At 36.9% G+C, this 128,958-nt stretch overlaps 4 protein-coding genes across 5 annotated transcripts in view; all 4 read right to left on the bottom strand.

The window, feature by feature from the left end:
- The window catches only part of LOC142335842 (uncharacterized), a 15,532-nt gene extending 14,691 nt beyond the window's left edge, over nt 1-841 (bottom strand). The window contains exon 1 of the mRNA XM_075384169.1: nt 391-841. Within this exon, the coding sequence (XP_075240284.1) occupies nt 391-841 (451 nt within the window). The remainder of the gene's footprint in view (nt 1-390) is intronic.
- Nucleotides 842-3,521: 2,680 nt separating this feature from the next.
- On the bottom strand, nt 3,522-4,850 carry LOC142335841 (uncharacterized). The gene has a single exon (XM_075384168.1). The coding sequence runs from the start codon at nt 4,848-4,850 to the stop codon at nt 3,522-3,524; it is 1,329 nt and encodes a 442-aa protein (XP_075240283.1).
- A 36,043-nt stretch (nt 4,851-40,893) lies between these two features.
- LOC142335887 (uncharacterized) lies at nt 40,894-96,233 on the bottom strand. The gene is made up of 5 exons (XM_075384237.1): nt 95,920-96,233; nt 49,040-49,387; nt 45,106-45,360; nt 43,869-44,727; nt 40,894-42,482 (listed from the first exon to the last, which is right to left on the bottom strand). Exons 1-5 carry the CDS (start codon nt 96,217-96,219, stop codon nt 40,912-40,914), a joined length of 3,333 nt encoding a protein of 1,110 aa, XP_075240352.1. The 5' UTR covers nt 96,220-96,233; the 3' UTR covers nt 40,894-40,911.
- Nucleotides 96,234-119,022: 22,789 nt separating this feature from the next.
- The window catches only part of LOC142336790 (uncharacterized), a 10,364-nt gene continuing 428 nt past the window's right edge, over nt 119,023-128,958 (bottom strand). Inside the window, exons 1-3 of one of the 2 annotated variants that reach the window (XM_075385709.1) lie at nt 128,105-128,236; nt 126,824-127,100; nt 119,023-119,250 (exon numbers count right to left, since the gene is read on the bottom strand). In XM_075385709.1, the coding sequence (XP_075241824.1) occupies nt 119,065-119,250; nt 126,824-127,075 (438 nt within the window). In that variant the 5' untranslated portion in view covers nt 127,076-127,100; nt 128,105-128,236 and the 3' untranslated portion in view covers nt 119,023-119,064. Of the gene's footprint in view, nt 119,251-126,823; nt 127,101-128,104; nt 128,237-128,958 lie in introns of those variants that run through there. The other variant, XM_075385710.1, reaches the window with a different exon arrangement.

Here is a 128,958-nt window from a genome sequence, read left to right as displayed (position 1 = left end):
TGCACCCTTTCGTAGAAATCGACATAGAAACTTTGGAATTGGCAAGCTATTCCAAATTACTATATTAGTTATTGACTTCTTTGCTGGCTTAACATGACTCTCTCTATCACGCCGCCTCTTATTTGAGTTTGTAGTAGTTCCAGAAAAGGTTGAATGAATAGCAACAATCAGTATCCAATGTGTTCCCCTCATATAAGAAGGGGAAGTGTTTATTATTTGGAAACGAGCGCTGCGTTGTGCTATTTTTGGAAAATTGTTGGCCGACCATACGCCTCCAAAAGTAAACTTTAGGAGACAAAACTTTTTAGCTACTTTCTTAATAGACACGTTATCCATTGAAAATAGTTTGGTTTTTGGAGATGTTTCTTTTTGCGTCAATAAAGACCTGACTGAACCTTTCTCCAATCAAAAAAAGTTCAACTGCCTCTGGGAGAGCTTCAGAGAAAAATAATTTGAGGGTTATTGGTGCTCCTGTCAATTCGGGGAATAATGTGAGGTTTTTAGACGCCTCCTGTGATGATGTCAGATCAAAGGTTACAATGAATTTGTTTGCAAAATCCTTCAGAGAAATTTTGTTTCCACCGTTTTTAAATCCCAGAGCCGTTAAACTGTTGTGATATATGCGGACATTGTTCTCTGTGTCGACGGGAGTGCCTGCTATTGGTAAGCCGTTACCGCGTATTATTTCGATTCGTTTCATGTCGTACTTGTGATACAAGAACGGGTTTGTGTCCTTCGAACCTCTAAACTTGTCGTTCGCGACCATGCACAACGTTAAGCGTCTGATTGGCTCAGTTCCAAATATGGACTCTTTAACAAAAGAGTTTTGTCCAGATTGCATGATGAAGCTTTTGCACAAGGATTCTATATAAGGATACCTTGCAGGAGCTTTTAGCAGTGCCCTTTCAATTGAAAGCCGAGTTTACCGTCTAGATCCAGCTTACTTCTACAGTGCACCGAATCTCAGCTGGGACGCAATGTTGATAACAACGGACGTTGAACTTGGATTGCTTTCGGATGTTGATATGCTCCTCTTTTGCGAAAAAGCAATCAGAGGTGGTCTCAACGGAGTAGGAGCCCTTCGCCACTTTCGAGCAAACAACAAGGATCTGAATGGTTACAACAAGGATCAAAAGTCAGTTTATGGGGCGTTTTTAGACGTAACCTCGCTTTATGGTGGGATAATGATGAAAAAACTGCCAAAAGACGGATACCAGTGGGCTGAGTTTGCTGATATTGATTCTCCCATTGAGACTTATAAAAACAAAGATAGTGTCGGTTACTTTGTTGAAGTTGATCTCAATTATCCCGCCTCGATTCACAACGATCATTCTGATTTTCCACTGGCTCCTGAGAAACTTTTTATTAGCGACGACTGGTTGTCACCCTATAGTAAGCAGTTAGCTCAAAACCGGGCATCTGTTCCGAAGCTTGTGGAAACTTTATTTGATAAGAAGAATTATATCTGTCATATTGAAAATTTGTTGTTTTATCTGGAACAGGGACTGAAAGTGGTTGCTCTTCATCGCGTGCTCCAGTTTAATCAGTCAGACTGGTTGCGTCCTTATATTGAAAAGAACACTTCTATGCGAAAAATGGCATCAACTACCTTCGAAAAAAATTTCTACAAACTTATGTCCAACGCCTGTTTCGGGAAAACCATGGAGAATAAACGAAACAGAAAAAACATTCAGTTTGTTTCGGATCAGGTTAAAGCTTCGAAACTGACATCAAAACCGAATTTCAAATCGTTCCAAATTATCAGTGACAACTTATGTTCCCTTTACTTCTCCGTGCCAACTGTTAAATGGGATAAACCAACGCCTGTGGGAGCGGCCATCCTTGATCTTTCTAAACTCGCACTATACAATTTTCATTAAAACGAGATGAGACCAAGATACGGTTCGCGAATTTGCGTCACGTATAAGGACACGGACTTACTTTTGTATCGCATAGAGACTGATGATCTGTATAAGGACATGGAGGAGTTCAAACATTTGCTAGATTTGAGCGACTATCCAACATCTCATCCACTTTTCGACCCGACAAACAAAAAAGTTCCTTTGACAATGACAGATGAATTAAATGGATCAGTTTTGGAGGAAAGTGTAATCTTGCGATCGAAAATGTATAGTATCAAATTTGTCAGCGGTGTTAAACAGAGTGCAAAGGGCGTTCAGAAGGTACTTAAGAAAACGCTTCATCACGACAAATACCTCCAGTGTCTTCAAACAGGTGTTAGCAGCAGGGCGCCAATGACCAGAATACATTCCGCTAATCACCAGATACAAGTTACCACTACAAATAAAACAGCTCAGCTGTTTCGACGACAAGCGGTTTATTCTTGATAATGGCATTGACACCTTACCGTACGGTCATTATAGTCTTGGCCAGGAGCCAGCAAAACCTTGCACAACCAGTACTGACTTTTCAAGCGATACCGACGACGACGATCGAGCTTCACTGTCAGCTGACGAAGAGAAGAACTTAATTGAGTTCAAAGAGCTAACTCCACACGACGCAGATTCTGTCTCCACGGCATCAACTTCATCTTTCGGTTGTTAAATGTTTTTTTAATAATGCAATTAGAACAAATTTTTTAGTGACTATGTTTTAGCTCCACCTGATCCCGGGTTCTTTCCGCGAGAGTTCGATCAAAATGAACCTACTTTGAATTAGAGTGATCTGAGTGACAATGAGCAAGAGGATGATAGCGAGAAAGAGTGTGGGACTGGGAACCCTTTCATTTATGATGAGGCGATAGAAGACGAATTGATTGGCGAGAGCGATGATGAAAATTGTTCAATTGAAGTATTGCCTGCAAAGCGATCGAGGCTGATTGTTCCTTACTCTGACTCAGACTAGAGAAATTAGAAATGTCAAATACAAATTTTTATTACATAATTTTGAACGTATGTTTTGACTGCAGTCGGCTATTAAAAAATCGTATTAAATTTACTTCATTAATCAAACCAATATTTTTAACTGCGCTCTCAACAAGGTGTCGAAATTGCTTCATCGCACTTATGCAGTCTTTTGAGTCATTGTAGTAGGCATGTCCAATTTTTTCAAAATTTTTCAATGCGGTGTAAAGACAGTACATGCCACACAAATTGGAAGATTGGGATTGTGGATGAGGTGATGAGGCAATTTCATGAATAGTATATTTGTCACAATTTGAATAAATAATATGCACCCTTTCGTAGAAATCGACATAGAAACTTAGTGGAATTGGCAAGCTATTCCAAATTACTATATTAGTTATTGACTTCTTTGCTGGCTTAACATGACTCTCTCTACCACGCCGCCTCTTATTTGAGTTTGTAGTAGTTCCAGAAAAGGTTGAATGAATAGCAACAATCAGTATCCAATGTGTTCCCCTCATATAAGAAGGGGAAGTGTTTATTATTTGGAAACGAGCGCTGCGTTGTGCTATTTTTGGAAAATTGTTGGCCGACCATACGCCTCCAAAAGTAAACTTTAGGAGACAAAACTTTTCAGCTACTTTCTTAATAGACACGTTATCCATTGAAAATAGTTTGGTTTTTGGAGATGTTTCTTTTTGCGTCAATAAAGACCTGACTGAACCTTTCTCCAATCAAAAAAAGTTCAACTGCCTCTGGGAGAGCTTCAGAGAAAAATAATTTGAGGGTTATTGGTGCTCCTGTCAATTCGGGGAATAATGTGAGGTTTTTAGACGCCTCCTGTGATGATGTCAGATCAAAGGTTACAATGAATTTGTTTGCAAAATCCTTCAGAGAAATTTTGTTTCCACCGTTTTTAAATCCCAGAGCCGTTAAACTGTTGTGATATATGCGGACATTGTTCTCTGTGTCGACGGGAGTGCCTGCTATTGGTAAGCCGTTACCGCGTATTATTTCGATTCGTTTCATGTCGTACTTGTGATACAAGAACGGGTTTGTGTCCTTCGAACCTCTAAACTTGTCGTTCGCGACCATGCACAACGTTAAGCGTCTGATTGGCTCAGTTCCAAATATGGACTCTTTAACAAAAGAGTTTTGTCCAGATTGCATGATGAAGCTTTTGCACAAGGATTCTATATAAGGATACCTTGCAGGAGCTTTTAGCAGTGCCCTTTCAATTGAAAGCCGAACGGACTCGGTCACAGTAATTTTGCGAACGAACAGCGAGGCTTTTTCAATAACTGCTGTAAACATTTTGTCTGAGTCGTCACCTAAGCTAATCAGACTGAACTCATTACTGGCGCGGTAGAGTTTTATTCGAATGTCAACTTCCGGGAGCATTAGTTTTTCGCAACTGAAAAAATCCACATAGAGAGAGCCATAGAAATTGAACGTGTAGTCGCCGGTCAATGTGTCCTTAAAGCGGTATTGCAGCCATTCTGATTTATTGGCATCTGATGAGGGTTCTGGAACGTAAGTGTATCCCTGACAAGCTGCCCAAGTCTTCTTGCTATCACTGTTTGTTGTCAACTCGGTCTCCAAAAAAGCGCGATGATGGTACGTGTTGTTGCTGTCCGAAATCAGAATTCCATTAGCGTATACTTCAACTTGTGAAAACAGACTGTGTAGCGCGTTATTTGCAAAAACAACCTTGCTTGCGTCGCTTGCCTTGATACGATCTTTTCCATCGGGCGTGTAAATAGCCACTTGAAGTCCTAATTGTAAAAAATTGAGGTCGATGCAATTGCGTTGATCTCCACAAATCAGAAAATCCAAGGTTGGACCTCGAGAACCAACTTGTGGGTAGATTTCCTGGTCGAATCCGCTTTCATAATTAACAAGAACATTGGGTTTTTCGAAAAAATCTAGCGCTGTATGTGTTACAGGGTTGGCAATATCTGCTGCTAAGGTCGTAAACTCGGTCATTTAGTACTTTATGTTTGACAAAATATCAGTTCGACTGCGTTTGGCTTTTGAATTTTTAAAAGTGCTGCTGTTGATCGTTTTTGCAGTCCGCTTGCGAGAGGTTGTCTTTCTTATCTCTCGTGTATTTGCTGATAAGGATTCCCTGGGGGGGGGGGGCTCCCGCCCGCCACCGGGCGTACGGACGGCGCGGCGACGCGGGCCCGGGCGCCCGATGCGTGCGTGGAGCGCGGTCCTTTCGGCGCCGCACGCGAGCGGGACGGCTTCACGGAGTCCGAGATTGTTTTTGAAACTGATTTTTTGATCGAATCCTTCGCAACAGCTTTTAGCTTCTTTTTTCCGGCTATCATCTGACCAATTTCTGGAATTGCTGCACTGACAAGATTCCGTCCAACCTTCTTGGCAATCGGCAATGCGTATTTTTTCAAAAGAGGTAATGTGCAACGGCCAATACGCACAGCTAGAGCACCAAGACCAGCGGCACCTGAACCAAATTGTCTGGCAGGGCCTACATGGGTAACAAAATTGTCTTGATTTCTTGAAATTTGAGCGTCATAATGTGCGTCCATGAGCGACTGGTTTTTGTGTTCGTAATGGGATAAATGATTTTTATTGGGGCAAAAGTTGGAATTTCAGAGTCAGCCAGCTGCGACCTATTGATAGAAAAGGCATAAGTTGGCCTGTTTCATCGCGAATAGTTATGGTTATTGATTGAAATGATGACTTGACTACATCTTTCCACTGCAGGTTTGAGAAGGATTGGTGACAAATAGTTGCTACCTCGTCTAGTTTCCTATTTGATGTACTGTTGATCGCAATTGATCTAAGAAGTGATGTGAAAGTGTTGCCCAGTATTTCATCCTGTATGAGGTCACAATAGACAAACATTGTATGGCGCCCACCTGAAATGTCAACTGGAAATTTTGGGTTGACGCCAACTTTAAGAATGTCTGTACCAAGAATATTTTGAAGGTCACTGGAAAGGAGTTCTATACTGGATGGTGTTTCAAAGGGTTTTGTTCCGTTCCATGTCTGTTGGCCTTCATCTTCACTTGAGCTGGCGGCTGTCAGAAAACCGTCCTCCTCGTTTTCTGTAGACTGGAAATCATCTTTTTGGTGTCCTCGTGGCAATATTTTTAGCTTTTGACTGTGACTTGATATACACCAATTGTAAGGCCAATCAGTTGCGTGTCTTGATCGAAATTTCTTAACAAAAATTTTGCTCATCAAATGATCAATCGATGGGTAGTAGCCGGTGTCAATTGTGCATCTCGAGTTGGAAATTTTTGCAGGACTGTCCGTCGCACCTGTAGGTCGACGCCGACGACGGCCTATGTCAACGTAGAGCTCGTCAGCACTTGTTGGCTCTATTACCTTATCGCCATCATCGTCATGATCACCGTTATCATCTTCAGAGGACTCTGATTCCCCATGATTAGTTTCTAGTAATCCTTGTGTAACGTTTTGAAATTTAGCGGGCCATGAAATTTCGAGCAATGCCACTTGCCAGCGGCCAAATTTTTTGTTGAGATCAATTGTTTTTGGCAACAAGTTGGTAAAAGATGCCATTGTGTTGCCGGGGTAAGTGTTTGTGGACGAGTTTGAAATTAAATTTATTGTGAAACTTCTAAGGCTGTCTAATGATGTCATATTAAATTTCGGAATATTTTGTTAGTTCAGCTTCGTAAAATCTGCCGTCTATCGCTTCACTTGTTTCATGGGAAACTACACGGTATGTTGGAGGGTTGAGTGTGAGGACCTTATCTATTCGAAATATCTCGTGACTGAATTGTATCTGATAACCACGATGAAAGGTTTTAATATTTCTCTTTATCCGAACCGTTTCACCAACTGAAAATTTTGGTTTTTGGATCTTCTCGTTCAATGTGAGGGATACCAAGAAGCTTGTATGTTGCTTGGTCACTTTTTTCGGAGCGAGACCAGTCACTCTGTTTACACGCGAGTTGATTACATTGACAACGTTTTGTAGGTTATCTATGTAGCTGCTTGTATGGTTTTCATTCAAGTACTTGTAAATTAGAGACTTGATTGATCGGATGTTTCGTTCTGCAAAAGCGCTTTTCTTTTCGTTTCTTGTTTGGTAGAGAATTATTTTTTTCTGTTCGCAAAACTGTTTGAAAGAGCCTAAAAATTTCTTCCCATCGTCAGTCCACACTTTCTCTGGTCTGATTTTTGTTGTCATTGTTGCAAAAGCTCTCCTAGTTGTGGTGGCGTATTTGTTTTTCATTGGTTGAACACGCAGGAAACGACTTAAAGTGTCCACAGCGACTAGTAAATATCTGGTGTTTCGGTTAACGGCAGATAGTGATTGCATATCTGCGAGATCAAGGGACCAAATTTCATTCAAGCGGTATGATTGCACCTTCAGTCGGAGAAAACGGTGCCTAGTTTGTTTGAACTTGGTGTATGTTGAGTTTGTTTTCAGATAGGTCTCTACAGTTTTCCGCTTTAGTCCGATTTCTTTTATCAATCTATTGACACTGCCGTAGGCTGAGGGGTAATTTGAGTTGGTATAGAATTTTTGTGCAATTTGTAGGCCACGGCTATGGGTGATTGCTGATGAGATTACCCTTTCATTTCTGCATTTTGTGCAAGTAAAAGTTCTGCTGTTGTAGTCATTTACATTTTGTAAGCCAGAGCACTGGTAATGCACCCAACCGCATATTGTGCAGTGGAAAAGCGGTCGTTTTTTTTTGTACTTTTCCCCAAAAGTTTCTTGCAGCTTCCACATTTGAGTTTCCTGGCTGGTCCCGGGTTTCTCTCCACTCCGGCAAGTATTAGGAGCAATTCAATAAGAAGGTGTAGTGTTGAGATGTTCAGTATCTGGGAGAAAACATGGAAAGCCATGTGGTGTTCGAATCTCTCGTAAGTTTAGGGCTGACTGCCTTGGCGTTTGTATTTGCAATTAAGTGTTGAGCAATTTTCAATGCTCTAATCAATTCAAGGTCTGCAGGTGAAAATTTTTTTGTGGGATGCTGAATGTTCATCAAAAGTTGAAATAAATTGCTGTCTGATGGAGGTCCTCCGGATTTGTTTTGTAATTTTCCTGTTTGCTTGTCAATTGCTATTGTTTCTGATTTCTGCAACAATTTGATTATTGCTTTTGATTTTTCAATTTTCCCACTTGACAGTCCAGTTGATAATAGTTGTTCTACTATTTCGTTTGCTTCGTCCGAACTCAAATTATTTTGCTGACGTTCCCTAGCTACCATTTCATCTGTTTCTTGGTTTGACCTACCAGGCTTAGGTACTTGATTGAGGGTGGCTGCAACACTCAATTGAGCTGCAACGTCTGTTTCGTTGTTTTTGTTGCTGTGAGAAAGTAAGTATTCTTTAGTCGTGGAGGTTGAGGTCTGGCTATCTTGTACTGTTTTGTTTCCGTTCAACAGCTCGTTATAGGTTTGTAATGAAATAAGTAAAAACTTTTTTGCTTCTACTTTAGTTTGCTTGCTCATCTTTAAAATGATTTTGAACGGGCTCATAAATTATTTTAATTAGCTGCAATCCCTGATTGGTTGCGAGAAGTTTTTGTTTCTGACTGAACTTCACTTTCTTATTACAAACAAATGTTAAAATGTTTTTAAATTTTTTTAATTTGCTCTCATTTAAAGTAGTTTGAGCTAATGAGACATTCCCATGAACAATGTTATAAATACAGTCCAGTAGAAACTTTATAAATGAAGATGGAGAATCGCGAAACGCTTCAGTACAGGTTTGAAGCCCATAAGCAGTTTGAAAGTAGTCAGATGATGTGAATGATTCATCGAGTTGAATTTTATTATCTAAGGTTTGTGAACTGTAAAATATTGTAAAATTGTCTGTCAAGTTTGAACATAACCGTAGCTGCTCACAGCATCGAGGATCCAGGTCAATCAACAAATGTCCAAATGGTTCCTTGGTTGCAGTTTTATACGCTGACAATAAAAGATTACGGCTGCCCAATTGGCGGCCAAGAACGTCAATTTGTATAATATCTCTGGGGTTTTTCAGCAAAAGCATATGCGTAACATTAAGATCGATTGTTTTTGAGTTTTTACTTTTTTGATACAAATTATGCTTCAATAAAATTGCGTGTCTGTTTTGATGGCGACCAGAAATAACTAGGTTTAAAAATTCTTCTTGTTCGCTGGCTTCATTGTACACATCGTCGAAAACCACTAGTTGACGATTTTTCTCATGAGTAGAGTTGATTTTGTTCCAATCAAGTCCATGAATGAAACTTATTTTTGTGTCAAGAATATTGGCAAGCTCTGTATAAACTTTTTGCCAATGCTGATATACATATGTCACTTTGTCAAAGCTGGGAGAAAATAAACGTTCTTGTTTGATGAGGATATCTGCAACCAGGCGTGTTTTTCCTGATCCACTGGGTCCGACGACCACCATCATCAAATGAGGTTCCGTTACAATAACTTTATTCATTTGGGTGTGGGAATAAAACAGCCAATACTAAATGCTAAAAGCGACCAAAATTCTGGTCTTTCGGTTGAGAACTTATTGATGAACAGAAAGCAAAGGCTCGTTGCAATCGCTCCAATCAAAAGAAAGATGTGAATACTGTAAAATACCAAAGATCTTTCAATGTTTCCACACAGTTTCCACGGTGGGCGCTCCTCATTGCTATCATCAAAAATAATCTTACTGGCAAAATCCAACTGACAATCCGGTGAGTCGGCCATGACTATAGTGTACTCCTAGGCGGTGGCTCAGGTGTTGGCGTCTTATTCGATTGCTGTGATATAGCGACAAAGTATTCCAACAGTTTAGCTGCCTCAATTAGCAGTTCAATTTCATCTCGAGTAAGATCAATTTCGGTTTGAACGGGAACACATCTCTGACCCACCTTTTTCCAACACAGTTTCCGCAAATTAATTTCTTCATTCTGATTTTTGTTTAAAAATTGCAACGCTGCGAGCTTTGAAATATGCAGTGTAAAGTTATCTAAGTTATTGCTAGTCATCTAAAATGGCAACGCATCAAAATAGGACCGAAAAACTAGTTTGAATATTGTCCAAAAAAGAACACCGGTAACGTGCCCGAAAAGAAAATGGCTAGGAATGTTTGAAACAATGTATACATAGCCGGGCCCTGTTGCGTATTGTTCTTTCATGAACCCAAAGGCATCATGAAATGCAGCATGCGTTCTCAAAATTTTAAAATGCTTGAGATATTTATGAAGTCTGCTATCACCAGGTCCTATCAATCCACCATGCGGGGCCAGTTTGTTGATGACCTGGAGATCAGAATTTGGTTCAATGAACATACAAACTGCCAAAAAGGCATTCTTTGTTGTTTCGTTCCTAGGAAAATGCTTGGAAACAATTTCAAAGTTGTTCAATACTTTATTAATATCAGGAATGTTTATCATTCAAATGCCCCAACCAACTGATTTACAGAGTGTATATAAACAAAATGGTGTCTATAGTTACAGTTTTTTTATCAGTTTTTCTTTGTTTGTTTAGATGATTCATCGGAATTTTCCACCTCTTCTTTGCGCGCCTTGTTCTCCCAGTCCTCCTCTAAAGGAGCGTCCCAACATTCCCAGCAAGTACACTGCGCATTATTCATTCCACATTGAACTTCCAAGTAGACCGAGTGATCCGCTCTGTAAATTGATCCCCAGCCAGTCGCCAATATATCAATGTAGTCTTCTAAAGTGTTCTTGAACGGAGAATCGGTACTCTCAAGGCTTTCAATTTTCGTCAGAATTCTCTGATAATCCGTCATGCCTGCTGGCTCTAATCGCCGATTTGGGCAAGATCGTTCAGTTTCCCACACTGTCTCCATTGCGCTACATCTTTTGGGTGAAATGTCCCTTACGGTATCAGCGTTTCTTGTGAATTGCTCGAAGATGTCTCCCCGTCTTGTAATGTCTGATATGTTGAGACGCAAGAATTGCTGATTGAACGTCTGAAACGCGCTTGATGGTGCAAAAATTCTTGCCTTGATCTCAAAGAGGATTTTGCTTTCATGGCGAATATAGGATTTGATAATCTTCTCCATATGTTTTGGATTATCGTTTGTATAGACCAGAATGTGTTGGTGCTCAAATGAGATGTCGTCGCACCATCTGAAATGCTGTTGAGTCTTTTCTGGCTCATGGTTAACAACAGCCAATTGCCATTCTGTGAACTGATCAATCCAGTGTGCAAGGCCTTTTGGCTGAACTTGGATTGTCTGACTGGCCTCTCGTTGGTCGGTCTTGCGTCTCTTGCTGTTTGAATCGAATGGAAACTGAGAGGGAATGAGGACTTGAGCACTGTAGACTATGAATCGAAAGTTATCTGAATTTTCTGGACAGCTATTCATGGTAACTGCTGAAATTGAGTGATTGTAAGTTTTGGAGCTTAGTATTTATAGGGTGGCTTATTTATTCGAACTCAGATAAAATTCCAAAATTGTGATAGCATTGTTTGTTCAATCATGATAAAAAGTAATTTTGGTTACAAGAAGGCAACATAGCCCAGTTGGTCATAAGGACGTACCATCTGGGCCAAGTTGCCTTAGAATTTGCGGTATTTTGAATTGTTTTAAAGAATTGTGTTACAAAATCCAATAACCGTAAATAGTGATACAATGTTAGCAGTATTTGGGTTTTGTAGCTCAAGGGAGTAGGCAGCTTTCTAGGTGTTAGATAGAGTGATTTTGGCGTAGGTTCGAGACTGGGTAGGGAGGGATCCTACATCTGTGCGGTAGACCACCCCATTTTTCACTACTAACAAGCTATGAACTAAGGTAAAGCGAACAATTTTTATTCGACGAAGAAAAAACATAGCAGGACAAATCCTGAACTACAATTCAAAGAATTTTTATTGACTAAACAAAAAACCAGACATCAAACTGACTATGAGTGAATTGGGAAAACCATTTCTAAAAAATCAGATCAAAAAATAAAAATAAAATGTAAAAATGCCGCATGTCAACAAAAGACCATTACCGAGAAACGAAATTTCGGTTCAAACAAAAAACTAGGCCTAGAATGAACTATGAATGGATTGGGAAAACCATTTAAAAAAATCCGATCCAAAAAATTGAAAGAACAGTTAAAAATACCAAAGTGAAATTGCCGCATGTGAACAAAAAACCACTACAGAGAAACCTAATTTTTGTTCAAACACCGTATTCTCACTGTACTTTAAAATTAGAGCAAAAAAAATTCACGCAGCAAAACCACTTGCTTTTTCGCTCCACTTCCTGTTTCGGCGTGACCAAAATCACTACTCCAATTTGACTTCAAAAATCATGAAAATGTGTGAACAGATCTTAAAAGCTTTAAAAGCTTTCTTCTTTGCGAATACAGCGATTCCAAGTTTTCACCTAAATGTCAGTTTTGATTTTCGCTGGCCATTATCGAAAGAAATGTACCTCTTTTTCAAATGCAGACATAATACTTTTTCATGTACAAAAATTAATCCATTTCGCGACCTTTCAATTTAGCCAGAAAGCAAACTGTCGAAGAAATTAAAATAATCTCCACGAAAATTTCAAAATGATTGCAGCTCGGAATTTTCGAAACGGCAGCATTTGCAATTTTCAGCCCTAATCCGGTTTCCTGATAGCTCCAGAGATTTACATTCAGGAAAACTTTCCCTTGAGAGAAACATTGATACACTCAAAATAGGGTTTTATCATAATGACCAATCGCCTTCTTCAAAGTAGTTTGACAGAAGATTGTCGAAGGGACGGAAACGTTGGCCAAATTTCAGATCTAGTAAAGTGCTTTGTTCCAACTGCATCAAATGTTTTGCTGTCCTAACTTTAAAAATCAAAATAATTGACACTAACGAGTAATCTCTTCCGGCGATTAAAGAGCAGGACAATTTTGATTACTGGTTAACTTAAAAAACTATCAAAACACTTTTCGAAAATTACGCTCCACGGTGCAGCCCCCAAAAAAGGTCTTAAGTAGGCGTTCACCATTGCTCCTGAAAAATTTGTGTATGCTCCAATAGCCTTAAGTTTGCCTTACAGAACTCGTTTAGAGAGTGAGTAACATGTAGAGGGAACATTTATATTAATGATGCAAATCAACTAAAATAGTTACCCTGAGTTTAACAAATGAAGTCACGCGCATTAAAACAACTGAAAAACGACAAGAGCTGGTGAACAAAACCGTTCATTTCCGGTTTGTGTTGACCAAAAATATTCAATGAATCATGAGCGTCAGACGAAGAAATAAAAAAAAATAGCAGAAGAAGTCCTGACGTACAATTCAAAGAATTTTCTTTGACTAAACAGAAAACTAGACCAAGAACGGACTATAAATGGATTGGGAAAACCATTTAGAAAAAATCCGATCCAAAAAATCGAAAAAACTAAAAATCAAAGTGAAATTGCCGCATGTGAACAAAAAACCACTAGCGAGGAAGCACGGTTTCCTCACTATACTTTAAATTTAGAGCGAATAAATTTCACGCCGCAAAACTACTCGGTTTTTCGCTCCACTTACTGTTTCGGCGTGACCAAAATAACTACTCTAATTTGACTTCAAAAATCATGCAAATGCGTGAACAGATCTTTAAAAAAAGACAGCACCCCAAAACAATTCAAATTCTTTGAATTGTAAATAGGAGCGCTATAGTAGCCGGCTGAGAAGCTGAGGCGGCTATTGAAAAAAGAAAAACAGAATTGTCAAAAAGTGTTTTAATTTTGTGGGCAGTTTCAGTCAGATGATTAACTAGATGTTTAATTCAGCTTTAAACCTTGTGGCTATTAAGCTTAGCACTAATGCCAGCTAGCAATCGCTCTAATAAACTCTGGCAACCTTAAGCACTATGACTTAATGACCGGGCTTCATCGTTTTATCCGTTTTTTATTTTTCTCTTTTGATCTTGACCGTATTAACAAAATTATGTAATTCATTGAGTGAATGGATTGAAAACATTCAGTAGAAACATTGAGAAAGGAAAGTCAAAAATCAAACGCGAAAGCCACGACTTATGAAAACCGGATAACGTGGTTAAACGGTAAAACGAGTTAAGGAAAAAGGAGTTAACTAAATATACCGAACGGCAAAAATAATTAGCACCCCCCATTTTCACGAAGTGAAAATTGAATTTTCGAGGAAATAAATTTCAAAAACAAATTTTAAACCAATGAACCCGTAGACTAGTCCTCTCGTCTATCTATGAAATTCAATGAAAACGCATCGTTCACTTACCAGAAATCCCAATGTAATGTTGAAGAACTCCATCCAAGTTTTAAAGTAAAAATAAATTTGTCACAAGGTCACAATTTACTCGCATCTTTTCTCTCTCTAATGTTTAACACAAGTGCTACCTCAGCCACCTTTGAACAAACTTGAAAGCAGACCGCATCATGTGACTCTTTTTACTGTGAAACTTTGATGGAGTTCATCGACTTTACTTTAGGATTTCTGATAAATGAACGTTTCGTTTTTATCTGAATACATAGTTAGACGAGAGGACTAGTGTATGTGTTCAATGGTGAAAAAATTGTTTTTAAAATTTGATTTTAAGTTGAAAAAATATTGCCTCAAATTTTCAATTTTTACTTCGTGAAAATAGGGGTGGGGGGGTAACTCACTTTTGCCGTTCAGTATAACAGCCTTTGAGAGGCTGACGGTGGCTATTAAAAATTCTAAACTGGTCAATTATTATGCGATGCGAGCTCTTCAGCCAATGATTCAGTTTTTCTTGAAGAGATTTGTAATGACATCACTTAAATAGCTCTCCACAAAATATTGTGATTGGGCAAAACTGACTTTTAAAAACTCCAGCCAGAACATACCTCCTACTCACCCAAGTTAATTTTGAGGGTGAGAGCAGATGTGAATTCTAGTTGCTCGCTAGGAAGGGGGGGGTTCTGATTAGAGATACTCACTTGTGACTTTGCTAATTCCAGCGGCCACACCACCCACCATGCGAAGGTAGCAGCACAGCCTGACACTAGAAAAGGACCCAGCAGAGGCCGGCTGAAGAACTCCTTGTGGTTGCGTCTCATGTAATCAACTGATATCATTAACATGTGTTTCCTCTTTGCTATGTAATGAATTCCGGAGAAAATTTTTAGAGAAGACTCTGAACTTAAAAACTCAAAGTAACTGGTGCAAAGGACACGTGTAATGATGTCAGATTTCTTCGATGAGTTAGTTTTTCCTATGAAGTCAATGACAAGATATATATTGCTATGTTATATCAATAGCACCAAAATCGTGCAAATATTGGCAACTTAAATCAAATTTTGCTTCACTGGGCTTATCAAAATTTTAACTAAGGACGCTTTTCTACGCATGTGAACATCAGTCTGAATGTTCGGCCTATAACGTATTTTTTGAATAAAAGTTATTATAAAGCGATTTAAGTCCAATTACAATTTTTTTTAAAAATATGAATTGACCTCCGATGACAAAAACACCAATTTCCTATCTAGGAGTTTACATATAAATGAAGCTTCTGAATGAGCTATATATTCTCATAAAATCACCTCAAACAATTCATCAAAACAGGGGAATTATGACCATAAAATAAGCCCTCTACTATTACAATTAAAGAGGGTAACGATTGAAGATGGAAACACATTCCTATGACAAAGTAGGTAGTCATTAGTCCAGTTGTGCGCATCCACGTAATTTTGAACCCATTGAAGGCCTCAATTAACTTCCAGTTCTGGCCCGTTTGACGGCGCACTTTCACATATCTTGCTAACACTGTCAGTTCTCAAACACTCCAACAAGTATATCTCACCAACATCTAATCTTTACAAAGCAAATTAATTTTGGATCTTTTCCATTTGTGCCCCCCCCAGCTTAGTGGGCGCATATTATTTGCACCCCCCAGACTCACAAGTCATATTTTTACATAATTATTTACTATGTAATGTTACGTGCACTGTAACTGGGGCGCATAACGTACTGGGGAGCACAAACGGAAAATATCCTTAATTTCATTTGAAACAAATCGAAGAATGTAAAATTTTCAGCGAAGCCGAACTCTCAACTATTAAGTAGCATCGCAAATCTCTAATCATTGAGCATTAATGGCAACCGTAAAAATATTCTGCATTTCAGCGCCATTGCTTGCAATTGGCAAAATCTCACTCAAGATTGGAATTTTCCACTATTCCTTAGGATACTTATTACGCTGAATTTAGTTTTTTGCAATTTTCCCTGTTCCTGACGGACTACAATATAAAAGTCTTCAATTTAATACTACATTCAGATCACTTTATGAAAAAAAAATCCCTGAGAAATAAACCCTCCAGGGAAATTTTTCGGAAACCGCATTCAGATATGATTTTGCTTACCGATAGTGCGTTCCTGTCTTTATTTTCGAAGAGCTTAATTTGTTTTCAATTTTCTCCAAAACATTTTCATCAGATTATTAAAGATGAATTCTGTGACTTCGCAAAATTAGTTTTCCGACAGATTTTGATAAACATATCTTTATTAATATTGAGAAACAAGTGGCAAAAAACAAAAACAAAAAACAAATCTAGAAAACATACTTGCTAAACTATTAAAAAATATATTGCAACAAACAGGTAGTTCTCTTCAAAACAGAAAATGACGGTTTGACAGCTAATTTTTGAAACCCTGAAAACAATGAATTTGTTGTTCTCTTCAGTTTTGAAATTATTCGAAAAAATCTCGAACTTGAAACAAAGTGTTGAAAATTATCTGCAAGTTAGTTGAACACATATAAAATGACCGTTACAGTTGGGTGGAAAATGCTAAAAACTTGAGTTCGTAATGTCAAAAACTTTTGAAAAATGTTAGAATGTTCTGGTGAAAGTTTTAAAAGCTTTCCTCTTTGCGAACACACCGATTCCAAGTTTTCACTCAAATGTCAGTTTTGATTTTCGCCTGCCATTATCGAAAGAAATGTACCTCTTTTTCAAATGCAGACACATAACTTTCATGTACAAAAATTAGTCCATTTCTGCAACCTTTCAAGTTAGCCAGAAAGCAAAGTGTCGAAGCATTTAAAACAATCTCCAGAAAAATTATAAAATAATTGCAGCTCGAAATTTGCGAAACCACAGCATTTGCAATTTTCAGACCCAATTCGGTTTCCTGATAGCTCCAGAGATTTACATTCAGGAAAATTTTCCCTTAAGAGAAACATTGATACCCTACAAAATAGGGTTTTTTAACATAATGAAAAATCGCCTTCTTCAAAGCAATTTGACAGAAGATTGTCGAAGGGGCGGAAACGTTGGCCAAATTTCAGATCTAGCTAGGTGCTCTGTTCCAACTACCCTAAATATTTTGCTGTCTTAGCTTCAAAAATCAAAATAATTGACACAAACGAATCTCTTCCGGTAATTAAAGAGCAGAATAAATTTTGATGACTGGTGGAACTAAAAAAACTATCAAAAGTATTCGAAAATTATTACGCTCTACGATGCAGCCGCCAAAAAATTGGCCTTAAGTAGGCGTCCATCACTACCCCTGAAAAATTCGAGTATCCTACAGTAACCTTAAGTTTCAGTGATAAAAGTCGTTAAGAGAGTGAGGAACATTTAGAGGGAACATTTATATTAAAATTAATGATGCAAATCAACTAAAATAGTTACACTGAGTCACGCACATTAATTCAGCTGAAAAACGATAAGAGGTGGGGAACAAAACCGTTCATTTCTGGTTTGTACCATTGTACAATGAATCATGAGCGTCAGACGAAGAATAAAAAAAATCAAGACAATCCCTTACACCATTTTAGCTACAATAACAAACATGCCCGGCTAACGTCGGGCAAATTGCTCTCAAACAACGGGAGAGTATTTGCCTTTGTCAGTAGCTAGCTACGGTTTAAGGAGGCTAACTTTAATGGAAGGGTCGTGGGGTAAGCGCAGCTGGTGGGGGCGAGGGACACGGGGGGGGGGCAAACTATAAGAACCGCCCTTCCCACCATGAGGTTAAGAGAACTAATGCTCTCTTGGCTATCCCGTTTACCTGTTTATCCCGTTTTTGAGGACAAAAATTCAAAAGGGTCAAACTAAAAAATTGGTCAACTAATATAATGGCTACAAACTTCGTTTAAGAGCAATTAATGATCTTTAGATCATTCGTTTTTCAAAATTAAAGACCTAAACTTATCGCGAAAAAGTTCTGCAGCTACAGGGGAAGGAGGTCCTAAATGTCTTCTCTTTCAATCGTTGTGTCTCAGTTAAAATTCAAGTTCACTTTAGTCAGATCAATCGTAGCTCAATTCCGAAACTGGTAACCGTGGGAGATTTTAAAAATAATCAATGATTGGTGATTTCGATAACATCATTTTTCTTTCATTTTATTTCCCTGTTCGTTAGGCGAGGTAAAATTGGGCGAATTTTGATGGATTTTTGTTCCGACCCCACTTGTGGGGGGGGATCTATATACTCAAACGGGTTTTTTTTTGTTCAGTCAATTTTGGCCGACCGATATATTCGTCGTAGAGAAAAGTGAGTGGTATCATTAAAAAGCTGGTCCAGCGTAGAATTAAAATTAAAAAGATTTTTTTGATTTTCGTTATTTTTCGAGGAGTTATCGAGGATTGAAGTTTTGTATGAACACGGGATATTTGTTCACTTTTAGTCTAATTTTTCTCAAAATTAAAATATTTTCTATAAAAATAGTATTTCAAAATTAAATTTCACGCCAAAAACGGACCAATTTTGTGTTCCTAATAGACTGAAGGCGAAAAAAATACTAGTTCTGGTCTCATAGGGAACTTCACTATCAAAAAAATTGAATTCTATTTGAGAGCTTTTTTTTAATAAAATTTTTCTCGTTCTTTTGCTTTTTTAAGTCACCTATAGACAAATCACTTTTTATATTGAGGTTCTATTAATGACAAATCTCCTTTACATTCAAATGAAGCCCAATGAACAAAAAACATCGTTTTCAAGGAATTGCTCATGTTTTTTGTTGGCTTCGATTCTGAGTTTTCGTAAATTTAAATAAAATTTTTAGTTTCTTTTTGAGGTTTTACTAATTTTTTGGAGTCCTATGGCATGGATTCATTAACTCAAAGTGTAATTTGTTCCATAATGAGCATTAAGTGAACATATCTAGTGCTTTGAGGGGACAGCTAATGGCTGTTAAGACTTAAAAAATAATTTTTCGGTTTTTTTTGAACATTAAAGAATCATAAACTTATTATCGTGAACTGTAAGTCAGTATATGGGTGACAGCACCCTCCTGCTTCCTACTGCAATCAAATTTAATCTCGTTAGCGATTTTATCTTCTAACTATTGGCTATATGACTTGAAATGACACAAGATTTCAAAACATTAAAAATTGGATATTTTTGTATCATTGGTTTCTTTTGAAATCTTTTCACATTATCCAAATATTGATATCTCCCATTGGCTTACAGAAGATGTTCAGTGGATCAAAGATAAAAATTTCATCGAAAAATTTATGGTTCAAATGGCTTCGACACCTTCTCGCACTTTTCTTTTGAATTTTTGGTTTTTGCCTGTTTTTGTTGTTGTTTTAATAGTCATAAGACTTATTGTGATATCTTATTGATTACCTATGCATGACCAACATAAATTTACTCCCATGGAGGCATTTTTGAGCGTATTTATTGACTTCCGTTGAAAGCTATTGAAATTAATGGCTGTTAAGAATTTAAAAATAATTTTTCGAAAACTTTTATTGAACACTAACAAATCTTAAACTTTTTCGTGAACTGTTAGTCAGTGTCAGTATTTACAGGACCCACTTGCTTTCTATTGCAACTAAATTAATCTGGTTAGCGGTTTTATTTTCTAAATATTGGTAATATGACTTCACTGACACAAGATTTCAATTCTTTTTTTTAGTTCTTTTTTTGATATTTTTGTACTATTGGTTACTTTTGAACTCTTATCACATTATCCAAACGTTTTACACATTATCAAAAAAACTCTAGCCCCATTGGCTTAGAGAGGACGTTCAATGCATCACAGATAAATCTTTCAGGGAAAAGCTAATGGTTTAATTGGCTTCGACACTTTCTTCTCGCACTTTTCTACTGAATTTTTGTTTTTGCCTGTTTCTGTTTTGTTTTTACAGTCATAAGACTTATTGTGATGCCTTGATATTTATCTACGTATGACAAACAGCCTTTGTCTCCCATCGGGTTATATCTGAGCGTAGTTATTGAGCTCAGTTGAAAGATTGAGTTTAATGGCTGTTAAGAGTTTTAAAAAAATCTTCGAAAATATTTTTGAACATTTACCAATCCTAAAATTTTTTTTCTTGAAGTCTCGGTCAATGTCAGTACTAACAGAATCCCTTTCCGTTCTTCTGCAGCCAAAATTAATCTGGTTAGCGGTTTTATCTTCTACCTATTAGTTTTAAAGCTTCAATGACACGAGATTTTTTTTTTAATTTTCGGGTACTTTTATTTTATTTTTGGATCCCTTTGAAATCTTATCACATCAACCTACTGCTGATAGTCCGCATTGGTTTAGGGAAGAATTTCAACGGATCATAGATAAAGTTTTCGGAGAAGAGCTTACGAGTTGAATTGCTTCGACATTTTCTTCTGGCACTTTTCTATTGAATTTTTAGTTTTTGCCTGTCTGTTGTTGTTTTCGTAGTCAATAACTTGTTGTAAGGTCTTGTTGATGAAATATGATTGGCAAACGAACTTTTTGTCCAATCGAGGCATAATTTAACGTATTTACTGGCTTCCGTTGAAAGATAATGAATTTAAAGGCGTTGATAATACGTGTTTTCTCGAAAATTTCGTGGTTCTAATGTATTTGTTCATATTTGTTGATTTTTTGACATTATATTGATAAAAAAGAGAAATCTCATTGTTCTCAAAATATAATAGAAAATCGAAAAGTTTTAAGTGAAAACTTCATTTTTTAATACCTTCGACACTTTTCTGGCTCAATTTTTTCTTGAATTTGCTGTCCTGTTTCTTTAGGCAGCCGTAAATTGATGACAGGTCTCATAGGCTTGTAATTAAGGGTTGAATGATTGATGTTACCCGAAGCAGTCAGTTTATAGCGAATAGTCACAAAGTTTATGATAAACATTTTGAAACATTTTTCCAATTTTTCAGTTTTTGTTGTTCTTTCAGTCAAATTGTAACTTATTTTCATCAATGAGAGGTCCCGTCCAATTTTTTGTATTTCAAGAAATAACATACCTGTTGATATTAATTTTCACTAATATTTTGTTTGTTGGACAATATGCGTTTTTGTGAACGTTTATTGAGTGGCCAATTTTTGTGTTTCTTTTTCTCTTCTTTCAGAACAATCGCGTAATAACAGATCCCAATGGTTTTAAAATGTGGCCCAAGTAAACTTATTTAATCTCTCAGTGTAAATACATCAGCTGAATTAGTAAAAAAAATAACAATTGAAATAAAAATACATAATATTCACATGATAGCTAATGATTTTAATGGTAGCAATAGTTTGTGTTTTCGCAAATCGTTTGTAATTTTTTGATTTTCTTTTGTGTTCGTTTCTATGGCTTAGTCTAACCAAAGACAGGTCCTTTTTGTTTTGTCATAACTTTTTAGTAATTTATCAAGGGTTATTTAGTTAAAAGCTAATGATTTTTAAGATTTTTGAAATTTCTTGGTGTAAAAAATGTCGATTAATTTATAAGTTTCGCCTCACTGTTCGTTCTTTTTGTCCGCTTGTTACCTAGTCTCATTAAGAAAACTCTCCATCTGCTGTATAGTTAGGAAAAAGTAAACTTGTGTAATTAAGGTTTTATCTGATTGCTTTTTGACGTTGTTACTAGGTGCTTTTAAAATTAGATATTCCGTTTTTGCCGTGAAATTTTTGTTTTTGCTAATTTTGTTGTTTGTTTTATTTGTCGCGTAATTTCTTTAATGTCAGATCACGTTGGCGCTGTACAGAGTCATGGCATTATGTAATTCAATTAGTAGATAGGTTGTGTAAACTCAAAAGGTTGTGTTTTGAACTCAAACGTCTATTTTTTTATCTCTTCATTTGGTTGACAATTTAGTCAAAAATGTAGATGAGCTCGGGTCGGAACATCATGTGCGAACGCACATTAACGAGCCGCCTTGTCTAATGAAAATTCAATAATAGAAAAATCAAAGATAACAAATGCAAGATAACTTCGCTCAGATAATTAATCGTTATCATTTACAGCCTGACAAGAAAATGCTTACGTTGGACAATAATTTACTAAACTTCTAAACTGACAATGTTAGGAATGAAAGTGAGCTGAATTACTCTAAGGGTGTCTCTATAGCTGCTCTGACAAATGCTGCACAAGCTCCACCAATCAGCACTCTGTATTGCAACCCTGATGTTTGTGTATTGTTGTGACGTGGTATGATAGAATTTGCAGCCCAAGTACCCTCACAGTACGTGTACATTGCTTCAAAAGCTGTGAACTGAAGAGATCTAAAGAATGAACAAATTGGACAATAATTAAACAGAAAATGTCTTGACGATATGCGGCTTTGGTCTTGCATACAAAGACAAATTCAAAATGGCGATTTAATGTTTAAGCTCCAAAGTTAAAGCCATCAAATCAATGAAAATTTACAGTAAGATCTTTATATCGGGGAGGGGGTGGGGGGTTTAAACTCGAATATTATGACTTTTGTGATGGAAATAAATCGACTCATGGGTAAACTTTGTAGATTTTGATTCCCCCTGCAAAGTGTAACCCACTAAAGTTTTCTCTCAAACGGGGGTTGCCTTTGTGAATTCTAGTCTGATTAGGTTCTAGCTTTATAGCTTAACATCCAGATTAAGCTATTAGCTTGCTTGATGAGTTGTTTGGATTAAAGCAATTGACAAATTGTTTTGATTCGATTTTTTTTTTGCAGTAAACTTTTATTGAGTATTACACTAATGAAATTCAATTCTGAATTAGAGCGATTTCGATCATGGGGAAAGTCAATCCGTCACTAAGCTTGCAACTCGAGAAAATTAGAGAACACAATTAACAAATTACAAAAAATTCATCGACATTCGAAATTAAGAACGCCTAAAATTACAAACTACTAACTTCTAATTACCAACTAACTTTAAATCTGTCGTGTCGTAAAATTTACTGTTTTCAAAATTAGTTTCAATGTAGCAGCCTGTTAAAAGCAGAAAAACGAATGCTGAAATTTGCTCTGTGCATTTCGAAACTATTGACAGAAATGAGATAAAACATCGGTAATGAATATAGTAAAAAATAATCAAGACTGTCATTATTCTCAAGGATCAATATGGACCAGCAAGGCCAAATTTCAGTGAAAGCGAATCTTTAGAGTAGTAAAGCAATAAATTAAACGCCCACCGTCGGATGACTGGCTCCCGAACGACAGGCGAGGGGTCTACTTTGGTTGTTGTAGCTAGCGTAAGTTTAACGAGGCCAGCCGCAGTGGTTAACAGGGGGCTGTGGGTGTGCGTAAACTTACATTCAAATTGTCCTTCAATCAAAAGTTATAATTCCTGAGCAACATCGGTCAACCTTACATTTGGAACCTCAAAGGCTCAAAGAGAGCTGAAGAGGATTAATACCCTCCAGTGTTGCCAGTTTAACCCGTTTTTCGGGACGAAAAGTCATACCGCGTCATAAGTAAGCGAGAGAATACCAATTACCAAAACGTTCAGGCAAGCAAAGGCACACACACACACAACTACAACGATAGCTTCGAGAGCAATTGAGAAAAAATGAGGACACAAACCAACGTTGAATTGAAAAAATCAGATTCAATAATTTCATGCTTTCTAAAAAACATCGAAACCTGCTCAACATTCCGATCACATTATGAAAACACTATTTATAACAGTATTGAAATAGCGCCCACCTCTGATTTGACCTTTTTTTGAAGTTGCGAAATATCTCCCAAAGCAACTAAATTCTTCCAAGCTTGAGAAATCTTACGTTGAAACCTTGTGAAGACACAACATGTTAGAAGAATCCAGGATAGCTTTGACGAAATCAGAAATAGCATCATTCGCATGACTCTAAACGAATTTCGCATGACAAACAATTTATTTAGCTGATTGAATTCTGAACCAGTCACAGAATTTGTCATTAGCTGACTTAGACTATTTAGCCCACGTGTTATGTACGCCTCCCATGAAAACTGAAAAAATACCGTTACATATTGATTCAGCACCAATCAAAAATAAATCACAGATAGGGGAAAAGGCTTAAAACGGTTATCTATCTGCTCTCCATTTTTGGAAAACTTGTCAAAGTCGAAAAGTCACTGCCAACGACGCGCACGTAAGAACATTTTTATCTATAAGCAAAACTACTTCACGCGGCAATTTTACTCACCTTTGCTTGTAAGTCAAAACTAAAACGCCGGTTGACTGAAAACCTAGTAATTCCAGTTAACAAATCCTCGAGAAAACCATACTTCTCCGAGTAGTAGAAAACCAAGAAGGCAAAAAATCTCCGCTCAGCAATCACTGCCGAAGCTATTAATAATATCAATTAGAATTAAAACAGTTAACGGCATACTTAAAACGAATAAAGTGATCCGCAACGAATATCTACCTATAACAGTGCCATATGAGTTTATCCCGTTTTAATCATGACCTCAATTTTCGAGCCTAAACCTTGACTGCATTTATTTAGATTTCTTTGCACTTCCTTCTCATTGAATTACAACCATTGGCAGAACCAAAAAATGTAACTGATATGAAAAACAACTGATAAAGAGGACCAATGTCATGATGTCGATTGGTCATTCAAAAGGTCAAAAACAAATCATATTGCCAAAGGAGCGAAAATTCTATTGAAAATCAGCATTGACATCACTGACGCAAGAAACATCAATCACAAAACGTCAAACAATTATAAAGTTTTTTTTGAAAAATTTCAACATGAAATGAGAGAAAATTCTTTTTTAATGTCTTCAAACTTCATAAAGTAGTGTGACATATCTGGAAATTCTGATAAAATAGCAAAAATTCATTACAGCGCACAGAAGGGCCTATTATAATAAAGCAAAGAAAGACACAATTATAGCTGGCAGATTGCACGGAAAGTGCTGCGATAGCTTAATAGATCCGCAAAGATTATTGAAAAAGAAACGAAAAAGAAAAAACCTCTTAATTGCCGAGTTGATAAGAATCTGTATAACTTACTGCAGCTTCTTTTATCTACTTTTAAATAACATTCCATAAGTGTGTCAAACATTAAGTTGACATAAAGTAAATAAAATCGAATTTAGGAAAATAATTTTTTTGAGTCACTCACGTGTGACCAAAACTTAATCATGTTTATCAACAAAAACTTGCTCCCATATTATTTAAAAATGACATCAAATAAGCAAATCACTCAAAATTTTAAGTAAGAATAAAAAAGCAGAATGAACCAATAATACCTTTCTATCGCAGCCATTAGGAATCAAATTGAGAACAGTTACACAAAACACTGCTTAAATTGGAGTAATATGAGTACAATTTTATGAAAAATAATAGTCCAATCATCAGAAGCAGAGACATTCAATGCATAAATTATAAAAGGACCGTTGACATAAACACTCATTACAAAAATATCCGTTCAGATTTTCAAAAAAAATAGAGAATAAAAACATTAACTCAGCTGATTTTGTACTTTAAAAGCACTAGTAGGCTCCGAAAACCACTGTAAAATCCATAGAGTTAAATCACTGCATCACTAACCAAAAAAACGCAGAGATACAGGAAAAAAGGCTTGAAAAGGTTATCTATTTGCGCCATTGTTTAAAAACTTGTCAAGGTCGAAAAGTCATTCAAGTCAACGTAAAACATCACTATCCAAGCTATTACTAATACCAATTACAATTCAAACAGGTAGCGGATAAATTAAAGCGAAATTGAAGTACAAAGCAATGAGCATCTAAAGCAGTGCTATATGAGTTTATCCCGTTTTCATCTTGATCTCAAATTTGGAGCCTCAACTTTACTTCATTTATTTTAAGTTCCTTTGCAAAGTTCCTTCTCGCTGAAGAAGGCCAAAAAATCTCCGCTCAGCAATCACTATTGAAGCCACTAATAATATCAATTAGGAATTAAAACAGTTAACGGCATACTTAAAACGAATAAATTGATAAGCAACAAATACCTATCTAAAACAGTGCCATATGAATTTATCCCGTTTTCATCATGACCTCAATTTTCGAGCCTAAACCTTGACTGCATTTATTCAGATTTCGTTGCACTTACTTCTCATTGCATTACAACCATTGGCAAAACAAAAAAATAGAATTGATCCGAAAACCACTGATAAAGAGGACCAATCCTGATGTCGGAAAAACAATGAGATCGATGGGAAACCATTTGTAAAAATCAGTAGAACATTCAAAAGGTCAAAAACAAATCATATTGCCAAAGGAGCAAAAATTCTATTGAAAATGAGCATTGACATCACTAACGCAAGAAACAACAATCACAAAACGTCAAACAATTACAAAGTTTTTAAAAAATTTCTACATGAAATGAGAGAAATTTCATTTTAATGTCTTCAAACTTCATAAAGTAGTGTGACATATCTGGAAATTCTGACAGCGAAAATTAGCAAAAATTCATGACAGCGTACAGAAGGGCTTGTTATAAAAAAGCAAAGAAAGACACAAATATAGCTGGCAGATTGCACGGAAATGGCTGCGATAGCTTAATAGATCCGCAAAGATTATTGAAAAAAAAACGAAGAAAAAACCTCTTTTTTTAATTATTGAGTTGATAAGAATCTGTATAACTTATTGCTGCTTCTTTTATCTACTTTCAAAAAACATTCCATAAGTGTGTCAAACATTCAGTTGACAAAGTAATTAAAGTCAAGCTTAGGAAAACAATTTTTTTGAGTCACTCACGAGTGACCAAAATTTAATCATGTTAATCAACAAAAAATTGCTCCAATACTATTTAAAAATGACATCAAATATGCAAATCACTTAAAATTTCAAGTAAGAATAAAAAAGCAGAATGAACCAAAAGTACCTTTCTATCGCAGCTATTAAGAATCAAATTGAGAACAGTTACACAAAACACTGCTTAAATTGGAGTAATATGAGTAAAATTTTATGAAAAATAAAAGTCCAATCATCAGAAGCAGAGACATTCAATGCATAAATTATACAAAAACCTTTGACATAAACACTCATTACAAAAGTATCCGTTCAGATTTTCAAAAAAAGAGAACAAAAACCATTAACTCAGCTGATTTTGTACTTTAAAAGCACTAGTAGGCTCCGTGATTACAAAAATATCCGTTTAAATTTTCAAAAAAATAGAGACAAAAACCATTAATTAAGCTGATTTTGTACTTTAAGCGCACTAGTAGGCTCCGAAAACCACTGTAATAACCATAGAGTTCAATCACTGCATCACTAATCAAAATAACGCAGAGATACAGGAAAAAAGGCTTGAAAGGGTTATCTATTTGCGCCATTGTTTAAAAACTCGTCAAGGTCGAAAAGTCATTCAAGTCAACGTTAAACATCACTATCGAAGCTATTACCAATACCAATTACAATTCAAACAGGTAGCGGATAAATTAAAACGAAATTGAAGTACAAAGCAATGAGCATCTAAAGCAGTGCTATATGAACTTATCCCGTTTTCATCTTGATCTCAAATTTGGAACCTCAACTTTACTTCATTTATTTTAAGTTCCTTTGCAAACTTCCTTCTCGCTGAAGAAGGCCAAAAAATCTCCACTCAGCAATCACTACCGAAGCCACTAATAATATCAATTAAGAATTAAAACAGTTAACGGCATACTTAAAACGAATAAATTGATAAGCAACAAATACCTATCTAAAACAGTGCCATAAGAATTTATCCCGTTTTCATCATGACCTCAATTTTTAAGCCTAAACCTTGACTGCATTTATTTAGATTTCTTTGCACTTACTTCTCATTGCATTACAACCATTGGCAAATTAAAAAAATGGAATTGATCTGAAAACCACTGATAAAGAGGACCAATCCTGATGTCGGAAAATCAATGAGATCGATGGGAAACCATTTGTAAAAATCAGTAGAACATTCAAAAGGTCAAAAACAAATCATATTGCCAAAGGAGCAAAAATTCTATTGAAAATCAGCATTGACATCACTAACGCAAGAAATAACAATCACAAAACGTCAAACAATTACAAAGTTTTTTTAAAAAAATTTCCACATGAAATGAGGAGAGAAATTTCATTTTAATGTCTTCAAACTTCATAAAATTGTGTGACATATCTGGAAATTCTGATAAAATAGCAAAAATTCATTACAGCGCACAGAAGAGCCTATTATAATAAAGCAAAGAAGACACAATTATAGCTGGCGGATTGCACGGAAAGTGCTGCGATAGCTTAATAGATCCACAAAGATTATTGAAAAAAGAAACGAAAAAGAAAAAATCCTCTTTTTTAATTGCTGAGTTGATAAGAATCTGTATAACTTATTGCTGCTTCTTTTATCTACTTTCAAAAAACATTCCATAAGTGTGTCAAACATTCAGTTGACAAAGTAATTAAAGTCAAGCTTAGGAAAACAATTTTTTTGAGTCACTCACGAGTGACCAAAATTTAATCATGTTAATCAACAAAAAATTGCTCCAATACTATTTAAAAATGACGTCAAATATGCAAATCACTCAAAATTTCAAGTAAGAGTAAAAAGGAGAATGAACCAATAACACCTTTCTATCGCAGCTATTAAGAATCAAATTGAGAACACTGCTTAAATTGGAGTAATATGAGTACAATTTTATGAAAAATAAAGGTCCAATCATCAGAAGCAGAGACATTCAATGCATAAATTATAAAAGGACCTTTGACATAAACACTGAATACAAAAATATCCGTTCAGATTTTCAAAAATAAATAGAGACAAAAACATTAACTCAGCTGGTTTTGTACTTTAAAAGCACTAGTAGGCTCCGTGATTACAAAAATATCCGTTTAAATTTTCAAAAAAATAGAGACAAAAACATTTATTAAGCTGATTTTGTACTGTAAACGCACTAGTAGGCTCCGAAAACCACTGTAATATCCATAGAGTTAAATCACTGCATCACTGATCCAAATAACTCAGAGATACAGGAAAAAAGGCTTGAAAGGGTTATCTAATTGCGCCATTGTTTAAAAACTCTTCGAGGTCGAAAAGTCATTAAAGTCAACGCAAAGCATGTAAAGCGATTTTCTCTATAAGGAAAATTGCGTCATGCAGCAATTTTACTTACTTTTGCTCGTAGGTCAAAACTAAAACGCAATCCGAAGACATAGTATTTCCGGCGTGGTATTTCGTAAAAAGCCAATAGAAGGCCAATAAAATCTTTGTTCGGGCAATCACTATCGAAGCTATTACTAATAAAAACTACAATTCAAACAGGTAGCGGCTAAATTAAAACGAAATTGAAATACAAAGCAATAAGCATCTAAAGCAGTACTATATGAGCTTATCCCGTTTTCATCTTGATCTCAAATTTCGAGCCTAAACCTTGACTGCATTTATTTAGATTTCTTTGCACTTACTTCTCATTGCATTACAACCATTGGCAAATTAAAAAAATGGAATTGATCTGAAAACCACTGATAAAGAGGACCAATCCTGATGTCGGAAAATCAATGAGATCGATGGGAAACCATTTGTAAAAATCAGTAGAACATTCAAAAGGTCAAAAACAAATCATATTGCCAAAGGAGCAAAAATTCTATTGAAAATCAGCATTGACATCACTAACGCAAGAAATAACAATCACAAAACGTCAAACAATTACAAAGTTTTTTAAAAAAATTTCCACATGAAATGAGAGAAATTTCATTTTAATGTCTTCAAACTTCATAAAATTGTGTGACATATCTGGAAATTCTGATAAAATAGCAAAAATTCATTACAGCGCACAGAAGAGCCTATTATAATAAAGCAAAGAAGACACAATTATAGCTGGCGGATTGCACGAAAAGTGCTGCCATAGCTTAATAGATCCACAAAGATTATTGAAAAAAGAAACGAAAAAGAAAAAATCCTCTTTTTTAATTGCTGAGTTGATAAGAATCTGTATAACTTATTGCTGCTTCTTTTATCTACTTTCAAAAAACATTCCATAAGTGCGTCAAACATTCAGTTGACAAAGTAATTAAAGTCAAGCTTAGGAAAACAATTTTTTTGAGTCACTCACGAGTGACCAAAATTTAATCATGTTAATCAACAAAAAATTGCTCCAATACTATTTAAAAATGACGTCAAATATGCAAATCACTCAAAATTTCAAGTAAGAATAAAAAAGCAGAATGAACCAAAAATACCTTTCTATCGCAGCTATTAAGAATCAAATTGAGAACAGTTACACAAAACACTGCTTAAATTGGAGTAATATGAGTACAATTTTATGAAAAATAAAAGTCCAATCATCAGAAGCAGAGACATTCAATGCATAAATTATACAAAGACCTTTGACATAAACACTCATTACAAAAGTATCCGTTCAGATTTTCAAAAAAAAAAGAGAACAAAAAACATTAACTCAGCTGATTTTGTACTTTAAAAGCACTAGTAGGCTCCGTGATTACAAAAATATCCGTTTAAATTTTCAAAAAAATAGAGACAAAAACCATTAATTAAGCTGATTTTGTACTTTAAGCGCACTAGTAGGCTCCGAAAACCACTGTAATAACCACAGAGTTCAATCACTGCATCACTAATCAAAATAACGCAGAGATACAGGAAAAAAGGCTTGAAAGGGTTATCTATTTGCACCATTGTTTAAAAACTCGTCAAGGTCGAAAAGTCATTCAAGTCAACGTTAAACATCACTATCGAAGCTATTACCAAAACCAATTGCAATTCAAACAGGTAGCGGATAAATTAAAACGAAATTGAAGTACAAAGCAATGAGCATCTAAAGCAGTGCTATATGAACTTATTTATCCCGTTTTCATCTTGATCTCAAATTTGGAACCTCAACTTTACTTCAATTATTTTAAGTTCCTTTGCAAACTTCCTTCTCCCTGAAGAAGGCCAAAAAATCTCCACTCAGCAATCACTACCGAAGCCACTAATAATATCAATTAAGAATTAAAACAGTTAACGGCATACTTAAAACGAATAAATTGATAAGCAACAAATACCTATCTAAAACAGTGCCATATGAATTTATCCCGTTTTCATCATGACCTCAATTTTCAAGCCTAAACCTTGACTGCATTTATTTAGATTTCTTTGCACTTACTTCTCATTGCATTACAACCATTGGCAAATTAAAAAAATGGAATTGATCTGAAAACCACTGATAAAGAGGACCAATCCTGATGTCGGAAAATCAATGAGATCGATGGGAAACCATTTGTAAAAATCAGTAGAACATTCAAAAGGTCAAAAACAAATCATATTGCCAAAGGAGCAAAAATTCTATTGAAAATCAGCATTGACATCACTAACGCAAGAAATAACAATCACAAAACGTCAAACAATTACAAAGTGTTTTAAAAAAATTTCCACATGAAATGAGAGAAATTTCATTTTAATGTCTTCAAACTTCATAAAATTGTGTGACATATCTGGAAATTCTGATAAAATAGCAAAAATTCATTACAGCGCACAGAAGAGCCTATTATAATAAAGCAAAGAAGACACAATTATAGCTGGCGGATTGCACGGAAAGTGCTGCGATAGCTTAATAGATCCACAAAGATTATTGAAAAAAGAAACGAAAAAGAAAAAATCCTCTTTTTTAATTGCTGAGTTGATAAGAATCTGTATAACTTATTGCTGCTTCTTTTATCTACTTTCAAAAAACATTCCATAAGTGCGTCAAACATTCAGTTGACAAAGTAATTAAAGTCAAGCTTAGGAAAACAATTTTTTTGAGTCACTCACGAGTGACCAAAATTTAATCATGTTAATCAACAAAAAATTGCTCCAATACTATTTAAAAATGACGTCAAATATGCAAATCACTCAAAATTTCAAGTAAGAGTAAAAAGGAGAATGAACCAATAACACCTTTCTATCGCAGCTATTAAGAATCAAATTGAGAACACTGCTTAAATTGGAGTAATATGAGTACAATTTTATGAAAAACAAAGGTCCAGTCATCAGAAGCAGAGACATTCAATGCATAAATTATAAAAGGACCTTTGACAAAAACACTGAATACAAAAATATCCGTTCAGATTTTCAAAAATAAATAGAGACAAAAACATTAACTCAGCTGGTTTTGTACTTTAAAAGCACTAGTAGGCTCCGTGATTACAAAAATATCCGTTTAAATTTTCAAAAAAATAGAGACAAAAACATTAATTAAGCTGATTTTGTACTTTAAACGCACTAGTAGGCTCCGAAAACCACTGTAATATCCATAGAGTTAAATCACTGCATCACTGATCCAAATAACTCAGAGATACAGGAAAAAAGGCTTGAAAGGGTTATCTAATTGCGCCATTGTTTAAAAACTCTTCGAGGTCGAAAAGTCATTAAAGTCAACGCAAAGCATGTAAAGCGATTTTCTCTATAAGGAAAATTGCGTCATGCAGCAATTTTACTTACTTTTGCTCGTACGTCAAAACTAAAACGCAATCCGAAGACATAGTATTTCCGGCGTGGTATTTCGTAAAAAGCCAATAGAAGGCCAATAAAATCTTTGTTCGGGCAATCACTATCGAAGCTATTACTAATAAAAACTACAATTCAAACAGGTAGCGGCTAAATTAAAACGAAATTGAAATACAAAGCAATAAGCATCTAAAGCAGTACTATATGAGCTTATCCCGTTTTCATCTTGATCTCAAATTTCGAGCCTAAACCTTGACTGCATTTATTTAGATTTCTTTGCACTTACTTCTCATTGCATTACAACCATTGGCAAAACCAAAAAAAATGGAATTGATCTGAAAAACCACTGATAAAGAGGACCAATCCTCCTGTCGGAAAACCTATGAGATCAAATGTAAACCATTTGTTAAAATCCGTAAACATTTAAAAAACAGCAAGAATAAATCATACTACCAGAAAGGAGCCAAAGCTCTCTTAAAATCAGTTTTCTCATCACTTCAAAATTGAATGAAAAATTACGGACATGACTCGAAGAAACGTTTCTGACTGGAACCGAACCCGCATTTCTTTACATTCATCGTAAAAACTAATTCTCAAATAATGGAACGAAAAATTTGAACTGATCGCAAAAATGAATTCAAATTCCCGCACGTGAAGAAGTTCTGAAGCTCGGAAAATTTGCAGATTAGCGATTCATTTACCGCAAACTTTACAATCAAAACTATTTATACCTTATACCACTTACCGGTAAATTCCAGAGCCCATCAAAGGTGGAATGCAACCTCTATACAGTCCTCGAATGCCTTGCGTTTTCACCACCTCCACGAAAGACTTGGTCATCGATATCTTCTCGAAACCCTTTTGTGCTTGCATTTTTGTTTTAATCGTATCCAAAGGGTGCCCAACAGCGACGCTCGTTAACCCGTACAAGACACCCGCTCCCGTAGATAACAATCCCTCTTTAACCCAGTGGGCTCTTTTCTCGTTATGAGTCATAACTAACTCTGTTTATAATTATAAATGTTGAGATGCACCAATCAAAACTGTAACCGTCTCCTTCGGGTTGAGCAAAAAAAATAAACTTATTTCAAAAAATGCACGCTAAGACAACCAAATTTCAATCATAGGCCGGCCAATTAATTGGGCTGATATGGTTGAGTTGTGTAAATTCGTTATGGAGATCAATTTATAATCTCCAATTTAAGTATTAAACGCAGCTTAACCAGCGTAATTTGTCAACAGCAGGTAGAGCAGCTAGATTCTCGGCGTAGAAAATTGAAAATTATTCTCTGTTGTAATTCGAACTGTATAGAGTGCATAATTTCAACCTTGTCATTGAAACTTAACTTAGGTGTCACATTTTTGTTGACTAACACAAATCATCTGAAACGACAACACACAAGCTTGAACTTCGACACTCTTCAATTTGATCATTTGAACGACCCACCCGTTTAGATAAGCATAGATAGCTCTATTTAAGTCTAGTCAGTAGCCTAAAAGACTCCGTTGAATCAAGTCCTTAAGCATTCGCTTATTAAGTCTTATTTAACTGTAATAAATGACCCATAAAATATAAATAGGTAACTACGGTCATTTTCTAATAGTCTGTTTTTTAAGGAAATATTTAACTTCAAATGAATAACCGCTAAGTTAAATATTCACATTGCCGATTTATTAACAGTCATCAACATTTCCTAGTTTCATATTAAAACAATTGAACCAATGGTGGCTGTTCGCTTCCGCTTTCATATATATATAAGTAAGTGCTAAATGCTACTAATTGTATGTTCCTGGTTTTTTTTATTGGCTGAAAGAAGTCGTTTAAATCCTTCTTAAAGCAAACTTTGCATTCAGTTGACAACTCTAACCTGAGAGACAGTTTGTTCCACTTCTTGATGCTTTCAGAACAACAAATTTGTTACCAGATTTCGTTTTTTGTCTTTTTAATTGAGCCGTTTTGTTCTTAGGCTCTGTTAATTATTTACGTGGTTTGTGAAACAACTTTAGTTAAATAATTCACAATCGTTTTTCAAAAAAAATCTTGCGAACATTGAAGGTCTCAAATTGATGATACAACTTCTTATATACATAAAATAGCAGAAATGGCAGCCTCAGCCGTCTAAAAAGTAGCCAGTTGTTCAAATCTTCTTCCTTCGAAGATTTAGAGGCGACAAAAAGTTTTGAAGAAAATTAAGATAATCTCCATCGCATCATCAACGTTTACTATTACTCACAATGAATCATATATGAAAAAATTTGAAGTAAAACATGCATTACTTTTCTTGAACTCACGATCTGTCCCAGAAGTATAATACTTAAGCGGCGAGACTGCTTACTATTGTTAGAAAAGAAAATTGCTCATCAGTATCTTTTATAGAACCCTAAGAGGCAGAAGAAAAGCTTAAGTTCAGTTGGAACGTTCCTATAAATCATTTGATAAAATTTACACAAACATTTCTCGACCAAAAACTAAACAAAATCTTTAGCATAAATTAAAAGAACGTTAGAATAACCAAAAATATAAAATGTAGATAACTTAAAGTACACCGATGCGTAAACAGTAGCGCAATTTTTTTTGAGATTAAGACTTTCGAAAACATTTTAAAACATTCTGATTACTTTGAAAATTTTTGTTTTTTCTAGTTTAACTACACCAAAACAAGACGGTTCTTTAAGAGTTTGTGCATAGTCCCAGGTTGAGTCCCAAGTTTCTCGATTTCGCTTTGATCTGCTAGAACAAGCTGTTTTTTAGAAACTGATAATCAACTTGAATCAGACTTTAAGGTCAATATTTAGAGGTTTAAAAGAAATAAATCAATGAATGAAGAACATGACTATCACATGGGTCGCTTAAAATTCTGAATCATTAAAAAAGGAAATCGATGAAACTTTCCTAATTTCATCTTTACCGACAAAATAAAAGTTGAAATAAGCCTTTCTCCATTTTCTTTTTCGACAAAAGATTGGGTCTAATTTTCTATTTTTAGTGTACCAAAATTCTGACTTATTACAATTTGAACGGAACAAAGGTTTTCCACTGAGTTTTGCAAATTTCGTTGACACTTTTGGTTAACTGATGAGCGAAATAAAATAAAAAGATCACCATAAGACAGAGTTGAAGAAAATGTCTTCAATTATAGTTTTTCTCCTGCTTTTCTTCAATTATCTCTTGTCCTACCAATTGAGTCAAACAGTTCGTTTTTAGTTAGTTACTAGAAGAGCCTTAAGAACACTCAGTTTTACCTTGATAGCAATTCGAACCTGGAAATAGAGCCGATAGAAATGACATTCGAGATAAAACTGGAAATGTAAATTAATTCTAATTGAAATCGGCAGCTAAACATTTGCCAGTTTTTCAAAAGGCAAATAAAGAAAAACCGATTAAAGTCGATTGAATTGCTCTCGAACGCTAGGCGGGGTTATTTATTTATAGGAGGCTTAGCTTAAGATTGTTTTATGGGTGCGCAAAAAAAACTACCCCACAAGGTTTCAAACACCGAACATCCAGGATGTCAGTCTGACATCTTAACCATCAAGCTGCAATGGCTCGGATTCCCTTTCGCTCACAATATCTTTTATACAAGGAAAAAACTTTATTTTAGGATAAGAGCAACATATATATTCACAAATAATGAACTCAAGCGCGAAAAAGTCACTCACGAAATCAAATAATGTTCTACCACAAAGCGCAAAAACAGTCAAGCGCAAACGTTTTGCATAAAAAAGAAACACAATTTTACATTAATTGCCTCAAACTTTGTTCCAGAGCATTTAATCAGTACTTATACAAGGAGACAAATAACGAAGGAGACCTGATAACGAACATTAAAACAAAGTTCAGTGATGGACATTGCTGAAAATTTGCCAATAACAATTGAGCAATGGTAGAAACTAGTGAAGAAAAGTTAGAAAGATTTCTGGCCACATGTTTTAAAAATAGGGAATAGGCAACAACGGCAACAAATTTTTGAAAGAAGTTTGAGAAATTGCTTCAAATGACGTCATTAAATGTTATTACAGATCACCATCAATATTTAAACAGCAAAACCGGATTGTTTTTGTCGCGAAAATCGAGATTGACGTTTAGTCGTAAACTCCTGCCACCTGAGTTCAGCTGCCGAATATTGTGCGCAAGAGAAAAATTGAGATCAAGCAAAACTCAACAAGTCAAGGAATAAAAGTCACTTGAGTCAAATCGGTCAGCAAAAATTTTGCATGAAAAACTTCCATTATAATTGCTTCAATGTTCGTCCGAGAACAATCAAAACGATGAGCGCCAAAACACGAATTATTACGACTACAGCAATCTAATATGGCTCAGGTGGTTCCCTTTCTCTATACACGAGGCTTAAAAATCACGACTGTTTTCAATTGTGTTGTTTCGGTCACGCTGCCATGTTATTAACACCGTCATTACATCGAAGTCCTTCGTTGACCTCGACAAGAATTCAGAGTTAAGCTTATATTACCCTAATTTTAGTTTTGAAAAGGTCACTCAGAGAGAGGTAAAAAGAACTTTTACCAATGCTGTGAAACACTGACTGCTGACAAGTGTAACAAATGACGTCAATAAAAACAAAGCAAATAAAAGCAGCTGGCTGAAGAGCACATGAAAACAGGAACAAAACCACTTTTGAGTTTTCCTATGTGAAATTTGAAACAAGAAAAGTGTCAGTTGATGATGCAAAAAAAATACCCGGCAGATTGCCGGAAAATAGCCGCCGTTGATTCCAATAACCAAGATTGGGATTGAAAGAAGAGAAGACTATTGAAAACGGATTTTTGTACAAACAATTTCAAAGTGCAGACTATTCTGATGGGCATTTTGGAGCTGAACATACTCCTTCGTAGTGAGACGACACTGGGGCTAATATCAATACCAACAAACTATTAGAGATGGTAACTAAGAACAAAGTTCGAGTAACAGGCATCCAAAAAATTGGGCTTCATGGATTTATCCCGTTTCCATTTCTGATTTTGTTTTTTGATGCTGACTCTGCTCATTTTGAAATGCGTTGCTGAGCAACTGCTGTCTAAAAACACTTTTAGCAGAATGAGAGAAGAGTAAAACTAGCCTAGAGAAGTCAAAAAGATTTTTATAGAAATTGCAGTGAACTAAGGTAGAGCAAAAAAAAATTTTTATTCGACGAAGTAAAAAAAATCATAGCAGGACAAATCCTGAACTGTCCTTGACTAAACATAAAACTAGACCTAGAACGAGCTATGGGTGAAATGGGAAAACCATTTCTAAAAAAATCAGATCAAAGAAAAAAAAACAGAAAATCAATGTCAAAATGCCGCATGTGAACGAAAAACCACTAGCAGAAATGAAAATTTGGTTCAAACAAAAAACTAGGCCTAGAATGAACTATGAATGCATTGGGAAAATCATTTATAAAAAATCCAAACCAAAAAATCGAAAAAAAGTAAAAACCAGAGTGAAATTGCCGCATGTGAACAAAAACCACTAGCGAGCAAGCGAATTTTTGTTCAAACGCCGGTTTCTCACTCTACTTTAAAATTAGAGCAAATAAAATCACAGCGCAAAATCACTCGTTTTTTCGCTCCACTTCCTGCTTCGGGGTGACCAAAATCACTACTACAATTTGACTTCAAAAATCATGAAAGTGTGAACAGATCTTCAAAAAAAGAGAGCCCCAATACAATTCAAATACTTTGAATTGTAAAAAAACAAGGAGACTCGGTGATGTGCGTTTGACACAGATCATCCACATTAGAACAGAAAGAAAATCACATATTCAAGTAGTTTTCAATAAATTTGTGTATGAACAAAATTATCGCCTCCAAAACAAACACTTCAGTGGAGTAAAAATGCCGCATTAGATTGATGAGATCTGCCATTATTAAGAAAGCAAGGCAAGACAAAAAAAAACAAAATCAAACAAGAACAACAAACATTAACTACATCCGAAATTGTATGTCCACTTTTTTTTAATAAAAACTTAAAAAGTAAGGATAGCGTCTGATAAAACTGAAACTCATCAAAATAACATGTACTCCAAAGAAAAGATTTTGGACCATTTCATAATAAGGCTCGGTTTAAATTAGACAAAAAAGAAAAAGAAGGAAAGTTAATAAATTAGCTTATATTTTCCAAAACAATTAATTTCAAAGTAAAGAAAACCATTAGATATGAACTGAAATTACCCAAACGTTTAATTATCTCCAATGCATATATAGGAAGGCATTCGAACCTGTCTGTTTTCAAACTTTTTTGCTCTTACAAAAAGAACAACAAATAGAGACAAAACGCTCTCGAAGCCCCAAAGCCGTTTTCTGCTCAAAATATGCTTGGTTGCGCCCTCATCGAATGCGAATAATGTGGTGTGAGAGACCTCTCATTAATGGGACTAGGTAAGAAGTTGACCCAAAAGCGAAAAAGCAGTAAAATTAAGAAATACTTAGAAATAACAACTTTTTTCAAAGTCTCCAAAGCCATTAGCTACAAAATGAAATATTTATTTAGGTTCATTTATTCGTCAAAGGCAGCAACTCAGATCTGTAATTATTTAAGATTTGTCTTCCGTTTACAAAAACAACGTAATATATAGACAAATCAAAAAATAATCTTTTGTTGCAAAAAACCCGTGTCAAAGCCAGTACTGTCTCAACGAAAATGTGAAAAAAAAATTTTAGAATTTGTACACTGGCGCCTTTTCTCGACGCCAATAATGTCATGCGTGATCTTTAATAAAACGAGACAAGGTAACAAAAGCACAAAAAAAAAACAAATTAGAAAGTGTTTTTTGAACGATTATTTTCAGAGTCATGAAAGCCATCATCCATCTCCTCAAATCAGAATATAGGCTCAATAAAAAGCCTGAGAGACCTTCCATTCTCCAGGAAATTTCATACGACTAAAAGACAGAGTGAAAGCGACAGTTAAAGACAAAAGTAGAAAAAATTAAATTCTTCGAGAAAGTGGCGTCGAAGCCGTTAGAACCATAATCTGTAAAATAAAAAATATCATCTGATCAAAAGTGCTTTATATTGAACGCCAGTAATTTGTTATGTGAACTGTCAATAGTATCACAATGTGAAAAAAAACGAAAAAAGGCGTGAAAAAAGGGCAAATGCCTAAAAGTAAAAAAAATAGTGAAATCTGGTAGTATCAAGGCCACAAAATCCTAACTCAACGCGTAAAACCACAAAAAACATTAAATTTTAATTCAGTAGAAAGAAAGCATTTTTTCCTTGCTGACACTAAGCGACAAGTTGACCAAATTAAGAGAAAAATGGTGGCAAAGTTCAAAAAAGCCATTGTTTATTTAAAAAACTAATAATTTTTAAAGTCAAAACGACCACACGTTTTCGAGTAAAAAACTAGATACATTAATTTGGAACTGCTTAGGAAGCCAAATGGATCGGTCACCGGTGAGCTTTGATTTGAATTGTTCTGTTCTTTAATTAACATAAAAAAGATCGAACTTTTTAAAAAAAAAAGACCGACTGATGATTACAATTCGAATTATTTTTGGTCCAATTATTATTTTGTAACAGTCCAAGATTGGACCAAAACTAGCCTCGCTATTGCTGCTCGTCCACTAAGAACACTTAATTGTTTCGAATGTTATAGATATAGATAACTTGTTATTAAAAAAATGCTGCATTTTTGATAATCATCGAGCTAAGTTAGGAAAAAACTGCCAAACGTTAATTCCAGAGCACTCCCAATGGAAGTGGAAGTAGGACTAGCCCCTCGGAGGGGTGTGTACTTCCGGCATATTTAATCAAAGTGGACCAAAGAAGCTCATTTCGTACAATTTTTGATAACACAGTCTGAATTTTTACCCAAAACTTCAGCCAAAAAAAGAATAAAAACAGTCAACAATTTGATTTTTTGTCTTTGAAAATCAAATCAACAACAATGTTGTTAAGTGTTCTAACATACTTTGACAAAATTGACTAAATTTTTAATAAACTTCCGGAAAATGTGAACAAAAATAACGCAAATCACTCTCAATATTCACAAAAATTTAAACCTCGATAAATCGCTCTAGAAAACGAAATTAGAAAAATCTTTTTAATGCCATATTCTACGCTGGATGGACTTTTTAATGCTACCATGATAACTCTCTACGATGAATATATCGATCGACCAAAATTGTCTGAACAAGAAATACCCAGTTGAGTATATAGTTCCTCCCCCCTCAAGAGCTGTCGGAACAAAAAATTGGGAGCACTATAATAGCCGGCTAAAAAGCTGAGGCGGTTATTAAACAAAAACCAAGAAAACAGCAATACAGCTTCGCTCAGTTTACACCTTCGATGCAATAATTAGTCGGCTTGGTCACAAAAAGCTGATACAAAAGACACACGACTGCAACAACTTTACTCGAGAGCAATTAATCAGACTAATGCTGCTTGACGACATCAAACTATTTTTACGCTCCAAGACGATAGCCACAAAACTAACAACTCTTCCTTTTTTACATGCAATAATTCCAAGAAAAAATTTGTATGTTACGGATCACAACTTGATTTTCAAGCTGAAATACGCACCCCCATAGATCTATCTGTAAATAAATTGAGAGCTGAAAAAACCTATTATTAACTCTAAGCCAGCAAATCTCATTTTATACGGTAAAACAGTACAAAACATAGATTTTATTTCAGAAAGTAAAAATTGACAACCTTTTCTGAAAAACACTCCAATAAAAGAGTGGAAAATTGGGGAATGTTTAACAGCTGCTTCATATAAATGACAGCTTTAGACTCACTCACAAATTTTTCTGACATAAACAATTGCTGAAATACTATAATACACACTAAATTTAACAACGTCATTGACATCGATGGCATTTGGGCAGTTTTAGAAACAAAATTTTCAAATACATCTTCTGTTTCCGAAATTTGACAGCTTTGCATCAACTTCAGAAAACTGGCGGCAACATTTTCCGGGCAATTACAAGCTGTCAATAAATTATACATTTCGAAAACGTTTAAAACCCCAAAAGCGTCGAAACCCGTTTTTGAATTGTCAGATTCTGTATCTGATTTTTGCTGAGTTTTATGGGCAACAGGCAGCTGAATAATCTCTTTCGTGTCTTTATTCTGTGCCAAATAAACTGCAGTCTGAAAATCGGCCATTTTGACATTTTTCAATTCGATCGATTTCTGATTTCGTTCTTTGAAACTAGAATCGTTGGCCAGCATTACTTTTAAAACGTCAGATCTTTCACACAAAAACTGTCGGCTAAATTTTGCAGATTCGGAATCGTCAAAGCAGAGCTCAACTTCATCTCGAGCTGCAGAAATATCTTCTACGGTTTCAGTATCGTCGCACTTTTGGCTTGCAACTGATTCGGAACTTAATTCTGAAGCTTCAGCTTGTTCTATTAATTCTTTGCGAACGAGAACCAAAACTTGTCTGAGCGCCAGAACCGCATTTTCTAAATCCTGGTCACTCAAATATTGGGTTTTTGAGAAGCTATTGACTAGCAGATCTAGCGCAAAATGATCCACAAAGAATACTTTTTGAGCTTCTGGTTTCTTCAAAATAAATGGTAAAGAAACGGCGACTGAAAATTGCATTTCTATCGGGCTGTTCGATAATGCTGTATACAATTCGCTGTAATTATATTTATTTTCTGAATTGGATTCTAATAAATTTTGCATATTTACAATAAGATCATAAATTGGTTCATCTTTCTGATCAGATTTCAGGGCCTTAAACCTTCTGTGTAAATGAACCGCAAAGTTATTTCGAATCAGCTGCATAAAAAATGCTACATTTTCTATCAAACGCTCTAGAATTCGCTGCAGCTGCGCGTTAGGTGAGCTTAATTTAGAGTAAAAGCTCAACATGCTTTCTACATAGCTGGACCGACAGAGCATGAACGCAGTTTCTTGTACCATGGATAGCTTTGTGAGCAACTGAAGGATATTTGATTCGAGACAAGTTAGAGACCTTTTGCTATCAGAACTTTCTTTTTTAATCGCAAAAGCTTGTTCGCCTTTTTTCGATTTTGACTCGACAATTTTTCTTTCTTTGGTGGAGGCGCTTTTCTCGCGTTTGCTGGAAGGTTCTATATCTGACGGTATGGACTGTTGGCGCTTTCGTTTTTTGCATACGTCACAGCATTTAGTTTCAGCTGAGGGCGCAGATGATAATATATCTCTTGAAATTGCCCGTTCAGTGCACAGAGGCGAATGACTCATAGTAGACTCCCCAAGACCTAAATAGATTCAGAATTGCTAACAACTTCAATCAACAATTCGATCCGATCAAGACCAAGCAAAAAACAAACCGACTAATGTCGGAAGTATTTCTCTCGAACGACAGGCGAGGCAATTTAATTAAGGGCTGTAGCCTAGATGAAATTTTCTTTATGGGTGCAAAAATTTTTCACAACGCCGGGATTCCAACCATGGTTCTCCCGATCCGTCACCACACCGAAGCACTGCCCAATCGGCTATCAGGCCCTTCTTGTTTGCTGCAATCTATTGTATTTTAGAAACAAGCTTTACTTCGGAGTGAGCGCAATAGAGCTCACTCAAAAATAAAGAACGAAAGCGTGAAAAAGTCACTTGAGAAGTCAAAGAATGTTCTAGAAGAAAAGCGCAAAATGGTCAAGCAAAAATTTTGCATAAAAAAGACCAACACGTTCCTGCTAAAATTGCTACTGAAAAACTTTAAACCGCAAAATTTTTGAGGCCTATTTTATGCCTCCAGTAAGCTTAACGGTGTATAATCAGGCTGCTGTTAAATTTAACGGTGTATAATAAGTCTATTTCGTTAATAAAGATATAGTGAAATACATCTTTAAATAATTTTTCTAGAAAATCCTAAAAAACGACGCCTTGGATAAATGCTAGCAGACATCTACTTTGAGAATGGGATTTTTTTTGAAAAAATATGAGACCTCAATTCCTTCTAGTTTCCGAGTTATCGCAATTTTTCAAAATTTTTGAATTTTTCCCGCTAAAATTGCTTCTGAAAAACTTAGAAAAATTTTTAAACCGAAAAATTTTGGAGGCCTAATTTATTTTGGAGGTTTAACGAGCTTTGAGCTTTAATTAGGCTGCTGTTAATTTTTGACGAATGTAGCAAAAATATTTAAGTTTTTTCCATTTCTTCATTTTTCTATATTTTTGTTATCATAGGAACTTCTTTGTTGAAATAGTCCTACTGCCTAGTTTACGGAGTCTCTAAGGGCAGGGCGTGTGGGTTTAAAATTTAAATACCCCGTTGCCTGTCCACTTTGATCATGTTTGTACGAGTCAATATTAACGTTTATTTTTTGTACTTGCTGTTACTTATTTGGTACTTGATCAAAGAAATAAATTCTTTCTTTATTACAATAATTGCTATGAACTTCGTTCGAGAGCAATTAATGAGTTATTTAGGGAACGATATTTTTTCTTACCCTTCTTGTGTTTGTGTTTATACCACCTGAACGCAAAAAAGTGCGTCCTATCGTTAGTAAAATTTCTCGAATTACTAAATGCGTTTAACGTAACATTAGCCAAGTAAATGTATTTCAGAAACCGCATTACAATTTTTTTTTACAAAAACCGCTTTACCCTCTTTACGATTGTGATGACTTATGACGAGAATTTACCTGAATCAAAGCTCGTTTTATCAACACTTTCTTCAACAGGCGGCTGGGGCATAGTACTTGACACCACTTCACATTCCGAGACATCTTTTCCAACCTCAGTCGTTTCTGCTCCCGCTTGTTCCTCGTCGTCCTCTTCGTCACTAAACAACTCTTCCTGTTCTACTGTAGAACTATGAGTGGTCACATTCGAGAACTCATACGAATATGGCGATGAGGCGGAGTACGTGGTCGGAGGCGACATCATAAAATGATGAGGACTTAGTTCCAAAAAAGGACTCTGGCTGAATGGCAACCACTGTCTGGAACCTCCCATTCCACCAGATACTCTGGTTGGCGACGTTAGGACAAACCGCGATGCGGCTCCACTTGCGTTACTGTTGGGAGAACATGCCATATTACTCCACGGAGGTGACATATCACCAACACCTCCGGCCAAACCACTAGATTGGTATGGCGAATGTGAACTTGTAGAATTTGCTCTCTGAAGTATCGATGTCCTCGAATACTCGATCGGGGTACCAAAATCCAAGCTGAACAGATCTGGTCTCATTTGCATCATGTGCTTTTCTTTGTCCTTGCATTTATCACTGCATTTTGAATCTGAGAAGTAGTCAAGCTCCTCAGAGTCGAGAAGGTCAAATAAGTTGCGCAAAAGATTGCCTTGTCTGGCCATAATGATAAGACCCGGTTCATCATTTGAAAAACAGAGAAGACTCGTCACAATCATGTTCAACTGTCTTTTGTGCTTTTGATCGCTTAGAAGAGACACCAGTTGGGGGAGGAATCCTTGCTCTCTCATCTTCAAGCGAGTTAGACACTCTCGAGACAGATAACAGATACCCGATATACTTTTGCTGATCTGAAACAAACTGTGCGTGTGAAACATACTATTGAACTTCGTGGACAAAAAGGCGGTTCCTTATATGGAAATTCAAGTCAGTGTTTTTCACTTGTTAAAGTTGAAAAGTGAAAACTGCTTTCCACCGCAAAATATGTTTGACGGAAGCGCGTTCCGCAAAGAATTGCGCGGCAGATTTATTGCAGTATAATCCCTCATTTTAGTAATCTTAAAACATTAAATCGTAAAATTCAGCAGCAAAATTTTGATCAACTTTCATTCCCGGTGACAAATGTAAAAAAGCACATTAAAAAATCGTGATAATGGCTAAGAAGTATAAAAGCTGAAGCAATGAAACTCTTGGAAAACCGAAATTATCGGCTGGTATTTTGCAGTTACCTCAACGGCTGAGTACTGTTCCTTGGCATTGTTAATAACAGTGAAGAACAATTCCACACACCCAGTGCAGCCCAGAATACCGCGCGTGATTGAGAACTGAACAACTTCGCATATTACTTTAAGAGCCATGTGGGCATCTGAGCTGACATTGTCCGTTGACGAGGACACCCGTGCAACGTCCACTAGACTTGCCAGAATTCCACTGTCTTTTATCTGACCAGCCAGTTCCATACTGCAGTGAGTAACACATAACGCCTGAAATTAAAAGAAGTAATTTAAAATTTAAAAAGAGAAACGCCTAGAGTTTAATTTAAAAGTTAAACATAACCGACAAACGTCGGGCCAATTGCTGTCAAACGACCGGCGAGCGGTTGTCTTCGTCAGCAGCTGGCCAAGGTACTGTGAGGCTAGCTTTAGCTTAATTAAGGGGCGTGAGGTGAGCGCAGCTGTGGGAGGGTGCACCGGGGGGCTGATGGGGTGCGGCAACAGTGGGGTGGGGGCGACAGCAGGGGGGGGGGACTGTGGGAGGGCAGTTTTTGGCTGCATGGGGCCCTTAGGGCCTGAACGATGTGCAGGGGTGGCGATGGGGGGGGTGGAGTGAGAGGGGGCTGATGTGTGTGTGTGTGTGTGTGTGTCGAGGGGGGGGGGGGGGGGGGGGGGAAGGGAGGGTGGTTTGTCAACCTCTAAGAACCGCCAAAACTACAGCTACCAAAACGATTAAAAATACAGCTACCAAAACGAGAAAAAGGAAGGAACTGGAAAGACTCGCAAAAACTGAATTTTTTTAAGGTCTACAGTAATTTAAGTTGCAAGAAGTTTATTCCATTAAATGCCTGCCGACCAAATATTCAAGCGTCTACTTTCAGTAAAACGTTCCTTAAGAACTAAAAAAAAATTACAGGAAAAACTTGCCTTCTTTAATAAACAGCAAAAATAGGGACAAGAAATAGGGAAGAAGAGATAGAAATTGACAAAAAAATTTCCTAAGTTTCAAAAATTGTTCTAATTCAGTGTGCAGTTTCAGTTAGATTCTAAACCGATACTTACTTCAGCTTCAAAACTGAAGGTAATTAAGCTTAATAATAATATCAACTAGCTAATGAACTGTGATAACCTAATTCAAAAAGACTTAATGACCGGGCTTTATCGGTTTATCCGGTTTCCTTTGATTTTGCTTTTTGACATTGACCGTATCCATTAATTTACGTAATTCAATGCTTGAAAGAAATTAAAATCCATTCAGTTCAACAGTGAGTGAAGTAAGTCCGAAATCAAACGTGAAAATCGTGACTTATGTAAAACTAAAAGATAAAGCGATTTTAAAAAAGGAGAACGCCTAAATAATAGCCGTTTGAGAGGCTGACGGCGGCTGTTAAACAAACAAGTCCGCAATAACTTTCAAAGGAAAATATAATACTGATTACCTTCTATTGAACAAGTCACTTTAACTGTACGAAAGACTAGCTGCCACAACGAAAATCGCTAAAGCCTGTAGAAACTGAAAAATGATACAAAAACTGCAAAAAGCGCCCAAAATAGCAAAATAAATATAAACAGCTCGTCTTAACGTTTAATAAATGGTTTCTTAGAACAATCAAGAACCTCCTGGAGCGTACAATTGTTTCTTACATTTGTGAGAAAAACCATTTAAGGTGAAGAAGTTATAAGATTTAGGAAAGCTGTTCTGAAAATGCCACACGTGATCAAAAAAATTGCCTAGCTTCGCCAAAAAAATTTTCACACCATTTTGAACTCGTTCTCAAAATTGTATGAACGAAAAGCATTCTTAAACTTCTCTGCTATTGACTTTTTTCAGCAGATGGGCCTAAACACGCGCGGCGTTTGACTTTGCATCCTGTGAAAAGAAGCAACTGATTTAAAAATAGAACATAACCGACTAAACGTCGGAAGAATTGCTCTCGAACGACTAGTGGGAGCTCTAATCAATTGCAGCCTGCTTCAGTCGGAGGGGGGAGGGAGGGGAGCCTAAATGGGACTAAAAAGTTCAATAGTGGGCTTCAAATAACCACATTAGAGGTTAACATATGCCACTATTAAGATTTAAAGTAAAAAATGGCACCAGTTTCGGCGCACTTTTTATTTGACTTTTCGTATTGAATTACCGCCAATTGAATTCAGCTGCTTGAAATCGTGATTGAGAGAGAATTTTAGATCACGCGAAACGCAAAAACTCAAGGGCGAAAAAGTCACTCGAAAAGTCAAAATTGTCAAGCGAAAATTTTGCATGAAAAAGACACACACGTTTACAATAATTGCTATGAACTTCGTTCAAGAGCAATTAATCACCATTGATCCTCTGCGAATCATATAAACACAATGAGACCAATAATATCCTCGCTATCACTTCGCGACTATTAATCATTATTATATATAGATATCACATGCACACGGGAGATTGTTCTTGACGTCACGTTCAACTTCAAATTGCAGAACTCAAATTAACCTAATTCATTAATGTGGCTAAATTCTATTGACCTCTATCAGAGTAATATGCAAGTGCTTCGCAACTTCCAGTGATAGTCTTATAGACTTTTATGCCACTCATTCATTGCCCCAAAATCACTTAATTGCCATATTTTAAAACCAAATTGTTTCAACTATGCAACATTTAGAACCCCCCCCCCCCCCCCCCCCAAGCTTTTCACCCCTAAAACCCAACAAAACCCAACTTATCCCTTAATTGTTCCGACCTCATACAAAGAGGGAAGGAACTATATGCTAGCCTGGCTTTTTTGTTCCAACATTTTTGCTCCCCCTAAATATCGATCGCAGAGAGCGGTATCAATCTAAAGCCCTAACAGTTTCAAATAATTACGCAAAACGGTCTTCCGAATTTCGTTTTTCTTTAGAAGTTGCGACATTTTCAAAATTTGAAGTTTTTCCCCCAAAAATTTGCGGAAAAGTTAACGGAAACGATGAAATTAATCAAATCTCTCGATCCACTACTGATCGCTTCTTCAAAATTTTCTGATCGACTCCTCAATTTTCAGAAACGAAATAGAAATCTACCATAAAACCAATACAGCACAAAATATTTACTCTAAGTGTTGTTGGAATTCCGTTTTGTTGAGATATAAGGATTTAAACTCTTAGGTTTTCCCTAATGACGTACTTACTCAATTACTTTCAGATATTTGATCATTTACGAAAACACCAAAATCTCAAGACACTGGTGATAATTTTTTTGCAAACCTTTTGCCGACGGACTCGCGGAAAACATTTAAATCTTCTAGGGAATCATTTAAATGAAATTTTTGTCACCGGCGTTTTAAATGAAAAAATTTTTTAGATTCAAGCTTTGCCAAAAAAAAAACAATTTTCTTAATTTTTATTTAAATGATTCCTGTTTTAAAAAATCGAAAACTGTTATAAACATTCATACATTTTTTGTTAAGATCATATCAATGACCAATGCTTCAAGTTTACTGGGAGAGCGCAGATCTAAGTGCGTTAACCGTGTGCTGCTAAAAGGAGAAACATCTTAAGCATCATAAATTTTATTTCTCTTCACTGAATCTGATTTCTGCAGTTTATTGTTGGGCTATGAACTTTAATGCGTAAGTCACCATTATAAACGTTTTCCTCGTTTCAAGTCATTTGTTTTTCTCAAAAAACTGCATAAGTTAAGTTCTTAAAGCCCTAAAAAAATCTATATTTCTCTTCAAAGTTTGCCTTTTGAGCACATATTTAGTTGTACCACATACAATGGTTCGAAATTGAAAAAAATGGAGGGATGAACAAATCGGGGTTAAATGATAGGGGGTGAAAAGGTGGACACCCTATATACGGCACCCATAAGAATCTCATAATATGGAAGATAGGAAAGTGCTGCATTATGTCCCATAATTTGACAACATAGGTCGTATAACAAACGTACAGGGGTCACTGAAAGAAAAGATGCACAATTTTCTACCTTCAGCGTTTTGAGAATCTCCGATTGCAACGAAGCTGGCTGCGATTGAGGCGAAAAATTGCGACAGACGGTTGAAACGCCTCCATGGTTCAACATCATGCTCAGGAGATGAGACCTCCCCGCAGTCAGAATTCTCACAGCCCTCACTATACATTCTGTGCAGTCGAAGTTACTCGCGTGAGCAGAATCACCAGCATGTTTTAACAGTGAGAACACAATGTTGGTCGAGAACATGTCTTCTGCAGCTGATTCGACTCTGGCTAAGTTTGCAATAAGTCGAGCTATGCGCGACAATATTGAAGTTGAAACCGTGGTTGAGTCCAGCAATTTCTCTATGTTCTCTAAAACCTAAACAAGGGAGTATTTAACTGAAAAATGAGTATTTTTATTGAAGTATGTTCAGCACGTTCCTACTGAATTAAAAAATTAAGGCATTTTTGTCCTCAGAATGCCCCTGAGTCGAACTTGTGCTCTAAGCAATCATTACTAATTAGAAAAAGCTTAAGTTTCATCTTGAAATTTCATAAAATTTCATATTCACTAAATTTCAAGCTTAAAATTTCATATTCATAGACTTTATAAAAAACGCCCAAAATATGGCTTTGTTGCTATAAAGCCCTTCAACAAAACTTGCACCTGTTAACAAGGTACCATTCGGAATTTAAACGTTCTGAATTTCTGCTGAGTATATTTTTGATTTAATTAATAGTTCCGGTGAAGACCTAAGCAAATTCTCATCCGTGTTAAAGTTAAAACTTCTCTTAAAATTATGCAATTCACCTGTTAGAGTATTAAATGTTTGGTTGGTTCTCTAAGGGTAGTAACTAGATGAGCAAATATGATCTTTTGCTATCCTTGCTAATTGTTAGTTTGATTTGTAGGTCACTCTACTGTTAGCTAAATAAATTCTTTCTTTTTTTTCCTTCTAACTTACAAATAAAGATACTCCTAAACGCATAAGTCAAGCTAGTCATTCACTTATCGATCACTGTTTAATAAATCAGAACATACCCGGCAGATTGCCGGAAAATAGCCGCCGTTGATTCCAATAAGCATGATTGGGATTGAAAGAATAGAAGATATTGAAAAAAAAGATTTTTGTACAAAAACATTTTTTAAGTCCGATTTATTTTGATGGCATTTCGTAGTTGAACATAACGTACTTCTGTTTCTTAGAGAGAGGCTACAGGGGCTACTACCAAGACCAATAAGCATTAGAGATGGTAACAAAGACTTATAGGAACGACGTTCAAATAGAGGGCATCTAAAATTCGGCTTTATGGGTTTATCCCGTTTCTACTTCTGACTTCAATTTTTTATACTGACTCTGTTCATTTTGAATTGCTTTGCTGAGCAACTGATGTTCAAAATCACTTTTAGCAGAATGAGAGAAAAGAGAAACTAGCCTAGAGAAGTCAAAAAGATATCACGCTAAATGTTGAAAATGCGGCAAAATGAGGTAAAGCGAAACATTTTTTTATTCGACGAAGTAAAAAAACATAGCAGGACACGTCCTGACGTACAATTCAAAGAATTTTCATTGACTAAACAATAAACGACTTATAACGGACTATGAGTGAATTAAAACCATTTCTAAAAAAATCAGTTAAATTTAAAAAAAAAAACAAAAAATCGGTGTCAAAATGCCGCATGTGAACAAAATACCATTAGCGAGAAATGAAAATTTGGTTCACACAAAAAACTAGGCCTAGAATGAGCTTTCAATGGATTGGGAAAACCATCGAGAAAAAACCCGATCCAAAAAAATCGAAAAAACAGTAAAAATCGAAGTGAAATTGCCGTATGTGAACAAAAACCAATAGCGAGAAAGCGAAATTTTGTTCGAACACCATTTTCTCACTCTACTTTAAAATATATATCATGACGAGGGATAACGTTGCAACCATTTTCAAGCAAGTGAAGAAGTGGCGTGGAAAAAAAGTGAAAAATCAATCAGGAAAAACGGAGCCCATACTCCAGTGCACATTTTCTAGTTTTAATATTTATTACAACGGTGTTGTAGTTGATTAATACTGCGGTGCTGTAGTTATGTAAAATTGAGGGAATGATTTGAATTCGACACTTTTGATGTAATTGATCTCAGTTTTTGTTTTAAGCAGACAATGCTTTTGTGAATTTGTACCGGCTTTGATTTAACAACTTTGCATTTAACTCTATTGTCCGTTCCCCCAATTTCCTAATGAGAAAAGAGGAGGGTTCCCGAAAATACACAAAATGCAAAACAAGTATGAGACTAAAGTTGTCTGATTATCACACAAGAAAATATCATGGACAATTGAACGTCAGAAAGAGAAGTAACCTAATTAATTTTAAACAGATGCTTTAATGTATTCTTTGTATTCTGTCTACCTGAGAAGTATAAATTGGTATCCAATGTGTATGACAATAACTTTTCTGAGCTCGTCTGCCCACAAAAAATGCACCCTATCGGGTCAAAATAGGCTATTTGATGACCAGAAAAACGTTCGGTAATCGAATAAGTTGAGCCTCATCGAGCTCGGTCACTTTTTTGGCAATTGGTGAAAACCTATCCAAAACGGTTCGCTGAGTCCATTTTAAAAATTTTATATCCAGCTATAGCTAAAGTGAGGCCCGCCTACAAAAAATGAGCCCAATTGGACCAGAAATTACTACTTGATTAAAACAAAGTTCGGTGATCAAAAAAGTAAAGCCTCACCGAGCGCGATCGGTAAAAACCTTTCCAAAATGGTCGACTGATTCCATTTTTTTATCCCCAACAATGGCTCAATTGGAGCCTCTCCACAGAAAATGAGCTCAATCGGACCAAAATTGACGATTTGGTGACCAAAACAAAGTTCGGTGATCAAAAAAGTTAAGCCTCATCAAGCGCAGTCAACTTTTCGAAAATCGGTAAAAACTTATCCAAAATGGTTCGCTGAGTCCATTTTTTATTATATCCCCATCTACGGCTAAAGTGGAGCCTACCAACAGAAAATGAGACAAAATGGACCAAAACTGACGATATGGTGACCGAAAAGCAGCCTGAGCAAAAAGAGGAAACCGAATCAAGCAAACGAGTTCAATCAGCAGATACGGAGCCTGAACGAGAGGCGATAATTGTTCCACGCTTCCAACCTATTGCGAATCGATCAAAAAGGAGCCGAAAGAGTCGCAGGGAGTCATCTGAGCTGGAGACAGTATCAGAATGTAAACCAAGAAGCTACAGTTCTGATGACTCTGGCGATGACAAGGCGAGGTCCTTCAACGCTCTAGTGGTATCAAATAGGATACAATGAAAAAAAATTAAAGATGAGCAGAACAAGGCGTTGATCGAATACTGCAAACCTTACGACTGTCAACCGGAAGAAGCAATGCAGTTTTTGTTCGGCCGATTGGCAAAGGAAGAAAGAACTACGTTGAAATCGACAACCAGCAGTGGTGTGAGATGTAGGTTTTGCCTTCAGCCCTTTGCAGGCGAGTATCCATTGAAGAGGCACCTGAAAGCTGTCCACAAACTCGAAGGCAATTATTTCAACATAATTCAACGTTCCCATTTTTTCGAGCAAATACAAACAAGCAAACGAACGGTGAAATACGTTTGTTTGCACAAAGAATGCTTGAAGGTTTATGACTTTATGACAGACTGGGGCGTCATTGTGTCGGGAACATGGAGGATCATCGTTCCTTCGTCTGGAAGTTTCCTTGTGTGTCTTAGCTACTCCAATCAATCCTGGACAAGGCCAAACAGGAGCATGACAGTTAGCAACCCGAGCAGCGACAAGAACAACGACTCAATCGGCACCAGCAAACAACAGGCAGGCTCGGCTCCTACAATTTCAAACCTCTGAGCAAAAAGTATCAGGAGCATCGCCTTCAGCAAAGCAACAGTGGACAAAACGTCAGAATGTAAAAGGAGTCCAACCTCAAGAAAATTGCAAAGAGAGTGGACCGATGTGTCCAGATGACGGAGGATCTAACAAAAAGGTCAAAGTTAACAGATAGGCCGCAGAGCTTCAAAGAATTGAACTACTTGGAGAACCATGTTTATGACACACAATTGCAGGCCTACAGTATCCAATGCCCCCCCAACTTATGGCAGGTTCTAGATGTTAACGAACAAGAGGCAGTGAGGAATTTGTTCGAGAAGTTGCAGGGGACTCACAAAACTTTCAACGTAAGCGACATAAAAGTAATTTTGATTGGCAAAGGGTGCGAACTTCTCCAAAGCTTCTCGCGTTGAAAAACAGGGACCATCGTTTCATCTTTTCACCGCGACACATCGATGACGACGCTGAAAAAAAAACAACCGAGCAGATCAGCGACTTGAACAACAACTATCATAGAATGATTTCAACTGTTCACCATTCAGCTCAAACAATGCTTGAAAGATGATGAAGTCAAAATGGGCTGAGGATAAGTTCCTTAAAACCGAGATGAGTGAGGACATCAACCAAACCGTCGGGCATAGTAGAACAGTAAGTCGCACCAACTACGAGAGCGAGGGACAAGTTCGGAAAACCAGCATTGACCTCAATGGCTACAGCGAGAGCACTTTTTGGATTAAGTCAAATTCTGCAAGACATCGAAGGAAATCCATCAGCCTCTACAAAACCACTGAGCCTCAATGAAGCACGTAACAAAACAAGCCGATCAAGAAAGAGAAGACGAATCTGTATCAGATGTGGACTCAAACGTTGACGCCCAACAGCCAGGAAACCAGAGATGCAGAAGTTCACGCTCAAGATGACGAAAAACCCGTCGATGACGATTCTGAAACAGCCGATTCAATGAACAGTGGCTCCCAGGAATTAAAAGATGAAATTTTCGAGTTTCTGGTGAAGGCCACAGAAGCAGTCCCAGCAGAAGTACACAGCAACAGACGAGACTCAGATGGCATACATCTGTTTATGTGAAGATGCAGAAAGGCACCCTAGGACCTTCCCTGAAGCAAGTAACAACACTGAAGCCGATCAAGAAAGAGAAGACGAATCTGTACTAGATGTGGACCCAACAAAGCCAGGAAACCGAAGACGCAGAACCTCACGATCAAGATGACGAAGAGCCCGACGATGACGATTCTGAAATAACCGATTCAATGAACAGTGACTCCCAGGATTTTAAAGATGAAATTTTTGAGTTTCTGGTGAAGACCACAGAAGCAGTCCAAGCAAAGTACACAGCAACAGACGAGACTCAGATGGCTTGCATCTGTTTATGTGAAGATGGAGAAAGACACCCTATGACATTCGCTGTCAAAGGAAGTTGAGATGAATTGACGCTATATCATGACGAGGGATAACGTTGCAACCATTTTCAAGCAAGTGAAGAAGTGGCGTGGAAAAGAGAAGTGCAAAACTAATCAGGAAAAACGGAGCCCATAGATTCCAGTGCACATATTTTAATTTTAATGTTTATTACTGCGGTGGTGTAGTTGATTAATACTGCGCTGATGTATTTATGTTATAATTGAGGGAATGATTTGAATTAGACCCTTTTCATGTAATTGATCTCAATTTTTGTTTTAAAAAGACAATGCCTTTGTGAATTTGTACCGGCTTTGATTTAACAACTTTGCATTTAACTCTATTGTCCGTTCCCCCAATTTCCTAATGAGAAAAGAGGAGGGTTCCCGAAAATACACAAAATGCAAAACAAGTATGAGACTAAAGTTGTCTGATTATCACTCAAGAAAGTATCATGGACAACTGAACGTCAGAAAGAGAAGTAACCTAATTAAGTTTAAACAGATGCTTTAATGTATTCTTTGTATTCTGTCTACTTGAGAAGTATATATAAATTGGCATCCAATGTGTATGACAATAACTTTTCTGAGCTCGTCTGCCCACAAGAAAATGAGCCCCATTGGACCGAAATCGACTATTTGATGACCAGAAAAACGTTCGATAATCGAATGAGTTGAGCCTCATCAAGCTCGGTCACTGTCTCGAAAATTGGTGAAAACCTATTCAAAACGGTTCGCTGAGTCCATTTTTAAAATTTTATATCCAGCTATAGCTAAAGTGAGGCCCGCCTACAAAAAATGAGCCCAATTGGACCAGAAATTACTACTTGATTAAAACAAAGTTCGGTGATCAAAAAAGTAAAGCCTCACCGAGCGCGATCGGTAAAAACCTTTCCAAAATGGTCGACTGATTCCATTTTTTATCCCCAACAATGGCTCAATTGGAGCCTCTCCACAGAAAATGAGCTCAATCGGACCAAAATTGACGATTTGGTGACCAAAACAAAGTTCGGTGATCAAAAAAGTTAAGCCTCATCAAGCGCAGTCAACTTTTCGAAAATCGGTAAAAATTTATCCAAAATGGTTCGCTGAGTCCATTTTTTATTATATCCCCAACTATGGCTAAAGTGGAGCCTACCAACCAAAAATGAGACAAAATGGACCAAAACTGACGATATGATGACCGAAAAGCAGACTGAGCAAAAAGAGGAAACCGAATCAAGCAAACGAGTTCAATCAGCAGATACGGAGCCTGAACGAGAGGCGATAATTGTTCCACGCTTCCAATCTATTGCGAATCGATCAAAAAGGAGCCGAAAGAGTCGCAGGAAGTCATCTGAGCTGGAGACAGTATCAGAATATCAACCAAGAAGCTACAGTTCTGATGACTCTGGCGATGACAAGGCGAGGTCCTTCAACGCTCTAGTGGTATCAAATAGGATACAATGAAAAAAAATTAAAGATGAGCAGAACAAGGCGTTGATCGAATACTGCAAACCTTACGACTGTCAACCGGAAGAAGCAATGCAGTTTTTGTTCGGCCGATTGGCAAAGGAAGAAAGAACTACGTTGAAATCGACAACCAGCAGTGGTGTGAGATGTAGGTTTTGCCTTCAGCCCTTTGCAGGCGATTATCCATTGAAGAGGCACCTGAAAGCTGTCCACAAACTCGAAGGCAATTATTTCAACATAACTCAACGTTCCCATTTTTTCGAGCAAATACAAAGAAGCAAACGAACGGTGAAATACGTTTGTTTGCACAAAGAATGCTTGAAGGTTTATGACTTTATGACAGACTGGGGCGTCATTGTGTCGGGAACATGGAGGATCATCGTTCCTTCGTCTGGAAGTTTCCTTGTGTGTCTTAGCTACTCCAATCAATCCTGGACAAGGCCAAACAGGAGCATGACAGTTAGCAACCCGAGCAGCGACAAGAACAACGACTCAATCGGCACCAGCAAACAACAGTCAGGCTCGGCTCCTACAATTTCAAACCTCTGATCAAAAAGTATCAGGAGCATCGCCTTCAGCAAAGCAACAGTGGACAAAACGTCAGAATGTAAAAGGAGTCCAACCTCAAGAAAATTGCAAAGAGAGTGGACCGATGTGTCCAGATGACGGAGGATCTAACAAAAAGGTCAAAGTTAACAGATAGGCTGCAGAGCTTCAAAGAATTGAGCTACTTGGAGAACCATGTTTATGACACACAATTGCAGGCCTACAGTATCCAATGCCCCCCCCCCCCAACTTATGGCAGGTTCTAGATGTTAACGAACAAGAGGCAGTGAGAAATTTGTTCGAGAAGTTGCAGGGGACTCACAAAACTTTCAACGTAAGCGACATAAAGGTAATTTTGATTGGCAAAGGGTGCGAACTTCTCCAAAGCTTCTCGCGTTGAAAAACAGGGACCATCGTTTCATCTTTTCACCGCGACACATCGATGACGACGCTGAAAAAAAAAACAACCGAGCAGATCAGCGACTTGAACAACAACTATCATAGAACGATTTCAACTGTTCACCATTTAGCTCCAACAATGCTTGAAAGATGATGAAGTCAAAATGGGTTGAGGATAAGTTCCTTAAAACCGAGATGAGTGAGGACATCAACCAAACCGTCGGGCATAGTAGAACAGTAAGTCGCACCAACTACAAGAGCGAGGGACAAGTTCGGAAAACCAGCATTGACCTCAAAGGTTACAGCGAGAGCACTTTTTGGATTAAGTCAAATTCTGCAAGACATCGAAGGAAATCCATCAGCCTCTACAAAACCACTGAGCCTCAATGAAGCACGTAACAAAACAAGCCGATCAAGAAAGAGAAGACGAATCTGTATCAGATGTGGACTCAAACGTTGACGCCCAACAGCCAGGAAACCAGAGATGCAGAAGTTCACGCTCAAGATGACGAAGAACCCGTCGATGACGATTCTGAAACAGCCGATTCAATGAACAGTGGCTCCCAGAAATTAAAAGATGAAATTTTCGAGTTTCTGGGGAAGGCCACAGAAGCAGTCCCAGCAGAAGTACACAGCAACAGACGAGACTCAGATGGCATGCATCTGTTTATGTGAAGATGCAGAAAGGCACCCTAGAACCTTCCCTGAAGCAAGTAACAACACTGAAGCCGATCAAGAAAGAGAAGACGAATCTGTACTAGATGTGGACCCAACAAAGCCAGGAAACCGAAGACGCAGAACTTCACGATCAAGATGACGAAGAGCCCGAGGATGACAATTCTGAAATAACCGATTCAATGAACAGTGACTCCCAGGATTTTAAAGATGAAATTTTTGAGTTTCTGGTGAAGACCACAGAAGCAGTCCAAGCAAAGTACACAGCAACAGACGAGACTCAGATGGCATGCATCTGTTTATGTGAAGATGGAGAAAGACACCCTATGACATTCGCTGTCAAAGGAAGTTGAGATGAATTGACGCTATATCATGACGAGGGATAACGTTGCAACCATTTTCAAGCAAGTGAAGAAGTGGCGTGGAAAAGAGAAGTGCAAAACTAATCAGGAAAAACGGAGCCCATAGATTCCAGTGCACATTTTTTAATTTTATTGTTTATTACTGCGGTGGTGTAGTTGATTAAAACTGCGCTGATGTATTTATGTATAATTGAGGGAATGATTTGAATTAGAGCCTTTTCATGTAATTGATCTCAATTTTTGTTTTAAAAAGACAATGCCTTTGTGAATTTGTACCGGCTTTGATTTCACAACTTTGCATTTAACTCTATTGTCCGTTCCCCCAATTTCCTAATGAGAAAAGAGGAGGGTTCCCGAAAATACACAAAATGCAAAACAATTATGAGACTAAAATTGTCTGATTATCACTCAAGAAAATATCATGGACAACTGAACGTCAGAAAGAGAAGTAACCTAACTAAGTTTAAACAGATGCTTTAATGTATTCTTTGTATTCTGTCTACTTGAGAAGTATAAATTGGCATCCAATGTGTATGACAATAACTTTTCTGAGCTCGTCTGCCCACAAAAAAATGAGCCCCATTGGACCGAAATCGACTATTTGATGACCAGAAAAACGTTCGATAATCGAATGAGTTGAGCCTCATCAAGCTCGGTCACTGTCTCGAAAATTGGTGAAAACCTATTCAAAACGGTTCGCTGAGTCCATTTTTTTAAATTTTATATCCAACTATAGCTAAAGTGAGGCCCACAAAAAATGAGCCCAATTGGACTAGAAATTATTACTTGATTAAAACAAAGTTCGGTGATAAAAAAAAGTAAAACCTCACCGAGCGCGATCACTTTTTGGAAATCGGTAAAAACCTCTCCAAAATGGTCGACTGATTCCATTTTTTTATTTTATCTCTAACAATGGCTTAAGTGGAGCCTGCCCACAGCAAATGAGCTCAATCGGACCAAAATTGACGATTTGGTGACCAAAACAAAGTTCGGTGATAAAAATGTTAAATCTCATCGAGCGCAGTCACCTTTCCGGAAATTGGTAAAAACCTATCCAAAATAGTTTGCTGAGTCCCTTTTTTCAAATTTTATCCAAAACTAAGGCTAAGGTGGAGCCAGTCCACAAAAAATGAGCTCAACTGGACCAAAATTGAAGATTAGGTGACCAAAACAAAGTTTGGTGATCGAAGAAGTTAAGCCTCATCAAGCGCAGTCACCATTTCGGAAATTGATTAAAACTTATTCAAAACGGTTCGCTGAGTCTATTTTTTTATTTTATATCCATATATGGCTAAAGTGCGGCCCGTGCACAAAAAAATGAGCCCAATTGGACCACAAAATTTCTAATTGTTGACAAAAACAAAGTTCGGTGATCAAAAAAGTTAAGCCTCATCGAGCGCAGTCAACATTTCGAAAATCGGTCAAATTTGTCCAAAATGGTTCGCCGAGTCCATTTTTTATTATATCCCCAACTATGGCTAAAGTGGAGCCTACCAACCAAAAATGAGACAAAATGGACCAAAACTGACGATATGATGACCGAAAAGCAGACTGAGCAAAAAGAGGTCACCGAATAAAGCAAACGAGTTCAATCGCAGATACGGAGCCAGAAGGATATGCGATGTTTGACCTCAATGGCTACAGCGAGAGCACTTTTTGGATCAAGTCAAATTCTGCAAGACATCGAAGGAAATCCATCAGCCTCTACAAAACCACTGAGCCTCAATGAAGCACGTAACAAAACAAGCCGATCAAGAAAGAGAAGACGAATCTGTATCAGATGTGGACTCAAACGTTGACGCCCAACAGCCAGGAAACCAGAGATGCAGAAGTTCACGCTCAAGATGACGAAGAACCTGTCGATGACGATTCTGAAACAGCCGATTCAATGAACAGTGGCTCCCAGGAATTAAAAGATGAAATTTTCGAGTTTCTGGTGAAGGCCACAGAAGCAGTCCCAGCAGAAGTACACAGCAACAGACGAGACTCAGATGGCATGCATCTGTTTATGTGAATATGCAGAAAGGCACCCTAGAACCTTCCCTGAAGCAAGTAACAACACTGAAGCCGATCAAGAAAGAGAAGACGAATCTGTACTAGATGTGGACCCAACAAAGCCAGGAAACCGAAGACGCAGAACTTCACGATCAAGATGACGAAGAGCCCGACGATGACGATTCTGAAATAACCGATTCAATGAACAGTGACTCCCAGGATTTTAAAGATGAAATTTTTGAGTTTCTGGTGAAGACCACAGAAGCAGTCCAAGCAAAGTACACAGCAACAGACGAGACTCAGATGGCATGCATCTGTTTATGTGAAGATGGAGAAAGACACTCTATGACATTCGCTGTCAAAGGAAGTTGAGATGAATTGACGCTATATCATGACGAGGGATAACGTTGCAACCATTTTCAAGCAAGTGAAGAAGTGGCGTGGAAAAGAGAAGTGCAAAACTAATCAGGAAAAACGGAGCCCATAGATTCCAGTGCACATTTTTTTAATTTTATTGTTTATTACTGCGGTGGTGTAGTTGATTAATACTGCGCTGATGTATTTATGTATAATTGAGGGAATGATTTGAATTAGACCCTTTTCATTTAATTGATCTCAATTTTTGTTTTAAAAAGACAATGCCTTTGTGAATTTGTACCGGCTTTGATTTCACAACTTTGCATTTAACTCTATTGTCCGTTCCCCCAATTTCCTAATGAGAAAAGAGGAGGGTTCCCGAAAATACACAAAATGCAAAACAATTATGAGACTAAAATTGTCTGATTATCACTCAAGAAAATATCATGGACAACTGAACGTCAGAAAGAGAAGTAACCTAACTAAGTTTAAACAGATGCTTTAATGTATTCTTTGTATTCTGTCTACTTGAGAAGTATAAATTGGCATCCAATGTGTATGACAATAACTTTTCTGAGCTCGTCTGCCCAAAAAAAATGAGCCCCATTGGACCGAAATCGACTATTTGATGACCAGAAAAACGTTCGATAATCGAATGAGTTGAGCCTCATCAAGCTCGGTCACTGTCTCGAAAATTGGTGAAAACCTATTCAAAACGGTTCGCTGAGTCCATTTTTTTATTTTATATCCAACTATAGCTAAAGTGAGGCCCGCCCACAAAAAATGAGCCCAATTGGACTAGAAATTATTACATGATTAAAACAAAGTTCGGTGATAAAAAAAGTAAAACCTCACCGAGCGCGATCACTTTTTGGAAATCGGTAAAAACCTCTCCAAAATGGTCGACTCATTCCATTTTTTTAATTTTATCTCTAACAATGGCTTAAGTGGAGCCTGCCCACAGCAAATGAGCTCAATCGGACCAAAATTGACGATTTGGTGACCAAAACAAAGTTCGGTGATAAAAATGTTAAATCTCATCGAGCGCAGTCACCTTTCCGGAAAATGGTAAAAACCTATCCAAAATAGTTTGCTGAGTCCCTTTTTTCAAATTTTATCCCAAACTAAGGCTAAAGTGGAGCCAGTCCACAAAAAATGAGCTCAACTTGACCAAAATTGAAGATTAGGTGACCAAAATAAAGTTTGGTGATCGAAGAAGTTAAGCCTCATCAAGCGCAGTCACCGTTTCGGAAATTGATTAAAACTTATTCAAAACGGTTCGCTGAGTCTATTTTTTTATTTTATATCCAAATATGTATAAAGTGCGGCCCGTGCACAAAAAAATGAGCCCAATTGGACCACAAAATTTCTAATTGTTGACAAAAACAAAGTTCGGTGATCAAAAAAGTTAAGCCTCATCGAGCGCAGTCAACTTCTCGAAAATCGGTAAAATTTATCCAAAATGGTTCGCTGAGTCCATTTTTTATTATATCCCCAACTATGGCTAAAGTGGAGCCTACCAACCAAAAATGAGACAAAATGGACCAAAACTGACGATATGATGACCGAAAAGCAGACTGAGCAAAAAGAGGTAACCGAATAAAGCAAACGAGTTCAATCGCAGATACGGAGCCAGAAGGAGAGGCGATGTTTGTACCACGCTTCCAACCTACTGCGAATCGATGAAAAAGAAGCCGAAGGAGTCAGAGGGAGTCATCTGAGTCGTTCACAGGATCAGAATATCAACCAAGAAGCTACAGTTCTGATTACTCTTGCGATGACAAGGCGAGGTCCTTCAACGCTCTAGTGGTATCAAATAGGATACAGTGAAAAAAAATAAATGCGAGCAGAACAAGGCGTTGAGAGAATACTGCAAACATTACGACTGTCAACCGGAAGAAGCAATGCACTTTTTGTTCGGCCGATTGCCAAAGGAAGAAAGAACTACGTTGAAATCGACAACCAGCAGTGGTGTGAGATGTAGGTTTTGCCTTCAGCCCTTTGCAGGCGATTATCCATTGAAGAGGCACCTGAAAGCTGTCCACAAACTCGAAGGCAATTATTTCAACATAACTCAACGTTCCCATTTTTTCGAGCAAATACAAAGAAGCAAACGAACGGTGAAATACGTTTGTTTGCACAAAGAATGCTTGAAGGTTTATGACTTTATGACAGACTGGGGCGTCATTGTGTCGGGAACATGGAGGATCATCGTTCCTTCGTCTGGAAGTTTCCTTGTGTGTCTTAGCTACTCCAATCAATCCTGGACAAGGCCAAACAGGAGCATGACAGTTAGCAACCCGAGCAGCGACAAGAACAACGACTCAATCGGCACCAGCAAACAACAGTCAGGCTCGGCTCCTACAATTTCAAACCTCTGATCAAAAAGTATCAGGAGCATCGCCTTCAGCAAAGCAACAGTGGACAAAACGTCAGAATGTAAAAGAAGTCCAACCTCAAGAAAAATGCAAAGATGTTGGACCGATGTGTCCAGATGACGGAGGATCTAACGAAAAGGTCAAAGTTAACACATAGCCTGCAGAGCTTCAAAGAAGATGGTTGCAATGCTCCAGACACCTTCAAAACCCTGCTTGATTATCTCAAAGACTTTATCATCTTCCTTGTAACTGAATTTGGAACATCAACGAGACAGAAGCTGGACATACAAGGACTTTATCAACTTCCTTGTAACTGAATTTGGAACATCAACGAGACAGAAGCTGGACATACAACAATTTCAAACAGAGATTCAGCCCCTGATGAAAATACAAAACCTCCCGGCAAAGAGATGGAAGCAGGCACAAAGAGATACGAAGAACGACCGTGCCAACAACTAATGATGGGAAACAAATCCACAAAGACATTCGAATATCTCAGAGTCACCCTAAACAAAACAACGATAAACGATAATGAAAACCGTATTGCGCCAGCGAGTCTGATTACCCTTCTGATGATGCGAAACGTTTGTAAATTTTCGGAATTTGTGGCACTCGAATTGAGCTACTTGGAGAACCATGTTTATGACACACAACTGCAGGCCTACGGTATCCAATGCGCCCCACCCAACTTATGGCAGGCTCTAGATGTTAACGAACGAGAGGCAGTGAGGATTTTGTTCGAGAAGTTGCAGAGTAGTATATAGAGGGACCGAGCTGCCCGGGGGGGTGACGACCCACATGTATTAAGATTGGTTATAGCAATTGTAACTTATTTAGGTCATCTTTGAATTAGTGAGACAATGTATAAAGATAGGTAATAGATTTTACAAGTATTAACATTAGAGTTATTGGAACAACGTATAAAGATAGGTTATAGATTTTACATGTATTAAGATTTGATTTTTGACAGTAATGTATAAAGATAGGTAATAGACTTTACATGTATTAACATTAGAGTTAAGAGAACAACCTATAAAGATAGGTAATAGATTTTACATGAATTAAGATTGGATTTTTGACAATAATGTATAAAGATAGGTAATCGATTTTACATGTATCAGGATTGATTACATATTACCAATTTGCTAATGAATCATCGATACTTGTAATATTGACATTTGTTATCTAACTGTAGGCGAACATAAATAGAGATTATTTCTAACTATTTCATAGCGTTGAGTACATTATCTGATTGATATTCTACATTGTTATATTGTACCAATGTACGAAGATAGCTAATAGGTTACAAGTAACTGGAGTAGTACTTGGCACACGTAATATGACTGATAAAGACAACCAGTCTTCTAGTCGCCGATGAGTCATCGAATCTTGTTATAACATGTTAAGATTTTCAACTGTGGTTATTATTGTGTATCATATCTGGTTATGGTGGGATAGGAAAATGGTATAAAAACGCCCTAATTATAGATATTATTAGGCATTAAGATTTTTGGTTTAACTAGTTCAAGAACTTCAATTTCCTCGTACTTACAATTAATGACGTCTATATAAATTTTGGGTCCCTAGCAGCACATGAAAAGAGGAAAATATCATATCGATAGGATGATTCCTTTTGCTAACAGAAAATCAAATTAGGCAATCTGAAGTCTGGGGCAACGAGAAGTAAAATGAATCAGAGCAGACTTCTAAAGGTTCGGCAAGATCATAGTTTATAATTGATTTCCTTAAAAGGAAATTTCGTGCATCTAGCCAGAAAATAATGCTAAAAAGGAAACGGGAAAGATGCTTGTCCAATCAGATTGCTAGAGCAAAATGTTAAGAATTCCGAGAATGTTCCAGGTTACGGTTACTGTTTATCAGCGGGAAAGTGTTGAATAACAAAGAAGCTTATTCATTATCTAGGGTTTACATCGAACTCTCCCAAGAAATTGAGGAATCTGCTTAGAAAGAACTATGCTAGCTCAACTCCGAAAAGAAGACTAAAATTATGCTGAAAATCTGCTGTTATTTCTATCTATTAGTTTCAACGAAAACAACGACTGGGACTAATTATACAATACACTTACTAGGTTGACAAATTAATATCACATGTCACAATCTTATCACGTGTTCAAAAGAGATCAATTTAGATAGATTAAAAGTTCTGGAAGCAAATAGATCGTCAGTTTAGATCAGTAAAGGTTTTGTGTGAATTCCATCTCTATCCACAATTCGTTTCGGGTAGAAATATGAAAGTCCCCTTTTAGTCTGTTCATAGGTGAAAACCCGATGATTTACGGTTTTGAACCCTCTGTTAGTTGAGGATACATTTACTACATCATCCAGGACTCTTCTGTACTTCTGTAACGGTCCATTACTGTTTTCTTCCAGAACATTCTTGTTGAGTCCTTTGCTGCTGAACTTAGTTTTGTTCGTTAATGAATTATAACAGCAATATGTCTTGCTACATAAACATAGCATTTCGGTACACCGAAACTCCTCCTTGAATAAACCAGGTTCACGCTTGTCATGCTTCACATGTTCATGACAGCAAGTTCTTGGAAAAAAATTGCACGTACTGTCAGCGCGAAAAGTTTCTGTACAGTCATCTCTTCTTATCTCGTTCCAAATGCTTCTCATTTCGGGCCGAATGCAGTCATATAGATTTTCATGAGCCAGCGCCAGATACAAGGAATCGGTGTCCATTTCAAGCTCTTCAAATTTCTGAACATCACAGAACTTGTTAAAAAAGTTATAGTAAAGCTCCAACATTCTCAATTTTGCGTACTGCAAGATGAAAAATCCCACAATTATCGGCTCACGATGTTCAACAGTACTCTTCACTAGCTCAACCTCATATATACCTCTCCCGACATTGTTCAATCTCCTGAAAAGACGGTTATTGATAGCTTTGTGAGTTTTTTCATCGCTGAGATAGTGTTTGCGTATGTCGGCTTCGATCCATGATCTGATAACCATAAGAGCTATTTCCAAGTAATTTCATAGTTTCAGCAACAACGCTAGAGTCAAGATTTTCATCACCTTCTCGTCTTGCATCAACGACAGATTGTACGAAACCGTTGAAACATTTTTGCGGGGTATACTCAACGAATCTGTGGATTTTGGTACAGCGTAGACCAAGCTTCAAATAAAACTTTAATAATGGCGTTATGACTATTCCATTGTTTAAATTGTAACTCGAAATCAACATTCGTTGTGGTTTTAACAATAACGCGTTTTTTTCAGCATATTCCAGCATGAATTTACCAATATTCTCTCTTCCAACATCACAGTTTTTGAAAATTGGAGGAAAGTTTGCAAATCGTTCACGAAGCTCCTCGGGAACTTCTAAATCGCATTGAACATATCCGAATAATTTATCTTCGTGTATCCGCGTCAACAGCGTCTCACTGCTCAAAGGTAACTTGTAGGGAAAATTTTTTCGTACATGATCTTTCAAAATAGAGCTCTTCTGAACCTGATCCCACCATTCACATTCTCTCATCTCAACAATTTTATATCCCTTCTTTTCCAGATGAAGTCTTCGTAAGATATCAGACTCACGCTTCCGGATACCATTTTCAAATTCGTCTTTATCAAGAATTGGTTGAGTTTCTCTACAGGGACAGAAGTGGTAGTAGCATCCGAGAGCTTCAAAAATTGTTTGACAATGACCACAAAAGCCATCCACACTAAAGGAATCAATTTTTTTCTGTTTTCCAGTTGTATAGATACTTTCAATAGTACATTCGGGTCTGTTTTCTTGATAGAAAGACATTACCATGTTCTCAAACTTCCTGATTTTGTTTTGACGAGCTTTGAACTTTTGAAGATTGGTATCAAACTCCCATCTAGTGTAGAGTCCAGTTGGCATCGCTTGACACATGGAGAAAGGATATAATTGGCTAGCATCTATTCCAACTATTGTTTTACAGACATTGTTTGACCTCCGGATGAATATTTCGTCTACAACAGCTTTCCTCGTAAACACTATTGATGGACCACCAGTCATTTCACTTCGTATTTTCTCATGCAAGTCCTTGTCAGCTTCGATGAAAGGGTAAAACTTTCTATCCATCGATTTATGAAGACAGATATTTGCTAAATTGGGTAGCGTGCACCCGAGCTTTAACATGTCAACTTTCTGACCATAATAAAACTCCATCATTTTCACCATTGCCTTCAACGTTGGTACAACATCTTTGTTATTATACCAACGAAGGAAATCTCGAAAAGTTTTCATTTTCTCCATCTTCCACAAATCTTCTAGGAGAGCATAGTTTTCTATTCCAGTTCTAGGCTTTTCTTTAAGTCCCATTTCACGGAGAACTACCGACTGCTCTTTTCCAGATTGAATCAACTTTTCGAACTGAGTGAAATCTTTTTCCAGTGGATTCAAGTTTTTCAGTTTGCTGAAGGAATCGTAAGGTGGAAGATGGCTACAGTCAAGTTTCGATGGCGAATCAAACCATTCATATGGGAAATAACCTTTTGTTTCTTTCGATTGATATGCTTTCAGAAAGGAGTCCAGAGTTGTTGCTCCACCGAGAAAATTTACAATATCCAGAAATTGAATATCCCCAAATTTGAAGGAGATGAACTGATTTGTCTTCTTGATTACCGTAGGTGTAATAGCTTTGTCGTTAAGGAGATGAGGAATGAGATAGCTTTTGATCAAATTCAGATCATACTTTCCACTGTTGAATCCAAAAACTGGTAGAGTGTCAACATAATTATTGAAATGACACTGGAGATCAAGGAGCTGCTTTTGTTGGTATCGTAAAAAATTTTTAGAAGCATTACTATCTTCTGCTTTGATAGTATTTTCCAACTGACTTTCGGAAATAAACTCCAGTCTAGAGGAAATATTACTCAACCTGGTTTCGATCTCAGCTTCCACCTCCAAGAATTTGGGTCTCAAGTCCGCTTTCTTTTTTGCTGATAAGGTTTCAAGTTGCGCTACAAACGATATGATAAGACGATTGGGATCCTTTTCGCATAAGAAAATTGGTTCTTTCAACAGATTTGAAGAAATTGATACCGATACAGGTACATGAGTACCAATCCACGATGTTGTAGCTGTGTTACTGATATCCACTGAATGAACACATACTGCTTCGAAGTCGAAGACGGCTAAATTATTGAAGAGGGTATAATCTTCTGGATACGCGATTGAGAAGTTGTCAAGCTTCTCAAATAGTGTTTCCCGCAAAGAATATACACCTCGCGGATAGACATTTTTCACTCGTTCTTTACAAGTTTTCAAGTGACGGTTGAAATGACCTGAATGGTTGAAAAAGACATCACAGCTGGGACAACGAAACTTCTTGGAGAATTTGTTGATATCATTAACATAACATATATGGTTGTTGTATCGAAGCAGTTTAATGTTTTCGTCATATCGTTCAACGCTGCGTCGAACAAGTTCACCAATAATTTCACCGTCTTCAATGTCAAAATCATAGATGAAAATGTTTTGTTTGATTAGTTCTTCAATTATTGGAATTTGATCAAAGGAAACACCTGTGAAACTTTCAGGGTCGCAACCACTTGCAGTAACAAAACTGTAAAAAATTTTTGTTGCATTTGGTTCAACATCTACTGATCCAAATAAATGAATAGCAATTGCACGGAATAAACACAAATTATCGTTATATGGTTCATTGTGTCCATTTGAAACGAGACAATTTACTTCAGGATTCCTTAACAATGGCTCTGGAAGAGGAGAATCAGTACAACCCATAGGTATATTCGTAAGAAGCGCTACAAAAACGGTAACATTTGTAATTACTGTGAATCGCCATTTTGAGTTTTGACGTTCTTTTGTACATGTTTCAATCAAGTCAAGTTTCTCAATTTCGTTCTGCAGGTTCAATAAATCGTTTTTATTGCTTAGCAGAAAAGCTCGATCCAGGAGTAAGTTATTTTCATGCGGATAATAATATCGGTATTCGTCTGTCTCTACATTTTGCAAAATAAACCCCAATGCGAGGTTAACTTTTGCTGCACATTTCAGGTTTGCAAAAACTTGATCGAGTTTTTCATTGATCTTTTTGGTGTCCAAATTCGATAAACTGAAGTTGAAAACTTCCTGTCTGCCATGCTCAGAATGCATATCGTCAAGTAAATGCTGACACGCTGCTAGTTCTTCTTTCAATGACTCGCTATCGTTATCAACTTTCTCCATAATCTCACGAACACGGATTGTGCTTGAAGACCCAATTTTTGTGCTAGCTTGATGTACTTTTCTGCGATGAAGTAGAAACTTGGGAACTGTTTCTGACAGACAACACACTTGTTCAGTGTATTACGAACTTTTGCTCCGTGAGCCTTCGCAATATGGTATGACAATTCTGCAGAATTTTTTGTAGCAAAATTACAATTCCTTTTCTTACAATAAAGCGTGCCCATCGTACATGTCTTCCGGTGGCGAGCAATATTGTATTTTGCAATAGATTTTCCACATTTTTCACAGTTAACGGGTAGGTTTCGATCTTTTGCAGGCATTTCGTTATAACTGGGTAAGTTAACCATGGAATGAGCAAAGAGATTTTTTATTTTTTTTGTAAGGAATTGTCAACTGAGCCGTAAAATATGAATAAACAAATGTGTCTCAAGTTCTGCAGAAATTCAAGGTGTATTCATGACTACATGCGAACAATTAAGTTGAAATTTCTTTGTTACTAAAAATAGATTTTATTTCGAGTCATCAACCAATCACAGCAAAGTTTGCAAAACTTCGGGAAATTGCGACAACCATTATTCGTGTACACAACTTCGACAACCCTGATTTGTTTACTTAATGTCTAGACAGAATTTGTTCACAAGCAATGAAAACAACCAAAGTTTACCACAGTTTTAAGATCGTAGAACTTCGGGAAAATGAGACAGCTTTGATTTGTTTGCGGAGCTTCGGAAAAACCAGACAGCCTTGATTTGTTTACTTAATGTCTAGACAGAATTTTGTTTACAAGCAATTAAAATAACGAAAAATTTAATGAATTTTCATCTTAGAACGACCTTGAAAACTTGTTTACACAGTGTTCTCAACTAAAACCCACTAACTCATAGAGGTAAATCATCATTTGTTCACTCAGTTTACTCTCTTACTATGGTTGAAGCTATGTACGAAAACAGTCCCGAATACTTCAAAAAGTTTCAAAAACGATTCAAATACACTATTCGCGACACAGAACCAAAACTACAAGATTCTGGAATAGAAAATTATGCGTACGGTTATCATTTATCTTCGACCGTTATTGATGGTTGTTCCTTTGGTTCCAGCCATTGGCATCTTATTTTTAAGGATACACGTTTAGAAGATAAAAATGTTTTTTCTCCGTATGCTTCTGTGCCGATACCTTGTCTCGTGACCTGTTTCAAATTTCTTATTTTGCCTACTGAGAAAAACTTTGTTACTCGTGGTGCTATTGTTTCTCGCTTACATGTCGCTGTGGAGTATTTATCAAAGTTTAATCATGTTTCAACCAACAAAACTAAAAAAAAAACTTCCTTTGCCCAATCCTGCGAAAAAAACTCTCAACCATTACTACAACTTCTAACAAACATGCTTCTAATATCCCCGATGTAACTATAAAACGATTTTGTCAACTAATGCATGGTGAACATTCATCTTCTCTCTATCAGATTATGGATATTCTTTTGAGTGGACAAGGGAGTTTTGTACGTGAGACTTCAGACTATTTAATGAACTTCCAAATCTGTAAAAATTCTAGTGTCTAAACTTAAGCTGTCATAAAAAATTTTAATTCAATTTTACTCCATATGTTTTACAAATGCTAGCAATTGCAATTCATTTACATCTGGTACAAAAGGAAATTTACTGCTATAAAAATAGTGCGCAATATAGATGCAAAATAAACCACACAGTTGTGAGTCTGCTGATTGCAGGGGGGGATTGAATATCTCTTCTGTGCTCCATAACATCCATCATCATATGCAAATCAGTACATTGCTGTAAACGGGAGAAAATATCTTTGTAGGCAGTCAGAGGTAGTGCTAACGGATCTGCAAAGTATAGTACGGGGTATGCGTAGCGTTTGGCAAGCATCACCCAATGCGTTCCAAAAGAATCAGCTCGTGATGCGTTTACAATTATAAAACTGTTAACAGGTAAATTTAATGGATAATTGTCAGCGGCATAAACACCTCAAAATTTGTATTTGAGATGCTTGCACTTTTGAACTTGAATATAAATTTGATCTTCGTCCATTAGTATGCGTTCATGGGCAGAATATTTTTGGATACGTTTCTTGCAGAGTCAATATACACCGTAGATGATTTTTTACCGAGGAAGAAAACTTCAACGTTGTTTGTTAAAGCTGTATCAAATTTTAGCTCGACCGATATAGACGAATTTGTTAGTTCAGGATGAATAAAATCATGTGTGGCTTCTTGCGTACTAGTCAGGTCGAAAACCATTATAAAATGGTTCGAAAATTCACTCAAGGGTATTCCATGACCGTTTTCTACATAGGCTAATGCGCTCATTGAATTGTAGTACAAACGCTTGTTGTCAATTGTTGACATTGGTGTACCGGCTGTAGCGAAACCGTTTCGGAACACTGTAATCGCTGGAACACGCAGCCCAAATTTTCGATAGTTGAAGGGATTTACTGTGTTAGTTCCAATGAAAGCATCACCAGCACACAATGCAATTATAAGTCGTCTTATGGGTTCTTTTGTAAAAGTATCTTCGTGCTTCCAACTTTGCTGCCCCGTTGTTGCAAGAAAAGTTTTTGTTATCACTTCATTGTATCGATATATTGCAGGTGTTCTCAAAAGTGTTTTCTCAATGGCTCCGACTACGTTGTCTGATACAGTCATCTTTCTAACAAAAAGATTGGCTTCGTCAATTTTTACTTTGTAGTTTTTGCCAGCTGCTTCACTTATAGTGGCAAAATCATCTTGTGACCTTCGGAAAGAAATTCTCAGGGTAACTCCGCTTACTAATTGTTTTTCGCACGAGAAAAAATCAACAGCTAGTTTTCCATAAAGAGTAATTTGAGCTGATTCTCTCGCAGCCTGCTTTCTTGCATCTTTTAATGCATTAGCAATTCCGCTAGGGTTTGCTTCATACTCATAACCTTGACACTTTAACCAAGTCTTCTTTGCATCTGTCCCGTGCGAGAATTCTGTTTCTATGAAACTTTTGTGAGCATAGTGTCCATTGGCAGAAGAGATTTTTATTCCATTTGCAGAAACAGTAATCAGCAAGTAGGGAATGAAGGACATTATTCACAAAAAATGCGGCATCAGTATTAGCGGGATCACCTGCGTCATATCGTAAATCAATTCCATCGACATTTTGTATTCGACATTTTACTTCCAAATAAATTTTCTGCAAATCTAAGAAATTGTTGCGATCGCCTACAACTTCGAATTCGAGCGATGATCCAGAGGGAGAATAAAGTGGTCCAGTTTTTTGCTCAAATGATTGATCAAAGGTGACTAGCAAAGGTGGTTTTTTAAATAAATCCAAGGAACTGTGAGTGGCTTCGGAAGGTATTACAATATTAGTTCGCATTTTTGACACGAGAGAAAAAATCCAGTCGACTTCTTCTTGGCTGTGGTTTTCGAGAAATGATTTTTTTAGTGAAACGTTTCTTGTAGGTTCGAGGTTTAGCAAAGTGTTGTCTTCGACGTTTAATAACTTGCCGGCCTCGTGTTATGCGTGATTGGAGAGAACCACCAAATTGTTTTCGGGCTGTTTTTACAACCGTGCTTTTCAACGCCTGCTTTGCCGACTTTCGTTTCATTGCTACTTCAACCAACTCAGGTGCACCCTGCACTAAAAGCTCTCGGCCAATTCTTTTGGCAGCGGGCCATATAATTCTTCTTGCCAATGGTAAAGCAACTCTTCCAATACCTGCTGCGAGGGCTCCAAAGCCACTTCCTCTTTGACGATAATGACCGGAGAAATGTGGCATCGACTGCGATGCTTGGTTGCTGTAGTAAGCTTCCATTTCACTTGTTTTTTTGAAACTTTAACCCTACTATCACTTTTCCTGTACCATTAAATGGAATAAGTTTTCCGGCTTCGTTCCTCAACTCCACTTTAATGTTCTGAATATTGTTAGAAAGTATGGGCTTGTAATCCAGAATTGTAAATGTCTTGTGATGAATAGGTGTAACAGTGTTTATGCTGCCGTTTCGTAAACGCCTTTCGGTCTCAATGATTTTAATTACAGGAGCTCTCACGTCTCCAATAATTTGATATTCTATAATGTCTATGTAGACAAATATTAATTGTGAGCCACAGGTTATATCGACTGGGAAATCACTTTGGTGTCTATTGAGAGTTTTGTGTGATTTGTATCCAATATGAATGTATCCATCATGCGAGTTGTCTTTTATACCCTTGAAGCCGAGAATACTTGGAACTTCTTCGTTTTCAAATGAAAACCCCTCATTCGCTGCGAATTGTAAAACCAGTTTATGAGTAATTTTGTCAAAAGTAAAATCAAATTGTTTAAACTGAGCAATTCGCCTAAGTTCATCCATGAGTTGATCCAAACTAGTGTAAATGCCATTGCGAATTTTTCTAAGGTGTCCACTGCGATTATTTGAGGCGTCGAGTTCCACTCCCGAGTTTTTATAAACGACTAACCCGTTTGAATTGACGTTGTTGATGTTTGATGGGAAGGATATTGAAGATAAAGCTAGTTGCCATTCTCCATCCAAAATAAGTGGTTGAGATAACTGGTTACGGAATTTTGCTATTGTGTTTTCACCAAAAACTTCCATTGATGCGTTGGATATTAGGTCGATTGTGAATTCTTTAGCGGCAGTCATTTTATTCGTCTAACACGTTTACTTGGACTAATTCCGGTTCATAAAATTTACCTTCAATTATAACGTTGTTTGCATCTATAAGATTGTACGTTGGTGGACTCACGGTAGCAGTTTTGAATATCGTAAAAACTTCGTCTGTATAATTTTGTTTATAACCTTTTCTGAATTTTTTGTCGTGCTTTGCAATCCTAACAAGGTCTCCTTTTTCGTATTTTGGTTTGTACTTTGTTCTGTTGACTGCTAATGATATTAAAATTGGTTCATGTTTTTTGAAAACTTTATTAGGTGCTAAATGGGTTACCCGGTTAACACGACTGTTTATAGTATTTACAAACTGGGGTAAATCTTCAATATATGTCCAAGTCCACTTTTCTTCCAAATATTTGTAAATGATGTTTTTAAGCGAGCGAATGTTCCTCTCTGCAAATGCCGACTTGGTTTCGCTTTCTGTTGTATATAAATAAATTCCTTTCTTTTCACAAAATTTTTTGAAATCTCCTTTGAACTCTGATCCCTTGTCTGTCCATACTTTTTCTGGCTGTTTCTTCTTGATCATTTTTTTGAACGCTTCAACAGCATCTTTTGCATATAAGACCTTCATTGGTTGAACTCGTAAGTAACGTGATAAAACATCCACAGCCACTAACAAATATTTTACACCGTTAGTCTTGGGCAACTTTATCCATATACGCAACATCGACAGACCAGATTTCATTTATTCTATATGCAACAGCTTTCAATCGGGGAAAACTTTCCCAGAATTGTCTGTTTTTGGTGTACGGGGCTTTCGACTGAAGATAGCGAACAATTTTGCCTCTGGTGAAACCGCTTGCCTTCTTCAAGTTAGCAATACTACCAAATGCAGCACTGCCTTTAGTGTACAATTTGTCTAACTGTTTAACTTGATAGGAAGTAATTCTCCCAGGTGCTGGTTGGTTTGATTTCTTTTTCTGCCTCTTCAAAGTTTCTCTGGTCGTTGTCAGAAGCTTTTGTTTTCTTTCGCTGGGATTTTGAAGCAACCTCTTTGTCCGACTCATATTCCAAATGTTGCAGCTTCTCTTCAGATGATAAATTCAGAAACTTTTTGGCGTATGTGTTACAAGTCAAATGCGAACCAATATCGAGATGCGTTAATACACTGAATTGTTCGAAAGATAGTTTGCAAGTGGTTTGTTGTAGATTGTAAAGAAATGTAGCAGCAAGAACTTCTGTATTTGTACCATTAATAAGCAATCACTTTGATGCGTCCAAGGACACAGAATCTGATTCCTCTATTATGTCCAGTATTGTATTCGCTCTTTCAAACTTTATCCCCTTCAAGATTCTAAAATCATTCAACACTCCTTTTTTGATAGTCGATGTGCTGTCTGTCGTAAATGATTTCGCCATAGACTCGTTTATTGTACTTCTATCGTCCACTGTTGTTCGCGTCAGTCTGTTGTTCCGTATCCTGTTGCGAGGCAGGAGCTGATGGTGACTTGTTTCTCTGGAGAAGCGATATCTGCTTGGCTGGATTGTGAATATTTTTGTTGCTGAGTAATTGAGAGACATGAGGTTGTTCTCTTGTATACATTTGTTTAGGTATTAACACAAACTCTTCAGTATGCATTTTGTTCCAGATACTCTATGCAGGGTATTGCTATGAGTTGGATGAGACTGATATCTGAGGGAGATTTAATCAGTTTTAATCGTTCCGTTTTCCCAACTTTTCTGTTCGAAAGTTGACGCAGAGTTTTTCAAACTTTTTCAGTTCTTTTTTGTTGACTGGTACAACTCCAGAGAGTACGTTCATCACACAATCACTCAGAAACCAAATGAAGTCACTGTCACTAAATAATCTGAAATCAATGTTGGAGTTTTTGTTTGTACTATTTGCCCATTGCTTGAGCATAAGCAAGTGTCTCTTTTTCATTCGTAATTGGTGTAATGACTGCTTCGTGTGCAGGAATGTAAAAAATTGAAGGATCAGGTCCAATAATTTGTGATGCAAATCGTAAACCCTGATTTGTTTTTGGATCCAGATCAATGATTAAATGTCCGTATGGCTCAGCTGTTGCTAATTTGTATGCGTCCTTGAGTAATTGGAGACAGTTCAACTGTTTTCCAAGGTATTCAATCTGTTGAATGTCACGCAGTGATTTGAATAAAATTATATGAGTGGTGTTTAGGTCAATTGTTCTCGACCATTTGCTTTGATGAAACAAATTATGCTTCACATATATAACATGAAGTTTACGATGGCGTCCAGACGTAGCTATTTTTACAAACTCTTTGTCATTAAAAATTTCCTCGCATGAGTCGTCAAATATAAGAAGACAGTTCGAAAGATTTTTCGTTATCTCCAATCCTGAATATTTGATGAATTCAATGCGTGCTATACTACCTCGCATTTCCCTGAACAGTGGTTGGAACTCCTTGTAAAAGTAATAAATTTTCTCAAAGCGCGGATAAAAACTGTTCCCCTGCAGCATGTGAAACATCAGCTCAGTTTTACCGGAACCGCTGGGTCCAACAATTGACATGAATATCCTGTCATGTGTCAGAATCACTTTGTTCATAGTTTTGGATTTGGTAAAATATAACCAACTAAGCTTGACAACAATGCAATCCAAATTGATTTTTCTTCACAACTTTCTGACAAAAGAAAGAGCATAGTGAAACAAAGGATGATCATTAGAACTATGATACTGACTTGAACAAAAAATATTACTTCAGACCGTGGCACCGATGAGTTGGAACAGCAACGCCATGGAGGTCTCTCTTTGTTGTTTACATCAAACACTAAATTGCTGACACCCGCATCAGCCTCGTCTCTTTGATGCATTTGAAATAATTTTTTGCCTCAAAAGTTAATTGCAACAAGAACGATACAAATATTAGATATGTAATTTATTCATTGTTTTCAATGGGCAACTGTTTCATATACCAGAATTCAAACAAATTGAAACCTTTTATGTGACTTTTTATTTCTAGTTTATAACAAACAGTTAATGAGTCATTTTCTTCATACGATGGTTGACTGAAGACTTTCTCAACTTCGGGATGGTCCAAGACATAAACTCGCAACTCATTTGGCATCTCTTTCAGAGTTAGCTCACGTTCCGGTAGTAATTTTTTCAACCTAAAGGGAGGAACTTTTCTGTCCGCCCATTGTTTCCAACGAGGGATTCGCTGCTCTTTTGGTGCCAGCGGTGGCTTCTCGGTTGTTTTGTTTGTAGCCATAATTGAATTGATTCTGCAGTTCGCGAGCTCTCTGTTTATTTTTCACATACAATTGGAAATGATAGAAGTTATCAATCATAGGGAGGAAAGCTCTGAAGCTGTCTAGTTCTTCTGGAGATAGCGTAATTGTTGCGAAGTAACGTTTTGCTGCTGTGCTATACAGCGGGTTGTAGCGGGGTTGTTGTGCAACGCCGGGTCTGCTGTTGAAAAAATTTTCTCGCTTCTGTTGATCAACTGAATAATTGTTCTGTATTGGTACACAGGGATCTTGAACTCTGTTGAATAATACTATCGGCTGATCGTCAAGAGGAGTCAAGCCAGTAAATATCTTCAAATTGTCTGACAGATAGGTGGTCAGTGTTGCCTTCTCTTCTCTGTGCATCACTTTGTGTCCACTGTGAAAATATTCTGGCTTTACGTTCTGCACAATGATTTAATACTTGACAGTTTGCTGTAAAATTATTGGAATGTAGACTGCAAGAAGCAACTGTTTCCTTTAGAAGTATTTCTGAAATGCGGGGACAATTTAAATCTTCTAGATTGTAAACTTTTTTTCTGTAACAACTTGCTGAGGACCTCACACTTTTCGGTGCCTTTTGCAAAAAAAATTTTCCGGGTAAATCGGAAACTGAAACTTAAGCAAACTGCTTTCAGGTCACTGTAAGGTGTATCGCCATCGTCCCAATCGAGGCCGTGCAGGTTGTGTGTCAACCAAATAACAGTTTGTTGATCGTGTGCCGGTAATTCTGCAAAGCTAACTGGAGGTTAGAAAAATATTGTATCGTAGTAACTGCAACACAAGCAGAGTTCTTTGATACTGCATCCAATTGACTTCGGTTTGAAACCTTCGAGATCGAGAACAACAGTATTTGCGGACTTGCTTCCAATATTTTTGAGCATTCCAGCTCACGGAATAATTGAGAATGGGAAATTTTCACTGATAGCACAAACAGTATTCATGTCATATGTCCAAAAAGACAATTATTTATTGTTGAATAACGGAAAGCGTATACATATCCAGGACCTTTGTTCCTACAATCTATTACGAATCCAGCTGCATCGTGTAAAGCCGCATGAAGTAAAACTTTGCTATATTTCAGTAAAGGATCTAGTGAATTATCAGCTCCTATTAAACCACCATAGGGTCTGAATTTGAGTGCTATTTCTCAGTCAATTTCTGGATCTAATATTGCGCAGGCTGCAACAAAATATAACTGACGATGTGATATGTGACTAAAATTTTGATTACCTCTCAGTGATACAGTTTTTTCGTGAATCAACTTTATGTCTTCTATTCCAATTGTATTCATTACTAAGTGTATACTGAACGCATGGTCTTGCAGCTAGAAAGTTTTATTTTTTCAATTATGATTGGCTGTCAACTGGAACTAAATCCTCTGTTCTGATTGGTCGGTTTTGTTTCTCAAACTCTTAAGTGTTTCTCACACTGAACATGTTTGAACACGATCTTTTCTTTCTCTGCTTACTCCATCCTCGAGTATATCATTTATTAGTTTAAACATCCACAAACAGGTGAGTCGAATTATCTTTGTTTTAGTCTATAATATGTACTCATTTGTGAACATAAATTTGCATGACCACAAGTGAGTACATACTTATACAAGAAATTGTTTGCTTTTTCCGCCCAAGGTTGAAGTACATGTGTGAATGTGTGTGTGTGTTTGTGTGTGTGTGTGTGTTTGTTTGTGTGTGTATTTATGTATGTATGTATGTATTTATGTATGTATGTATGTATGCATGTATGTATGTATGTATGTATGTATGTATGTATGCATGTATGTATAGGGTAAAAAATTTTGAATTTTTTCCGACAACTTTTCTTACTCAAAGAACATGTTTCAAACAATTTTACATTGATTCAAACCGAAAAAAAAACGCAAAAAAATTTTTCAAACCCATTTTTCAAAACTTTTTACAAATTCTGATCTCCCTATAGGGTAAAAATTTCAAAATTTGAAAAAAAATTTTCCGACAACTTTTTTAGTCACAAAACATGTTTCACACAATTTTACATTGATTAAAGGCAAAAAAAAACGCAAAAAAATTTTTCGACCCCATTTTTCAAAAATTTTTACAAGTTCTGATCCCCTATAGGGCAAAAATTTCAAAATATGAAATAATTTTTTCCAACAACTTTTTTCAGTCACAAATCATGTTTCAAACATTTTTACGTTGATTAAAGCCGAAAAAACGCAAAAAAAAATTTTCGACCCCATTTTTCAAAAATTTTTACAAGTTCTGATATCCCTATAGGGCAGAAATTTCAAAATTTGAAAAAAAATTTTCCGACAACTTTTTTAGTCACAAAACACAATACTTTTATCATACACAAATTATGTAATCGCAATGCTAGCAATAGCAGTGCTTAATTTATATCACTGTTCTAAACAAACAAACAGACGCCACAGCAAACAATTAGTCGTAACAAAAACTGGGTCATGCTTGTAAACAAATTGAACCAAGTTACAATCAACCGAAAGGTAAAATAGAATTTTTTCGAAAAAAAATGCGGAGCTGAGCAGAACCTCAACGGGGGGGGGGGGCACTATGTATTAAGATAGGGAATGCAGAAATTGTCCCCCTAGGGGGACGCTTAGGGGGACATTTAGTGCGAATTGCATTAAATGTCCCCCTAAGTGTCCCCCCAGAAATTGTCCCCCTAGGGGGACGCTTAGGGCGACATTTAGTGCGAATTGCATTAAATGTCCCCCTAAGTGTCCCCCTAGGGGGGACAATTTCTGCATTCACTATCTTAATACATAGTGTCCCCCCCCCCCCGTTGAGGTTCTAGTCAGCTTCTTCTACTACTTTGCAGGGTACTCACAAAACTTTCCACGTAAACGGCAAAAAGGTAACTTTGATTGGCAAAGAAGAGTGGGAACTTCTCCAAAGCTTCTCGCGTTGAAAAACAGGGACCATCGTTTTATCTTTTCACCGCGATACACGAAGACAACGCTGAAAAACAATCAACTAGATGAGCGACATGAACAAGAACCATCACAGAACAATTTCAAATATCCACGATTTAGCTCCAGCAAAGTTGGAAAGATGATGAAGTCGAAATTGGCTGATGATCCATTACTTACAACCGAGATGCGTCATGACATCAACCAAGCCGTCGGGCATAGCAGAACAGTAAGTCGCACCAACTACGAGAGACCGAGGGACAAGTTCAGAAATGCAGCATTGACCTTAATGGCCACAGAGAGAGCACTTTTTGGATCAAGCCAAATTCTGCAAGACATCGAAGGAAATCCATCAGCCTCTACAAATACACTGAGCCTCAATGAAGCACGTAACAACACTGAAACAAGTAACAACTCGATCAAGAAAGAAGACGAATCTGTATCAGATGTGGACCCAAACGTTGACGCCCAATAAAGGCAGGAAAACGAAGATGCAGAACTTCACGATCAAGATGACGAAGAGCCCGACGATGACGATTCTGAAACAATCGATTCAAAGAACAGTGACTCCGAAGAATTTAAAGATAAAATTTTTGAGTTTGCGGTGAATAGACCACGGAGGCAGTCTTAAGAGAAGTACACAGCAACAGACGAGAATTTCATATGGATTGCATATGTTTATGTGAAGATGGAGAAAGCCACCCTAGGATTTTACTGTCAAAAGAAGTTCAGATAAATAGACGCTATAACATGGCGAGGGATAACATTGTAACATTTTCAAGCAGGTGTAGAAGTGGCGTGGAAAGGAGAAGTGTAAAATTAACCGGCAAAAACTGAGCCCATAGACTCCAGTGAACATCTTTCTTTTATTTTAATATTTATCGCAGTACATTAATACTCCGGTCATGTAGTTATGTATTATTGAGGTAATTATTTGAATTAGAGACTTTTGATGTAATAGATCTTTGTGAGTTTTTTTTAAGTAGACAATGCTTTTGTGAATTTGTACCGGCTTTGAATTAAACACTTTGTATTTGCATTTAACTCCACCATTGTCCGGTCCCAAGTCCGTAATGAGAAAGGAGTGTTCCCGAAAAGGGATAAAATACGACACAATTATGAGAGACTAAAATTGCCTGATAATGGCTGATAACAATATCACGGACAATTGAACGTCAGAAAGGGAATTAACTTAATAAGTTTAAACAGATGCTCATTAGTATTCTTTGTATTCTGTCCACATGAGAAGTATAAAATGGCATCCAATGTGTGTGACAAATTTTTCTGAGCTCCTCTGCCAACAAAAATGAGCTCAATCGGACCAAAATTGACGATTTGGTGACCAAAGCAAAGTTTGGTGATCGAAAAAGTTAAGCCTCATCAAGCGCAGTCACCTTTACGGAAATTGGTGAAACTTATTCAAAATGGTGCGCTGAGTCCAATTTTTCTATTTTATATCCAACTATGGCTCAATTGGGCCCCGTGCACAAGAAATGAGCCCACTTGGACCAAAAATTATTTGTTGACCAAAACAAAGTTCGGTGATCGAAAAACTTAAGCTTCATCGAGCGCAGTCACCTTTTCATAAGTTGTTAAAAACTTATCCAAAATGGTTCGCTGCGTCCCCTTTTTTATTATATCCCCAACTCTGTCCAAAGTGGAGCCTGCCCACAGAAAATGAGCCCAACTTGACCAAAAATGACGATATGGTGACCGAAACCCAGACCGAGCAACAAGAGGTAACCGAATCAAACGAGTTCAATCAGCAGATGAGGAGCCTGAAGGAGAGCCGATGTTTGCACCACACTTCCAACCTATTGCAAACCGATCAAAAAGAAGCCGAAAGAGACGCAGGGAGTCATCTGAGTCGGAGAGAGGATCAAAACAATCAACCAGGATGCGACAGTTTTGATTACTCGGGCGATGACGAGGCGAGGCCAGGTCCTTCAACGCTCCAGTGGTATCAAAGAGGGCGCAGCGAAAGAAAATTAAAGAGGAGCAGAAGACTCTTTGAGAGAATACTGCAAACAATACGACTGTCAACCGGAAGAAGCGATGCGATTTTTGTTCGGCCGGAAGAAAGACCTACATTGAAATCGTTAACCAACAGTGATCTGAGATGTAGGTTTTTGCCTTCAGCCCTTTAAAGGCGAGTATCCGTTGAAGAGGCACCTGAAAGCTGTCCACAAAGTCAAAGGCAATTATCTCAACATAATTTAACGTGCCCATTTCTTCGAGCAAATGCAAAGAAGCAAAAGATTGGTGAATTACGTTTGCTTGCACAAAAAACGCTTGAAGGTTTATGACAGACTGGAGCGTCATTGCGTCGAGAACATGGAGGATCATCGTGCATTCGTCTGGAAGTTTTCTTGTGTGTCTTAGCTACTCCAATCAATCCTGGACAAGGCCAAACAGGAGCATGAGAGTTAGCAACCCGAGCAGCGACAAGAACAACTCAATCGGCACCAGCAAACAACAGGCAGGCTCGGCTCCTACAATTTCAAACCTCTGATCAAAAAATATCAAGAGCATCGCTTCAGCAAATCAACAGTGAACAAAACGTCAGAACGTTTAAGGAGTCCAACCTCAAGAAAATTGCAAGAGGGTGGAACGATGTGTCCACATGACGGAGGATCTAACAAAAATGAAAAAGTTAACAGATTGGCTGCAAAGCTTCCGAAAAGATGGTTGCAATGCTCCAGACATCTTCGCAACTCTGCTTGATTATCTCAAGGACCTCATGGACTTCCTTGTAACTGAATTTGGAACATCAACGAGACAGAAGCTGGACATACAACAAATTCAAACAGAGATTCAGCCCCTGATGAAAATGCAAAACCTCCCGGCAAAGAGATGGAAGCAGGCACAAAGAGATACAAAGAACGACCGTTCCAACAACTGATGACGGAAAACAACTCGAAAAAGACATTCGAAAATCTCAGAGTCACCCTAAATAAAACGATAAACGATAACGAATATCATAATGCGCAAGCGAGTCTGGTGACCCTTTTGATGATGCGAAACGTTTGTAGGTTTTCAGAATTTGCGGCACTCGAATTGAGCTGCTTGGACAACCATGTTTATGACAGAACTGCAGGCCTACGGTATCCAATGCCCCCATCCCAACTTATGGCAGGTTCTAGATGTTAACGAACAAGAGGCAGTGAGGAATTTGTTCGAGAAGTTGCAGGGGACTCACAAAACTTTCAACGTAAGCGACATAAAGGTAATTTTGATTGGCAAAGAGTGCGAACTTCTCCAAAAGTTTATCGCGTTGAAAAACAGGGACCATCCTTTCATCTTTTTACCGCAACACATCGAAGACGACGCTAAAAAAACAATCGATCAGATGAGCGACTTGAACAAGATCTATCACCGATTTCAAAATGTCCACGATTTAGCTCCAACAATGTTCGAAAGATGATGGATGAAGTCGAAAGGGGCTGATGATAGGTTCCTTACAACCGAGATGCGTGATGACATCAACCAAGCCGTCGGGCATAGCAGAACAGTAAGTCGCACCAACTACGAGATAACGAGGGACAAGTTCAGAAACGCAGCATTGATCTCAATGGCCACAAGAGAGCGCTTTTTGGATCAAGCCAAATTCTGCCAGACACCGAAGGAAATCCATCAGCCTCTACAAAGACACTGAGCCTCACTGAAGCAAAGTAACGACACTGAAACCGATCAAGAAACAGAAGACGAATCTGTATCAGATGTGCACCCAAACGTTGACGCCCAAAAAGGAAGAAACCGAAGATGCACAACTTAACGATCAGCAAGGTGACGAAGAGCCCGACGATGAAGACTCTGAAACAACAAATTCAATGAACAGTAGCTCCGAGGAATTTAAAAAAGATGAAATTTTTGAGTTTCTGGTGAATAGACAACAGAAACAGTCTAAGCAGAAGTACACAGCAACAGACGAGACTTTTATATGGATTGCATATGTTTATGAAAAGATGGAGAAAGTCACCCTAGGATATTCATTGTCAAAGAAGTTCAGATGAATGGACGCTATAACATGACGAGGGATAACGTTGCAACGATTTTCAATCAGGTGTAGAAGTGGCGTGGAAAGGAGAAGTGTAAAATTAATCAGCAAAAACTGAGCCCATAGACTCCAGTGAACATCCCTTTTGTTTTAATCTTAATGTTTATCGCAGTTGATTAATACTCCGGTGATGTAGTTTTGTATTATTGAGGTAATGATTCGAATTAGAAACTTTTGATGTAATTAATCTTTCTGAGTTTTTGTTTGAAGTAGACAATTCTTGTGTGAATTTTTACCGGCTTTGAATTAAACACTTTGCATTAAACTCCAACATTGTCCGGTCCCAAGTCCGTAATGAGAAAGGAGAATGGTTCTCGAAAAAGGATAAAATGCGAAATAATTATGGGAGACTATAATTGTCTGATAATGACTGGTAACATTATCATGGACAATTGAACTTCAGAAAGAGAAGTAACTTAATATATAAGTTTAAACAGATGCTTTTATGTATACTTTGTATTCTGTCCACCTGAGAAAAATAAATTGGCATCCAATGTCTAACCATATTTTTTCTGAGCTCCTCTGCCCAAAAAAAAATGTTCCAGAAAATGACCAGAAAAACGTTCGGTGATCGAAAATGTTCGGTGATCGCAGTCACCTTTTTGGCAATTGGTAAAAACTCATCCGAAATGGTTTGCGGAGTCCCCTTTTTTTAAAATTTTGTCTTCAACTATGGCTAAAGTCAATCTTGCCCACAGAAAATGAGCTCAATCGGACCGAAAATGGCGGTTTGGTGACCAAAACACAGTTCGGTGATCAAAAAAGTTAAGCCTCATCAAGCGCGGTCACCGGTAACAACCTGTCCAAAATGATGGTCGGCTGATTCCAATTTTTTGAAACTTTTATCCCCAACAATGGCTAAAGTGGAGCCTGCCCAAGAAAAATGAGCCCTATCGGTCCAAAATAGACGCTTTGATGACCAGATAAACGTTAGGTGATCGAAAAAGTTAAGACTCATTGAGCGCAGTCACCTTTTCGGAAATTGGTAAAAAAAACTCATAAAAAAATGGTTTGCTGAGTCCCCTTTTTTTTAAATTTTGTCACCAACTACGGCTAAAGTTGACCCTGCCAACAAAAAAAATGAGCTCAATCGGACCAAAAATTTTTATTTGTTGGCGAAAACAAAGTTTGGTGATCGAAAAAGTTAAGCCTCATCGAGCGCAGTTGCCTTTTCGGAAACTGATTTAAAAAAACTCATCCAAAATGGTTCGCCGACTCCACTTTTTTAAAACTTTGTCCCCAACTACGGCTAAAGTGGAGCCTGCCCCCAAAAAATGAGCTCATTCGGACCAAAAACGACAATTTGGTGACCAAAACAAAGTTCGGTGATCGAAAAAGTTAAGCCACATCAAGCGCAGTCACCTTTACGGAAATTGGTAAAACTTATTCAAAATGGTGCGCTGAAACCAATTTTTCTATTTCATATCCAACTATGGCTCAATTGGGCCCCGTGCACAAAAAATGAGCCCACTTGGACCAAAATTATGTGTTGACCAAAACAAAGTTCGGTGATCGAAAAACTTAAGCTTCATCGAGCGCAGTCACCTTTTCATAAGTTGTTAAAAACTTATCCAAAATGGTTCGCTGCGCCCCTTTTTTATTATATCCCCAACTCTGTCCAAAGTGGAGCCTGCCCACAGAAAATGAGCCCAACTTGACCCTTGACCAAAAATAACGATATGGTGATCGAAACCCAGACCGAGCAACAAGAGGTAACCGACTCAAACGAGTTCAATCAGCAGATAAGGAGCCTGCAGGAGAGCCGATGTTTGAACCACGCTTCCAACCTATTGCCAACCGACCAAAAAGAAGCCCAAGGAGTCGGAAGGAGTCATCTGAGTCGGAGACAGTATCAGAATATCAACCAGGAAGCGACAGTTCTGATGACTCTGGCGATGTCCTTCAACGCTCCAGTGGTCGCAAATAGGGGACAGCGAAAGAAAAAGAGAAAGGACCAGAAGAAGACATCGAGAGAATACTGCAAACATTACGGCTGTCAACCGAAAGCAATGCAGTTTTTGTTCAGCCGATTACCAAAGTAAGAAAGACCTACGTTGAAATCGTTAACCAGCAGTGGTCTGAGATGTAAGTTTTACCTTTAGCCCGTTGCAGGCGAGTATCCATTGAGGAGGCACCTGAAAGCTGTCCACAAATTCGAAGGCAATTATTTCAACATAATTCAACGTTCCCCTTTGTTCGAGCAAATGCAAAGAAGCAAAAGAACGGTGAAATACGTTTGGTTGCACAAAGAATGCTTGAAAGTTTATGACAGACTGGGGCGCCATTGTGTCGGAAAAACGAAGGATCATCGTGCATTCGTCTGGAAGTTTCCTTGTGCGTCTGAGCTATCCCAATCAATCATGCACAAGGCCAAACCGGTGGATGATAGTTGGCAAGACGAGCAGCGGCAAGAGCAACGACTCAATTGGCACCAACAAACACGCAGGCTCGGCTCCTACAATTTCAAACCTCTGATCAAAAAGCATCAGGCGCATCGCCTTCAGCAAATCTGCAGTGAACAAAACGTCAGAACGTTTAAGGAGTCCAACCTCAAGAAAATTGCAAGAGGGTGGAACGATGTGTCCAAATGACGGAGGATCTAACAAAAAGGTCAAAGTTAACAGATAGGCTGCAGAGCTTCAGAGAAGATCGTTGCAATGCTCCAGACACCTTCAAAACTCTGCTTGATTATCTCAAGGACTTTATCATCTTCCTTGTAACTGAATTTGGAACATCAACGAGACAGAAGCTGGACATACAAGGACTTTATCAACTTCCTTGTAACTGAATTTGGAACATCAACGAGACAGAAGCTGGACATACAACAAATTCAAACAGGGATTCAGCCCCTGATGAAAATGCAAAACCTCCCGGCAAAGAGATGGAAGCAGGCACAAACAGATACAAAGAACGACCGTTCCAACAACTGATGACGAAAAACAACTCCAAAAAGACATTCGAAAATCTCAGAGTCACCCTAAATAAAACGATAAACGATAACGAATACCATATTGCGCATGCGAGTCTGGTGACCCTTTTGATGATGCGAAACGTTTGTAGGTTTTCAGAATTTGCGGCACTCGAATTGAGCTGCTTGGACAACCATGTTTATGACACAACTGCAGGCCTACGGTATCCAATGCCCCCATCCCAACTTATGGCAGGTTCTAGATGTTAACGAACAAGAGGCAGTGAGGAATTTGTTCGAGAAGTTGCAGGGGACTCACAAAACTTTCAACGTAAGCGACATAAAGGTAATTTTGATTGGCAAAGGGTGCGAACTTCTCCAAAAGTTTATCGCGTTGAAAAACAGGGACCATCGTTTCATCTTTTTACCGCAACACATCGAAGACGACGCTAAAAAACAATCGATCAGATGAGCGACTTGAACAAGATCTATCACCGATTTCAAATGTCCACGATTTAGCTCCAACAATGTTCGAAAGATGATGGATGAAGTCGAAAGGGGCTGATGATAGGTTCCTTACAACCGAGATGCGTGATGGCATCAACCAAGCCGTCGGGCATAGCAGAACAGTAAGTCGAACCAACTACGAGATAACGAGGGACAAGTTCAGAAACGCAGCATTGATCTCAATGGCCACAAGAGAGCGCTTTTTGGATCAAGCCAAATTCTGCCAGACACCGAAGGAAATCCATCAGCCTCTACAAAGACACTGAGCCTCACTGAAGCAAAGTAACGACACTGAAACCGATCAAGAAACAGAAGACGAATCTGTATCAGATGTGCACCCAAACGTTGACGCCCAAAAAGACAGGAAACGCACACAACGGTATCCAATGCGCCCCCCGAACTCAACAGACCTTAATTTTTTTGAACTCCTCTGATAAAATTGCAGAAAATAAATTTGAGTTTTCCTTGCTTAAGTTTCACTCTAAGAAGCAAAAACAGATAGCCAAACGAAATGCGTACATGTATTCTGTCAACCTGAGACGTATAAATCGGCGTCCAATATGTATGAAATTAAAATTTCTTAACTCCTACCATAAAGGAGAAAACAGAAAACAAAAATTTTGAACTTTCTCTTGCTCAAGTTTCACACTAGGAAGCAAAAACTACCTAGCGGAACGGAAAACGTACATGTATTCTATGTATTCTGTCAACCAAGACGTAAAAATCGGCGTCCAATCTGAATGAAATTAGATAAGGTAAAGTACCGAAATATAATAAATTTGAACTTTCTCTTGCTCAAGTTTCACACTAGGAAGCAAAAACTACCTAGCGGAACGGAAAACGTACATGTATTCTATGTATACTTTCAACCAAGACGTAATAATCGGCGTCCAATCTGAATGAAATTAGATAAGGTAAAATACCGAAATATAAAAAATTGAGCTTTCTCTTGCTCAATTTTCACTCTAGCGACCAAAAAACACCTAGAGGAACCAAATACTTAGATGTATTATATGTATTCTGTCAACCTGAGGGTTACAAATTTTCGTCCAATGTGTATATCAACTTTTCTGATCTCATCTGATAAAGAAAACTACAGAAAATTAATAAAATTGAGATTTCTGTTGCCTAAGTTTCACTTTAGGAAGCAGAAATACCTAGCAGAAAGAAAAACGTACAACTATTCCATGTATTCTGTTACCATGAGACGTAGGAATCGGCGTCCAATCTGAAAGAAAATAAAATTTCTGAACTCCTAAGATAAGTAGAGTACCAAAATATAATAAATTTGAACTTTCTCTTGCTTAAGTTTCACTCGACAAAGTAAAAGACCTAGCGGATAAATACTTAAATACATTCTATGTATTCTGTGAAACTGGGGCGAATGGCAGGTTCCAGATAATAACGAATGAGAAGCAAATTAATAATTCTGAGCTCCTATGACAAAGAAAATTGCAGAAAACTAAAAAAAAATGGAACTTTCTCTTTCTTAAGTTTCCCTCTAGCAGGCAAAAATAGCTAGCCGAACAAAAAACTTACAAGTAATCTATGTATTTCTTCAACCTGAGGTGTAAAAATTGGCGTCCAATGTATGATAATGAAATTTTGAATTCCTAATACAAAGACGAGTACTCTGATCTCTGAATTTTCCTGAACTCCTCTGATAAAGAAAATTGCAGAAAATAAATTTCAATTTTCTTTGCTTAAGTTTCACTCTAAGAAGCAAAAAGAGCTAGCCAAACGAAATGCGTACATGTATTCTGTCAACCTGAGACGTATAAATCGGCGTCCAATGTGTATGAAGTTAAAATTTCTTAACTCCTACGATAAAGGAGAAAACAGAAATATAATAATTTTGAACTTTCTCTTGCTCAAGTTTCACACCAGGAAGAAAAAACTACCTAGCGGAACGGAGAATATACATGTATTCTGTCAACACGAGACGTAAAAATCGGCGTCTAATCTGAATGAAACTAGATAAGGTAAAGTACCGAAATAAAAAAATTGAGCTTTCTCTTGCTCAATTTTCACTCTAGCGACCAAAAAACACCTAGAGGAACCAAATACTTAGATGTATTATATGTATTCTGTCAACCTGAGGGTTACAAATTTTCGTCCAATGTGTATATCAATTTTTCTGATCTCATCTGATAAAGAAAACTACAGAAAATTAATAAAATTGAGATTTCTGTTGCCTAAGTTTCACTTTAGGAAGCAGAAATACCTAGCGGAACAAAAAACGTACATCTATTCCATGTATTCTGTCACCATGAGACGTAGGAATCGGCGTCCAATCTGAAAGAAATTAAAATTTCTGAACTCCTAAGATAAGTAGAGTACCAAAATATAATAAATTTGAACTTTCTCTTGCTTAAGTTTCACTCTACAAAGCAAAAGTCCTAGCGGATAAATTCTTACATACATTCTATGTATTCTGTGAAACTGGGGCGAATGGCAGGTTCCAGATGTTAACGAATGAGAAGCAAATTAATAATTCTGAGCTCCTATGACAAAGAAAATTGCAGAAAACTAAAAAAAAATGGAACTTTCTCTTTCTTAAGTTTCCCTCTAGCAGGCAAAAATAGCTAGCCGAACAAAAAACTTACAAGTAATCTATGTATTTCTTCAACCTGAGGTGTAAAAATTGGCGTCCAATGTATGATAATGAAATTTTTGAATTCCTAATACAAAGACGAGTACTCTGATCTCTGAATTTTCCTGAACTCCTCTGATAAAGAAAATTGCAGAAAATAAATTTCAATTTTCCTTGCTTAAGTTTCACTCTAAGAAGCAAAAAGAGCTAGCCAAACGAAATGCGTACATGTATTCTGTCAAGCTGAGACGTATAAATCGGCGTCCAATGTGTATGAAATTAAAATTTCTTAACTCCTACGATAAAGGAGAAAACAGAAATATAATAATTTTGAACTTTCTCTTGCTCAAGTTTCACACCAGGAAGAAAAAACTACCTAGCGGAACGAAAAATATACATGTATTCTGTCAACACGAGACGTAAAAATCGGCGTCTAATCTGAATGAAACTAGATAAGGTAAAGTACCGAAATAAAAAAAATTGAGCTTTCTCTTGCTCAATTTTCACTCTAGCGACCAAAAAACACCTAGAGGAACCAAATACTTAGATGTATTATATGTATTCTGTCAACCTGAGGGTTACAAATTTTCGTCCAATGTGTATATCAATTTTTCTGATCTCATCTGATAAAGAAAACTACAGAAAATTAATAAAATTGAGATTTCTGTTGCCTAAGTTTCACTTTAGGAAGCAGAAATACCTAGCGGAACAAAAAACGTACATCTATTCCATGTATTCTGTCACCATGAGACGTAGGAATCGGCGTCCAATTTGAAAGAAATTAAAATTTCTGAACTCCTAAGATAAGTAGAGTACCAAAATATAATAAATTTGAACTTTCTTGCTTAAGTTTCACTCTACAAAGCAAAAGTCCTGGCGGATAAATTCTTACATACATTCTATGTATTCTGTGAAACTGGGGCGAATGGCAGGTTCCAGATGTCAATGAATGAGAAGCAAATTAATAATTCTGAGCTCCTATGACAAAGAAAATTGCAGAAAACTAAAAAAAATGGAACTTTCTCTTTCTTAAGTTTCCCTCTAGCAGGCAAAAATAGCTAGCCGAACAAAAAACTTACAAGTAATCTATGTATTTCTTCAACCTGAGGTGTAAAAATTGGCGTCCAATGTATGATAATGAAATTTTTGAATTCCTAATACAAAGACGAGTACTCTGATCTCTGAATTTTCCTGAACTCCTCTGATAAAGAAAATTGCAGAAAATAAATTTCAATTTTCCTTGCTTAAGTTTCACTCTAAGAAGCAAAAAGAGCTAGCCAAACGAAATGCGTACATGTATTCTGTCAAGCTGAGACGTATAAATGGGCGTCCAATGTGTATGAAATTAAAATTTCTTAACTCCTACGATAAAGGAGAAAACAGAAATATAATAATTTTGAACTTTCTCTTGCTCAAGTTTCACACCAGGAAGGAAAAACTACCTAGCGGAACGGAAAATATACATGTATTCTGTCAACACGAGACGTAAAAATCGGCGTCTAATCTGAATGAAACTAGATAAGGTAAAGTACCGAAATAAAAAAAATTGAGCTTTCTCTTGCTCAATTTTCACTCTAGCGACCAAAAAACACCTAGAGGAACCAAATACTTAGATGTATTATATGTATTCTGTCAACCTGAGGGTTACAAATTTTCGTCCAATGTGTATATCAATTTTTCTGATCTCATCTGATAAAGAAAACTACAGAAAATTAATAAAATTGAGATTTCTGTTGCCTAAGTTTCACTTTAGGAAGCAGAAATACCTAGCGGAACAAAAACCGTACATCTATTCCATGTATTCTGTCACCATGAGACGTAGGAATCGGCGTCCAATCTGAAAGAAATTAAAATTTCTGAACTCCTAAGATAAGTAGAGTACCAAAATACAATAAATTTGAACTTTCTTGCTTAAGTTTCACCCTACAAAGCAAAAGTCCTAGCGGATAAATTCTTACATACATTCTATGTATTCTGTGAAACTGGGGCGAATGGCAGGTTCCAGATGTTAATGAATGAGAAGCAAATTAATAATTCTGAGCTCCTATGACAAAGAAAATTGCAGAAAAATAAAAAAAATGGAACTTTCTCTTTCTTAAGTTTCCCTCTAGCAGGCAAAAATAGCTAGCCGAACAAAAAACTTACAAGTAATCTATGTATTTCTTCAACCTGAGGTGTAAAAATTGGCGTCCAATGTATGATAATGAAATTTTTGAATTCCTAATACAGACGAGTACTCTGATCTCTGAATTTTCCTGAACTCCTCTGATAAAGAAAATTGCAGAAAATAAATTTCAATTTTCCTTGCTTAAGTTTCACTCTAAGAAGCAAAAAGAGCTAGCCAAACGAAATGCGTACATGTATTCTGTCAAGCTGAGACGTATAAATCGGCGTCCAATGTGTATGAAATTAAAATTTCTTAACTCCTACGATAAAGGAGAAAACAGAAATAATAATTTTGAACTTTCTCTTGCTCAAGTTTCACACCAGGAAGAAAAAACTACCTAGCGGAACGAAAAATATACATGTATTCTGTCAACACGAGACGTAAAAATCGGCGTCTAATCTGAATGAAACTAGATAAGGTAAAGTACCGAAATAAAAAAAATTGAGCTTTCTCTTGCTCAATTTTCACTCTAGCGACCAAAAAACACCTAGAGGAACCAAATACTTAGATGTATTATATGTATTCTATCAACCTGAGGGTTACAAATTTTCGTCCAATGTGTATATCAATTTTTCTGATCTCATCTGATAAAGAAAACTACAGAAAATTAATAAAATTGAGATTTCTGTTGCCTAAGTTTCACTTTAGGAAGCAGAAATACCTAGTGGAACAAAAAACGTACATCTATTCCATGTATTCTGTCACCATGAGACGTAGGAATCGGCGTCCAATCTGAAAGAAATTAAAATTTCTGAACTCCTAAGACAAGTAGAGTACCAAAATATAATAAATTTGAACTTTCTCTTGCTGAAGTTTCACTCTACAAAGCAAAAGTCCTAGCGGATAAATTCTTACATACATTCTATGTATTCTGTGAAACTGGGGCGAATGGCAGGTTCCAGATGTTAACGAATGAGAAGCAAATTAATAATTCTGAGCTCCTATGACAAAGAAAATTGCAGAAAACTAAAAAAAAATGGAACTTTCTCTTTCTTAAGTTTCCCTCTAGCAGGCAAAAATAGCTAGCCGAACAAAAAACTTACAAGTAATCTATGTATTTCTTCAACCTGAGGCGTAAAAATTGGCGTCCAATGTATGATAATGATTTATTTGAATTCCTAATATAAAGACGAGTACAGAAAAAAAAACAAAATTGCTCTTTCCTTTTCTAAACTTTCGCTCTAGGAAGCAAAAATACCTATATGAACGAAATACTTAAATGTGTTCTGTGTATAATGTCAACCTGAGGCGTGTAAAAGTGCCTCCATTAAGTTTGACATTATTCTCTGATTCCGCTGAAAAATAAAAACAAAGGAAAGGAAAAAATTTGAACTTTCTCTTGCTAAAGTTTCACACTGCGAAGCAAAAAGACCTAGCAGATAAAAAACAATTACATACATTCTATGCATTCGGTGAAACTGAGACGAATATATTGGCGTTTAATGTTCATGAAATTGAAATTTTTTGATCTCCTCTAATATAGGGGAGTACAAAAAATAATAAATTTGTACTTCCTCTTTCTTAAGTTTCACTCAAGGAAGCAAAAATACCTATCGGAACGAAAGACGTTTATGTTTTCCATGTAAACACCTATGTTCGTTTAACCCAGGTGGCAACAAACACCGCCTCAAATTGCTGCATATATGGCGTATATTAAAGCTCTTTTAAAAAGCTTTGCAGCCATAGTTTTACTCTAATCAGTGATGGCCGTAAGGGTTCCTAAATGGTCATCAAATGAAAAGAAGAGAGGGTCAACTATGACTTCTTAAAAAGTATCTATTACCGACTACTTTTATGAACGCTGCAACAGCCGTTCATTAAGTTATGGAGAGCCCTTGTATGGACAAAAGCGCGAGGATAAAAAACCGATCACTTTTTAGGCTACCTGGTGTATTTAGGTCAAAGATAGTCAAGATGTCACTGATGTTTGTTTTACCTAAAAGTTAACAAATATTGGCCCAAAATAGTTATTTTAAAGCTCCTTTAATATGCTTTTCGGCCATGTATATTACTCTAGATCAATGTTGGCTTGAAAGGTGCTTCAAATAGCATCAATTAAAATAAAATCGAGTCAATCTTGGCTTGGTAATTAGTGGCTATTTCCGACCCTTTTTAAGAATGGTTCACTAACCGTATATAAAGTCTTCGAGACAGAAGCACGAGGAGAAAAAACTGCCACATTTTGAACGTTTTTGCAATAAAACGCCTGCTAGAAGTTCTGGTCACGGAGTTAAAAGTTGGATTTGAATTTGATGTACAATTTCTCCACAATTCTCTCCGTCAGAATTGATTCGAATGAGTCACTATATAGCTCATTTAAAAGGTTTGCATTTCGTCTTTACAGTCAAATAACTGTTGTGATCTTTGGTTCAATGAAAGTATAAACTCAAAATTGTCATTTTTCAAGATAGGTAATTTGTCACTAATGTTTGTTTTACATTAAAAGTTTGTATTACTCTATATCCATGCGGGCAATAAGGGCTCTTGAATTAACATCAAAGCGAGTCAATTAGGACTGGTTAAAAATTAGCAATTTCCGACCACTTTTGGCAAGTGCAATAGCCATTCAGAAAGTTTTGAAAAGGTCTGTTAAAAAAGTTTGTCTGAGGGTTGAAAAAGTGACAATTTTTGACCGCATTGACAATGGAACGCCTCTTTAAACGTGTTGTCGCAGATTTGTATGCAACTTGTCAGTTACTCAAATTGCTTTAATATACAGCTCTTCTTAATGCTCTTTTATTATGCTTTGCAGCTATCTATATTACTCAACATAAATGCGGGGAATAAGGGTTCCTAAAAGGGCATCAATCACAAAAAAAAACGACTGTTATGACTTTTTAGAAAGCAGCTCTTTCCGATCAGTATTTTCAAAAGGGCACTAGCCGTTAAAAGAGTTATGAAGAACTCTTAAATAAACAAGTGAGCGAGGGTTTAAAAACTGGCCTTTTTTAACCGTTTTAACCATGAAATGGCCCCTGGATTAATTAGGTCTATGATTACACTAGTACAGAGGTTCTCGAAGCAACAAAACAGACAAATATTGGTGCTAGAAACTTCATTTATAGCTCATTTTAAAGCTTGGCTCAAATACTTTTCGCCAAAATAAGTTTTATGACAATCAGAGTACCATAAGTACCGCAAAAGTGCCTTTATTACTCCAATTTTTGTTTCGAATTTTTTTTATTCTACTGGAATTTTGAAATAGTTATATTGCAGCTGGGATAATAAAACTTACATCCCTGTAAAGTACATCAACTGAGGACTACGGGCATATTAAAAAGTTGGAGAAATTCAGACGGGAACCTAATCAAATTCCAGATAAATTTTTCACTTATCCAAAATGGCACATTGTTTTGCTATAAGTCAACAAATGCTTTGAATTTTGATACCGCGTCAACGGGATTGTTCTCTACGGGCAAAATAATGGCTACATGAAAAATTTCAGAAAAATCTGTCAGATCGTTCCATGGATACTCACGAATGGTCTTTGGAGAGAAATAACCAGTGGTGAAACATGTACTCGATCTTATACGGATTCTGTAGAGATCAATTTTTCTAGGCCTAGCGGTTAGCCCTAAAGGGGTAGGGTCCCCTAAGTTTTTCGAGAGGAATCCAAAAATGCAAAAAGTTTTTGAAACCGTCCAGTAGTTTTTGAGAAATACGCGATTGAGTAATTGGGGCTGAAGTGTCCAAAAGCGCACTTCTGTTTTTTGGTCAATTTGCTAACTTCTACTGCCTCTAGAGTCACAAGAAAGGCCTGTAATCCTCTTTTGAAATACAGCAGTATGCGACCACTCTCGACGTCTAAAAGTTAATGAAATTGATAGCCCCAATAGTGCATTTTTGTAGCCCCAAAAACTCCAATTTTGACCCCAGAGCTATCAAATCTATGCGCTTCTCTTCTATTTTCGATTTCCAAACGATTGGAACTGGTCTCAGATCTCTGGGGTAGCTCGTTGGTGAGAAAAGGGGTGGAGTAAAAAATGGCACCCTACAAAAGTGCACTGGAGTAAGGGTTAGGGCAAACTTTAAGATTAAGAACCACCCTTCACAACAGGAAATTTTCCTTAAATATAGTTTCGGTCAATCGCACAATTAGAGACTCATAAGGCGTGAGGCTCTAAGAGCTGCTCAGCCACTTAATGCCCTCCGCGCCCTATCTGTTTACCCCGTTTTTACGGACAAAAAGTCAAAACGGTCAAGGAAAAAATCTCATTAAAAAGACCGCAGGACTAATATAAAAGCTACAAACTTCGTTTGCGAGCAAACAATCTTTGCGTCAAATTGTAAACAAACCTGTGTATTGCTGAGCAGACAATCCCTGCAATTAAAATCAATAGCGACATTCGCTAAAGTTCCGGTAATAAACTGCAATTTCTCACAATCGTCCGCTCTAGTAACAGATAAAATTCCCAACGAAAAGTGCTGAACAAGTTTTTTGAGCATAGTACGATTTCCACTGAAACGCGAAAAAAAATTCAATTTTCGTGAGAAAGAATTGATCTGTTTGTAATCGTCTAACGAGGCTAGCCCATCGCTGCTCTCCAATAACTGAGCAACAGATCGGAAAGAACTGGATTTTTCTTTTGCCGCCATCAATAATCTAAAAATGCGTGTTTACCGCAAGAATGAATTTTATTTTAAACTAACAGCAACATACCAGGCTCTAGGAGCCGCGTCAAAGCGTTAAAATAATAGTGCACTAGTTAGGTGTCAAGCCTTCGCTCCCGCAGTGGTCATGTGGATCCTTGTGGATCATACCAGTTGCTGAACCAACCCATATTGCAATCGGTGTCCCACTTTTTCACTCTATTTATGTAATCCCTCTATCATTTCTCCCCTCTACCACGTCACCCCGATTTTTATCTTCTATAAAATTAGTACTATTAAATTAGTAAAACAATCACTTCGCCATGCCTCGCGGGTGCGGACTTGACTTGAAACTATCACAACCGAACATGGGATTAAGTTATCTGCTTAATTACGAACATTCCTTTAATGTCGGCTGCTAACTGGCGCGATGAATTGATAGAGGAGTGAAATGATAGAAGGGTTAAGTCATATGGGGTTAAGACATGCAGGGTTAAATGAAACGGGGTGAAAAGAAGTAGAGCGATTGCAATCAATTCATTAACTAAGCTGGGGGCTATGAGAAATACTCTGACGTCTAAATCGGTGTTCTGGAGAGACCTGACACAGTGTTTTTCGAAAGCACCGGGACTAGGCCTGGGTTCACCTACAATAAGTGCTCGAAAATGTATACTAAATGAAATGAGGCTCTTGTTACGTAAGGCAAACTTCGAGGTAGCAAAGTTTTGGTTCCCTTGCTAAATTTCTACCTGTTGTGTACATCTTGGTTCAGAAATATTGTTAGATAGAAACATAACCGACTAACGTCGGGCAAATTGCTCTCAAACGACCGGAGAGCGGTCGGCGTCGTCAGTAGCTATGCACAGTTTAGTGAGGCTAGCTTTAGATTAATTGAAGGGGCGTAAGGTGAGCGCAGCCGGTGGAGCAAATGTGGATTGGGGGACTGATGTTGGGGCGGTGGGGATCAATTTCAAAGAAACGCCGTTCACACCATAATTATAAGTCTCCAAAACAGTTTCTGTTAACCGCATATTTGAAGACTAGTGGGCTTTCTCGTCAACTGGGCCAACTGGGCGCCATCTCGTTTCTGAAGACGAAAGTCAACTGGGTCAGCGAAAAATCGGCCAACCGAAAAATTGCATAAAAGAGACAAGCAGGATTAATATATTTGCTACAAATTGTTTTTGAGAGCAATTAACAATGATTTCCTAAAAGTGCCTGTTAAGACATTTGTGAAAAAAACATTTTTACAATAAATCATTGTTAATGAAGATCAGAGATGATGACATTACGCCACATAACAGCGACTGAAGTGCGGCATCAACAAAAAGAGAGATAGAGTGAGAGGGATAAAATGTGAAAGGGAAACAGACGGAAAGAAACTGTAACGGACAGAGAGAAAGAGAGATAGCTATGTTCCGTGATGCGATTCGACTCCGCAACTTCTAATTTTCTAGCCTCGTTAGAAAATAAATCATTAAAAAAAGAAGGCAAAATTAAAAACAAAAGTTTTCCACTTCGCAGTAAAAAAAATTCAAAACCGGTTTTTGTCCCGGAAGTTTTGTCAAGTAAACCATGTCCAACAGACAAAAAGTTTCGTTGGCCAGTAATGGTCGTTGAACTCAGAGGAGGACAAAAAATATAAATTTTGGAAACAATTCCAAGTTTTAACAAAATCTTGATAAAATTCAAGATATTTGTATCTTGAGAACCGCACATAAAAGTTTTGATAATGAGTATAGATTCAATGAATGCACAAGAACCTCAGCTACAACCGTATTCCGAAGGATTTTTCAATTTTTTATTGTTACCTCAGATAATCGATTTTTTATAGGTTTTCCTCATAACAATTTTGTTATAAACATGAATAATCAGGAGTCATTATTTTCATTTCCTCTCTTTCGGTTTGTGTAAAGCACGGTTCTGCCAGAGGCAAGTTTGGAACGTTTGGTGTTCATTCAGTGTGTAAAATAATTAGGTTAGGGAAAAAATAAAAATGAACAAAACCTTTTTCTTATATAATCAATGTGTTGTTTTACGGAACAGAGAACGTTGTAGTAATTGAAGTAGAATGACTATGTAGCAGAAAAATGTTTTATAAGAATGAAAGCGCTGAGTCTGCATCCGTAAAGACGGTAGCGTGAAACAATGCCAGAATTTTGCGGCAAGTGTTGTTTAGCTTGCATTGTTACAGTTTTTGAACTGATTTTTGAGCCATTGTAATTTAATAAAAACCATTACTTCTTGTTTGTTTCGTTCCTTCAGCCTTTTTATCTGCTATTAGTTTTGCTAAATCTGATACCGGTGCTTATGGTTCAGTTAGTAGTTCCGGGTTTCTGATATTGATGGGTTCTGTAACTTCTAAATTTGATGATAAATGTACTGCATCATTTCTAATTGATTCCGTAATTTTTAAGATCGAATTTTATGAGTCGATTTATAATTTGATTGTGTTTGACTATTAGAGAAGCTTGAATCAGCCGATTTCCTTTGCGGAGTTGACCATTTGGTTTCGATTTTGGAATTTTTTTATACTTTGTTTACTCTATTTAAATCCCATGGATTTTTAAGAGTTTCTTCTAAACTACTGCAGAAAATTTGGGTTTCTCGTAAAACTTCAGGCAATAAAAGCTCTGGAATAAATTGCTTACTTTTATTATTATCAAAGTTTTTTTATTTCTTACTGTGGTATGATAGGTTTTAATAAAACTCTGTGGACTATTTGCGTATGGTTTATATTAACTTTTCTGAAAAAATGGTTGCTTTTCGAAAGAACTTTCTCTGTTTGATATATCCCATTCCATTTACCTTGTTGATTAGTAATTCTCCCGTGATCAATTCACAGTTTTGGCCTCAACGTAACAAAATACTCATGTAATTTCAGTGGCGCGACTGCTGCTTTTCAATTACAGTTTTCTTTATATATGTTAAAAGATTTGACGAGCAGTTTTTTGTATTCCTTAAAAGTGTCGTCAATTTGCTCTCCATATATGTATTCATACTATATTGTATGAGCAAAACACTAAAAATAATTTACTTTAACAGCCCACTTGTTGATATATTTTGCAAACTATTGATCAAGACTGTTTACTAACCGAAACAGATTACATCACCAAAAGAGTTTATTCACTAAAAGTAACAAACTTTTCAAATTGTTTTCGATTTTCAAAAAATTAAGTTTTAATTTAACCTTTAAATTAAGTTTTAATTAATAGAAAAAAAACAAAATACTAATTTTCACACCAATTTTTTTTTGTGTAATCTTTTTTTTATGTGCTCACTGTTTTGAATTCAGGCTTTTTTGAAATTTTGATGATTTTCAATGTTTTGTTAATTGTTTTCTCACACCAGATTGAATTTTTTCCTTATCTCTTCTATGTAGCAATAGGAATTCATGTATTACAATTGCTTTTCAAAATTTTGTAGCCTGATTTATAAGTCATCGAGGCACATAAAACGCTGCTGCATTTGATTTGTCTGGAATATGGCCTCATATAAAGTTGAATGAAAACAGGTAGTCCACAGCGTTCCAATGATTGCCTCTTAGTTGCCTGGCCTGAAGAAATGTGTTACATTTTTGTCGTCTTCTCACACAATCAATGGTTTGTTTGTGACTCACCATATGTAATATTCAAACGTTCCAAAAGCATACTGTTCAATAAAAAAAATCATGACATAGATTGAAAGTTTTAACTTTGATGGACAAAATAAATGCGAACCAAAGGCTATTGGTGTGTTAGACATTCTTGAAGTGGTGTTATTGGAAATAAAAAATTTTTCAATGAGTTATACAAAACCTACTGCTGCAGGCTTTACCACCTTTAATAACAAGGCGGACGTTTTTTTCTAGGTTTCCCTTCAGCTTTTCAAGGCTTTTGTTATGTTCTGAAGTTAAAATGAATATGTTTTCTTTTCGTAGTAGCTTAAAAAATGGTTGCAGTTTTCAAGCCTAATTTGGAATAAATTTTTGAAAGTACTGAAGAATCTCAATGAATCTTCTTGCTAATTTTACAGATTTAGGCAAATTTACTGTTGTCAGAAAATTTTCTAGTTTAACTTTGTTAGGTTTGATAACATCGTCTGTAAATGTATGACAAAGAAAAATATTTTCAGATTTTCCGAATGCATTTTTTTCTATTGAAAAATTGAATCCAGGCTATTTAAACAGAAACTTGCTGCATCTCCATCGATTGCTCGTGATCCTAAATCATTGAATTAAACAAAGCACCTATCGCTTTCAACGCATGCCTGAAGGTGTCTGTTCACACAAGCACTAAAGGTTTTAGGCGATCTGCTAAAGCCTTGCCCAAACTGCCTGAAAGCGAATGTACGCCCTCCAAAATTAAATGCGACTAAATGAATAATCAACTCATCTTCGATTTGCATCGAAAAGTATGCTTGGCTGCAATCCATTTTTGCAAAAATTGGTTCACCTGCTAAATGAGCACTGGCATCAGCCATTGTCAGAATAGAAAAATTGTTATTAGAGTGGTCATATCTAAGTCAGTGGTTTATTTTTTTCAGATCAAAAGGAACTCGGAGTTTTCCACTTGATTTTCGTAGGGAAAAGATCGGTGACGATTACTAAAAAAATGGTAGCGTTATTTTGATATCATAATGTTGCATTAATGCGAGTTCATTGACTTCGTATCGTAATTAGTTCGACAGGTTTCCAATTGACTGGACTGTTGGTTTTTTTCCCTAAATCTAATTGATGTCGTGCAAAGGATTTATGAAAATGCACCAACAGTTCCTTCTTTTTTTTGTTTTTCACTGGCATTGAATATTGATTTACCTCATTTAAATTTGCCTAGAGACTTTTTGCATTTGGTGTCATTAATGGCTGTTGCAAAACCCCATATTCTGCATACGCGGGTCTCGCTTAAGGCAATGGTCGAAGCATCATTTGGAACCGTTTTTGATGACTGGAGACTACCACTTTAAGACATCCGGTCTGCAATGGAGCCCACAATAACCCATATTTCATTTTTTGCTTTTGCATGCACTCCCTAGCTAAGATAAATATCCTCAGAATAAGTTTCTCTAACTTTCTTATATCCATACAATAGTTGGAAGGGTTTGAAATACAACGTCGCAAAAGTTTGATGTGTTTCCTCAAATGTAAATTGAGTTTTTATGACTGAGATTGAAATATCAAATTAGTTTTAATATGCCCATGAAGAACAATATTCATGGCAGAGAAAGGCAGCCCCGTTCCTAAAATGGTCGAATTTCAAGAATTTCACCGTTAATGAACCCCGGGTCGAGGTACTTGGCCAAAAATAGGTACGATCAGCGGCAACTAGCGTTGAGAAGTTGGAAAAATCACCGCAATTTTATTACATAATTTTGAATTGAATGCGTTGAATGTAAAGAAAAAAATTCAAAGTATTCAACGCAAAATTATATAAGAAATGGCGGTGAATTTTTCAACTCGTCAATGCTAGTTGCCGCTGATCTTACATATTTAGCGTTGAAGTTAGCGCAGATCTTACATAATTAGCGTAGAATTTAGCGTAGATCTTACATAATTAGCGTTGCATTTAGCGTAGATCTTACATTTTTTTGCGTTGAATTTAGCGTTGATCTTACAAAAAATCAAAGCGTTCATTTGAACTATTAACCTCCAACTGCGTTGTCATACATCAATGAATTTATTGCAGTAAATTTATTATACGATGTACATATTTTATTTTAGTGTACTTATTCCTGAAGGGCATGTGCAGAAGTCGAGTGTAGTTCATTGTTACTTCATGCGCTAGTCTGTTACTTTAATTCCCGCATCGGGAAATTGTTGCTCATGTTTGTTGTAACTTCTGAGATATCATTTTACTTTCAGTATCACTCTTTTAGTTTTTGCACTTCGCGAACAGTTGCATAATTAACTTATTCTTCGCTAATCGTATTTACAAGTCAAGTAAACTAAACAAGTATTTGTCAAGCAATTCGCTGAGCGAATTCATTTATAAACTGTGCTAAGTGCACCCGACGCGCAAGTTAGCAAAGTAGAAACATAATCGTAACTCACGACCCAAGATCAAGTACATAATTTCATTTGTGTACGACATGGCGCAGTCAGCAACCCAAAAGCGGACCCCACTTGGCATTGAGCTCTATTGGGAAAAACCTAGTGCTGATCCCCCACTGAAGTGGAGAAGTGGCAGAAGCAGGCTAAATTGGCTCTCCTTGCGAAGGAAAATATTGCTCTAGACACTCTACTGGAACCGAAACCCGAAACAGTACAAGTACTAGTTGAACCCGTCTATGAGAATACAATAACAGGATCGTCGGCACAATCGGAGGGAAAGACTAGCAAGAAACGCACAACTGAAAATGAATTGGGGAAATCGCTGCCAAAAACAAATGGAGATAGGAATCATGTGTGGGGACAAACCGTGGGCACAAGCAGACCGAAGGACTGTGTCAAGGCTACATCTCAGTTTGGGCGCCGAGGGAAGACGAATTGTTTGTAGCAGGAATCCGCACCTTAAGATGGACATCTTAACAACAGTAGAACTTTGGAACATCATGGAAGCCACAATTATCGGCCAACGAAACATTACCTTTGATAGCTATATGCATATCACTACCAAACAGTCGAAAGGATAGTCTATCGAGCACTTTTTTTTGGCAAACTGAAGGAATTATCCGAGAATTGTGAACTCGGAAGCCAAGAGGACACACTGATTAGAGACTTGTTTACTGCAAACATGCAAGTTCCGAAATTCAGAGGGAGTTACTTAGGGAAACTCTTGAACCAGCTCAAGCTCTGCGTTTGGCCATAAATATGGAACTAGGACAAAGAAACCAACTACAAATCACAAATTCGCAACCCGCATCGCATTTTAAGCCGGTAACTTCTCAACGATCCTTTCGACCACCAAGTCAACGGCCAACAACTTCTAGCTTCACTCGACCATCAAATCAACTATGCAGAAATTGTGGTTTATCTTGGTCAGCAAACCACAAGGACAAGTGTATTGCAAAGGGCAATACCTGTAATAACTGTGGTTTACAAAATCATTTTTCACGAGTGTGCCGAAATTCGAAGTCCTCGTCAAATAAGCCTACTCGCTCGAATGTTAACTCTGTTGAAGACACCCCAACTGATCAGACGGTGAACGCAACCCGAAATATGGACTATAACCCCCAATGCGAATCTGACAACGATAGCTCATATGATTGCATGGTCGCCAGCATTGCACGTAACTCAATACAAATCGAACCAAAGAATACTACGTCAGTCATTCTAATTGTATGAATTTTGCTAGTGCACTTGCTAAGCGAGTGCATTTAACTCAAAATCAATTAGTATCTGTACAATCATGTCATACTCCAAAAGTGACCACTCCCAAATACACTAATTATAATCCTGATTTCGCAGCGCGAGTACGCTTTACTCATAACAAATTAACAACCGCAGGGCATAATACCCTATTAAGTAATCAACAGAATATATCACATAATTCAAATGCCTCTTTTACAATGCATGTTAACAATTACTAAAATAGATCTCAATTGGCGTCGCATAGTCTACCTATTGTAATTACACCACTACAAATTGAGTCTCAAATAAACTCAAATACAGGAAAGGCGTCACTCGCTTACCAAAATAAGCCTCAATTTACTCAAAAGTCACTCTCACTTGTCAATCACGAATAAGTCTCACATTCCTACTTTATTTAGTACTTCAAACTCACATATTTTAAATAATTCACGTGCTCAATTGACAAACAATAAAAAGTCGCTTTTTGCCCAAATTCAACCTGAAATTCAGTTGTCTTCCTCTTTGTCAATTAACTTATTTGAAAAAACTAAAACCTCATCCAAAATGAGTCAGCAAGCATCATCTATGAAAGGAAAATCAGCCTCAACTCGAGCAAATAGAGCTTCGCCTCGCGTATCTTTCACCGACAACCCAACAACCAACACGCCGCGCCGATCCTCCTCGCATTCCAACCTCAGCACCCCACTCACGGATAGTCCCCGCGTAATTTCATTTGAGAAAGTGGTGGGCAGAGTATTTAAAAAAGGGCTGATTGCTTCCCTGACTAGCAAGGACGCCGTTCTAAAATAGGTTCGGGATTGAATCATCAGGTCAGATGAGGAATGACTCAAAGCCCTCAACCCCTATCTCCACAGCTATTGACGTGATCTTCATGTCAGTAGCGGGTGCGTATGTATGGATGAGAAGGTGGCCATCCCGAACGCCCTCAAAGATGCCCTAATCGAGGATCTGCACGCGAGTCACCCGGCCAGCTGGTGAATGGTATGTATGGCCCAGCATTGCTGGTGGCCATAAATAAATCGCGACCTGCTGGTCAAAGCCATAGAGTGCAGATCTTGCACTGCCATCGGTAAAAATTTAAAACCTGTTATTCCTGCCAAGCAATTCACCATGTATAGTCCCAAATCAAGAAATACAAACAGATTTTGCAGGACCTATAAATAATGAAAAAAAACATGAAATTTATATTTTAACATGTATTGACAGATTTTCGAAATACCCTTCTGCAGAAATTGTTGAAAACTCGAATGCATCGAATCTAATAAAATTTTAGGATATATATATATATATATATATATATATATATATATATGCATACTCATGGAGTCCCCCGTTCTTTAAGAATAGATCAGGCTCGTTGCCTTATAGGTAATCAAGTAAAAAAAACTTCTGTACGAAAAACAATATTACTTTAACACCAGCATCGGCAAATGACCATCGCGCAATAGGCTTAGTGGAAAGACTTATTAGTACAATAAAACAACGCTTAGCATTTATAAAAGAGGCAAACAAAGAATTAAATTCGTTCACTATTATAGCCGCATTAAAATCAATTATATACCAGCTCCGCATATGCAAACATAAAACAGCTAAGCTTTCGCCATTCGAATCACATTTTGGGCGCAAAGCAAATACACCGCTTAGCAATATAAGTACAAAACCAAGTTGATCTGATTTAAGTTATGAAAAAATTTTGAATCATTATTTAGATGAAGAAACGGTCACGCCTAACGAATTGTTGCCTGATGAGCACTGGGGAAATGATCGCAGTGATGTTGAAATAGAGCGTAACATGTGCAAGGCTACAAGAGATGCCACCACTCGTGAACGACTCGCAGCTGATAACGAGTCTCGATTTCTCCGCACTACTAAAGCACATCGGGCAATTCCACTATAAGAACATGCCGTGCAGATGAACATCGCTCGAAAGAAGCATCCTCACAAACGGTCCAAAAAGAATCTTGACGCGCTGTACGAGGTAATGGCCCCAGGATCTGTCTTTCAAAAAACGGACCAATATACCTCAGTAATACGCGAGCCCGGAAAAGTAGAGGTAACAGTTCGCAATAGCGATATTGCAAAATTTAGTACCAGCGACGAACGTAAGACAAAACTCATGGAGTACGTGAATCGTAGAGGACCACGCATCCACGAAAAAACAACAGAGGCTAAAATATTTAGCCACATCAAAGAGTCGACCCGTAGTCAAAAAGGAGACCGTAAGATGAAACACGGAAACGGGGAGCGGTGTATCATCCAATAAGTCAAATATTGCTCGTGCGATGCGTGTACGCATGCCCAAAATACCAGAAAATTTCGCGCCGCAAGAATTACCCGCTATTCAAGAAACTGCTCCCGAACAGCAAATCATAACTACTGAAGTGTTAATTGCTCCTCCTCCAACAAACAATCAATCAGAATCGGCCATCCCATCTACATCGGCTCCAGCAGCAGCCCTATCACAAGTTCAGCCAAGAGCTACAAAAAGAAACAAGAAAAGTCCAAAATATTATGGCTACGATAAGGATGATTCATCTGGCGAGTCAACAAACTCATGTTCCCCAAATTTTGTTCAACCTCGAAGAAAGGGACGGGCAGGCGATGTTGAGTCAGTACAACCTTCTATAGTGCAAACAATTGTGGACACTGCATCGCGAGTTGAACCAATAGAAAATGAGTTCCCCTCGCCTATCATAGGACAAGTATTCCCGACAGATCCTCGCATCTGACCAGCGGATCACAATTCGTCAAATGAACTCATAATTGATGAGGAAGATTTGTAGAACTTTGAAAAGCTAAAACTCGATATATTATTATATATGACTAGCTATGATAACCAGTACATATATTGTTGATAACTATTTAACCGGTGAATAAGTATTAATTTTATCCATATTGTTATTAAAATTTTATTCTACGCAATTTTAAATCTCATTAAAGAGGGAAAAATGTCATACATCATCAATTAATTTAGTGCAGTAAATTTATTATACGATGTACTTATTTTAATTTAGTGTACTTATTACTGAAGGGCATGTGTTGAAGTCGAGTGTAGTTCATTGTTATTTCATGCATTAGTCTGTTACTTTAATTGCCGCATCGGGAAATTGTTGTTCATGTTGTGACTACTGAGATATCATTTTACTTTCAGTATCACTATTTTAGTTTTTGCACTTCGCGAACAGTTGCATAATTAACTTATTCTTCGCTAATCGTCTTTACTAGTCAAGTAAAATAGACAAGTATTTGTCAAGCAATTCGCTAAGCGAATTCACTTAAAAACTGTGCTAAGCGCACCCGCCGCGCAAGTTAGCAAAGTAGAAACATAATCGTAACTCACGACTCAAGATCAAGTATATAATTTCATTTGTGTACGACATGCGTATTGGACTCACACTGCTATCCCCCTGTTTGATTGTCGCCTCTTCTACCATTGTGCCACAGTACCTTGGTTTCCTTATGGGCCGCAATCCTTATAAAGCGTAGATCTTACATAATTTTCGTTGAATTTAGCATAGATCTTACAAATTTTGCGTTGAATTTAGCGTAGAACTTGCATATATTTCGTTGATTGATAAATATGTAAGACCTACGCCAAAATTCAACGCAAAATATGTAAGATCGGCGTTGAATGCGTTGAATTTATCTAAGCTCTACGCTAACTTCAACGCAAAATATGTAAGATCTATGCTAAAAATCAAACGCAAAAAAGGGAAGATCCACGCCAAAATTCAACGCAAAATAGGTAAGATTGGCGTTGAATGCGTTGAATTTATGTAAGATTTACGCTAATTTTAACGCAAAATATGTAAGATTTATGCTAAAATTCAACGCTAAATACGTAAGATCTACGCCAAAGTTCAACGCAAAATAGCAAAGATTGGCGTTGAATGCGTTGGATTTATGTAAAATCTACGCTAAATTCAACGCTAAATATGTAAGATCTACGCTAAAATTCAACGCTAATTTTGTAAGATCTACGCCAATTTTCAACGCAAAAAATGTAAGATTCGCGTTGAATGCGTTGAATTTATGTAAGATCTACGCTAAATTTAACGCAAAATATGTAAGATCTATGCTAAAATTCAACGCTAAATACGTAAGATATACTACAAAGTTCAACGCAAAATAGGTAAGATTGTCGTTGAATGCGTTGAGTTTATGTAAGATCTACGCTAATTTCAACGCTAACTTTGTAAGATTTTTCATTGCGTTGAATTTAGCGTAGAACTTGCATATATTTCGTTGATTGATAAATATGTAAGATCTACGGAAAAAATCAACGCAAAATAAGTAAGATTGGCGTTGAGTGCGTTGAATTTATGTAAATTTTACGCTAAAAATCAACGCTAATTAAGTAAAATCTACGCCAAAATTCAACGCAAAATATGTAAGATCGGCGTTGAATGCGTTGAATTTATCTAAGATCTACGCTAAATTCAACGCAAAATATGTAGGATCTATGCTAAAAATCAAACGCAAAAAAGGAAAGATCTACGCCAGTATTCAACGCAAAATAGGTAAGATTGACGTTGAATGCGTTGAATTTATGTAAGATCGACGCTAATTTTAACGCAAAATATATAAGATTTATGCTAAAGTTCAACGCTAAATACGAAAGATCTACGCCAAAGTTCAACGCAAAATAGGAAAGATTGGCGTTGAATGCGTTGAATTTATGTAAGATCTACGCTAAATTCAATGCAAAATTTGTAAGATCTATGCTAAAATTCAAACGCAAAAAAGGGAAGATCTACGCCAAAATTCAACGCAAAATAGGTAAGATTGGCGTTGAATGCGTTGAATTTATGTCAATTTTACGCTAAAAAACAACGCTAATTAAGTAAAATCTACGCCAAAATTCAACGCAAAATATGTAAGATCGGCGTTGAATGCGTTGAATTTATCTAAGATCTACGCTAAATTCAACGCAAAATATGTAGGATCTATGCTAAAAATCAAACGCAAAAAAGGAAAGATCTACGCCAATATTCAACGCAAAATAGGTAAGATTGACGTTGAATGCGTTGAACTTATGTAAGATCGACGCTAATTTTAACGCAAAATATATAAGATTTATGCTAAAATTCAACGCTAAATACGTAAGATCTACGCCAAAGTTCAACGCAAAATAGGAAAGATTGGCGTTGAATGCGATGAATTTATGTGAGATCTACGCTAAATTCAATGCAAAATTTGTAAGATCTATGCTAAAATTCAAACGCAAAAAAGGGAAGATCCACGCCAAAATTCAACGCAAAATAGGTAAGATTGGCGTTGAATGCGTTGAATTTATGTAAGATTTACGCTAATTTTAACGCAAAATATGTAAGATTTATGCTAAAATTCAACGCTAAATACGTAAGATCTACGCCAAAGTTCAACGCAAAATAGGAAAGATTGGCGTTGAATGCGTTGGATTTATGTAAAACCTACGCTAAATTCAACGCTAAATATGTAAGATCTACGCTAAAATTCAACGCTAATTTTGTAAGATCTACGCCAATTTTCAACGCAAAAAACGTAAGATTCGCGTTGAATGCGTTGAATTTATGTAAGATCTACGCTAAATTTAACGCAAAATATGTAAGATCTATGCTAAAATTCAACGCTAAATACGTGAGATATACTCCAAAGTTCAACGCAAAATAGGTAAGATTGGCGTTGAATGCGTTGAGTTTATGTAACATCTACGCTAATTTCAACTCTAATTTTGTAAGATTTTTCATTGCGTTGAATTTAGCGTAGAACTTGCATATATTTCGTTGATTGATAACTATGTAAGATCTACGGAAAACATGAACGCAAAATAAGTAAGATTGGCGTTGAGTGCGTTGAATTTATGTAAATTTTACGCTAAAAATCAACGCTAAATAAGTAAAATCTACGCCAAAATTCAACGCAAAATATGTAAGATAGGCGTTGAATGCGTTGAATTTATCTAAGATCTACGCTAAATTCAACGCAAAATATGTAAGATCTATGCTAAAAATAAAACGCAAAAAAGGAAAGATCTACGCCAATATTCAACGCCAAATAGGTAAGATTGGCGTTGAATGCGTTGAATTTATGTAAGATCTACGCTAATTTTAACGCAAAATATATAAGATTTATGCTAAAATTCAACGCTAAATACGTAAGATCTACGCCAAAGTTCAACGCAAAATAGGAAAGATTGGCGTTGAATGCGTTGAATTTATGTAAGATCTACGCTAAATTCAATGCAAAATTTGTAAGATCTATGCTAAAATTCAAACGCAAAAAAGGGAAGATCTACGCCAAAATTCAACGCAAAATAGGTAAGATTGGCGTTGAATGCGTTGAATTTATGTAAGTTCTACGCTAATTTTAACGCAAAATATCTAAGGTTTATGCTAAAATTCAACGCTAAATACGTAAGATCTACGCCAAAGTTCAACGCAAAATAGGAAAGATTGGCATTGAATGCGTTGAATTTATGTAAGTTCGACGCTATTTTTAACGCAAAATATCTAAGGTTTATGCTAAAATTCAACGCTAAATATGTAAGATCTACGCTAAATTTCAACACTAATTTTGTAAAATCAACGCCAATTTTCAGCGCAAAAAATGTAAGATTCGCGTTGAATGCGTTGAATTTATGTAAGATCTACAATAAATTTAAGGCAAAATATGTAAGATCTATTCTAAAATTCAACGCTAAATACGTAAGATCTACGCCAAAGTTCAACGCAAAATAGGTAAGATTGGCGTTGAATGCGTTGATTTTATGTAAGATCTACGCTAATTTCAACGCTAAATTTGTAAGATCTACGCGAATTTTCAACGCAAAAAATGTAAGATTCGCGTTGAATGCGTTGAATTTATGTAAGATCTAAGCTAATTTTAACGCAAAATATATAAGATTTATGCTAAAATTCAACGCTAAATACGTAAGATCTACGCCAAAGTTCAACGCAAAATAGGAAAGATTGGCGTTGAATGCGTTGAATTTATGTAAGATCTACGCTAAATTCAATGCAAAATTTGCAAGATCTATGCTAAAATTCAAACGCAAAAAAGGGAAGATCTACGCCAAAATTCAACGCAAAATAGGTAAGATTGGCGTTGAATGCGTTGAATTTATTTAAGTTCTACGCTAATTTTAACGCAAAATATCTAAGGTTTATGCTAAAATTCAACGCTAAATACGTAAGATCTACGCCAAAGTTCAACGCCAAATAGGAAAGATTGGCATTGAATGCGTTGAATTTATGTAAGTTCGACGCTAATTTTAACGCAAAATATCTAAGGTTTATGCTAAAATTCAACGCTAAATATGTAAGATCTACGCTAAATTTCAACACCAATTTTGTAAAATCAACGCCAATTTTCAACGCAAAAAATGTAAGATTCGCGTTGAATGCGTTGAATTTATGTAAGATCTACAATAAATTTAACGCAAAATATGTAAGATCTATTCTAAAATTCAACGCTAAATACGTAAGATCTACGCCAAAATTCAACGCAAAATAGGTAAGATTGGCGTTGAATGCGTTGAATTTATGTAAGATCTACGCTAATTTCAACGCTAAATTTGTAAGATCTACGCGAATTTTCAACGCAAAAAATGGAAGATTCGAGTTGAATGCGTTGAATTTATGTAAGATCTACAATAAATTTAACGCTAAATACGTAAGATCTACGCCAAAGTTCAACGCAAAATAGGTAAGATTTGCGTTGAATGCGTTGAATTTATGAAAGATCTACGCTAAAACTCAACGCAAAATATATAAGATCTATGCTAAAATTCAAACGCAAAATAGGTAAGATTAGCGTTGAATGCGTTGAATTTATTTAAGATCTACGCTAATTTTAACGCAAAATATGTAAGATTTATGCTAAAATTTAAACGCAAAAAAAGAAAGATCTACGCCAATATTCAACGCAAAATAAGTAAGATTGGCGTTGAATGCGTTGAATTTATGTAAGATCTACGCTAATTTTAACGCAAAATATGTAAGATCTATGCTAAAATTCGAACGCAAAAAAGGAAACATCTACGCCAATATTCAACGCAAAATAGGTAAGATTGGCGTTGAATGCGTTGAATTTATGTAAGATCTACGCTAATTTTAACGCAAAATATATAAGATTTATGCTAAAATTCAACGCTAAATACGTAAGATCTACGCCAAAGTTCAACACAAAATATGTTAGATTTGCGTTGAATGAGTTGAATTTATGAAAGATCTACGCTAAAACTCAACGCAAAATATATAAGATCTATGCTAAAATTCAAACGCAAAATAGGTAAGATTGGCGTTGAATGCGTTCAATTTATTTAAGATCTACGCTAATTTTAACGCAAAATATGTAAGATCTATGCTAAAAATCAAACGCAAAAAAGGAAAGATCTACGCCAATATTCAACGCAAAATAGGTAAGATTGGCGTTGAATGCGTTGAATTTATGTAAGATCTACGCTAATTTTAACGCAAAATATCTAAGGTTTATGCTAAAATTCAACGCTAAATACGTAAGATCTACGCCAAAGTTCAACGCAAAATAGGAAAGATTGGCGTTGAATGCGTTGAATTTATGTAAGATCTACGCTAAATTCAACGCAAAATTTGTAAGATCTATGCTAAAATTCAAACGCACAAAAGGGAAGATCTACGCCAAAATTCAACGCAAAATAGGTAAGATTGGCGTTGAATGCGTTGAGTTTATGTAAGTTCTACGCTAATTTTAACGCAAAATATCTAAGATTTATGCTAAAATTCAACGCTAAATATGTAAGATCTACGCTAATATTCAACGCTAATTTTGTAAAATCAACGACAATTTTCAAAGCAAAAAATGAAAGATTCGCGTTGAATGCGTTGAATTTATGTAAGATCTACAATAAATTTAACGCAAAATATGTCAGATCTATTCTAAAATTCAACGCTAAATACGTAAGATCTACGCCAAAGTTCAACGCAAAATAGGTAAGATTGGCGTTGAATGGGTTGAATTTATGTAAGATCTACGCTAATTTCAACGCTAAATTTGTAAGATCTACGCCAATTTTCAACGCAAAATATGTAAGATTTGCGTTGAATGCGTTGAATTTATGAAAGATCTACGCTAAAACTCAACGCAAAATATATAAGATCTATGCTAAAATTCAAACGCAAAATAGGTAAGAATGGCGTTGAATGCGTTGAATTTATTTAAGATCTACGTTAATTTTAACGCAAAATATGTAAGATTTATGCTAAAATTCAACGCTAAATACGTAAGATCTACGCCAAAGTGCAACGCAAAATAGGAAAGATTGGCGTTGAATGCGTTGAATGTATATAAGATCTACGCTAAATTCAACGCTAAATATGTAAGATCTACGCTAAAATTCAACGCGTAGATCTTACAAAATTAGCATTGAATTTTAGCGTAGATCTTACATATTTAGCGTTGAATTTCACGTAGATCTTACATAAATTCAACGCATTCAACGCCAATCTTTCCTATTTAGCGTTGAACTTTGGCGTAGATCTTACGTATTTAGCGTTGAATGTTAGCATAAATCTTACATATTTGGCGTTAAAAATTAGCGTAGATCTTGCATAAATTCAACGCATTCAACGCCAATCTTACATAATTTTGCGTTTTTTAGCGTTGACACCTGGGCCCGGGTTTTTATTTCTGCGGAAAATAAGGTTAAATTCATTGGGGTCTTTCCTATTATACCCCCCAGCTTAATGGCCAGATAACCTATAGCCCCCTAAATGGTAATTATTTTGGCGTAGATCTTCCCTTTTTTGCGTTTGAATTTTAGCATAGATCTTACATATTTTGCGTTGAATTTAGCGTAGATCTTAAATAAATTCAACGCATTCAACGCCAATCTTACATCAATTTTCGTTGAATTTTGGCGTAGATCTTACATATTTAACGTTGAATTTTAGCGTACATCTTACATAAATTCAACGCATCAACGCAAATCTTACATATTTTGCGTTGAAATTTGGCGTAGATCTTACAAATTTAGCGTTGAAATTAGCGTAGATCTTACATAAATTCAATGCATTCAACGCCAATCTTACCTATTTTGCGTTGAACTGTGGCGTAGATCTTACGTATTTAGCGCTGAATTTTAGCATAGATCTTACATATTTTGTGGTAAATTTGGCGTAGATCTTACATAAATTCAACGCATTCAACGCAAATCTTACATTTTTTGCGTTGAAAATTGGCGTATGTCGTACAAAATTATCGTTGAATTTTAGCGTAGATCTTACATATTTAGCGTTGAATTTCGCGTAGACCTTACATAAATTCAATGCATTCAACGCCAATCTTACCTATTTTGCATTGATCTTTGGCGTAGATCTTACGTATTTAGCGTTGAATTTTAGCATAAATCTTACATATTTTGCGTTAAAATTAGTGTAGATCTTACATAGATTCAACGCATTTAACGCCAATCTTACCTGTTTTGCGTTGAATTTTGGCGTAGATCTTCCCTTTTTTGCGTTTGAATTTTAGCATAGATCTTACATGTTTTGCGTTGAATTTAGCGTAGATCTTAAATAAATTCAACGCATTCAACGCCAATCTTACATCATTTTGCGTTGAATTTTGGCGTAGATCTTACATATTTAACGTTGAATTTTAGCGTAGATCTTAGATATTTAGCGTAGAATTACATAAATTAAACGCATTCAACTAGAATATTACATATTTTGCGTTGAAATTTGGCGTAGATCTTACAAACTTAGAGTTGAAGTTTGGCGTAGATCTTACATATTTAGCGTTGAAATTAGCGTAGATCTTACATAAATTCAATGCATTCAATGCCAATCTTACCTATTTTGCGTTGAACTGTGGCGTAGATCTTACGTATTTAGCGTTGAATTTTAGCATAGATCTTACATATTTTGTGTTAAAATTAGCGTAGATCTTACATAAATTCAATGCATTCAACGCCAATCTTACCTATTTTGCGTTGAAAATTGGCGTAGATCTTACGTATTTAGCGTTGAATTTTAGCGTAGATCTTACATATTTAGCGTTGAATTTCGCGTAGATCTTACATAAATTCAACGCATTCAACGCCAATCTTTCCTACTTTGCGTTGATCTTTGGCGTAGATCTTACGTATTTAGCGTTGAATTTTAGCATAAATCTTACATATTTTGCGTTAAAATTAGCGTAGATCTTACATAAATTCAACGCATTCAACGCCAATCATACCTATTTTGCGTTGAATTTTGGCGTAGATCTTCTCTGTTTTGCGTTTGAATTTTAGCATAGATCTTACATATATTGCGTTGAATATTAGCGTAGATCTTACATAAATTCAACGCATTCAACGCCAATCCTACCTATTTTGCGTTGAATTTTGGCGTGGATCTTCCCTTTTTTGCGTTTGAAGTTTAGCATAGTTCTTAAATATTTTGCGTTGAAGTTAGCGTAGATCTTAGATAAATTCAACGCGTTCTACGCAAATCTTACATAATTTGCGTTGAAATTTGGCGTAGATCTTACAAATTTAGCGTTGAAATTAGCGTAGATCTTACATAAATTCAACGCATTCAACGCCAATCTTACCTATTTTGCGTTGAACTTTGTCGTAGTTCTTACGTATTTAGCGTTGAATTTTAGCATAGATCTTACATATTTTGCGTTAAATTTAGCGTAGATCTTACATAAACTCAACGCATTCAACGCGAATCTTACATTTTTTGCGTTGAAAATTGGCGTAGATCTTACAAAATTAGCGTTGAATTTTAGCGTAGACCTTACATACTTAGCGTTGAATTTAGCGTAGATCATACATACATTCAACGCATTCAACGCCAATCTTTCCTATTTAGCGTTGAACTTTGGCGTAGATCTTACCTATTTAGCGTTGAATTTTAGCATAAATCTTACATATTTTGCGTTAAATTTAGCGTAGATCTTGCATAAATTCAACGCATTCGTCGCCAATCTTACATAATTTTGCGTTTTTAGCGTTGACACCTCGGCCCGGGACAATAAATTTTCTAAAAATTGCAAAGATGATAAGGAGTACTGCATTCCGACGTAAGCATTCTCGAAAATTGACTAAGGGCTTCTGAATCAATCAATTGCAAAACAATCTCTCCTAGATTGCTGCTGCCCAAAAAATTATCGTATAAATGATTTTTGGCTGCAAAAGATAGGGAAGTGCTGAAAAAAGAACCTTTATCTTCCAATTTTTTTCAGATCGATACGCGGAGAAGCAATTCAATCAAATTATTAACAATGAACAGCTAGCAATGTATCTTCGCCATCTTGCCTCTATAGTGGGAACAACGTCGGGGGGAAATATGGATAACATACGTATTACGCATTTCGGAAGTAAAACCTAACCGAATAATGTGGGGGTTTTGAGGGGATTTTATCTAAAATGACCATCAAGCCGTTGGTTTTCGTAGCAGCCAGATGGAGCAAGATCCTAGCATGGAAGGGGGTGTCGGGTCTGGCAGGGTTGGACGAGAGGGGTCAAAATTTCCAGGCGAGGAGGGTGGCCGGAGTAGTGTTGGGGGGGGGGGGGGTGGGGGTGGGGTGAGGGGTTGAATTTTCCTGAATTTTTGAATCGTTGTTTGAGATACATTTCTGAAAACAGTTGACACAATATCTCATAATCAAAAGTTGCTCAAGACAATGCAACTCGGAAACAGACAATCATTTAATAATACAAGCTCTTCGTTATGAAAACTGTTAATAAAAACAACGCAAAATATGCATTTTGTGACATCACGATTATACCGCAGCTCAAAACTGCTTCAGTTGAAATTAGCAGCTATTTGTAGTTTCAGGATCGTTACTTCATTTCGAAATTCAGTCCAAAGTTATTTGTTGTTAGAACTTTTTGAGTAATAACAACATCGGTTCAACCTAACTTAATTTTATACTACTCAAACCAAAGCTCGTGATTGGTTTTGTTTTAAATCTGCAAGCGAGTTCTTACACAGGTCTATTTCTTGTAATAGCCTGACTTCAGTTTCCAAATGCGTTCTAAATTCAGTTGCACGACTTAAGTGAACCCGATTTGTTGGGTAAACTAGGTGTGAACTTTTCAGTTTTCTAAGAAAATCAATTTGCACTTATTGTCGATGTCGTTTTTTGGGTTTCAAACAATTCCTTTAAAACCACACTCATCTTTGTTTCTTGTGGGATCACAACGGCAAATTCGAACTCAAATTGCCGTGTTACTGGTACAACTTCACTCGCGTTTATATCATCGTACACATTATGCCGTTCAAGGTAATAAATATAATAAGAAAGTATTTGGTTTTGCAGCATTCTCAAGCTCATTAAATTTATAGGCGAAACGTAGATTAAAAAAACACTTTAAAAAGTGTAGTTGATAGGTGCGGTTTTAAACCATGCTTTGCCTGTTTCTCTCTCCTATTTCAAACTCATTAGTGGATAACAAACTAAAATTTTGCATCATTTTGTTTAAGATCAATTTTTTAAATACCAATAAGCCAATATCTCGACATCAAAAGACTTTTGAACCAGCAAGCAACTAGAAAAAAAAACCATTTATTGACAAAAGTTTCTGTTCATAATGACATTCTTCAAAAAGCACAAATTTTGCTGATTCTGGTTTTCATTTTATAAACGTTTGGATAACACAGCACCACTCTTCATTTACTTCATTTGGATTTTAACTTCTTACAGTTTGTTTCCCAAAAACGAAGAAAAGCAAACTCCAGAAAAACTCTAAATGCGTTATACTTTGCATTCTGAACAATTTAGAACAAATACTCTGATTACGCTTTTCAAGCCATGACATTTTTAAAAAAAATAATAGTGTTGTGTCAGCAAATTGCCAGCCCTTCCGCGGCAGTCTATGAAGCACATATTCTCCAACTTGTGGGCGAAATGCAAGAAAGAAGAAAAGCTGATGTGAAGGGAACATGACGTCATATGGTCGTAACAACAATTTTGACATTAGTGAGCAAACTCAGAACAAGCCAAAAAATGCTTCGCTCGACAATTATCATCGCAGCTATTAAAAAATGAATAATACTTTTCGTTAATAAACGTCGTTAAAAATTTATTGAGCAGATAGAGAAACTCCTACGTGGTTTATGCAAAGACGAGATCCAAAGCTCGTGGGACAACTTTTATAAGTTGAGATTTCGACCCCTAGTTCTACGCTTGCTATATGGTCAATTGGTGTAGATAATTGAATGAAACTATCAACTAATAATTTAATGTTCAACAGCATCAAATATGATCTGAGCATGCAGGGATAGAAGTATTTTAATGAGCGATTTGAATAGGTTAAGTAGGCAATAACTGACTTAGTCTATGTTACTTTTCAATATAGATTAAAATTAGGAGATATTAGATGGTGGGATCTGTCACAATATATTAAGAGTTAATAAGTTATCTCAGTGAGTTGAGATTTTGCAAAGGATAACATCACGGGAGTTTTATTCGTAAGTGAAGTTGTAAGTTATTAAAATTTTGGTAGCTGAGAGCGCAAGATCCTTTTATACTTGCGGACACGTTCTCTCTAGTTTCCTATTGAGTAGAGGTTGTCATGTCAACAGTGATATCAAAACTAATTTGGTATTCGCAGTGTGACTTGGTTTTATCATGTCACGATGATAGATTTAGCATTAAGTGAATTCAACAAAAAAGATTAAAAAGTCATAGGTGAACAAAAAAAATGCGCTCTTTACAAAAGGTTCACACCTGTAGTTTTTGTTGTCTCTCAAAAATGCGGCCTAAGAAAAGCTCCTTTCTCCACTCTTCTCTTCATTTTTTTCGTCGATTTTATTTAAACATTTTTAGGTTTCGAACGCACTCGTTTCAGAAGACGTAGAAAGAAGTTGTAAAAAGAAATTACTCCAGTCAACCTCTTCGGGCTGTAACTACTGCAATGCAATTGTGTAAAATATTACCGCAATGCAATTCAAAGTCTTCGAATTGTAAAAATCTAAAAAGCCATGATGAACAGTATTAGCCTCACTATTGCTTCGCGGCTATTGAAAATGTTATTGAAAATGTTACCAACAATAATTAGGAAAACGATCAAGTTATGCAATGTTTGGCGTCTGTTGCAGAACAAATGTTTTATCGTGTTTCAAATACTGCAGCACAAAACTGTCCTAAAGTTTTACCTAAACGCAAAGATTAAAATTAAAGCTATAAAAATTTGACAAATTTTGTGAAAATCTTGATTTAGAAAAAAAAGTGCAAGATATGCGGTTATATTAAGTCATTCACTACCACATCAGACCTGTTAGGAAGTCAAACATGACTATTTATGATATCTAGAGGATAACACATTGGATTCCAACCACAATATTATCTGTAACGTTGCCAATCGAGATCTTAACTGCGATGAAGCTATCAAATATAGTTATAAAGGCTCATAAAAAGACAGCGTGCTTGAACAAACTGGCTACTATGTAGGAATACCGTTAAACCCATACAGAAATACTTCGTTCTTCCTTCACATTTGGTCTCGACAAAAATACACCCCCCCCCCCTCCTCCACAACTTCGTTCATAAAAGCAGAAAAGATTTTTGATTGTCAATTTTGATGATATTTTCATATGAATTCCCCATCAAGTTTGTAGGATGTTAGTAACGTTTGTTCTTAGTTTCCCTGTTAAGTTGTTATAGGACGTCAGTAACAATTGCCAAGTATATGAACCCGAGAGTGACGTCATTTCTATCGGCGGTGTGGGCTGCGACTGTGTGGGCGTGGACTCTTTGATCGACTCCGGTTGGGGGTACGGCGCCCTGGTGACCTGCAACATTAGAACCCCATGAGAAATATCAGCGATCGTTAAACAACCGCTGTTGAGTTGTCCACTGTTAAATAATGATGGAAAGTTCAAGAAGTGGACGAAAAAGAAGTTTTTCTTCCGCCGTTAGTTCACCAATAATTCGGGGTAAAAACAGTGAAATAAAATAAAAGCATTTATAAATTAGAGGAGAATTTAATAATGGAAGCATTGATTTGAAGCTGGAAAAAATAGTTGAAAAACATTTCTTCCAAAATCTTCCCAACTCGAAGCCGGCTCAAGCTGTGGTCTCAGACCAAAATCAAGTATGTCCAGACCGAAGATGAACACGGGGCGTCATGCCTTCAAAATTACATAATCTGAAAATTTAGAAAAACTCATTAAAGTTTGGACATAAAAACACATGAAAGTCAGGACAAAACATGACCAATTTTTCTTCCCAAAGCAAAGGCATTTTGAATACAAATCTTGCACTGAGTAGATAGATTTAATTATCGTAGGAGGTGTCAGCGAAGCACGCCGTCAAAAAAATCAAATTTCTCGGTTCCTAATTTAAACCTTCAAAAAAATTTTGACCCCGAAAATTCTGTTAAACTTTCATTTTTGCAACAGCAACAATGTTAATGTTAGGATTTTTTAAAAAATGAGCAACTGACTAGAAGAAAAAGCTAAATATGGGTATCAAAATCCCCCAAAATTTCCTGCAGAATAGCAATTTTACGCTAATCCTTTTGAAGAGCAGATTTTTATGCAGTTCTCTCGAAACACGAAATTGAAGTGAAAAACATAAACAAATAACGTCGGTCGAATTGCTCTCAAACGACCGGCGAGTGGCGAGCTTGGCAGTAGTCAGCTGGGGCTGAGAGATGCTAGCAGTAGGTGGGGTGGTGGTGGGCGTGAGTCGAGTGGAGGCATTGGCCTTAGGGTTGGGAGGGCTGGACCAGAGGGGGTCCAAATCGCCAAGTGGTGGAGGGTGGACGGGGGTGAGGAGGTGAGAAGGGTGTGAAGGGGGGGGGGAAGGGTTGATGAGGAGGCTTACTGGGGGAGGGGTTACCTGAATTTCTGAAAATCGCATACTTAGAGACAAGTAAGTCGCAACACCCAAAGGGAGCTGATTAGCCACTTAAAGTATTACTTGTCAGCAAACTTAATGAACTAAGACCGCTACCTGTTATCCCGTTTTTGAGGACAAAAAGTTTAAGGTGTCACAGGACAAATCAGTCCTGCGACAAATTGTATTAAAAAAGACCAGAGGGCTTATATAATGGCTACAAGCTTTGTTTGCGAGCAATTAAACACTAACTAACTAATATTAGTGCGAGCATTTAGCCTATTACCGTTTACATTTAGCCTATTACCGTTTAGTGAGGTCAAAGGTATTCACATTGAGTATTTGTTGTTATAATGGTTTCACTATTTAACTGTTTTAACTCAGCTGACTGCTTAGCCTGTCACCGTTGATTATTTTAGCTGTATTCAGTGATAAACAATTGTGATCAATTATTCAAAATATAGACGGCAGATTGCCGGAAAAAAGCTGCAATAGAGTCTTGTGGCCTTCCATGAATTGAAATAATTAAAGGAATAAGATAGACAGATCAACTACCAGTCCTTTAATAGATCACTAGATTTTTTGGGTTATATTCACACTATCAATTTTGACACATACGGTCGATAAAGAAAACAAGCCTTAAAAAAGCGTTTTTAAAATTGATGTTCAAATTCAAACACTCGAGACTAATATTCAAGAATTAGGGCATATAAATTTGGCACTTCTAGATGCACACTATTGAACTTTAAGTAGTCGATGTTCATAAAACTTAAAGTTCCATAAATGAGTTCTGAAGTCATTTTTTTGAGCGAGGTAAGCCACGAAATTGACCTGAAAGCAGAAATAACGTCACACGCACAAAAATTTTAACTGAAAAGCAGTAGAAATCACTGAATTAATTGAAAAAGGTAGTTTCAAGAACTCAGGTCGTAAGAATCATCAATGGAGGCAACGAATTAAAAAACATTGCAGGAAAAGTCGCAATGTAAAATTCAAAGAATTTTTATTTTTCATTGACTAAACAAAAAAACTAGACCTAGAACGGACTATGAGTGAATAGGGAAAAAAATCAGATAAATAAAACAAAAAAAAGAGAACCAATGTCAAAATTGCGCTAGGGAGAACCACTAGCGAGAAATATAAATTTGATTCTAATAGAAAACTAAGCCTAGAATGAACTATGAATGAATTGTGAAAACCATTTAGAAAAAAATCCGATCCAAAATATTGAAAAAACTGTAAAAACAAAAGTGAATTTGACGCATGTGAACAAAAAACCACTAGCGAGAAGACAAATTTTGTTCAAATACTGCTTTCTCACTCTAGTTTAAATTTAGAGCAAAAAATTTTCACGCTACAAAACCGCTCACTTTTTAGCTCCATTTCCTATTTCGGCGTGACCAAAATCACTACTCCAAATTGACTTCAAAAATCGTGAAAAGTTGTAATCAGATCTTTAAAAAATATATCAAAACAACTACTCAAAAACAATGCAAAAAATGAAATGAAAAACTCAAAAGTACCCTACAAAACCAGCAGATCAATTGAACAAGAACAAAATCATCTCAAAAGTTGAGAAACTAAAACAATCAAACAAACTGAACAAAAAGATACTCATTGCTAAAATTCTTGAAGTTTTTACCCCAAAGGCAAAATTTGATCCTTTTAAATATAACTATTTCAAAAATGTGTTCAAAACCAATTATTATCTCTGAAATTGACCCAGAATTATATCTGCAAGACCTGAAAAAAATTCCTTGGACTTGAAGATCGATTAAATCAGTAAATGACATTTTCTTTTACAAAAAAAAATCAATTGCAAAATTTTATCAATGTAGCTGAAAATGGAGATATTACTATAATCAGAATCATCATTTTTGTGTCTCTAGAGGCTATCCAGTAACCCGATTTCAAGCATGAAAAAATTCATTGGCTCATAAAGATCGATAGGCAGTAATTTTTTTTAATTTCAAATTTCAAAAATTAGAAATTCATTCACTTGAAAAGTTGTTGACCATTCCATTGCTCCCTAGTTATACTATGTTATAACATACTATCAAACTTTAGAGGAGGTTAGCTGGTTACTGAGGCAAGAAAAACTGAATAAAAGACAAATGTTTTAAAAACTTGAAAATAAGATTCTGAAGTTCGAAACGTTAAATTGTCGAAAACAAATCCACTGCCAATAGCAACCCAGCAATAACGTTTTATAAGACCGTGGAATAAGTTTTCTGGCACCTGAGAAAGGACAAATATCAAAAATTGGCAGAAAATTAAGGAACTTAAAAAAATTGCAGATTTTATCAAAAAAAATGCTAAAACTCGAGACATTTAAAGTTGAAAACCCTTCATTTGTTACTACAAAACTATGCAATGCGCAATAATCAATTATAAAAGGAGATTTCAAGACCTCGAGGCTGGAAAAACACAAAAAATGACAAAAATTTCAAAAAACTTGAAAAAGATTGCAAAAATTAGTATCATTTTGCGTGTTTGTGTTTGTAGTACCAAAAAATATAGCTTATAAAGAGGTCATAACAGGTATTTGTGTATTGCAAAAAAAACTTCATTAGCCTTTTAAAACTTCAACCTAAACTAATCAAACAACTCAAAAAATTGCAAAAAACTTGAAAAATTGCACGATTTTGAGCCCAAAAACTCCTAAAACTGAACTTTTAACATAAAATAAAGCTATCTCAGCAGCTGCACCACTCTAAGCACTTGAAGGACTACTAAATTTGGGCATCTAATGAAACTTAAGGCCAGCTGGGCTTTACCTGTTTATCCCGTTTTGAAAGATCAAAGTCAATGAAAATTGTGTGAAAACATCTTAAAAAAACATAGCCGGAAGAATTCCGGAGACAACTCGAAGTGCAAATCCATTTAAAGGCCATTCAAATAGTCATCAGACAAACAGTACTTCAACTGATTTATGATTATCGTGAGACAAAACCATAAAACAAAAAAGTAAAGAAAAATAAACCCCAATCTTTAAAATCTGATTTAAAAAATCTGATCAAATTTTGTTATAAATTGATATCTCGAAACAACTATCTCTGCCAAAATTACTTCACCAAAACAACTAGTATTTACTAAAACCACTTATGTGTATTTTTTAACAATACTTGAGGAAAAAAAATCTCTTAAGAACAACTTGCGCTGAAAAACTGGAAAAAACTTAGCATTTTTTTAATATTACGAAAGCATATATATCCAAAGAAAAATTCCTTTCAGCCAATAAGGTATCCAGATGCTCGCAAAAACACTAGCAAGTCAAATAGAAACTTGTCTAAAAAACAGAAAAAAAACAAAAAATACGGAAAAAATTAAGAAAAATAGTTTCAATTTTCGCCATTTTTTGTCATACTTCTCGACAAAAAATGATTCATATCCACAAAACTGTGACCAATTATTATTTTTTTTAATTTGCTCAAGTAAAAGGGGTCTCTTCAATGCCAATTTGAGCCAGTAAAGTAAAACAATTGTCAAAAAACGCAAAAATTAGCCCGAAAATCAGCAAAATACATGAAAACCTCCGAAAAAGCAAAAAAATCATTTGAATTTCCAGAAACATTAAAACCAGCCATAAGTTTAAACAAAACCATAACCAAACCTTTTAACCAATAAAATGAAAAAATCTGCTTTAAAATGCAAAATACCTCACGTGAACAAAAAAACTTCGCTCGCTTACAGAATTTTTTCACTCCTCAATTTCTCGCTCTCTAGAAAATGGCAATATGAGCGAAAAACCACTCTTTTCGCTCCTCTCTTCATTTTGTTCAGCAACAAAAACACTCCAAATTTTTTCACGTGTTTTTTTCCGCTTCTAAATTCACTCCAAAAAATTGGTTAAAAAGGACTTCTGCAATACTCCCTCTTCGAGTCGTAATAATCAGAGCGCCCCAATACAATTCAAATTCTTTGAATTGTAAAAAACCTCGATGTCCCCAAAACCAGCCGCTATCGCTTCGCGGCTATTAAAAATATATTTTGGGATATGCACCAAAATTTGGTCCATGTAATGCAGCATATACTAAGACCAGACACCAGACATTAACAAAAGCTAAATGATGTGCAAATTACATAACTGGATGTTGCCATTAACCTGGAAAAATCTGATTTCCAACCTATGAATGTTTTGTCAAAGACAAAGGATCGGCCAGGTGCTCTAGGTCTATGCTCAGCTGATATTGCAACAAATAACGCCAGATTATTGCAGCCTTTTTTTTGTCTAAAGAATTCTTTGAGTTTTCCTTGCGATTAGCCCTGTTTTTGTTGTTCTTCTTTATAATTAGAGCAAATTATTGTAAAACAAATTCATTTAAACTGTATTTAATTCCCGAAATGCATTGTTGAGCATTATATATCTGCCAATGAACACTATGGGCGCAAATTCAGCAGCATAATGGCACTGGCAAGCAAAAAAACTAAATATTGGGGTGATATGAATCAAAAATTTTAATCTCAGTTTCAAATGAAGGAATAACAAAAACAACAGCAAAATCAGAACAAGGTAAAAAGGAAAAAAGTAACTTTTGACCACCAGCGGAGCTCTTGGGCACATTCAAAAATGCAGAGACAAAATTGGTGTGGTCCTGTGGTTTGTTTTTTTTTAAAACTGCATAAAACATTTCCAACAACATATATTGCTTCCTTAATATCAAGACAATGTCAGTTAAGTAAAAAAAATTTAAAAAAACATTTTGATGAAAAATTGGATTCAAAATCAGATCTAGGTGAAGATAAAAATGAAGCCAAGGAACTGCATATTTATGTTGCTTTCAAATGAATTGTCAAAATGTTGTTGTTGCTGTTGTTATTGGGAACAAATAAAAATTCCACTTCAAGTTGATTTTTAGGCTATTCGAGTATGCGTAACGAGTCAGACCTAGGTATTTCTTCACACGGTTTATAGTTCAACAAGTCTTCTTTACAAATTCTACTTTTGTTTTTTTTTCAGCACGTCTTTTTGGAAGGTTGAACCATTATTCGATCCAGCGCAGGAGCGCTCTTGTGACAGGATCAGAGTAGAGTCTGTGTTATCTGCTATGCTATTGAGGAAGAATAGCTCAGCACTTTTTTGCTTGAACATCGCAAGGGAAAAATTTTCAGTTCATGACCTCTCTGATAAAACAAGTGGACTTATTTCCCGTTCGTTATTCATATAACAGTTGTCTTCTGGAGCCACTCAAGAGGGTAAAGTTAACCGCGATTTCCAGCCGCACATGAATGAAAGAATCTATTCTGTTTTGGCCCCATTATTTTTTGCGCCCCTTTACAAATTATATGTTGTTATATAGCACGCTACTATAAAAGAAAATAGCAGCACGTGCTCCTGGGGACGTAAAAATGTAAGCGCACTAAATTGGGGGGGGGGGGGGGGGAGCAAAACAGAATAGAAACCGAATGAAACCTCATATAACAGAACTGGTATGATACGAGATTGGTAGATACTCAGTTTAATGACTGTTTGGACTTTGGTTGCTAAGTTCCTTCTAAAAAAAACAAGAATCTGAGTGCTTTTTTAAACGCTGTTCAACATAGATTTTCCACGTGAGGTCTTGTGACACATTGATGTCCAGTTTTTCATGCTCGCGGGCCTACTTCTCTAGGATCTTAAAGCAACCCGTTATTTTGGAACATTTTCTGGAGCCAGTTGCATCTGGTTTCCACTTTAAATTTCGTCTAGATCAAAACGGGTTTCCGAAAAGCGGTTTTTTGATAACCAAAGCCTTCTGGAATTCTATTGTGTTAACCCAGTGATTGTGCAACTTGTATTGTTCCCATTATAAGCCCCCACAACATTAACATGAATCAAGAACGAGTTGCATCAACATTTAGTTACCCGCAATTTTTAAACAGTTAATGGAAAAAATAAGTAAAACTTAATAACAACTTTTGCGTCTTTCCCATTATAGCCCCTGCATCATAATAAATATACCATTATGGGGGATTATAATTTCAAGGGGGCGATAATGGGAATCACCCCAACTTTTAAGGCTGCATGAATTATCTCTTGGCAATATTTTAGAGTTTAAGGAACGCCAACTAAAAAAGTTTGCTCTTGAACAGCTGGAAACATTTGTCTGGATTCAATCACTGCATCTATTTAAATGTCTTCAATTGCTATGCAGCAGACCACAATTTACGGGTATTTCCCATTATAGCCCCCACCCCGCACCTTAGTGGTCACATAACCTGCAGCCCACCTCTATGGTAATCATACCACAATGGGGGCTATATTTTTCGAGGGGGGTTGGGGGTTATAATGGGAAAGACTCCAATTGGCTATCAAATTATACTTTAAGGGCAAGGTATTACAATTTTAATTGGATCTTTTCCGTCTCTGCTCCCCCCCCCCCCAGGCTTAGTGGGTGCATATTATTTACAACCCCCAGACGCACGTGCCATATTTTTTTATATAATTTACTATGTAATGACACGCTCTCTGCAACTGGGGGGTGTATAACGTACTGGGGGGGGCACAAACGGAAAAGATCCGAAACAGGTCTTAAGTCTCTTTACCTTCCTGGACTTCGGCCTCGATTGGGAGATCTTGCTGGACTCCTTCTCACGGGAGACTTTCCTCTGCCAGGTGACCTTCCTCTGTGGGGTGACCTTGACCTGGGTCTTTTGGGTATATCCGGGATGGCCTGCTCTGTGGCCGCAATGAGCTCTGGGTCGTGGGGTGATCTGATCGGGGGGTACATATCCAGGCGGTGGGCCTGGGGGAGGTGCTTGTTGCGGGGGAGGGGGTGGTGGCGGCGCACTTGCCATTGTTTATGGTTGTTTCTTTTTTTAGCTAAAAGTGATGCAAAGTTCTAAGTCTTTTCAGTTTGTGCATGCCCCCAAGGTTATTGGGTTCAGAGTATTTGCAACCCCAAGCCGCGAGGGCGTGCCATATTCATACTGGGGAACAGGGTAAGGGGAGAAGGGTTCGTCTTGCATTAAATACTGGGAGTACTGGACGGGGGGGATAAGGCAAGAGATCCAAATTTGGGTCTTTCCCATTATAGCCCCCCCCCCCCCCAGCTTAGTGGTCAGATAACCTATAGCCCCCCCCAAAAAAAAAACATGGTAATTATACCATAAAGGGGGGCTATAATTTCTTGGGGGGGGGGCTATAATGGGAAAGACCCCCAAATTTTATATTATAGTCCTAACAAAAATTGGGTGTTTCGCATTAAAAATCCCACATTATCGTAACTACCCCATTATTCAATATACCATAATGATTACCATAATATACCATAATCAGCCCACAGCACCAATCATGGATAACACCATAATGGGGGTGGGGGACTATAATTACATGGGAGGCTATAATGGGAGAGGGATCTTTTCCGTTTGTGCCCCCCCCCCCACAGCTTAGTGGGCGCATATTATTTGCACCCCCCAGACGCACGTGCAATATTTTTTACATAATGATTTACTATGTAATGGCACATGCTCTGTAACTGGGGGGCGCATAACGTACTGGGGGGGGGGGGGCACAAACGGAAAAGATCCTGGGAGAAAACCCCAAAAACTGTCAAAAAATGCGCGTGGGGTGTGAACACTCTTCTGAACACGGGAAGAGGGATATGGAGGGTGAGGTGGGGGCAGGGGGGGAGAGTACTTTCAAATTTGGGGCCTTTCCCATCCCCACAAAATAGCCCCCCCCCCCCCCCCCACAAAATCATAGCCACCGAAATCATAGCCCCCGTTATGGTATAACTACAATGATTGCGGAGTATAGGTAATGACCACTAAGCTGGGAATTGGGGGGATGGGGCTATAATGGGAACAAAGACCCACTCGGATTACCTTTGTCAATTGGTTGAATTCCAAGTCAGTTAGACCGTCAGTAGTCAGACATTTTGCCTCATCAAAAGTCACATGTCAAAATAATCTCTTCTCTTGCAAAGAGAAGCCATTTAAGCGGTAAAAGTTGATGCGCGCAACCTATTTTTAGTTCTGCGGAAAATAAGGTTAAATTAATTGGCGTCTTTCCCATTATACCCCTCCCCCAGCTTAGTGGTCAGATAACCTATAGCCCTCCCCATCATGGTAATTATACCATAATGGGGGGCTATAATTTCATGGGGCGGGGGGGGGGGAGGGCTATAATGTGAAAGACCCTATTCAGTGTATGTTTTCGTGCTGCTATATAGCACGTTACTTAAAAAATAGCACGTTCTACTCGGGGGAGGAGGGACAGAATAGATCACAAAAAAGCTGAGAGGCCCCGAGGGACTTAGGTCCCTGACACGAGTGCTGGATACAAGTCCCAATCCCCCCCCCCAGCTTAGTGGGCGCATATTAGTTGCACCCCCAGACGCACCTGTCATATTTTCGCATAATTATTTACCATGTAATGCACGTGCTCTAATTGTGGGGCGCATAACGTACTGGGGGGGGGGGGGGGCACAAACGGAAAAGATCCAAACTTTTTAACCATCATGGATACTTATGTATTCGTTAATAAATGTTCTGAAAAACAGTTTAAAGGTGAAGATTTTCACCAACAGTTTTAAGAAGTTGCTGTTTGCATTCGCAATTTTTACATCGGACACATTAATGAATTGCTCTTGACAAGTGAACTAATGAATACCCACATAAACTTAGACATGGCTTCAAAAAGTACTATATTAGTTTAAGAAAACAGGAAAAAATAGAGA

This window comes from Convolutriloba macropyga, chromosome 3, assembly GCF_964194025.1.
Source record: "Convolutriloba macropyga chromosome 3, txConMacr16.3, whole genome shotgun sequence".
In the NCBI taxonomy this organism is placed as follows: domain Eukaryota; kingdom Metazoa; phylum Xenacoelomorpha; order Acoela; family Convolutidae; genus Convolutriloba; species Convolutriloba macropyga.
Note: the sequence above shows the minus strand (reverse complement) of the source record. Positions and strands in the feature narration are given on the sequence as shown.

Coding starts and splice junctions, on each gene's coding strand:
- LOC142335841 (XM_075384168.1), bottom strand. CDS start 4,850: ATGACCGAGTTTACGACCTTAGCAGCAGATATTGCCAACCCTGTAACA.
- LOC142335887 (XM_075384237.1), bottom strand. CDS start 96,219: ATGGCGGCAAAAGAAAAATCCAGTTCTTTCCGATCTGTTGCTCAGTTA. Junction 49,388..95,919: donor GTCTGCTCAGCAATACACAG/GTTTGTTTACAA, acceptor TCCCTTGTTTAG/GTTTTAGAGAACATAGAGAA. Junction 44,728..45,105: donor AACAGTACTCAGCCGTTGAG/GTAACTGCAAAA, acceptor AGTTTGTTTCAG/ATCAGCAAAAGTATATCGGG.